The 144179-nt window shown below is 40.4% G+C and overlaps 3 protein-coding genes across 5 annotated transcripts in view; 1 reads left to right on the top strand and 2 right to left on the bottom strand.

Annotated features, from left to right (window-relative positions):
• Nucleotides 1–25639: 25639 nt before the first annotated feature.
• ccdc172 (coiled-coil domain containing 172) lies at nucleotides 25640–36428 on the bottom strand. The gene is made up of 9 exons (XM_010869858.3): nucleotides 36251–36428; nucleotides 33565–33650; nucleotides 31990–32106; nucleotides 31690–31855; nucleotides 28732–28833; nucleotides 28477–28579; nucleotides 26751–26838; nucleotides 26584–26665; nucleotides 25640–25969 (listed from the first exon to the last, which is right to left on the bottom strand). The coding sequence occupies exons 1-8, from the start codon at nucleotides 36327–36329 to the stop codon at nucleotides 26627–26629; spliced, it is 780 nt and encodes a 259-aa protein (XP_010868160.3). The 5' UTR covers nucleotides 36330–36428; the 3' UTR covers nucleotides 25640–25969; nucleotides 26584–26626.
• A 3930-nt stretch (nucleotides 36429–40358) lies between these two features.
• gfra1a (gdnf family receptor alpha 1a) lies at nucleotides 40359–112938 on the top strand. 2 transcript variants are annotated; one of them, XM_010869856.3, is made up of 10 exons: nucleotides 40359–40775; nucleotides 41467–41763; nucleotides 42370–42453; nucleotides 55513–55644; nucleotides 94220–94571; nucleotides 96184–96293; nucleotides 99995–100129; nucleotides 105273–105472; nucleotides 110685–110732; nucleotides 111617–112938. In XM_010869856.3, the coding sequence occupies exons 1-10, from the start codon at nucleotides 40736–40738 to the stop codon at nucleotides 111761–111763; spliced, it is 1545 nt and encodes a 514-aa protein (XP_010868158.1). In that variant the 5' UTR covers nucleotides 40359–40735; the 3' UTR covers nucleotides 111764–112938. The 2 variants fall into 2 exon arrangements, with proteins under 2 accessions (XP_010868158.1, XP_010868159.1); XM_010869857.3 differs by lacking the exon at nucleotides 55513–55644 and having other exon boundaries at nucleotides 40361–40775.
• A 20385-nt stretch (nucleotides 112939–133323) lies between these two features.
• The window catches only part of atrnl1a (attractin-like 1a), a 247344-nt gene continuing 236488 nt past the window's right edge, over nucleotides 133324–144179 (bottom strand). Inside the window, exon 30 of one of the 2 annotated variants that reach the window (XM_010869853.3) lies at nucleotides 133324–136431. In XM_010869853.3, the coding sequence (XP_010868155.1) occupies nucleotides 136307–136431 (125 nt within the window). In that variant the 3' untranslated portion in view covers nucleotides 133324–136306. The remainder of the gene's footprint in view (nucleotides 136432–144179) is intronic. The other variant, XR_004575815.1, reaches the window with a different exon arrangement.

Below are 144179 nucleotides of genomic sequence, written 5' to 3'. Positions count from 1 at the left end.
TCCCTCCCAGCTTCCTGTGGGTGGAGAGCAGCCTTTTTCAGCATGGCTCATGAGGGCTTGATCGATACACACTAATGAAAGCTGTTTTTATGAATGTGTCAGCTGTTTCCCAGGGAGAGCGGGAGGCTTTCATTTGAAGTAATGGCTATTGGCCGACAGATTGATTTATTGGCCAGGTGATTAGTGTTTTGTATCAGCACTATAATACATGGAATGAGACCTGTGACAAGGCAAGGTGTTAAACGACCACCACCTCATCCTCTATTTTTAATGTATGCTCGTCGAAAAGCATTGGAATTCATATATCAAAACCTGTAAAACACTTTCTACCTTCATATAACGCTAAGGGTGGGTTGTTACTGAGGTGTAGGTTAAGAGAGCATAGAGCAAAATAAGGCACTGCACTGCAGTTCTGGTAAAATAAGGGGCAGTTGTACACCCACTGAGCCCCTGACTGGTTGTATTTTTAAGAGAAGCTAGGAGCTATGCCAACCATGCCAGTTCCTGAGGCCCCATTAACATTTATATCTGATCCATGGCCCGGTACCAAGTGTGGTAAGCCTGGCACCAGACATGGACAGTGCGTGGGCACTGGATCAAAGTGTGCGGTGGTTGCAGCTCCAGACCCAGCCTGCTGTGACCACATGTCTGCTCAGTGTCACCTCTCATCAACTGCATGTCCCTGGCCGTTCCCGGCTAATCCAATCAAATGCAAACTGACAGAATCCTTTAGACACAGTGGTCGGCACAGGGGAAGAGATAGCCTGAGCCATAATCTAAACGAGAGGAAACTAATTTAAATCTGGCTTGGCTGCTGCTGTATTGTACCCAGAGGGAACGAAGAGGACATAGGCGTGTGGAGAGTGCTGGTGTTCCAATGAGCATCTCTAAGGAGGTAAGATGCGTTTGACATTCTGCCTATGACCAATTCCATGAAACTGAAAGAAAACCAAAGATATGGCGCATTATGATTATTGGTTGTCCTTGAATTACAGTGGCTTTTTGGTGATGGCATTATGGAAAAAAATAATTCATTTGTTTGGATTTATTAAGATGTAGGTTCATTTTGCATCTTAAATCCACAAATATGGGAGCTTCATGAAGTTAAACACTATGTTTGCATTGGGTGTTACACTTATCAATCTTATAGTTTCTTACGATAATAATAAGAGATTTACATTTTAAAAATAAAATATATATTTATATGTAATTCTAAATAGGAGTTCTTGCACACATCATACACAAACACACTTCAGTCACTTCCACTTGGTATACAGAAGGCATGCGCTCTTCAGCTGCATTACGCAAAAAAACTATAGTGGCACTGTGAAAAGTCCTGCAGTTTGAGTCTCAGTCTGCTCTCCAATAGCCTAGGCGAACAACTTGCATACGCTACAATCGCTTATGGAGATGAATTAGCTAGGCCTAGCATAATGGTTGCCAACTGTAAACAGACCCTAATGCTATGTGTACAATACACAATTTTCAAAATGTTAAAATCAACCAAATTAATCACCCGTCTTACAGTTTTTTGTCTAGCCAATGTAACAAGATTATTCACTTGGCTTGTTGTGAGGATTCTGAACACCACTCACAGCATGTCTTGCGAAAACATTAATGTAATTCATGTCTATCCTTCGTTAGTTGGTTCATTCATTCATATTAGGTGGAGAAAGTTTGGTCACATATTTTCATTTGGTCACATCTTAGAAACCAACTTTTTTAAAATGTATTTTATATTGGGTATTAAATAACAGAAAAGAAATAATTACCACACATGATCACTTTCATTTAATTCACTTTATTCTTGCCAGGAAGTGGAAAACCAGAAATGGTGTTTGGTTTCAGATTGTAATGGAAGATTTTTTTTTAAATTTAATCACTCAACTTAGATGAAATGAAACTAACCAGCAAGCGTCCATACCTGTTACAGAAACATACTCTTTCCCCATTGATTGTTATTGAGCACAGTATTGTCAGATTGTGTAGAAATCCCAATGCTGTTGCTGATGACTGGGATGGATGATGGTTCAGATTTCAGGAACAGGACAACATTTCCTTTGGGAATGATTCCTCAAGGTTCTGTTCACAAACAATTCTTGAATTTATATTTAAAATATTTTAGTTCAACATTGTGATTACTGATGTGCCTCACTGCAGCAACTCCACGGCAGGTGCTGGAGAATTGAAGATCAAAAGATTTTCTTCAATACACATCTCAATACATGAAAAGGTAGCCGTGTCTGACATTCACCGCTCCACCCTATGAGGCACTGGACCAACCAGTGCTGCCCTATGCTGTATCCAGGGAGCTATCGGTATGCTGCGGCCAGGATTCAAACACCTGGCTGCAATAAAACATTTCTTAAATATATCATTTTTAACAATGCTTAGTCATTTTGCCTAATGGTCACAATGAATTCTACAGCAAGATTAATGGCTTTTCTTTAGCTAGATATACCTAGCCTTGCTGACGAGATCTACATATCAAAATGTGCAGGGAGATCTGTGACTCACTGTTAACTCACTGTTCACTCACTCTTAAGTCAGGAGGACTTTGAGTCAGATGTCAACCAGGCTAAGACTTTTCTACAATGTTGGTGCAGAATTGAATGATAATGAAAATTTTGATTGACACAGTATTGTAAAGAATAGCCAAAACATAGGTCACACAACCTGCCTCTTTACAAAGAAACAAATTATACAAGCACCAAAGAGTATGCATTTATTTTGGTTTTATCTAGTGCAGCTGGCTAATGTTAGGGAAATCTTGCTAACTTTTCAAGCCAGTGTGTCCCTCTAACCAGGGGAGAGGGTCTCAAGCCCATCTGTTGTTCATACCAGAGGCATGGCACACTACAGCCGGTCACAGTCACATGCACACACAAAGACAGGAAAAGACAGCCACACATCGCCACAGCTCTATAGGGGCTGCTTTTCACTCTCTCACCTACGTTATAACTAACGCCACCAGTGCTCTGCCTCTGTTTGGTTTATATTTAGATAGAATTATACTGGGCCTGAGAAGGGAAATGAAAAGGCCCACAGTCTCAAAAGGTTGTAGAAGACCATGTGAAATGTACTTTCAGCAAGACCATCGCCATTAGGTAACCAACACTTAAATGTAGTTAACTAAATGAGAAGGCCAGTGACTGATCACTCCTGATGACCTTGTTAATTATGGGATCACAGCTCCTACCAGGTCATTAGAAGGGATCAGTCAATGATTTACACCAAAATGTACTTCTTTAATGAAAGCGAACCCATTGGAGAAATTTCTGCAACAGGATAGGCAACAATGACATTTGCATGTGAAAAGAAGCATATCTGTTGTGCTGTTTCAAAATTCAAAGAAATCTTTACATTTCATTTTCAAATTATTAATCAATAAATAGCTTCATTTCCATATTCAGTTGACCCAAATGGTTGACACACTTAAGTTATTATGTAAACTGAGATCCTACTGAGAAAAAGTTGGTGATTGTATTCCATAAAGTTGTTTTTAATATAAAAGTACAGTGGATATAAAAAGTCTACACACCCCTGTTAAAATGCCAGGTTTGTATGATGTAAAATTGTGAGACAAAGATAAATCATGTCAGAAAATTTTCCACCTTTTATGTGACCCGGAACGTGAACAATTAAATTGAAAAACAAACTGAAATCTTTGAGGGAAAAAAATAAATCAAAACTCACAATAACCTTGTAGCATAAGTGTGCACACCCTTAAACTAATACTTTGTTGAAGCACCTTTTGATTTTATTACAGAACTCAGTCTTTTTGGTTAGGAGTCTATTAGCATGGCACATCTAGACGTGGCACAATTTGCCCACTCTTCGCTGCAAAAGCACTCTGAATCTGTCAGATTGCGAGGACATCTCCTGTGTACAGCCCTCTTCAGATCACCCCACATATGTTCAATTGGATTCAGGTCTGGGCTCTGGCTGGGCCATTCCAAAACTTTAATCTTCTTCTGGTTAAGCCATGCTTTTGTGGATTTGGATGTGTTCTTTGGGTCGTTGTCGTGCTGAAAGGTGAACTTCCTCTTCATCTTAAGCTTTCTAATGGACACCTGAAGATTTTGTGCCATAATTGCCTGGTATTTGGAACTGTTCATAATTCCCTCCATCCTAACTAAGGCCCCTTTTCCAGCTGAAGAAAAACAGCCCCAAAGCATGATGCTGCCACCACCATGCTTCACTGTGGGTATGGTGGTCTTTGGGTGATGTGCAGTGTTGTTTTTGCAGCAAACATACCTTTTGGAATTATGGCCAAAAAATTCAACCTTGGTTTCATCAGACCATAACACATTTTCCCACATGCTTTTGGGGGACTTGATGTTTGTTTTTGCAAACTTCAGCCGGGCTTGGATGTTTTTCTTTGTAAGAAAAGGCTTCTGTCTTTCCACCCTTTCCCATAGCTCATTCATATGAAGAATACGGGAGATTGTTGTCACATGTAGCACACAGCCAGTGCTTGCCAGAAATTCCTTCAGTTCCTTTAATGTTGCTGTAGGCTTCTTGGAAGCCTCCCTGACTAGTTTTCTTCTCATCTTTCCATACATTTTGGAGGGACGTCCAGTTCTTGGTAATGTCTCTGTTGTGCCATATTTTCTCCACTTGATGATGACTGTCTTCACTGATTTCTTTGGGACCCTTCTCCTGACTGATATCTTTCAACAATGAGATCACGCTGATGCTTTGGAAGCTCTCTGCGGACCATGGCTAATCAGAGTCACTTTAAATGATGGCAGGTGTTTAATGAAGTCTATTTAACATGAGTTTGAATGTGATTGGTTAATTCTGAACACAGCCACACCCCCAGTTATAAGAGGGTGTGCACACTTATGCAACTAGGTTATTGTAAGTTTTTCATTTTTCCCCCTCAAAGATTTCAGTTTGTTTTTCAATTGAATTGTTCACATTATGGGTCACATTAAAAGTGGAAAAAGTTTTGACATGATTTATTTTTGTCTCATTCTTTTACATCACAAGAACCAGGCATTTTAACAGGGGTGTGTAGACTTTTTATATCCACTATATGAATAAGTAAGCCCTTACCATTGCAATTTAAGAATGGCCTGTAACCATTATCAATTTAGTCAAGAGATACTAGATACTATACTATAACAGATCTTACACCAAAAGCTTTATCTGCCTGTGTGACAAAGGAGTTGAGAAAGTGCCCAACTGACAAGACTATTATATTAATACAATGCTTCTAACATGATATGAATCTCCTTCGGCAGCATGATATATCTTTTTTTTTCTCCACAGAAAGTGCCACTTTTCACAAGGTTGGTTCATTATAGCTCCTCTCTGACGTTTCTGCTAGGTTTACCACTACCAACCAAGCTGCTAGAGGAAAATGGAACTTGGTTTTTGCTCATCAACTCACTGACGACAATACAACCCATTCTATGCATTTTAGTCTAATGTAGTAACAAAAATATATACATATTATAGTAATACACAGCTGAAAGAATCCATGAATGGGACTGAGTTGAGTAGTAAGAAGCTGTGTGATGGGAAAATATTAGCTTCACCCACATTAGGAAGATGCATTGTACAGGCACTCCTTTTTATGCAGGTACCCACACTGTATACAGAAAAACTATGGGCCTAATTCCTTTAAAGATTTCCTAGCAAAGGGCTATCACATCATGTTAATCTACTGGATCATAATCTACCCCAAAATGCTGTATATAAACAAGATTAACAAAAAACACAAAGGCGAAAAAAGACATTCTCTATCCTAAAACAGCTTGTGTGGTTTTCATTAATTATTGAGTATTATCTAACAGTTGTTTATGCTATTCCACTTGTGAATGCCAATAGTTAAATATGGGAATAAAATGTGCCAGATGACTGAGTGATCTTCAGGGCTTTGAAATGCAGCAGTTATTGCCTCTCTTTGTTCAACCTCAACTGCTGAGCAATGTAATAGCTCAGATAAGATTTAATGAAAGGAGGAAGTGAGAGGGACACTTTCAGTTCCCACTGATTATGCATATTGACTTGCAGAGACAGTGGATGATGGGGGGCACTATTTCATTATTATGAAGTCTAATTACAAGTCGAGACAAGGAGGTATTATGAGGAGCAGTTACGTGAAGAGACAAAAGAAGGAATTGTTGAGAAGCTTCTTAAAAACAAAGAAAATCTACAAAAAATGTAATTTATATAAGTATGGGTTTAAACACCATGGAACATACAATAGGCAACACACTTTTGTAGTCACTGAAGAGTTATGGTCCATGCTCCACACTGAATAAAAAAACAAAGGCAAATAATCAAACAGTAAATTAAATAACTGCACCTCAGATCTCAGACACATTTACTTCACATGTATGTTTTATAATGCCCCTTGTATTTATCTATGTTCCAAGAGGACTGACACTGAGTAACATCACATCCTCAGAGTCCATTTGTAGTGATATGACCACACCACAGAAAAGCTGTAGCTCCCTCTTCTGCTGTAGCATGCTAGCTTAGCCAAGACAATTTGTTTTCTCACTGGCAATGCCTGCTTCCTGATCAGTAGCATATCAACATTCCAACGGTGAAACGACTTACCTCTGAGATTAGGACTTTCCTCCCTCCCCCTCACTTTCACACTCTTACTCCTTCTCCCAACCCATCTATTCTTCCCCGCACTCACACTCCTAGTGAATCAGACATGGCTAGTCAGAATGACTTCACACACTGTCAGGATGTCAGATTCCCTCGTGAATTTAAGAGATTCAATTCCACAGTACAGATTCTGCGAGAGCCTTCCCCATCCTAACTAAAGTTGATATAACTAATGTGATCATCACCCCCAAGCTTTAGCCAGATGTTCCACGGGGGTTCTCTTTAACAAGTGCTACCAACAAGCACACAATACATCACATTCGGTATGAAGAAAGGGTCAACCAGATTAGCCACTGTTGCAGACAAACTACATCTGCCCTGCTTAGACAAAAATGGGCACGTCCTCGTAAAGCTACACTGAAGAAAGCATTACCAGCTGTTGTTCGTCCAATTCGTTTTCTTTTATTCCATTCAGTTTATAATTATTAGTTTAGTTGTAAACCAAGTATTTTTTTATTTGGATCAAGTCAAGTTGCCTGTAAGGTGTAAAGCCTAAATATTTTAGTTTCATTTAATGTAAGTTTTTTTAGGCTGAAACAAAATGGATTTGGTAACAACCAGCAACATTTCCCAGAAAGCTATGCTTGCAAGAGGTTTGCTCTGTTCTCTGTGCACACAATGATTACTTTGTTTTATTTTAAGAAGTCATTAATAATCTTTATTTGTCTAACCTAATCCAACTTTAAGCGGTTGGATTCATTGCACCCATTACAGAGATGCATTACAGAGATGCTTGTTTTAGTTGATGTTGTTTACCTGGTCTTGTCCATTAAGCAATTCCTTGCTCATTCAGTTGTTTCGAATGTGTGTTGTGGGTGATAACATGTTACATTAGTTGGGTACTCAGCTGGACTCCAATTGGTAATATTTAGAACCCTGTTGCCAGCTCTTGCCTTTTGGGCCCCTCTCCAATATCGGTTGGGGGTTTCCCAAGTGGTTTGCCATTTATGCCTAGAACTGGTCCAGTTAGAAACCAACAAGCATGTGCGGTGTGAGTGAACAGTATGTGAACAGTACGAATTACTTTGGCACACACTGTGTTTGAGTGGAACAACGTCTCTGTCAAAAACAAACACATTCAACAGGGATGTCACTCACATATATGTATAAAGGCATGCTGGGATATATGCAAATTAGGTTTTATGGAATCAACTTAACAAATTCAGGTTGAACCAAATTAATTGATTTAAATTGGGTCAACTTGTAAAATATAAGTGTGAATCATTAAGCACCTATTAAGGACCTGTGGGGCTTCCTCAAACGGAAGGTGGAGTAGCGCAAGGTCTCTAACATCCACCAGCTCCGTGATGTCGTCATGGAGGAGTGGAAAAGGACTCCAATGGCAACCTGTGAAGCTCTGGTGAACTCCATGCCCAAAGGGTTAAGGCAGTGCTGGAAAAAGATGGTGGCCACACAAAATATTGACACTTTGGGCCCAATTTGGACATTTTCACTTAGGGGTGTACTCACTTTTGTTGCCAGCGGTTTAGACATTAATGGCTGTGAGTTATTTTGAGGGGACAGCAAATTTACACTGTTATACAAGCTGTACACTCACTACTTTAAATTGTAGCAAAGTGTCATTTCTTCAGTGCTGTCACATGAAAAGATATACTCAAATATTTCCAAAAATATGAGGGGTGTACTCACTTTTGTGAGATACTGTACATTTCAAAGCATGAGCACTTGAGTCTGCGAGACGAGTCAGCCCCCAGTCAGCACTGCTCTGCGCAGCCTGTGTGAACCACGGTTGACTTTGCCTGCCCTGCTAGAGACACCGCAGGCTTTGCAGCTTGAACCACATCTGGTTCTTCATTTTGCAGCACCTTTCATTTTTGTGTCACCATCCAAGACACCGTTGCGTGCAGCCGTGCAACCGCTGCCACGCAGCCTGAGACGCAGCAGGCCCCTCCCATGGAGCCTTTGACTGGTGACACTAAAGGGTGACCAGGGTTGGGAGCCGACTCCTACCGCCATTGTACCAGTTACCTAGTTGAGTCAACGGCTGAAGGGGGTGGAGTTTCTCGTGTGCTCCTGGACAACTTCTGCGGTCCCTGTTCAGAGTTTCATGGTGAAGGCCAGTCTCCTCAGTACCTGGTCCTACAGAGCTTGCCATCCATGGGTCTGCCACGTCCAGTACCCATCCTGCCGTCCAGTACCCGTCCTCCATTTCTTCTCAGTCCAGTCATGGGGTGGCTGGTCACAACACAACCTGCACTAGAGCAGGAGCAGGGATCCTGGCACCAGGTCACCCACATGGCATTGACCCTCCGAGAGTCCAACTGTCAGCTACCATCCGGAGTGGTCACACTAGCAGAAAATGCATCCTCTGACCACCTACATGCTCTACTCCTAAAAGCTGCAAGGCGACTCAGTGTCGACTAGACCACCAGAGACTTCACACTGGGGGTGGGGGGGGGGGGGGGGGCTTGTGAAGAACTCCTCGCTCCTCTAGTCATGTCCTTCGGCTGTGATATCTTGCTGGGCAGAGGGATAGCACGCAGGTTTGTCTATCCTCAGTTTCCAGTTTAGCAACAGAAGTGTTATTTTCTGTATTATTGTAGTTCTGTGTGCATTAACTCCAATGTGAGATTGAAACCATGTTGTGTACACCTCCAAAATATTTCCTTGTCTTGCTTACTTATTCCAGTTAACCTATGCTAAGGCTGCTACTTTGGAGATTCAGCATAGTTCTATTGACATGGACATTCCCAAAGGCCCTAACGATTATCTGTGACAAAAACATGTCATTATTATGTATTATAATGTGATGTTATTATATTTGGATTGAAATTAATAAACATTAATAATAGGGTATATATACACAGCTCAGGAAAAAATTAAGAGACCACTTCTTTCCTTTTCAAAAAAGTGAGGAACTGAAGGGTTAAAATTAAGAGACCACTGCAAATTGGTCTCTTAATTATATATATACAGCTCTGGAAAAAATTAAGTTGCATAATTGAGTTGTATCCACAAACAAACCATACATTCCCATTAACAATGATTTCTTTCTAAAAACAGACAGCTGTAATTTGTTCTGTTGCATTTCATTGAAGCCCCCCAGAGCACGTAATTCAGGCACAGCACACTATTTACATCTGCATCCTTGGGAACTTGGCAATGGATACCAACTACTAGTACAATCAAATTAAAGTTGAGTAGGCATGTTAGATTAATAACATCCACAATGTTGTCAACAAGATATTGGCTATATTTCAAACCACTTTGGAGTTCAAGTTGATACAACTTCCTTGTGTCTTAACTTCTTTTGGTATAACAATAATTGAAGACATGCTGACTGGTCTAAAATGTTGGGAAGTCTCATAGCTCACCTAGAGACTTTTTGAGCATCCTAGATATAACATATAGGTGCAGTGTACACAACGACATGCCTCCATGGAACTGCTGGAACTGATGGTGTTTTTAATTTAAACAGATTGGGGCAGGTGGCATTAACATGTGTTTGATGCCTGGGCATTCTTATCAAACTCGCCGACACTTCTATGCTTTAATTAACAAGAGAAGTGGCAATATGCTGCTGATAAGGCCCCTGTACAAGTTCCATATAAAGCTATGTAGGACTCACTCATATAATCTAGCAGAACTTGAGAGACTTAAAGCCCTTTTTGGATGTGTCCTGAGGCAGTGGCATTTATGGTGGACAGGGTGTAAAAACAACAGGGGACAACATTGACATTTAAAAAGAATAATAAATGCAACTCAGTGATGTGCTTAACGAAGCATCTGGTGAGGTACACTGGTGTTAAAGTGCCAGCAGGTCTTTTCTCTACCATGCTTCTTCATGTTTGATTCAAATCATGTCTGACAAGCAATTCACTGGTCTTTTGCCGCTTTGCACATTTTCTCAGAAAGTAAAATTCTAAACCTCAGCTTTGCCTGCTGGTGTTTTTAGTCATATGCTAATACTGGCTGTATGTGATTCAAAGTGTGGTGCAGAGAGTAAAAATAACCACATTGAAATTATTATTAAGAGAAAGTCAGTGTTGTGAGTTCATTAGTGCAAGGGTTTCAGTTGATTTAACCCACTGATAGATGAGCCGACCTGCAAACCATCAACATCAACAACTAAAAGTGAAGTTTGAGTGTGTTGGGACCTGTGTTGGGACCTGGCCTTGCCCTGACAGTTTCTACTCACAATTCAAAAATAATTCAATAATAACAGGGGTAATGAATGACTTACACATAAGAAATATTAAGAAAAACCACTTGGATACCATGAAACATCTGTTGCAGACAGTTTACAACAGTAGGAACCAGCTAGTTCAAGAAACTGTAACTGGGGATTTTCATGACTACAGAAACCGAGCTCTTCAGCTTCACCTAACCAGAAGAAATGCATTAGTGAGATGTCTCGCTTTGGGGCAACCCTCCAACCCCAGTCACCCACTGTTCTAAAAATTCCCCTGCAGCAAATGGAGGGCAGGCAGACAGTACAGGTCAATCATAAGTAAAAAATACTGCAAACTGAATAGTTTCTCTCCCCATGTTGTGGCCCTCAGGAACTGGCCACACGTCTGACAAAGACTAATAAAACTAAGCTCACCACATCAAGTCACCTCCAAACTGGAAACATAATACCTGCTCTATGTTGTTCTCAAAACGATGCTTATTTCCCTGCATGCTATACTGAAAACGCATTTGTGTACGTCATCTGTAAATCCATGTACTGTATTTAACATATTCACATACTGTACCTTATGGTGTACTCACCACCCATTTTATATAAATGTATGTCAACTTAGTGTAGATTTTGCATTTTGTCCCTGTATGTTGTCTACCACCAGCTCCGCCATTTATATGAGATTAAAGTTGATTTGAAAGTACAATAATGTCCGTGGACGTGACGGTATTTGGGCGAAGCACGGAGTTTCCATAGCCAGACAAAATTAGGATTACCCCGCTGTTAAGGGCTCTGGATTTAATCACCAGTGAAGGAAAGTGAGGATTGCAGCAGACGATGCCCTTAAGGAGCATCCGAAAGATATCCTGCTGAGGCCCATGTTGGGCAGATTGTCAGCTGATACATCTGTTATAGACACCTGGCCAATGCCTCAGCATTGTCTAACAGACCATCAAAACAACAACGGGAAGAGAAAAAGAACACTGTGAGCTCTAGATGCTCCCTCCTCTTTCACAATGTCTCTCCTCTCTTTTTTTTGCTATCCTCACTTCTGACAAACCCTATCCTCTCTGGAATGATCTTTTAATACCCAATCATGTTACTGACCTGTTGCCAATTTACCCAATTAGTTGGTTTTGTCTTTTTAGCATTACACAACCTTTCCAGTTTTGTTGTTGCCTATGTCCCAACTTTTTTGCAACGTGCTACTGTCATCATATTCAAAATGGGCATGTATTCTTCCAAAAACAATGTCTGTTTCAACATTTAATGTTGTCTTTGTACTATTTTCAATTAAACATATGCATGTATTTGCACATCATTGCATTCTGTTTTTATCTGCATTTTATGCAGCGTCCCAACTTTTTGAAACCGGGTTATGAAACTTCCTCACATTAAAGCATAAAGAGCTGATTCAATAATAATGATTGTTTAACAGATTTTTTTTTTCTTTCTTCCCGCCACAAATATTTAGCTTTAATCCCTACCCACCTCTCTGTCTGCTTCTACAAATGCCTGAGTTCATCTCTCTCCCTCTCCCCACTCTGTCTCAGCTCTTTCCCAGACATGTCTTCCCCAGCCTATAGGGCATATTCATATTGAATCAACTCTCCCCTATCCATTAGCAGGCTATGCTAGCGTCGATTATAGTGAGTTATGTAACCAGTGCTGTGCCCCATCCTCTTCTCTCACTCTACTAATGTGCTTACTGCCACTCCTCATCTCATTCGTTCTTTTCCCTCTATCCTTTTTCTTTTCATTCATGTCTCCCTTCCTCTCCACTAGGGATTTATCTCTCCAGTGAGTTCCACTGTGTACATGCATCGCTTGCCCTCTCTGCATATCTGGATGGTAGCACATCAGAGTTAATGTGTCAGTCCATTACTACTTCTATAAGGATCATTACGATTTGTCAGAAATAATGCAGGTCATAAACTCTGTGATTACAAACGTATCTTCAATGCATATTGAGAATCTCGTCATCAATCTATGTCAGCTGGGAACCAGGTCTTTAATGTCTGACAGTGTGGTTCCTCCAAGACCAACATAATCCTCCTCCATTACCTCACAGCAGGTTCACCCACTGATCATTAAAACATATCAGATCCATTTCATCTAATAAATCTGGGTAAGAGGGCCTGTATAATGACTAAAATGCAAATTTAAAATAGGAAAAGGATCTCTTCATTCTGAAGCACGGATATATAAAAAAAACGCTTGTGTCGACATATACAGTTTCCGGAATCTCATAGTTAATTTATGTACAAAAATGTATTATGGGTAAGTAGTCCAGACCATATTTATTTATTGTAGAACGATCATTTTTAATGCAAATGCAGACATAAAACTGAAGTGACACCATTTTAAAATAAAGAAATTTTTAATTTGGACGTGTTGGGTTTTTACTTAAAATAACTGTACCTAAACACAGTAATGGAGCTTCTCATTCTGAAGTAAAATATTAAAAAACAAATGTGTCTTTGAGCAGAAAGATGTGTCTGTTTAACAATGTAGTCACATTGGATCACTCAACCTGCTTCATCTTCTCTCTTAAAGCAGAGTTGCAATCTAATATGGAAGAGACCTTAACAAGATTCTCCATCTCTAGCCCAGCACTTTTATGAGACATTGTGGTTCATTCAAATGGATTCATTTAGAACCGTATAAAGATTGGAATTAAACAGATAACTCACACACCCTTGGATGCAAAACAGAGTTCTGGGGGTATTTACCAGGACTTGTGAAGCCCTAGTTTAAATCTTCAGTTTTTTCATTTATACCACTCAACTCCGCATACACTGTTTAAGCTAGAAAAAACTTTATTTTTTGCTGGAAAAGCAGTGGGCAGGATTGTGACCTATGCTGCATATTCACCAGAGGCAATGATCTAGACTGCTCGAAGACCGTTGGCCACCAAAAAAAAATCAGTAAGTGAGAAAAACTAAATACAACAATAGCAACCTTAAGAGCAATCACAGTAATTCTTACACCAATAACACAATCACAGGAACACAATACCAGCATGAGTAATTAGAGGATAAACAAAAATGATTTAGACTCTGTGTCAGTTTTTATGGGTTTGAGTGCATGAAAGGTTGAATGTGGACTTGCTGTAACATACTGTGGTGGTGTGTGGAACCATTTCTCCCCCCCCTAAAGTCAGCTGTTCCCCATGGCAAATCAGTGTGACATCTTCCAGGTGGTTATCCATGGTTCTCAGGGTGCTTGAGCTAGCAATGTCATTTTTTACTGTGTCTGTCTGACTCTTGACTCGTGAAACCGCATGTGAAAGACATTCATGTATTGGGTGGGATAGACCGCCACATTTTTCAATGAATATAAAGGTCTGTAAAAATATAGTCCCAAAAGTTTCTGTTTACTGTTTAAGCTAACAACTAGGTTACATCTAAAAGGGAAAAAGATGCTGTCTTAGCAGTATTTTTGGATGTGACCTGTGATCACTTGCCTATGGGGGAGGTCTGTGCCAATGAAATACTAGGTCTGCACCAATGACATACATCACATGGCTTTTACAGCACCCTGAGGAAGGCCTGCAAGACACAACACGTCAGTGTGTTTTTAATTCTGCCAGGCCACAATAAGAAGGCATTCTATATTGTTACAAGAGAGAACTGTTCAGCCTCTGTATAGCAGCAACATATGTTTTCAACTATGTTTCATTTATTTGACCAATAATAGATATTTTGAAGGGACCGCAATATATGTTTGTCAATATATGTTTGACTGTCTTCTAAAAAATATTTGACAGTTATGATTTGACAGTTGGAGTTACAATTTCATAAACTCAGTTTTGAGAATAGTCTCTGTAATACACACAAAAAAATTGGGTACAATCCCCACAGGCATATCAATCTATCTAATGGTAAGCTGAATACCACTGTTGTAAGAGGGGCTACATTACAACGAGCTAACATATCAATGTGCAAATAGAAGAGGGCAGAAAAATAAAGGTATTAAAGGTATTAAGTTTACTGTACGTTACAAGTGGGAAAATGTTGTACAAATGCCAGTTCTAAATGGCATTCTAAATGTGCAATCGAGGCAAATTGAAGGAGCAAGGTAGCATGTGCAACCGGGATGCAGAGATAGCAGCAATGAGGTCCCAGTGGTAGACATGTATATGTAACAACTGAAAAATGCGTAAACATTGCATAAACACTGCTTGTGCTCGAGGTCTACGATTGCTGGGAACTGGGCACCAGTGATGTGCTGGGCGGTTTTCACCACCGGTTGCAGGGCCTTCCGGTCAGCTATGGAGCATCCACTACACCACACTGTGGCACAGTTATTTAGAATGCTCTCGATTGTGCAGCGGTAAAAGTTAACAAAGATCTCGGAGGACAGATGGACCTCCTTCAGCCTCCTCAAAAAGTATAGGTGCAGCTGTGCCTTTTTGACCAGGGCTGAGGTGTTGAGGGTCCAGGAGAGGTCTTTGGAGATATGGACACCAAGAAATTTGACGCTGGACATGCTCCACCGCAGTACTATCGATGAGAACTGGGGCGTCAATGCAGCCTTTAGACTTGTAATCCACAATGAGCTCCTTAGTTTTCTTTGTGTTGAGGGCCAGGTTGTTGTCAGCGCACCATGCCGCCAGGCACTTGACCTCCTCCCTGTAGGCTGACTCATCATTGTCACTGATCAGGCCTACCCCTGTGGTGTCGTCTGCGAACTTGACGATGGTGTTGGAACTGGAATAGTATTAGCTCGTCCTGCGTGATTTAGGGTGAGGGGGATACTTGATGGACCAACAAGTTTAAATAGGAAATAGCTCAGGCACTCTGAAAAGTTTGGTAAAAAAATATAGATTTTAAACATTAACTTAAAACATTTACTGCAGATGTCTTCTGGTCATTAATCATTGTATTTAGCACAGTAAAAATCATTCATATGGTTCTCGTAAGTGGACAAGCGGCAGCCTCTAGCCACATTAAAGGACTATAAACAAATCTCCAAAATTAATCTGAAAAGCTGTTTCACTCCCAGAGTAGCACTTACATTCTCATGGCTATTAGCCAATGAGACCCTCTTACTGCACAGATGATAGAAGCCCCAGGGTTATTATGTCAACCAAGAGTACTGAAGTATTATTTGAAAAGGTCTGGTCACAACAGCCTGCCAGTTGGATATAGAGGCTATAGACACTTAGCAATCCGGAAGACCAGGAAACAAAAAGACAACACTTTTGATCCAACACCTGATATAAAGAGACATGCAATGATGTCCTAACCTAGAATTGAAGGCAGACACACAAGCCACGTCATTAAATAACTGCAAGGAGACAATATCAACCATCCTGTCACTGTTAATGATACACACTGTGGAAATTCTTTAAATCAAGTAGTTACATGCAGACAATTCCTGACTTGCAGACAATGGATCTGGGTTCAACGTGAACAGCTATGGAGGAAGACACCTGTCAGTCTGGCATCAATGGGCAGCTGTGCCCGCAAGTGTTCTGGTAACACTGATTCATACTGAATAATAGCAAGCTTTCACTTTGTTTCCTGGAGTATAATAAGTATTTTTTAGCAGCTGCAACCAGGGGACTATAAAGGCTATCAAGAACGTTTTCTTTTATGTATATCATACATATTTGAGAAATTAATGTTTGAGTCCTCTGCTTCGGAATTTGAGTACTTCTACTTTTGCATATAGATTTTTATGAGGTGTTGCCATACTTCTGATTAATTACGTACTGAGTGTTTGCTCAGGCAAAGCAAAAGTCAAGGCTTTTCATTATCAAGTTAATATTTTCCCTGCAGAATCCATTTGCCTTCATTGCATCTATACACCCCACTTGTAACATACATTATACATTATAATTGTAAATTTTTCTCTGACTCTGACACTGCTTTGCCAGGTCTGATAAGGACATTTTTCTGTTGCTACCGTACATGTACACATCTACCTCGGTAACCTAATTGCTGTTATCCCTGCACCTTCTTGCACATTTAGAATAGCCATTTGTACTTGCATTTGCCTTCATTGGACATCTGTACATCCCACTTTTAACATACATTATACATAGTGTTGTACAATTACTTGTACATTTCTGCCCTCTTCTATCTGCACTTCCAGTAAGATGCTGCATTTTGTCATACTGTACTTGTACTGTTCAGTGACAATAACGTTGAATCCAATCTTAGTTGCTACATCAGTATTTTGACGTACCCATTTTTTACCCATTGATTCTTAAAGAAAATTACTTCTAAATGTGTAATAAGCTCAGTTCAACTGCTGTACCCCATTAGCACCAAACATAAGGTTGATTTTCCCCAATGTTTGTAAAACGTATACAAACACACCACAACCTAAAACCATTGTTTTAAAAATATGGTATAATGGGTGACCAATCCTTGTACCCATAATTAGTCTTTGAATTTGACTGTGGTTGCTAATGTCAAGGCACCCAGGCTTTTCCCAAAACAGTTGGGCGTATGTTTAGATATTGCTTCAATGAAAAATGCTATCTTTTATTCTCTGATGAATCTTAATTGGTGGAACCAGAACACATTTCAGATTAGCACAGCTCAGAGTGACTACCCTGCTGGGCCCGAGATGCACAGCCTACTTACAAGTTGACTTTAAAAAGATCTGAGAAAACTGCCCTCAAAAGCATTGTCAATTTCCCCCACGCTTCCTTTCAGACATGTGCATAGAGGCTTTTATTAAAAGGGTAATACATTTTCCAGATATGATAGACATTAGATATTTATGTACTGTATCTTTTCGGGATGAAAAAAAGCACTATGACTTTTGACTGCGTGTAGAAGTAATTCATCTTTAAACAAAATAAAGGAGTGATAAGGAATTTTCATTATTATCAAATAAACTGTTGCTTTGTTAAAACCTTCTCTTGAGGCACTAGTCCAGGCAACACAATTTCCCCAAAGGCGTCAGCTTGAATATCAATCAGGTCAGTCTTAAATGAAATTCATCCATGGGAATCATTTGACAACTGAGCTGCATTTTCTCATACTTTGGTAATTTTATATTATAAAAATTAAGGTATAGATTCCAGGGAAGATATAGTTGGAATTTAAGAAAGGTTTATCAGAAAAAGAAAGACCCTGTTATTCCCAACCATAAATTACGGCAAGCCTAAAATCTAAAGTGTCACAATTAATGTGAATTTCGAACTCAACACCTGAAACAGCTTTTACCTACAATCTGGAATCAAAATCCTCATGTCTAATTTGACAACTAAAAAAGTAGACTTTCCGGCATAGGTTAGCATACCTATTCCTTTTAGATTTTTTTTTAATGAATGGACATTGGTTCTAATAAATTTAGATTAAACATAAGAGACATTTGGAGTTTATTTAGTTGAGTAATGCTTGAGTTTGCTTTTCTAAAGCCTTTCAATCTTGCCAAGTGTTGGACCTATCAGTAAAATAGGTTAGATAGAAAGGCTAAATTAAACTTGATTGCTGAAATGAGTTGTTGGCAGCTATAGCCATAGGTGCATCAGCCCCCCGACAATATTCCAGAAATAACTTGTGCGGCGTGCAGGCAGTACGTTTGTCAGTCAGCACCACACACAATCAACCATTTGTCAGTCAGCACCCCCTGATCTTCTTCCAGCCTGTTCATATTTTTTGCTGTCAGTGTGCCCCATACAAGTACCACAGACAGACCTTTGTATAATGAATAATATTTTGCAAGGGCTTCAAAGGGCTTAAACATCTAAACAGTGCAAATCTAAGGCGGCTTCTCCATGTGTCTTCTATGAGCATAATGCCTCTGTTACAACATTGACTCAATTTTCATTTTCAATAATTCTGCATTGCCTATTCTTGTTGAAGATCAATGGAAAGCTCACATGTTAAAAACCAAAAAATCTAAAAGAAAAGTTGTATTTTGAAAATGTTGCAAAAGCTTAAATAGATTTTCTTCTTAAATAAAACAAAACCCACCTTCTGTTTTAATGAACTCAATTTTGCTTCCAAAACTATTAAATAATGTATGTTTCCCTGATCATCTCCATCCATAATAAATGCCAACCATACTTAATTATTTAGACAGTCTTGCTATTTGATTCAATTGGTACCTTTGGCCACTGTCTAACCCTAACCCACGTGCAAGCAGACACACATCAGCCTTAGATTTTTTTACAGTAACATACTGAGGACCATGCATATTTTGAGTCAAAGCAAGGCAAGATACAAGTATATTATGCAAATAATTCTAATCCACCTACTAGCTGCTTTATACCAATTAACCATTGTAGCATTGCAATAGTTTTAGTGCTGGTATTGAGCAATGTGAAAATGTGAATTGCAAATGCCTCCATTCCGGTAAATATTAAAATGTTCTTCTAACACTGCCTAACATTTACATACCCAAACAATGCACTCCCTCTTGAGGGAAATGTGTTTGCAGGATAACTAACTTGTAATTGAAGCAAAGATTTACTTAGCTTTTTCTTATTGGTAACTAAAGCGCAGCAGTTTAAATGATTACTTTATTGTAAGACAGAAATGGACTCTACAATTATGATTTAAACAATACCTACAAGTGTATCACTTCTGTAAATAACCCTTTTAAAATAACAACTGCAAGTATCAGACATCAAACTGATGTTCAGAATGTTATAAAATGCAGTAACAGTGCCCCCATAAGTTTAGTTTAGGAATTTGCTCAAACATTAAAACTGTGGTTAATGCAATGCTGCTGTAAAGCATAATCCAAAACAAATAATCTGGTCTGTGAGAAATGTATCCAGTATCAACAAAAACAGACAAAATAGCTTACTAGTAGATACAACCTTTTAGAACCATTACAAAATCTTTGAATTCCTGCAAGGTTGCTTTGGTCTGAGCCTTAACAAGACAATTAGCCAGCAGCAACACATTCTGTAACCTCCCCAGTCCAGGCATTCTTTATAGATTAAAAGTTGTTAAAATTCAGGTTGAGGAACGAAACAACATTTGAGAGCATGGCAAAACTACAAAATAAAGAGTTCTACTTGGGAAGCCACCAAGGAGTAGGAACTAAACCTTATCATTACATGTTTCAGCTTACAGTAACAATGTATTCAAACACATTAGGTTCTCATTATTCCATCTGGGGCAGGGACAACGCAGAGACTGTTGTGATACTGAATGTTTTTCTGCTCGTCAAATACTGCAAATCATGTTGGGAACAATAACTGCTGTTGTCTTCAACATTTAGAGTTCAACATGCATCTTCAGGTGTGTATACCTTCAACACCGAATATTGTCTAAAACTGTGAAAGCTGTATAATTAAGGAAATCTGACCATCATCATCTTCACCAATGCTTATAAACTCTTCCAAGTAAATCTAGCTTAAAGGGACACTTCACCTTGGAAGGACCTTGAAACCATGTGGAAACAATATTTCTCCCATCATCAGGTTTTATAAACATCCCTTAATAGACTGACTGGGTACTGGCAGCTAAATAACTAGCTAACATACTGTGCATTACAAAACAAGATTTATTATCATGAACAATACATTTTTGGAAGTGATCTTATTTGGTGATATCGTTTGCTATGAATGTGGGTATGGTCAATATTGTTGTTTCAAAAAATACCTTGAAAAAAATATCTCAGTCTTCTATAGAATATTTTGTGGCATATTCTCTGAATACTTTGTCAGGGGTCTAAATACTTTTGGGGGCATGTTTTAGGTTTTTCTGATTATTATTTGTCATATCTGCCTATTTTATTATATAGGTCCTTGATTTTGCATTCATGAGGAGAAATCTCCATGAGTAGAGCTGTGAGGACAACAGATTCAAATGGACACATTCACAGAAACATTATGAAGCACAGCTTACACAGCTGTGAAATACTGTACTATATCTGCAAATTCTGTTGTAAAGGCTTTGGTCATTTTGAGTTAACAGAAAAAAATAAAATATTGGGCAAAACAAAACTACATTTATTTTCTATGCAACATCCGCAATTCCTATTGCAGGATCTAAAACCACTTACTTTCTCAAGAAAAAGGACTGCCTAACAAATAATAGTGACAATGATCTTGAGAATGCACTAATTCAGCAGTTCATCGATGAGCTGAAGAGTAAAGGCATTGAGGGAAAGCAAGAATATGTCTATTGTATGTGGAAATCCGTAACAGAGATTAGAAGGCAAACCTGATAAGTCATTCAAGTTCCTGACCCAAGGAATGTGCTTGTAATTCATCTTTCTGTGGCATCACTACTCCATTTGGTAACCGCCCCCTTACACTCAACTGGATACTCCAACTTTTACAACCAAGTTCTTCCAGTAGTTTATCAGTTTGTCACAGCCCGTGGAGGAATTGTGGCCCACTCCATGCAGAACCATATTTACTCTGTGATGTTTGTGGATTTTTGAGCAAGAACTGCTTGTTTTAGGCCATGCCACAAAATACCAAGACTTGCTTGTGTATTTTAGGTCATTGTCTTGTTTCAATTTCACAGATAGATGGCTTGAAATTCTCCCGTAGAATTCTCTGATATAAAGAAAAATTAATGGTTCTTTCAGAACTCCTGAGGAGCATTTAGTTGCCTTTTGGTAAACTCGAGAGAGAATTATTGTTCTTAGTGAGCAGTGGTTTCCGCCTTCATACACCACCACAAATCCCATTTCTGCCCAGTTACTTTCTGATGACTGCATCATGATCACTTACAGTACAATAGCTGAGGGTGACAGAAGGCTGCTCTCTGATTTTTTTGTGACTTCCTGGCTGATTCTATGCTGCTCCTTCGAGAGATTTTGGCAGAGGCCACTCATGGCAACCGTCACTACTGTCCCAAATGTTTTCCATTTGGACAATACGCTCTGACTAGAGATTCACATGGGAAAGGAATCCCATGGGTCTTGTGGGTCTCTAAAAATTCTATCAGAAACTGAAGTGAAATGAGAGACTTGGGACAGGACAAGATCAAAAGTTCACAGGAAAGGGCAGTACAGGATAAATTTAAGATTTACAAATAATTGTTTTCACACTATAAACATATTTTAACGGATAATAGTTTGTTAGATGGTGATTTCCCCCTCAAGCAATACCAGCTGTGTATTTTTTTTTATGGGAAAACATGATTGGCACATGGAAATTGCAGATATAGAACAGGGGTTTTCGTTGGTTTACCAGCACTTGGCAGCATTGTAAAAGAATAGAGCAATATACAGTACGATGCAAGTCTTGGGCACCTGAACAAAGTCGAACTAAGGCCATTCATTTGGGTTGTAAGTGTTTTAATAAAATAAATATACACAATAATATACACATTATTATTAGTTTTTTTTTGTTTACAAATAAACACTAGCTATCCAAATAAATTACTTTAGTTTGACTTTTAGGTGCCTAAGACATTTGCGCAGGACTGTTTGTACTCTATATTCTACTTTGCATGTGACCAGTGGACATATTTCCCTATGGTTTAAAGGGGCCTTTTAGATAGATTGGCACATGTAGCTGTCACTGTCTATTCACAATATCATCAAAACGATACTAATCTGAATTCACATTAGAGCATTGGTGTGGCAATATTACGAGATATCTACCATATCAAGTGTGGGTGGAATTAAAATGACAGAACTAAAAGTTCATGAGGAGATCTTACAGCACCACTCAGGTAAGCTTGCTATTATGCCAATCATCTGAATGGAGTTGGAGTGTTGAATACAAAAGTTTTGTATTCTCATTGTCATTTGGCCTTGGTGCAAGCTAGGTTGTGTAATCATCTCTCAGTTTGATGCAGTAGACTCCAGCTGCTAGCTGTATAGCTAAGTAAGCAACAAGATGAACATTTTTGAATCCAGGTTAAAAACACTTCTATTTTCATGCGCCTATGACTGAGCGCTTAAACTTAACTGCAGTGTTTAGTCTTAGCTTCCTTCATTTTTTATCCCATATTTATTATTTTCCTCTTTTCTTATTCTATGTTTTATTGTTATGATGTTGTTTTGATGTTTTCATTTGAGTATTTGTTTTTATGCTATTGTATTTTTTATATATTAATATTTTTGTTTGTTTTCTTTGTTTTTGTTTTGTAAAGCACATTGAATTGCTTCTATGTATGAATTGTGCAATATAAATACACTTGCTTGCTATAGACACTGTACAGTTTTTTCTCCTGCTTTTTTACCTTCTTCAAAGTGGAAAAGTTCCTCTCTGACTCGGATGTCTTCATAGGTGTTGTTATAATTTTCAGCAGAGTGACGGTCTCAGCAAAAGCCTCCTCTAGGTTGTTGGATGGATCTTAACAGAGACAGGGCCGTCTTACCAGTGTGAAGCTCAGTGTGGCGGTACAGAGTGGTCAGCTCAGACTTCAACTTTTCCTAGAGGCCATAGTTTCACCGCACAGTCAAGCTCAGATGTAGGGAATGACAGGACAAATTGTGGGAAGAGCGAGCTGTCAACCAGCTTGGCAGCGATCAGGTGGCCACTTTGTGAAAACCTCTGCTCCACCACAGAGATGACTGTGTCACATGCCTCCTTCATCATGCTTTCCGCATATTATGGACATTCTCCTTGAAACGGGTGAGCGCACTGCTAATCCCAGATAGCAATGAGTCGGCAGACCAGCAGCGGTCCTCCAGAGACAGTAGAAGCGTCAGAATGTCTTAATCGCAAACAAGTTTGCCGGCTCACCGCCAGCGGCAGACGCCTTCCTACCGCCTTTGTTCCGCGGCCTGCGGGCCAACCGCCATTATACCGAAGGCGGACCTTCCGCGGTCCGTCTGAGGCAAACGCTATTTTCGAGCGATCTGCCGCTTGTATGTATATAATATTTATAGCATGCAGTTTATCAAGAATAATGATGCTCCGTTTTTGAAGAGTGTTGTATAAAATATCTACTAATGGCATAAGGAAGAAAAAAAATTCCAGCAGCGGCAGAAAGGCTCGGTCCCGGAGTTTTTTTGACTGGTCGTATGCCTCACTTATGGTGGCCTCATCCCATCCTGGTTGTGTGCGTATGTCCTCCATACACAGGAGCAGCGCAGCAGTTTTCCAAAACCAGAATGTGTCTCTGTGTTGCCTCAGCAAGTGCCGCAACACGTTTTGGAGCGCCAGAGAAAAAGGTTGCAAAAGCAGTTAAATCTGCAAAAAACACCTCAGGATGCTCATCCTTGCTGAACAAAGTTGCTACAAGGTCAGGTTCAGCTGGTGAGCATAGCAGTGAACAAACGGGGCATGTGGGTATGTCTCTTTCATTAGCGTCTGTACCTCTCGGACGTTTCCACTCATTAGAGCAGCACCATCAAAAGTCTGAGTGATCAGCTTTTCTCCCAGCTTCAGTGGTTCCAGCATACCCTTGACGCTATTAGAGAGGCCAAGTCCAGCTTTATCTTTGATTCCACAAACTCCAAAAACCTCTCGGTCACTGTATTGTCAGTCAACATGTATCGCAAAACAACCACCATTTGTGATTTACATGAGGCATCAGTTGTCTCATCTGCCTGTATGGCAACAAATGATGTCTCGTCCACTTGCTTGGCTATCTCCTCCCTGTACACTTCATACATACAGACTAACAGTTCGTTTTGTACAGTGCTAGATGTACCTTTGAAGATGGCCTGAACGTCATTGTGCCTCTGAAATCCCTCACACAAATATTCCAGGATTCAGGGAGCCCACCGACTCGTGCCCCCGCAGTGCAGTTTCACATTTTCCACACAGTCTAATACATGTTATGATCCAACTGAGAATGTACCTGTTTTCCTCCACCTGTTTGTTATGCTGCTCAATGGAGCGCCTGTATGCACTGTCAACTTGGGCAGCGACTTTTACCCTTCCAATTAAGCCCAATTTCACAGCATTGTCAAGATGACTCACGCTGCTCTCATGTTTTGCAATCCTCTCAGAAAGATGTTTCAAATCTTTGTAACCCGTCCTCAACCAAGTACCATCTCCACCAAATAGCAGACATGGAAAACAGAAGAGTGCCTTCTTTTGTATGCTAACCATTAGCCACTTTTTCTTCAAAAACCACTCCACGTTAAACCTGCGGTTACTTTTACCATCAGTTTGAGTGATGACAATATCCTGTGGCTGATCGGCACCAAGTCGCTTTACTTCAAGTTTCTCCTCCAAATGAAGGGTTTCAAACCGGTGCTCGAGTATGAAATCCACTTCATTCATTTTCTCAAATTATCTGGGGTTTGTGAAGCTAACAAGCTAGCTAAGACAATCTACCCTCCTCGCTCTTCTTGCCGACTTATGTTGGCGACAGACAGACCGCCAATCCGGTCTGAAATACGAAGTGACGCTGTAGTGGAGCTACCGGCTGTCAGCCCCACTTGGCATCAAAATCTACATTGATCACACACATTCTAAGCATGCGTATTCATATTTTCACACGTACAATGTACATTGCATTGTGAGAGAGGGGCTAGCCCTACATTCAGGCTTAGCCTATGGCCTACTACTGCGAACTCGAATCAGCAGAACGCAGTCTGAAGCAGCAAGGCAGGGACCAGTGAACATTAAATAAAATCCTAACACAAATGATATGCAATTTAGGAAGATGCTATATTCATAGATAATAAATTATATATACAAATAATTTTGTTGCAGTTCTTCCTGTTGACAAGAGGTGGGGCTGTGCCCCACCTGCCCCTAATGACCAGTCGCCCCTGCTGGTGAGATGTAAACAAGCATTTTCAAATCCCAGGTGACGTGAGCACTACTGAAGCTCCAAACCACTTAGTCAATTGGCCTGATCTGAATTAACCCGACTCAAGATCCAAAGTCAAGGTCAGCTGACCACATATTGCAATAGGATGTAAAATAATTAACAATTTATTCCATAAATCAACCCATTAACAATCAAATCCAGGGACAATATTGAAATTATCTAGATAAATTTAGCACCACAATAATCAGCAATTATACAAATGAATCCCAGTGTAAATACTGCAGTATTATATCAACAAGAGCATCCTGGTCTCGTTGGCCAACATGTAATGTATACAATCGCCTATAGAGGACAGCAAAGAATATAACCAGCAATCTCTAAGTCTATTGTTTTGTTGGTCTTTGTGCAGAGACATTTATTCCCATTTAATGTGGCTATAGCCCAGGATCACAAAAGGATTTTGCATGTGGTGGAATAGTAAGTCCTATTATATTTCCTATAAATTCTAAATGAGAAACCTGACAGCTGAATTCTTCCAAACTGGCTGCATTGAAACTGACCACGGCTTCTCAGCCTGTAAACAGAGAGAAGTAACACTAACTTCCGTTGCATTGAAGTTACACAGAAAGATACATAGTAAATGAACGTATTAAACCATCATCTGAGTCATTAGTATATTTAATGGAAAAACTAAGTCCCGCTGACTTGGATTATTACTGCCATCTACTTCTAACTAATGTGGTTGCTTACTTATTTCTTTCACAGTCAATATAAATATATTTAATTTACATCCTGGCTCTTTCAGATTTACTGTATAAAATGATCCTGCAACCTCCATCACTTCCACTAGAGGTCTGTTTCCAATCATTTCCAGGGGTAAGACAAATACATGGGCTTTGCTCTTGATCTCTTTATCCCACAAATATTCTCTCATCTTAATTCCCACACAATGAATCATCTCCTATTATGTCTTCTAATTACATATTTGGTGGGTAATGTCAATATATTTTATATACTGACAGTAAACCAAAAATAAGCATGTTGACCAGCATTCTGAATCAAAAATTAGCCATTAACTGTGAAGTGCTTTGAATATTTAAATGATAAAAGTAATACACAAAATCATAGATTTACATTTTCTTTCTGGGTTTTTAAGTGTTTGCTGGTATAACCTCTAACATAGCCTACCTCTGAAAACAACCTCTGCCAGCAACAAGTTTAGACACTATTTTCAATTGCTTGTGTACTGGGGACTCTTCTGACGCAGTTTCTGCAATAAAACAAAATCCTGGTACAATAAGAATTACATAGTTATTTTGAAGCTCATCATTTCAGATAGTTAAGACTGACATTACCGATTGCAAGAACAGGATTTCAGCACTGAGGGCTTCTCTCAAGAGCTCCAGCTCTCCTTCTTTGTGCATTTGCAGCTCTTTTTTCAATCTGAGACACATTAAAAGCAGGTCTTTCATTACACACCACAAATCAAGGTTAATGCTCAATTTCAGCCTTTGCCCCTCCCATCTTAAAGTATTAATTTTTTTCCTTTTAGGTGACAAGTTGTGGGTAGTGGGAATTTTTCATGAATATTATTTTTGGGGCAGGGGAAATTATTAAAGTTCTGGGATCACAATAAATTGTTCTAAGGAGTAACAGCACCAATGTCTTGCTGACAGCTGGAACCCTTCCTTGACAGTAAATCAGAGCACCTTGTCAAAGTGCCTCTAGATGATGAATAACAATGGCAAAGTCTAACTAAATTGTATAAAGACTATCACTATTGCAACAGACAGCCAAAATGAAAAATGCATTTCACAATAACTAAGCTAAACACATTGGGTTTTGCATTCTTTAATTCTTTATTAAATGTAGAACCAGTGTTAAAACTACGTGTTGACTGCGCCGGCATATTGGAAAAAGAGATAGTATGGCTGGCATTGTTTTTAAAAGACAGCACACCTTAAGTTGACAAGCATTCAATTTCAAACAATCAATAGGTGAGTAAAAACTCTATACGGCCAACGTTTCAAGAGTGATTAATGAACACACTCAGGGGGAATTATCATAACAGTGAGTGGGCCTCAGCTTCCCCAAAAGCCACATCCTCAGCACATCCTGTAGACTAATCAGGCTGTCAGTAATGAATGAGATTTGTAGAGACAGAAGAACAGAACATGCTTCCCCCACATATGATTTAAGAGCAGGGAAGCAAACACTTCCGCTTTGAGACATTCTGCATCGATCTATTCCTTTTCATTAAGATCTTCACATGTGAATCGGAGGTAGTTACTTTTTGTGAATCGGATTATATGGGCAATTGATCAAAGTCTTAATGAAACGGTTTGGCCTAATGCTTTATTATTTACACATGCTTGTCTGAATGAGTGTGAGAGGCAGGATGGTTGCAGATGGATGCTGCTTCCCAAACAGGACTGTTATCAGGGCCAGACCGGGTGACAATAAATGAGTAACTTTGTGTGACGTACAGAATAACAGCATAGCTAGACTGTCTGTCGGCATTGCTGATATAATCCTGTCTGTAAAACATACGAACAGGTATTCCCAATTGTACATGCTTCATAGCACATTTACGATCTGTGTTCTGACTATATGTACATAAAGCCTTGATTTAGTAGGAAAGGAACACTTTCCACTACACACCACTCTTGTAAATGTAGGGTAAGCAAAACACTGAGGCTCAAAACGAGGGACTGACATCCTTAGTGATTGAGGAGCATATAACATGTATTCCATTTTTCAGCTGGCCAGTTTGGAAGACAAATGATAGTGTGCTTAGTTGCTTACATATACTCTAAAGTAATTACAGTGGATCTCAATTCCAGGCCTTTTCCTCAATTCCAGACCCAAAGCACTGCTCATTTTCATTCTAGCCCTCTAAACAGAGATTGATTTAGACCTAGGAGACTAGGTGAATGCAATTAACTACCAGGTAGAATAGGAAAAAAAGCAGTACTTCACGTTTCAAGTCTCTGAGTTGAGAACCCTTGATATTGATGCAAATACTCTTACCCAGAGGGAGTTCAAACATTTACTTTTTTACTTTTTTTTGTGCAGCATTACCGTAAACATGTACTGTCTGTGAGGTGCTTCTGATTGGCATTCAGACTCTCTGCTCTCAGTGACTCTGTCATTGATTTTGCCTCATTCAGTTTGCTCTCCAGGTCTGAAATGAACAAACATTAACATAAAGATATACCAGTTGTTTTCTCCTAAAGGAGTCAATTGAATTGTTTTTCAGGTCATTTTCTCTGGTGACAGCCTTTAAAAACATTACACTATGATAGATTTGACAAGAGAGCGGGATGTTATCTGTACCTCTCATAATATCTTCCAGTCCTTGTAGCTCCAAATGGAGACTTCTCTTTTCATCTTGCATAGAGTTCACCCAAGTGTTCTCTCGGCCTATGGAGACCATTTCTAAAAACAATACAGTATAAGGACACTGTACATGAAAACAGTACAATGCATTTTTTTTGTCAACAAACAAGCAACATGAGGAAAACAAGGAATATAAAATACCCTACTTTACATTTAGAAATATGGTTACATGCACACAAAACAACCTGAATGCATAAATCCCATAATTATCTTTTTATAAGGCTAACCTAACATATGCTGTTTAAATATTGTGTGTCTGAATAGATGAAATAGATGAAACTGTAAATTGAGTCTAGAATTCATAGGTTATTGTATATGCATGTTAAGTTCCCTGCCCTGCTTAAACAAAGTCAGGAGACCACTTTTAAAGTCTGTGTAAAAGCTAAGAAGATCAGATTTATGAGTGCAGTTACAAGAATGCAAACCCTTAGCACTGTTGTTTGGCTAATGGTGTTTCTTAACACAGGTAGAAAAATGTATGCATAGAATGATGCCAAAAATCATGATATCGTTCTGATAAGTAAGCATAGGCTAATTTGTAGCTAATACCTAGAGGTATTTTAAAACTTTGCTTTAAATTAGTCAAGCAATAAACAGATTTTTAATGAAATATTGTAATAAATCTATATTTAGACTAACAGTGGCATTTGCCTAGAGATATTAGCAATGCATAATCATTGATGCATCTTCAGTTCTCCCTTCCTGCTTACATTTCAAACTGATATTTACATCTCTGTCTATGAAATTGCTGGTAAATGTGCAGTGCACATTTCTTGCAAATTCTATTTTAGATAATTTGCACATATCCACGCCATTGTGCACAAAGCTGCACATAAATGTGAATGTTTATCAAAATTCTAAAGATAAATTCTAAGATTCCATCAGCATTATTAACTCATATTGGGCATAAATTACAAAACTTTGATATGTATCAATAAGGATTAGGTATTAAGTGTACACAACTAATACCAATTGAAATAAAAGTGGGTATACCACATATACTGTGGATGTAGAAAGTCACCACTTCTTTCAAAATATTTACTATTTGTTGCCTTACAGCCTGAACTGAAAACACATGAAATCAGACATTATCCAGCTTTGTTTACACACAATAACCCACAATCTAAAAAACTCTGAATATTTATTAAAATTAAAACAGTAAAATACCCTATTTGAATAAATAAACACCCTCCTTAGAATTCCAACGGCAAACACAGGAACATAATTGTCTTTCCATATTTGATCAATTGTAGTGACTTTGATTAGTTCTGACTATACGCAGTTGGTCACAGAGCCCACTGCTTAGTAGTGCAATTGAAAGCAAATAATCCACTATGGGCGGTAAGGTACTTTTGAAAGATCTCTAAGATAAAGGTGGAAAGGGAAGTCAGGGAATGGATATAAAAAGATTTTAAGGCTTTGCCCATCCCTTGGGGCACAGTTAAGACCGTTATTAAGATGTGGAAGGTGTTGGCACCACCCAGACCTTACACATCAGGCTATCCCTCCAAACTGGATGACTGGGCCAGGAGGGGGCATTTCAGAAAGGCTACCAAGAAGCCATTGGCAACTTCGAAGGAGCTTCAGGCCTTAATGGCAAAGACTGGTCAATCTATCCACAATATCACAAACGCACCAAAATATGGCCTGTATGGGAGAGTAGCATGAAGAGATTTGCCAAAAAGCACACTGTAGATTCTGAGGCCAAGTGGCAAAAGAAGCTGTGATCAATTTGAGATTTTGGCCTGAACACAAAACAATGTCTGGCCAAAACCCAACATGTCTTTCCATCCAAAGAACACTATGCCTACAGTAAAGCATGGCAGTGGAAGAATCCTGTTGTGTGGGTGTTTCTCTTCAGCAGGGACTGGAGCACTTGGATAGGAGGGAAAATTGACGGGACAAAATACAGACTCTTGAGGAAAAAGTTGAAAACGGGAAGATGGTCCACGTTTCAACATGACAATGACCCAAAGCACACCGCCAACGCAACCTTACAGTGGCTGAAGAACAAGAAGGTTGATATCCTTGAGTGGCCTAGTCAGGGCCTTGACCAGGCCAAAATCCCATCAAGAATCTGTGGACTGACATGAAGAGTCAAGTCCATAAGCAGTCACTATGCAATTTGACTGAGCTCGAACAATTCTGCAAGGAAGGACAGGAAAATATTGAACAGTCTAGGTGTTTAGTTAGATATATTTTTAAAGAGACTCTGGCTGTAATTCAAGCAAAAGGTAGTTCCACAAAGTATTAACTCAGGGGGTTGTTCACTTATCCAAATGGGGTATTTTACTGTTTTAATTTCAATTAGTTGTAATTTGTTTTGAATAGTTTTTTCACATTGATATTGTGGGTTACTGTGTAAGAATAAAGCCAGAAGAAGTCAGATTTTATGTGTTGTCATTTCAGACTGTAAAGCAACCAAAGGTGAACTCAATGTATCTGCATACAGACCCCACTACATTACTTATTATGTCACATATATGGATAATCTCACCTGAAATTAATCTATGGGAACTAAAATAGTTTTCCAAAACATCCTATTACACACAACCATGTTAACTTTGGGAATTCTATTTGATTTGTTAGTTCAAACATGAAGACTGCATGTCAACACCTGCTCGCTTTTTCTCCACTCACGCATAAGACACATAAGGTTGTGCTGGGAATGACACATGGGCAGATCAAATAGACTGCTGGAACTAAGATTAAGCTGTGTTCTAATATTTGAAAACATGGTCTGAAACAGTATCTTTTAAAATACTTTCAGTAAGACAGTATGCTGATTAAGAATGGACGAGTGAGGTGTTTACATGATTAATTCCTTACTCAGCCACCTGCCACAGTTTATTGAATTATTAGTGTGCATGAAAACATTATCTGAGGATCCTCTACCTTTGTTCAAAGAGTTAACCTCCTCCTCTAAGTCAAGCATTTCAGATTGAGTTTGGCTCTCAAAAACAGCCTCCCTGTTACTAAAAAGGCTAAAGTGTCTGTTGAAAGTCTTTATTTCTTCCATGAATTTCTCCTGTTCTTCTTTAAATGATTTCCTTTTTTTCTCCTTCAAAAACAAATAGGCACAGCAAAGAAAATACTAATTAGGTTAATGTAGCTTTTATCTATTGAATAACAATGTACTAAATCAGATTTATTTCATGACAGTGTACTTAAATATCCCTGAAAGAAAACACTCACCAAATGTTCCTGGAGATTTTTCTGTTGTCTCAAAAGTTCCCTGGCCTGCTTTTCAATTTGTATGTGACGCTTTTTTATTAGGTCATACTGCAGCTTTGTCTCTGATAGATGCTGAGCCTGGAAGGATACACTTTTATCAGTTCATTACAGCTACTGAGTTTTCTGTTAGCCTATTCCTGTTCCAAGGTTAATACTTGTTTGAACAGCCCAAATCAATCCTGAATCAAGGGAACAGACATAGTATCCCTTCACAGCGAATTTGAGGGGACCATGAATGACAGCGTTAAAGTCACTGCCTTGCAGACCAGGGTTTGAATCTTGTATGTGGATTAGTCTCGGGGTCCCGCAGAGAGTGGTGCTATTGGCAAGCTCTGTCATGGTTTGTGGTTTAGGAAGTGAATTTGTCTGCCTTGGGTTGTTTTGCTTGACTGGTTCATTTTGGCTGCTTGGGCACCCGTGAGTTCAATCAAGGTAAAAGGCTGTAGAGTGCATTTCTTTCCGGTATGGAAAGATACCTGTCTAGACTTCCTGGTTGAGCGGAAAGCTTGATAGGAACAAGACCGGCATTGGATGTTTTTCAGAAGACATATCTCAACATCAATTTTCCCAAGTCCTCGAGGAGTTGCTTCAATTGGATATCACGAAATTGGGGAGAAAAAGCCTGCTTGAAAGTAATTTGTATAGTTACGATACACAGCCTCAATCCGCTGCCTCACAATAGTATTAGGAAACTGGCCATGATAGCAAATATACCATTAAGATCATTAAAAATAACCTGGTCTGCTTCCTATGGAACTCTGTATGAGCTGCTGAGTTAATTATGATTATTGGAGCTCTTGAAAAGCTGCCTCTTGTCTGAAAGCCATGGAATTCAGGACACTTGTGTGCTAAACGTGGTGAAAATGTACAAATGGAATAGAGAGAAAAGAGTGCTTGAAAGTACAATTTCTAGTTGAAGAATAAGGATTATTAGTATGGAACAAAAGCATTTTAGCTGTTTTATAATGATAGTGTGCTACAAAATCTTACCATAATAATGATACAAAAAATGTATATATATTTTGCAGTAGCCTATAATTAGGCTATTATTGCATCTCATCTCAATAAATGACCCTTGTGATTTGACCCCTATAATTGCCCTTCTTGTTATTGTTCTTTTTGACATGTATAGGAAGAGCTTAACAATATTATGAATGGATAATGAATCTCTTCCGCACATAATTCAAGCACGTTAAAAGGTTTTTTACAATAATGCTAATGTAATCCGACGGAAACTAAGAATTGATTTTGTAGCGTTACTTGCAATTGATCCACTCAGTCTCTGATGAAGTCCCTCCACAGGATTAAGGGTTTTAATCATAGAACGAATAACCACTTTAATGTGTATCAATACTGCACTTCATCTGTCAACACACTTTAATTAATGTAGCTAGCAGGCTAGCAATTTGACTGTACAACACTGTATTCGCTGTCCAGTGTCTGTTCCTATCTCTATCATGTTAACAATACGGTCACACCACGCTTTAAGCTTTGCTCTGTCACACACACACACACACACACAGACAACAGATTCACCTTTTCATCAAGTTCATTTGAGACACATTCCGATTTTTCTGTCAATGACTTGATCCTGCCTTGGCATCTGGAAATAGCTACCTTGACTGAACAACATACAACCAGAAAACAGAAAAGTTAACTTCATGACATACACAACAAGACAATCTATGGCCCTTACAATTCTCCAAAACAGTCAAGTAAAAACAAAACGAACAGGCACTATGTTTCACTAGCCTGGCTTAATGTGGCAAGCCTGCATATGGATGCACTTGGTGTAAATCATTTCATTGAACTGGCTTTGCAGTGACCCCAAGAGGCAGTAAATTTGGCTCCCAATAGTTGCAGTGGATATAAAAAGTCTACACACCCCAGTTAAAATGCCAGGTTCTTGTGATGTCAAATAATGAGACAAAGATAAATCATGTCAGAACTTTTTCCACCTTCAATGTGACCTATAAAGTGAACAATTCAATTGAAAAACAAACTGAAATCTTTGAGGAGGAAAAATTAAAAAACAAATATTAACCTGCCCACTCTTCTTTGCAAAAGCGCTTCAGATCAACCCCACAGATGTTCAATTGGATTCAGGTCTGGGCTATGGCTGGGCCATTCCAAAATGTTGATCTTCTTCTGGTGAAGCCATGCTTTTGTGGATTTGGATGTGTGCTTTGGGTCATTGTCATGCTGAAAGGTGAACTTCATCTTCAGCTTTCTAATGGACGCCTGAAGGTTTTGTGCCAAAATTGCCTGGTATTTGAAACTGTTCATAATTCCCTCCACCCTGACTAAGGCCCCGGTTCCAGCTGAAGAAAAACAGCCCCAAAGCATGATGCTGCCACCACCATGTTCCACTGTGGGTATGGTGTTCTATGGGTCAACTGCAGTGTTGTGTTTGTGCCAAACATACCTTTTGGAATTATGGCCAAAAAGTTAAACCTTGGTTTCATCAGACCATAACACATTTCCCACGTGCTTCTGGGGTACTTGATCATTGTTTTTGCAAACTTCAGCCGGGCTTGGATGTTTTTCTTTGTAAGAAAAGGCTTCCATCTTGCCACCCTACCCCTTAGTACATTAATATGAAGAATATGGGAGATTGTTGTCACATGTAGCACACAGCCAGTACTTGCCAGAAATTCCTGCAGTTCCTTTAATGTTCCCGTAGGCCTCTTGGAAGCCTTCCTTGAGGCTCCCAGTTTTCTTCTCGTCTTTTCATCAATTTTGGAGGGACGTCCAGTTCTTGGTAATGTCTCTGTTGTGTCATATGTTCTCCACTTGATGATGACTGTCTTCTCTGTGTTTCATGGTATATCTAATTCTTTGGAAATTATTTTGTACCCTTCTCCTGACTGATATCTTTCAACAATGAGATCCCTCTGATGCTTTAGAGTGTCTGCAGGTCTTTGGGTTTTCCTTTAAATTGGTTCCCAGGTCAGACCTGAACAACCAGGTGGGGGTAGAAATTAACCAATTAGTGAACTCATTAATCAATCAGGTACAAGGTGAGAGCGAAAACCTGCAGACACTCGGCCCTCCGTGGAACCGGTTTGACACCTGTGCTTTAGACGCTCTCTGCGGACCATGGCTTTTGCTCTGAGATGAAACTAAGAAAATGTCAGGAAACTCCTACCAGAACAGCTGAACTTTATTTGTGGTTAATCACAGTCACTTTAAATGATGGCAGGTGTGTAAAGACTTCTATTTAACATGAGTTTGAATGTGATTGGTTAATTCTGTACAGCCCCACATCCCCAGTTATAAGAGGGTGAGCACACTTATGCAATCAGGTTATTGTAAGGTTTTTATTTTTTCCCCTCAAAGATTTCAGTTTGTTTTTCAATTGAATTGTTTACATTATAGGTCACATTAAAAGTAGAAAAAGTTCTGACATGATTTCTCTTTGTCTTATTCTTTTACATCACAAAAACCTGGCATTTTAACCGGGGTGTGTAGACTTTTTATATCCACTGTATTTGATCAAACTGCTTCAAATGTGACCAGGAACCTTGGATAATAAATCAATTATAAAATCACCTTGAAATCCCTGGTCTATCACTATGTAAAATTATAAAATGTACATTTAAATGGGCTATATATTATTTGGCCTAATTAACAGATTGCTTGCTACAAAATGACATTTTAATTCTTCATGTAAAGTTGTTGGAAAAAAAGAAGAAAGTGTGCAAACAGCAATGGGACAGAATGAAACCCATCCTGCTGCAGTACAGTACGTGTACCAGAGGCAGCGGTTTAGACCATCGAACCACCCTTTAATTGTAACAATTTATTGATGATGATAAAATGAACATGTATTGGGGTTGACATCCCTACAAAGACAAATATGTGTTACCTGAAGAACTTGAATAATTGTCTGGTAAAAAATTTAAGTCCACACATTTCCTGTATATTTAAAAGAGGTGGTAATAGATTTTGTTTGATTAGTTCATGGAGAAAATCTTATTCTAATTTAATACAGCATTATCTAAATTAAAATATCCCTCTGTTTTAGGACTCGGATATTTCAAATGTACTGTACTTACCTGGCCACATTAAAACAGTGACAGAATGTTCAAGCTAGCTGAACATTCTTTAGTTTTAAGCTAACTAGCCAGGCAACATCCGGCAACAACACCAAGTTAACGTGTCAAGCAACTACTAGCTACTTGGCTACCTTTAGCGAAGTATTGGCAGTTCTAGTGCTCACCCTCATGCAATTGTTGTGTCTTTTCTGATATTTGCTGTTCGGTTATCAGAATATGTTGAAACAAAGTATCCAGACTCATTCTTTAGCACACAAATTATCGATATAACGGTTTAAACAATATATTATAACAACGTGACCAAGACAGGAGTAAAACATTGACTGCGCGCTATTGAGCGTCCACCCCCGCCGCAAGAAAATACCGTTGCAAAAAAAGCACGCGTGATTCAAGATAGCGCGCAAGCAACAAGTTGTGTTGTTTCAGGCTTTGTTCGTGTCTTATAATTGATCAACCAGACTCAACAACAGATGAATGAGGAACAGGCCATAAAACTCATCTATTTGGCTAACTGGCTATGAATAAATACATACATTATATCTAGGCCTATATCTAAAAAAGAAAATACAGTGGGGAGAACAAGTATTTGATACACTGCCGATTTTGCAGGTTTTCCCACTTACAACGCATGTAGAAGTCTGTAATTTTCATCATAGGTACACTTCAACTGTGAGTGACGAAATCTAAAACAAAAATCCAGAAAATCACATTGTATGATTTTTAAGTAATTCATATGCATTTTATTGCATGACATAAGTATTTGATACATCAGAAAAGAAGAACTTATATTTTTTACAGAAACCTTTGTTTCCTATAGTTCTTGACCAGGTTTGCACACACTGCAGCAGGGATTTTGGCCCACTCCTCCATACAGACCTTCTCCAGATCCTTCAGGTTTCGGGGCTGTCGCTGGGCAATACAGACTTTCAGCTCCCTCCAAACATTTTCTATTGGGTTCAGGTCTGGAGACTGGCTAGGCCACTCCTTAGTTGCCCTGGCTGTGTGTTTCGGGTCGTTGTCATGCTGGAAGACCCAAACACGACCCATCTTCAAATGCTCTTACTGAGGGAAGGAGGTTGTTGGCCAAGATCTCACGATACATGGCCCCATCCATCCTCCCCTCAATACGGTGCAGTCGTCCTGTCCCCTTTGCAGAAAAGCATCCCCAAAGAATGATGTTTCCACCTCCATGCCTCACGGTTGGGATGGTGTTCTTGGGGTTGTACTCATCCTATCTTCTTCCTCCAAACACGGCGAGTGGAGTTTAGATCAAAAAGCTCTATTTTTGTCTCATCAGACCACATGACCTTCTCCCATTCCTCCTCTGGATCATCCAGATGGTCATTGGCAAACTTCAGACTGGCCTGGACATGCGCTGGCTTGAGCAGGGGGACCTTGCGTGTGCTGCAGGATTTTAATCCATAACGGCGTAGTGTGTTACTAATGGTTTTCTTTGAGACTGTGGTCCCAGCTCTCTTCAGGTCATTGACCTGGTCCTGTCGTGTAGTTCTGGGCTGATCCCTCACCTTCCTCATGATCATTGATGCCCCACAAGGTGAGATCTTGCATGGAGCCCCAGACCGAGGGAGATTGACCGTCATCTTGAACTTTTCCCATTTTCTAACAATGGCGCCAACAGTTGTTGCCTTTTCACCAAGCTGCTTGCCTATTGTCCTGTAGCCCATCCCAGCCTTGTGCAGGTCTATAATTTTATCCCTGGTGTCCTTACACGGCTCTCTGGTCTTGGCCATTGTGGAGAGGTTGGAGTCTGTTTGATTGAATGTGTGGACAGGTGTTTATTTGAGTTCAAAGAGGTGCAGTTAATACAGGTAATGAGTTGAGAACAGGAGGGCTTCTTAAAGAAAAACTAACAGGTCTGTGAGAGCCAGAATTCTTACTGGTTGGTAGGTGATCAGATACTTATGCCATGCAATACAATGTAAGTTAATTATTTAAAAATCATACAATGCGATTTTCTGGATTTTTGTTTTAGATTCCGTCTCTCACAAGTGAAGTGTGCTTATGATAAAAATTACAGACCTCTACTTGCTTTGTAAGTAGGAAAACCTGCAAAATCGGCAGTGTATCAAATACTTGTTCTCCCCACTGTAGATCTTCAGAAATATTTTTTTGCCACATCACTGGCAGCCACCGTTGACCGTTGCATAAAGGCAGGCGAACAGGTTCATGATATGAATGGGACTGACATGATCCAAATATCGCTTGCATATAGCCGATAATACTTTGTCACTACTCTCGTAGTTGGTCAGACTACTCCCGAGTATGGATTGTAGCCTACATTCTTTTAAACATGGTGAGAAACCTTTCGCGTTGTAAGCACAGCCAATCAATAACTTTAATTCAGTGCCCTTTGCTCCTTTACGATTTATCAAAGGCTTACTTCCTGCACTGCTAGAAAGAATGGTTTTGAGGTACTGCCATAGAGCACATTAAAGTGTTAACGCCGGCTCGTTCATACGACTATATCATTCTGAAATTCATTTGAAAAATGAACAGTAGCCTAAATATTGATTGAGATGCACCGCTTTTCATTAATCCCAGATTAATGATGCTCACCTTCATGAGATTGCCAATTCAATTTTCCTTTTGAGATTATAGCAAGTGCCATGATGATAGTTTGCTGACGCAGAAAATGAATTAACGCAATCGTTCCCCCTCTTTTAACATGCTTGTAATTGAGTCAAGGTATAGTCAGAAAGCTCGAAGATGATACAGATTTTATTTTATCGGAATAAAGATATAATTAGAAAGGTCCTAAAAAGACAATTAATTTTAATGCATTGACCTTTGTGACTACCCTGTGTGTTTTTGCACATTAGACCACTGCGTTTGCAGAATTTATGCCCAACCCTTTGAATTACCCTATTATGGAAAAGTATATTTAATTAACTTAATAGGTCTAATAAAATGTGTTAACATTACTCGTATATTTTTATAAACCAATGCAATTAAGTTATTTGAATAGCCTTCAAATTAAGTCAGATAGTTCCATAATATATAATCAACAAGTCACGTCTTGGCCCATTGTGGGTTACATTAGTTATGATGAAAATAATGCCTATCGAGCCTTTTTTAAACCAACAGAGGGCGATGTTCACCCATGCTCCCCATTATTTACTCGAAATCAACAGTCGGTTCAATGACTACACTCCGTTCTCCTATTACGGATATATTCTATGCACAGAAGAGAGACACAACAGGAACTTTTACTGACATTGAATTAAACAATAATGAATACTATTATTTAAATAATAACCTGCATATTTAACCTACAATTTGTCCTATATTTACATGCTTTACACATCACTGCCCGGCTGAGCAAATAATTAACCATTTGTGATCACATGGGAATTGAGCACCTGAACCGCAATGCAAATGGTAATAATGATTGGGATATGTTTTATAGGTTGTTACGAGCCTAGGCCTATTTGTAGTAGGCCTAATTTCTACGTATTCCCCTGAGACCAGGTTGGACATCTGATAAAGAAAACACTTGTCAGCTGTTCATGTGACAATTCTAGACAACATGGCATATATATATAGCATACATATCCTACTCTATCTAATGCTGGCGGAATAAGCCTAATCAAAAAGTATTCAATGAGACGTAATTAGGAACAGGAATAGTGGACTACGGAAGAATAACCGCGGGAGTTTGACAGCTCCGTGGACAATAACATATTCCATTGTTTGGGCAGAGAGTCATCTCGACAGTTTATCCTCTATGTAGGTCATCTCTGACACAGGGTTGCCTATACATATTGGCCTCAAATGGGATTTAGGAATTTACCAAACATCCTACAACTCGGGGAAAAAAACACTTGATTTTACCATAACACATACAACCTTTAGGCCTATAGGTTGAAACTATCTTCAACCTGTCACCATAATTCTAGTAACAATTATATTGTCACTTATCGTGGAGCCGAGTCCGATTCAATTAATCAAGATTAAGGCACTAGGCTGTCGATTAAATGTAATTTTGAGTAGGCTATAGAATTTCAAATAAGATAGTGTCATCCTATGTTTTCGGATATAGAAGGCAATATGCGCTTATCAATATTTTTAAGTCAGTAGTCTACGGCGAATGCTTTTATCTGGGCTACATATTGATGATGTGGGCTATGGTAAAACGAAAACTTGTCAAAAAGTTATAAAAAATGTATCTAGTTGTCATCACCGAAATCCGCGGTGAAACGCGGAAGTTCCTTTGCCTTGCAGCTGCTGCATGGTAGTGCACTATTGAGCAGTGGGCTACAGCATCGTCGCGCGCCCAGACGCACGCGGGCATCCTACTAGCTGGAGTTCGGAGAGCACTCGTCCGTTCGTTTGGTCTTCTTGTGATTTCTCATCTTTTCTTTTGTATAGTTTTACCCTGAAAGGAAATTAATCTGAGGTTCATGGTTTCGGTTCTCTTCCGCAAATTTGGAGTACATTTGGGTCGGATCGTTTTACGCATGAAGTCAGCTGGATGTGTACTGTATGTCGGACCTCATGCCCCCGATGTTTTAAATGGATTTTAATACAGTGGAAATACCTTTGGAATAAATTACGATTTGTGTTTTTAAATTAGGTCTATACGTTCTATTAATACATTTTAAACAAGACATCATACGGATTGAAACGCAATGATCTTGGTCACTCTTTATGTCGTTCTGCCTCTTTTAGGTAAGTTTTTACAATGCCAATGGCTTATGACTATTGGGAATAAACACTGAAAAAGCTTAGTTTACTGGCTACATTTGTAAATAGATACTGATTAGCAATTGAAAGGCAGTTGAGAGAAATTAACATAAACACCAGTGATCGCGATGGGACACCTAGGCTGTGCGTGCCATGCAGACTATTGAAGAGTCAAGTAGCCTGCAACCTCATGTAGTGTTATCAATGAGTTTTGATTCAGAAATATAGACAAAACTAATGACATTGGCAATTTGTTATCCGACTCTCATGCATAGCTTATACATTGTTAACCTAGAGTAATTGGCTAACACAGGACTTGCCTACCTACAGTTTTTACGCGTTTTGTAGGCCTATTTATTAACCAAACTTGTACTCGGATGATGTACATAATATTGCACACATTGATATACCGTATACACTGCTTTCATTGCACTGTCAGAACGAGTAGCCTGTGAGTTGTTAGTGTTGTTTTTATCACTTCGTTGCGGGAGTTGGGCAATAAAATACGCTCGGTAAATCGTTAAATTTAATCCTATCTAAACCTGCTTTCACTTGGCTTAATGTCGTAGTATTCTTTGTGACTAAATCCCGTACATGCCTGCAATATATATAACATGAAACGACAGAAACATTATTATTATTAATATTATGATTAGTATGTATTTTTTCCACACAGATGTTTTGTATGCCCAGGAGAATGCCCTTTCTGGTCCAAACCGGCTTGACTGTGTCAAGGCGAGTGATCAGTGTATGAAGGAGCAGGGATGCAGCACCAAGTATCGGACAATGAGACAGTGCGTTGCTGGGGGGAAGGAGAGAAACTTTAGCATGGTGGCCGGACGGGAGGACGAATGTCGGAGTGTCATGGACGCACTCAAGCAGAGTCCTCTGTACAACTGCAGGTGTAAAAGGGGTATGAAGAAAGAGAAGAACTGTCTTCGCATCTATTGGGGAATCTACCAGACTTTGCAGGGTATGCACTTTGCTATCATTACATTTGGCTTCAACAAAGAAAGCACACAGTAATTGTCAAAACTCGATGGTTAAGGAAATAAACCAGACCAGCTGCAAGTAGCCTAATGTTTTTACGGACCTTGTAAACTCCTGAAGCAATGAAGTTTCTAAGAAAAAACAAATAAATAGATGTATCAGCTTCTATTCCAGAAGTAACTGGGTAATGTCTTTAAAACACATTGGAAGGAATGGTGTAAAGCTTTTTGGCACCAATCTTCTTGAGATGACACACTAAAATGATTGGCTACTGCTTCATTGGCTATGGGGTGGGGTTCTTAGTTGCAACTGACCAAAATGCATAATACAACTGACCAATATACCTAATCAATTAGTTTAACGAGTATAGTTGAGGCATCATGAACATTGACTGACCCAGATACCCATCTGTACATGTGAAGATATGAGAAGCAAGGGTACAATATAATTATTTTCAAATGTGTATGCTCTGTAAATGTAATCCTAGCTGTTTGGTCGGTCAGGTTGTCTGTGTACATTTTCATGCTAATTTAGACTGCATGAGTGGGCCTATGTTCAAACTTATGTTGGATTTTAACATTCTTTTCAGGAAACGATTTCTTGGAGGACTCTCCTTATGAGACCATGAATAGCCGGCTGTCTGACATATTCCGACTAGCCCCCATTATTTCAGGTAAGGACATGGATTTTTTCTAAAAGAGATTACGATGGTGCATTGCAAAGTTCATGGATGGAAAATTGGCCTCTTTGTGAAAGTAAACTCATGAAATTCTGGCTGTGCATGTTCTTAGTACAATTGTCTTTCTAATTTTTTTACAGCCCTCACACTTTTCCTCTTTTGCCCAATGAAATGCATGCACATTGTAAGTGAACTTGCATGGGGAGCTATAGTTCTGAGTGTTTCCTGAGAGCTCAACTCAGTGTGGTGGTGTGGAGTTATAAAAATGGGGCCAAAAATCAGGTCGGAGCCTAGTTTATTGGTCTGTGTTAAGATCGTACATAGTTGTCAACAACTTGATCTGAAATATCATGGTCGTATCAAATTGATCATAAATGCAGGATTGGGGAATCTCAGAATCCCACTGCAAGCATTAGTAGAGTTTATGAGCCACCTCTAGATGGCAATCTTTTCCCTTATTCTTGATTGTGTGCTGAATCCATGGGTGGTGTTGTGGGACACTAGCGGCCTTTCTGACTTTGCATTTGTCTCTGTTGTGGGAAGCTCCTCCTGTGTACATTGAAGTGTTGCAGAGATTGAGCTTTATTTAGATTTCCATTGGGATGGTGTATATGAGGGGGAATTTAAGTCAAATTAAAAATGTTCTACTGTCCTAGACTGTAACACTAAGTAAAAGTATTGATCACACCTGTAAAAGGAATTATATGTTATTATATCATTTGTTGACATTCTTTTTCCTGAGATATATTAGGCGTACATTTCTCAGTGAAAGTAAAGTCAATGGGTATTATTTATTGTATGTAGTGATAAACTTTCCAACAACCAATAAGAATAGAGATCAAATGTGTGTAGAAAGTCACCACCCCGTTTTGAAATTGTCAATGTTTTGTTGCCTTACAGACTGAAATGAAAACACATAAAATCAGACTATTTCCGGTTTTATTTGCAATCATTAACACACAATATCCAAGTGAAAAAAGTCGAAAAAACTCTGAAAATGAATTAAAATTAAAACAATAAAATACTGTATACTGGATAAATGAACACCCCCTTAGAATTAAAATTGCAAACCTGTTGAGGTATAACATTCCACATCACAAATCAAGCTGTGATGTGGAATCAAGCTAACTGGCTTCCATTTGTGATCAACTGTAGTGAGTTTGATTAGTTCAGAATAAAAGCAGTTGTTCATAGAGGACTCCACTGCTTAGTATCGCAATTCAAAGCAAAGAATCCACTATGGATGGAAAGGTACTTTCAAAATATCGAAGAGAGAAAGTTGTGGAAAGCACAAGTCAAGGGATGGATATAAAAAGGCCTTGGAGCACAGTTAAGACCATTATTAAGAAGTGGAAGGTGTATGGCACCACCCAGACTTTACACAGATCAGGCCTGAACAGAGATGCTACCAAGAAGCTAATTGGAACTCTGAATGAGCTTCACTCCTCAAAATAGGCAACATCATGTCTCATTTGAGCTTTTTCCAAAAAGCTCATTGTATGTTCCAAGGCCAAGTGGTCAAAGGTGCTGTTGTCAGATGACACCCAAATACAAAAACCCAATACATCTTTCCACCCAAAGAACACTATGCAAAGATGAACACACAGTAAAGCTATGCCTACCTTAAAGCATGGCAGTGGAAGAATCCTGTTTTGTGGGTGTTTCTCTTCAGCAGGGACTGGAGCACTTGTCAGGATTGGAGGGAAAATTGACAGGACAAAATACAGACAGATTCTTGAGGAAAATGTTGAAAATGGGAAGTTGGTCCACGTTTCAACATGACAATGACCCAAATCACATCAACAAAGCAACTATACAGTGGCTGAAGAACAAGAAGTAATCGGGTCCGAGTCAGAGCCCCAACTTATATCCCATCAAGAATCTGTGGAGTGACTTGAAGGGTCCAGTCCATAAGTTGTCAACATGCAATTCTGCAAGGATGAACTGGCCAATATTTAACAGTCTAGGTGTGCAGAGATGTATTCAAAGACACAAGCAAAAGTTGATTCCACCAAGTATTAACCCAGGAAGGTGTTCACTTATCCAAAAAGGGAATTTTACTGATTTAATACATTTTTTGAGTTTCTTTTTAAATTTCCACTTGGATATTGTGGGTTGCTGTGTGTAAATAAAGCTTGTAAAAGTCAGATGTTTTGTGTTTTCATTTCAAGCTGTAAAATTTTGAAAGGAGGTGGTGACTTTATATACCTACTGTACATAAACGAAGTTGAAGAAGCTTAACAAAACAAAGAGAGACAAAAACAATGTTTCCTGAACAATAGCACCCATTTCAGAAAAGGTGAATGGACAGAATGAGCCATTATGGTTTTTAGATTGCAGCCAAACATCAAAGTTAAATGTGTATCGTAAAAGCATAGCTAGTTCAGATCAAGAAATTTAACAGCCCAAGAAATGTTTTGCTCAGAGCTACCCAAACGGAGAGATTTATTGGGAAAGCATTCGGCGTCTGAAGGTGCACCTTATTCCCCTTTGAAAATCTCTCGATGGTGATTGAGGGTTGCACATTTCTCACAGATCATCCGTCCTTTCTCATCATAGGCGATGTAGGGGCAAGGCAGGGTGAGAGGGAGACAATATGGGTGAAAAGGGTAACGGGACAAGTTCCTACTCCCAGTCAGCCCTATTACATGTCTGTCTCAGTCAGGCTGAGAGGCCAGCTTACAGATTCATAGTGGGGAACAAAGGGGAGGGACGGTGAGATGTAACTCATATGTAAGTGGCTCCTGTTTAGGACCCGAGCCTCATAATCTCCAGTGACACTCTGGGCATTCTCCTCTGCACTGTCCTGATTATAGTGAGGTTTATTCTGGATCACACACCCAGGCCCCAGACTCCTCATTCCCACCGCCAGTCTGGGAACTGTAGGTCTGGAAAAATAACAGGAAAGTATATATGGTACACAGCTGCCATAAAGCATTAAAGCACACAGGCTCGCCTTTATTAAGTAACATGAGAATAAAAAATAGAATAGCCTTAGAACTGAGGATCAAATGTGTGAACAGGACATAGAGAGCCCCAAGCTTGATTGCATGAACACACACACGCACGCACACACACACATACACACACGTGTTTGAGCATAACACAGACATGCATACTGACACACACACACACAAACACATACTTCCAGTTCTTAGATAATGTAATGATTTTTTTGTACGGGCAAATACCATGGTTTAGCCTTTTGTTGAGTTAGGTTGAGTCACATATAGAACATATCTGTCAGTGTGTCGTTTCCGTGGTGTGCAAGGAAGGGAGTCAACCGCAGGGAAGTAGGTAGAAATGTCTTTCTTATTCAAAGTAAATGCACGTACCAAAGGAAAAGCGTACAAGCGCAAAATGAAACGTTGCAACAGCGCACTCTTTACAACACCAAACATAGAACAATGCCTCACAAAGACGCCCAGGAACACAGGAACTAATATAGGTTACCTAACGAGGGAATGGACACCAGGTGTGTGCAATAACAAGACATGACAGTGCCGTGTGAGGAGGAGCGGCGTGACTAGAAGGCCAGCGACGACGCACGCCGAACACCACGCCAGGGGGAGAGAGCGTGCGTCTCCCTCACGAGTCCTCGATACACTATCATCTAATTTTGATTTGATTTGCCATTTTGATAACATTGAGTTCAATACATACTTTAAAAATATCTTGAAACACAAATTGATTATATCTGCAGATCACTAATTGGGTCTTATTATGCAACACTCATTTATTTCACCTGTGACCACAACATAGGATTTGGAACTCAGTTATGTTCTTCCACTTTTAATACAAGCTGTTGTGTTGCCAATGCAGCTTGTTTCTATCCCCTCCAGTTCCTTGCAGCATTCCTAAGGTCCTCTCGGTGAAAATGACCTGTATTGAAGTGTGTTTCCACGTGATTAACTGGCTCATTGAATGCTTCTGATCTTCCACTATCTGCAGAGATCATTGCTTCTTATTAGTAAGAAGTGCCATGCTGTTGTCTGTGTGACAGGCAAGCCTGCTTGGTTTGGAGTGGTTCCTGGGTCAACCGATGTGTCTTTCTGTAAATGCCATGTGTTTGGAGGTAAATGGTTTGCTCACTCCAACCGGTGGAATGTAGGCCTGGGTGCATTTCAGTTACATTCAAAGTTAATCCCAGTGCACCTGTTGGGGGATGATGTGCCAGGTCCTAGGTTTCATTTCTTACATTATTTTGCATGTGTGTACTATATGTATGAGTGAGGAAGTGATGGGGGAAAAGAGAAAGATCATTTCTGCCCCCAAGTTTGCCATCTTGGTATTTACTGATCCATAGACAAGGCAGTGAGAACAAATTTCTCCTCGATTCAAGTGGACCTACATTACTCTCAGACCATTAGACCCAGCCCAAGAGGCAGGCAGTGGAATAAATGGATGAATATATGGCACAGTTTCATATTACTGTATTCTGGAGCACTCACTGGTCTGGAGTCTCTCATGCTGACCAACATGAATACTTGTTTATTGAATGTTGACTTCTCAAAGTGTAAACCAAAAAGATCTGTTGACCTGCTGTGGTTTTAAACTGGCAAAACTGATGAAAGTTATGAAATGAAATGCCGCATAGATATTGCTGCATTTGTTGTTTGCACAGCATAGATAAAGCCCCTTTAAGAGTCAGCTAATTTAAAAACTTTTGGCCATAGTTTATTATTTACTGTTCAGTGTGACAGTGATGAAAATGAAACTGAGGGAACAATGTATTATTGAGTTTTATTGTGCTGCAGGGACTAAAATTGCTTGAATGATTGGGTAGGGGTGTTTAGTATTTAAATGGATCCCCATTAGTCCCAACTAAGACAACGGATGCCAGTCCTTGGATCCAAACTGAAATTGAAACCTGATAGAACACAATACTTGATAATACACTCTAATAATACATAAATACAATGATAATATAGTCTTGTCTATATGTCTCAGTTTCTGTCATGCTGCTAGGGGCTGTCTTATTTGCCCTACATGTGAAAAAGTTAAGAAAATAAAGAAAGTCCATGTAGTACCACAGTGAACAATAATTCTATATTACGCCATCATTATACAAAACATATACAGTAGATGACCTTTTTCCAAGAACTCATTTATGTGGGTTGAGCTGTTGACAGATCATGATTACTGATAAGTTAAATACAATTTCACCCCAGTAGAATTTATTTCCCTCCTTGGCATTTGAAGAGATTTTCATTTAAGGGAGGCTGTATTTTGGATAAAATCTGAATCTATCATTGGCCTTACCATTACATTTATTTGGTTAGTTACATTTCCCAGAATGTTTTTTTTTTTTTACAACTCATTGGAAACTCATTGTAAACAGAACAAATGTTGTTCACTGCACAGATACAATATTCCGTCTCATTCTGTTGGACTGGAGCTAATGCTGAGCTCCCTCTCTGATGTCCCGGACCTTGAGCGGTGTACTGTATGTGTGAAAACATTTGTAGTTCCAACCCTGCAGGCCGACCACACTGTATATTAAATCCCCATGCTGACAGAATGCTGAGAGCCTGTCAACGCAGCTCACTGCAGTTGGAATGCCACTCTCATAATGAAGTTAGACTGACTGCTCAGGTTCTTGTACGACGAGAGGTTGGAGAGGAATGGAGAGAAAACAGTGTACATGATGCTGGTAAAGAGTCAGGTGGCTGCATTTTATAGTTTTTTTGGTCTAAGTTCCAACCCTAATTCCACCAACCAATCTAAAGCCCTTTTAAAATGTTTTGTGTTGGTGTTTGCCATGTTGAACTTCCAGTGACCAGTATGAGGGAGTGTGAGAGCAATAACACCAAATTTAACACACCTGCTCCCCATTCACACCTGAGACCTTGTAACACTAATGAGTCACATGACACCAGGGAGGGAAAATGGCTAATTGGGCCCACATTTTCACTTAGAGGTGTACTCACTTTTGTTGCAAGCAGTTTAAACATTAATGGCTGTGAGTTGAGTTATTTTGAGGGGACAGCAAATTCACACTGTTATACACGCTGTACACTCACTACTTTACATTGTAGCAAAGTGTAATTTCTTGTAGCAAAGTGTAAGTGCTGTCACATGAAAATATATAATCAAATATTTACAAAAATGTGAGGGGTGTACTCACTTCTGTGAGATACCGTGTATCTACTTACCAGTCTGTGAGTAAAGGCATAGCATTTTAGTAGTCAAAGCACGGATCTCATCGAGGTGGATTGCAAATCCCTGTCAGGCTCAAGGGCTTTCCTCAACTCTTTTTGTATAGCCTCAGGGAAGAGGGACAGGAGTTTGGCTAAAGCACTGTCTGAATCCCCAGTCTCACAGTCAATTATTATAACATAACAGGTCTAGCCATTGCAGCTTTTTTGAATTTGGCAGGATTAAGAAATTAAAGGCCTTAATTTAAATAAGACGGTTTTGAATGCAAAGAATAGCCCAGGTTATTAAAAAAAACACACATATTGTAAAATGTTATGAGGCTACTGTATCTTACAAGGCTAGATTAACTATAAAGAAAGCTGTACACAATGAAGATGTAGCTTAAGCTACTCATAGTGATGCATACTTCTCACTAAAATATACTTTTCCAAGATTAAATACTTTAAAAAACAGTGCTGCTGTTTGGTCATGCGATTGCATTTTTAAGTTTGCAAAAGACAAACTGAGAGCCTCTACCAACCGTAGATATTTTATCCCCAGATGATAGTCCCCATTCAGGTCAGGACTAGCAGCCATTTATGATGAAACCATTCGTTTAAAAGTGAAGGTGGCAAACAATATTTTATCTGACGCTCTTTTTTAATCAGGACGTGCCTTTTTTATGATGATACATGCATCCTGGATTTCATCCATCTTTTAAGACGTCAATGATAAATGGACAGGTGATCTACCAACCATTCATATCAGAGAGGTAATTATTTATTCATAGCCTATGATGATTTTACATTATTCATCTAATGGCCCTATATTTAAAGAAATGGTGATTGCAAAAAAGTGAGAACAATCTATGAATGTATTCAAACAGTGCGTAAGATTAACCTTCCCTGTTAACCGTCTGCAATAACGTATTTGCTGTCTCCCACAGACATGTTTATGTAAAATATCTGCTTAATTCCCACCGCAGCTGTTTAATAGGTGTATAATTAAGTCAAGAACCACTTACCCACAGAAATGAACTATCAACCAATAGGTTTGGGTATGTTCATAATTGGCTCCAAAATATACAGTAGATATAAAAAGTCTACACACCCCTGTTAAAATGCCAGGTTTTTGTGATGTAAAAGAATGAGACAAAGATAAATCATGTGTGCTATAATAAAGCTGTCATCAGTTGTTGTTTGTTCGTGGGTCTTTCTGACTTACGTTTTGTCTTCAGCAAGTGAAATACATGCTAGATCGGGTTGAGATCAGGTGATTGACTCGGCCATTACAGAATATTCAATTTCTTCTTCTTGCCTTAAAAAACTCCTAGGTTTTGAGTCATTGTTCATCTGTAAAGTAAAGTGCCGTCCAATCAACTTCGCTGAATTCGGCTGTGTCTGAGCAGACAATATGTCCCTACACACTTCAGAATTAATTCGTCTGCTTCTGTCTTCTGTCACATCATCAATATACCCTAGTGACCCAGTGCCATTGATGTGGTATGCTTTGGATCATTCCAAGCTTGGCTGTTCCAATCCTTCTCCATACCTTTTTCTCATTGTTCTGGTACAGGTTGATCTTAGTTTCCTCTGTTCAAAGAATTCCGTTCCAGAACTGGGATGGCTTTTTTAGATGTTTTTTGGCCAAGTCTAATCTGCCCTTTCAATTCTTGAGGCTTATGAATGGTTTGCACCTTGTGATGCAGCACAGTTTTACAGGATTTCGTGACATCTACACAAATTCCGTATAAGACATTTGTGACATGCACACTTTCTTTCATGTGTAGGACACGATTTTCTTCCTATGGCGAACCTCATACCATAGGCAACCATTTTTCGTGTAGAGACACAACTTTTCTGCAGGAGTCAGAGCGAAATAATTATTTGTTAGTTAATTCTTCTATTACTTCACACGTAGACCATCGTTACACTGCCTGAACTGTATTCCCATCCCTTCCCAGATCAAATGTGTTCCAGATAAATATCTAGCAGTATTTATTCAAACTGGCTACAGTAAATGCATGATCAATAAACCAATGTATTGTATTAAATGCGTTATAAATACATTTGTGTAATACACACGACAAACTGAAGCTGTTGCTTAAAGAAATCATTAAGAAAATTGTGTCCTGTACTCGAAAAAAAAGCCTTTTAAGTGTGCATGTTACGGTTTTCTAATACGGAATTCGTGTAGATGTCACAAAATCCTGTGATACTCTGGTGCGTGTTGAACCCTCTGTATTTGCTCTTGTGAAGTCTTCTCTTTATGATAGACTTGGATTTATGATAGACACTCCATCTCCCGGAGGTAAGGCAGGATATTGTGAAGTTTTTTTTCTTTACCATGTAAAGGATCTTACGATCATCCACCACTGTTGTCTTCCATGGATGTCCAGGACTTTTTGTGTTGCAGAGCTCACCAGTGCGTGCTTGCTTTCTCAGAATGTACCATACTGTTGATTTGTCCACTCTATTGTTCCTGCTATCTCTCTGATGGATATTATTTTTTTGCAGCCGAAGGATGGCCTGTTTCACTTGCATTGAGAGCTCCTTTGACCTCATGTGGTGGGTTCACAGCCATAGCTTCCAAACATGAATGCCACACCTGGAATCAACTCCAGACCTTTTACCTGCTTAATTGATTAAGAAATAATGAAGGAACAGCCCACAACTGTCCGTGAAACAGCTTTTGAGTGAATTGTCCAATTACTTTTGGTCCCTTGAAAAAGAGGGGGCTACATATTAAAGAGCTGTAATTCCTAAACCATTCCTCCAATTTGAATGTGAAAACCCTCAACCTAAAGCTGGCAGACTGCACTTTAAGTCCATGTTCATTTCTTAACTATAACCTGAATATATTTTGGTAAACAGCAAAATAACAAAGCTTGTGCCAGTGTAAAATTATTTGTATGTTTGCAGGGTCCTTGTCCTCATGGGAATATATGTGGAATTGTAGGAAATTTGCTTTAAAATGACAGACATTTCTGTCATTTTCTTAGAGAAATGGGTAGGATTTCAAGAAATTGTCTTAAACATTATCAAGATCAAGGAAGGGGCCTCTGAAATTCTGTATTGTGACCAGCTGACATTGCCTATGGCCACTCCCTTTTCCACGCCCCGGACTGCACTCACCATTTAATACGTCTTTGTACCCTTTGGATACAGAACAAACCCTTAGTTTGTTACATTGGGCAAGAGAAATTATGTGATACACTTATCCAACTGCTGCTGAAGATACTTAGACTAGAGTTACGCAAATACATCTGTGTCAGACGGGTGGAAGGAGGAAAGCAGCTAATCTTTGGCACTGAAGACAAATAATGGATTTATTTCATTTTAAGAGAATAATTGATCCAAATATATGCCTATTTTGTCAACCATGATAAAATGACTATGAGAAATGCATAGGTTATCCTAAAACATGCAATAGTAATAAGTTTTACGGACAATGCATATATCTTATATATATTTAACCTTCCTGCTAATGTAGGGCCTAGACCTGTTAGGCTATAATAACGGACCACTAGATTTCTGTCTGAAACAGGTCTTTACCCAAAGCTCAGCACCATACTTTAGGGTATCATACTTTAACAAATCGCACAACGCAGTAGTAGGAAGTACAGTGACGCGGGGAAGCCTAACCCTGCTTCACGAAATGGGTGCATTGGCCTGTATTTACAAGATAAAACGCTGATTAGCTTACTTCATTGGTGTATAGCACCATGCCTGTATGCACAGATTTGTTAGTCCACCTTTTGTTTTTCGATATATTGGCCGATGGCCAGTAGACCCTTGAAAGTTGTTGACATAAGCAAGGAAGTAAGGACAGCATTGTTGCAAATTTGAAGGGCACCATTACAGGGACTGATGCAGGCAACTCCATTAGAATGATAGTCTATAGGAATGCATTGCGTGGGTGTGAGTGTGTGTGTGTGTGTGGGTGGATTTGTTTGTGCAGTGATGCCTGTTAGTCTATACATACAGTGGATATTAAGTCTACACACCCCTGTTAAAATGCCAGGTTTTTGTGATGTAAAATAATGAGACAACGATTAATCATGTCAGAACTTTATCCACTTTTAATGTGCATCTGCAAAAAAGCTTGCTAATCTCCCCCAATGAAGTGATATAACTGATTTGAACCACATATTTACTTAAAGGAGTGGATCAAAAAAATTTACAAATTAAACGATTTCCCTGCTGCAAAGTTACATTCACTCATCATCAGCACAGACCATTTCTTTGATGTTGGGGCTTTTAGAGAAGCTGAAATAATTTTTGTGTGTTTTGATTAGTTTAATCTCTCAACAGAGGTGATCAAGTTGTTAGAGACCCTAACCCAATAATGATTCCTTTGAATTAATTAATTAATCATAATTGCTATTGAGCAGTTTTTTCTGATGTGAGGGAGAAACGTCTATGTAAAAGTTAATCTAAGCAAAAGCTAGTTTAATGAGATATGCCATGAAGGAAAAGCTTTCAAAAAATTCAGAACAAATTATGAAAAAAAGTATGATAAGATAAAGAAACAGAAAATATAACAGGATTTTCAGCTGGTTCGCTAAGATATGCCATACATAATATATTTGTGTAAACAAGAAAAAAATTAAATAAACGAGAGTTATGTAGAGTAGACAAATGTCATGTAGATACATTTTGTTATGAGCACAAAACAATAATTATATTTAAATGGCAAGTTAAATCTCAATTTCCAGTTTGGTTGTTTGTGTGATTATATGGCGAACACAGGCCAAGCTCAGGCTTTTGAAGGCTGGATATAGCACTGCTCTTTTCTACGGACTTTGGCCTCAGCCTCGTCATTGAGCCCTAATTGAGATAGGAGTTCTATATTAACATTCCCTTGCTACCTCTTTCCTACTAAACACATGTTATTTGTTCAGCTAAAGACTTCCAAATCCTCCTAGAGGGTGTGCTGTCGTAGGGAGATGTCTCATCTGAAAGCTAATCAATAGCCAACCATGTTTAAAGAGAAACTCGAGGCTGTGTGTACAAGAAACTATTGATTTGTCTTTTTGACCGAGCTCGTCGGTTGCACTGGATCAAAAGATAATCCCTCAATTTCGGAAGCTCAAGTATACGGTTCTACATGCACAGTCTGGGGGATGTAGAGAATCTCCATGTAGTTGTTTAGACTCCTCCATTCCTGTTGGCCATCTCAAACGATGTTTGTAAGATTAGACCCCGGTGGAGGTTTTCATGTTTTTTTATATGTACTCTAAATAACACAGCACCACCTAGCTTCGTGGATATTTGTTTTCTGTTGGTCTAGCCTTCGTCTGAACTTCCATAGCTGTCCACCCATATAGGATTTAGCTACAGGTTGGAAGGGGCTTTAGCTGTTTAATGCACACATCGTTCCAGACATTACTCTCACAGCTGCAGTCTAATGGCAGAATTATGCCAACAGCCGCATTGGGTTGCAGCCTCATCCCTGCCGCTAGCTCAACGCAGCCAAACAATCATTTCGTTAAAGGTGACCAGAATGGAGTCCTCCTGAGAGGGTTCTGATTGGATATAAAGTGGGCGAGTGATTCATCATAGTTAATCAACGCTCCTGACAGCTTGAATCAGCAGGGGCGCCACATGTGCCAGCAACCTCTAATGCTTTTCTACCCAGATGCATGGACATTTTTACAATTACCCATACAGCAAACTGCCGTTTCGGTTGGACTTATGTCTTGAGTAACAGTGTTAGATTAAATTGTCGCAGACTTCATACAACATACTTTTTAAGTTTAACTATTTTGCAGAATCGGGTTTGTATGATGTTGGTTGGGATTCAGTAGATGATAATGCAAAAGCATGCTGTGTACTGTAGGATAATTTCCTTCACTGGCCTATGAGTGACCAATGTCAGATATCAGACTCAGGAATGTTAGCCCTGAAAGTAGGTAGGATCCATAGCACTCAAATCAAGTGAGAATATATACTTTGATGTTGATCTGTTTTAATGTCTGCTGCAGTTTTGTTTTCCTACTGAAAAGGGAGGTAGTGGTTTGTATCTTTAACTGTTTTAATCATGCCTGGGAATGTTAGTAGTGCTCTACACAAGGTTGCTTTGGAGTTCCTGAGGGTCTCCTGCTACGTCATTTGCTTCCAGTTGGCCTGGATTATCTATCCCCAACCTTTTGGTTATTTTATTTTCCAACAACTTGTCAGATTTAGTCAGAGCCACATCAGTCAGGACATAAGTGAGAGTATTAACAGTGGGTTTTGTTGTACGAGTTTAAAATATAGATAAAAATGAAACACTGTTACATTGATGTCTAGTTGCTATAGCTGCAACTCACACCTCGCATGTAAAATAATTAGTAGGCCAGGACCAACTTGATCTTTTGTAGTATTAGTAGTATGTTTTTACATCTGTTTTTGTGAATGCCATATACTTGGCCACTAAAAGCTGAATTGCAGGACACAGCGTATACAAACAAAGAGATCTCAATGTGGTTAAAAAGTAAGACAAAGACAACTGCAGGAGCTGAGCAACCCGATCAGGTTGACTGGGGGCTGGTGCCTCAAGCAGGACATCTTGCCATCCCTGTCTCCTCCGTGCTTTTTCACTGAGTTTGTTGTGTTTAGTGCTGCCAACCTAACCAGGATGTGTCTGTCGTCCACTAGCCGTCTCTAAGAACTATACTCCCTCAGAAACATTCTGTCTGTTGCAAGACCTCCCTTCTTTCTTCTTTTTACAATGCCAAACCTTCTACTAACAAATCTCAGCAAGCTGTATTCGTCTCTACCGTCCTTCCTTTTGCCCAACCACTGACACTCCTGGCCTGTACCCTGTGCCCTTTGACCTTCCCTTGATCCCTTTGAGTGTGGCCTGTTCTCTGGTCCAGTGCACCGTGAGCTCTATTCACTTGTGGTCCTGAATGAAGCGCGTCTCTTACAGAGGAAAGGGTGAGCAGCGACCCCTGGAGCGGCCCCAGCACCATGCCCACAGGGAGGGGTCCCCAGGGCAGGGGCCGAGCAGTGGAGGACCCGGGTAGAAACAGGAGAGCTCATCCCAATTGGGCAATTCTTGGTAATTCATTTTAAGACCTACAGTAAAATGGGTGGGAGAGAGAATGTGTGTGTGTGCGTGTGTGTGTGTGGTTGTGTGTGTGTTTGTGTGCGTGTGTGTGTGTGTGTGTGTGTGTGTGTGTGTGTGTGAAAAAGCGAGAAGGAGAAAGCCTTTTGAAATATGGGTGGATGAAGTTAAGCAGGTTGGTCAGTATTTGATTCAAATCAGTTTTATATTGCATGTTATGTTGTGATATTGCATTGCTTGGACTTGTTTGTAGTCGATTTGTAGACTGCCATGTGATCAAATTTAAATTATTCTATCCTATCATAATAGTTTTTGTAACAAAATCAATGACTACAATAACAAGTTACAGTATGCAGAGTGTGGTCAATGTCACTCAGCACTGATTAAATGAACAGTTTTCCGGGTGGTGGGTGTAACAGGGTTGTAGCGTCCTTGGAAAATATTTTTAGATCACAGAATACAGATGCATTCTGTACTGAAGCCCTGGGGAGCAGAGAGAGGGGGTAGGGAGAAGGCATTACTTCTATCAGACATTTTACATATACCTATAGTATTAAAGAGATTACACATGCATACATTTGATGTTGTCCTCTTAGTGGCTAGGATTAGGAAGGCATTAAATACACAGGGAGTTTTACTTTATTCCCCTTGAATGGCAATCAGCGTTAACACTACACCACTGGATGAAGCTACACTGAAGAGCCAAAACATTATGACCACAAACAGGTGAAGTGAACAAAGTTGATCATCCACTAACAAGGGCACATCTCAAGGTCGGGGTAGATTAGATGGTGAGCGAACAATCCATTCTTGTAGTCAATGAGTTGGATGCAGGAGAAATTGGCAGGAGTGAAGACCTGAGCGACTTCGACAAGTGCCAAATTGTTTTGACCAATTGATCACTATGACAACTGGGTCAGAGCATCTCTAAAATGGCAAGGCTTGTGGGATGCTCCCGGGTCAGCAGTGGTGGGTACCTACCGACAGTGGTCTGGGGAGGGACAAACTACAAACCGGTAACAGGGTGTTAGGGCGCCCGAGGCTCATCAATGTCTAGTCCAAAACCGACAAAAGGTCTACCGTGGCCACGCAATCACAGAACGGGTTAATGATGGTTATGAGAGGAATGTGTTATAACACACAGTACATTGCACCCTGCTGCTAATGAAGCCACGTAGCTGCAGACTGGTCAGAGTGCCCATGAAGACCCCTGTCCACCATTGACAGTGCCTACAATGGGCACACAAGCGTCACCTACCTAAACACTGTTGCAGCCCAGGTGCACCCCTCCCTGGCAGTGGTATTCCCTGATGGCAGTGGTCTCTTTCAGCCGCATAATGCCCCCAGCTACAGTACACTACACACAATGTTGGGGAATGGTTTGAGAACCACGATGAAGAGATTCAGTTGTTGCCCTGGCCTCCAAATTCCCCAGATCTCAGTCCGATTGAGCATCTGCGGGATGTGAATAGACTAACAAATCCAATCCACGGCGGCTCCACCTCGCAACTTACAGGACTTGAAGGATCTGCTGCTAAAGTCTTGGTGCCAGATACCACAGGACACCTTCAGGGGTCTCATAGAGTCCACGCCGCGGTGGGTCACCGCTGTTTTGGCGGCACGCGGAGGACCATCAGCATATTAGGCAGGTGGTCATAGTGTTTTGGCTCATCTGTGTATGTGAATACAAGGACCTATGCATGTGCGTGTGCAGACACTCATACATACCCACACACGCTCTCAGTTTTGTGCTTGCTCCCACTGTTGCTGAAGGGGGATCACATCAGTGCAGCTGAGAGACTGAATCAGGCTGAGTGTTCAGGGTGACCTGGGGGTCAAAACTCCCATTCACTCACTGTTTGAGGAGGCAAAAAGCTAGTTCATCCTCACGCTGAGCCATTGGAACACATACAGTTTACAAACAATCAGGAATGCAAACCTGCAACGAATGGATCCTATGCTTACTTACAAATGCATGACGGCGTCCCTGTTGGGGGAGCGGCATTGTGAGTTACTATGCATTCCTGCTCTGTAGTTTCACTTCCGTACAAACCTAAATCTCAAACTAAACACCTTATTCAGTGTAACACAGTGTAATGTTGTGTTGCATTGTGACCCTCCTACTTACTCTGAATGAATAATTAATTAACCTCAGCAAGCTATATAATTAACCACATTCGTGAGAGCCAGCAATATAGAGTATTGTTTTCCCTAATGCCTCTCCAGTGAAAACAGTTAGTTTCCCAGCGGTGTTTGCTGTGTTATTCCGTAGGATTTAGGGAGGGAATAAATAAGTGATGTTCCTACTGACTTAATGGAATTAAGAACACATGTCACAGATTATTAGAAACACATGTCACACTAGTTAAATGGAATCAGAGCCAGGGGTAATACAGAGAGGGATTATGATAGTCTAATAAACTATGGAAGGGGCACTAAGTGTGCTACAACCATGATTTAGTTTTGATAGGACTTGGATTCAGCAGGGAGTGTGTGAGGTTCTTTCCATGTCTCTGTGGTGTTGTCTGAATCCCTTTGCCAAGTGTGTGGAAGCCAGGACCCTCAGGGGGACATGTTCAGATTAATTAAAACTCAAATCCCCATCATATTGTTTGTCATTGTGGAAGTTAATATGAATGAGGTTTTGGGCTTTCATAAATATATTTTTTTCTTTGATATTAATCACATTAATATCACAGATTAATTATTTTAGGTACTTAGTCATTTTAAACCGAAGCTGTCTTGCTCAACAAAGTGAATGGAGAAATGGTATACTTTGGAAATATTATACATTTCACATTAAGTAATTCAGTGGACATTCTCATCCATAATTATGTGCATACATTTTCAAACGTTTTTTTAACTCGTCCCCTTTAGGTATCAAACCCACAACCCTGGCATTGTAAGTTCCATGCCCTTACCAATTAATCTCCACTGAATAGATGATAAATCAAAGTTATAATATAAGTTCATTCTGATCATCTTTCAAAAATACCTGGAAAATCAGAATAGAAGTTCTTTGAACTTTTTTTCTAAATATAATTCCATGTGTTTTATACTATTGTCATGTGCCATTATGACATGTTTTCTTGTGGAGAATATCATGTAGAACAATTTACAGATTTATTGGCTTTTTTTGACAATTCTTAGCAAATAATTTGCTTAGAAAATACTCTCACAGAGATTCCAGAATGAGTGTAAATATAGTTACAGTAATTGATGGTGTTATTTTTGTACTTTTGGGAGTTTGCATATTGTAGTTTTTCAGGGAAATGAAATTCACCTTATTAGCATAAAATAAAGCCAGAGTCCTAGCTCCGGAGAGAAACTTAGGTTCTATGTGAATATTCCAAGTAGTGCATACCAGTAGGTTTGTTACCGTTAGGCTTTCCGCTCCACTTTCCACTCTTTCATGTACTGTTTATCTCATTCCTGGCTATTTGCAATTGGTACTTAAAGACAGGATGAAAGAGCTAAACAGGTCACTGAGCCTTCCAAAAAAGCCTGCAGGACTTGGTGCCAGAAAACCAACCACGCATACATGATTTCTGCCTCCCAACAGGTGACAGAAAAAAACACTGGAAAAAAGGCCACTCCAGTTTACCTTGAAAAAGTATTATGAATTAGAGCAATGCGATCATACAGGCGGGCATGGCGGGCAGTCTCCAGGGGATTTGGGAGTGAAGTTGTGTTTTAGTCTATGGTGGTTTTTCACCTACAGTAACTTTTGAAAGGACATGGTAAGTTTTGAGCGAAAGAAAGCAGTTTTTGCCTGAGAACAAGTTTACTTCCAGCATCTACGATCATAACATCGACATTACTGACTCCTATTAATTTGATCATTAAACACCTATGTCTCCAGTTCTCTGTAGGCTCAAATGTGACAGGGGTGAGGCTACCAACAGGAAGTGGTTCTGTATGCAGACTGTGTTTTCAGGCTATTTGTAAAGTTCAAAGTAAAGTTTAAATCTTCGTCTGGCGGGGTTGTGGCTCACCAGGCCTTCACAGCTTGCACTTCATACATTATTCACATGCTCTGATTCACCCAGTTACAGGGAGGAAGTGAGGAAGAGAATAAGGGACATATTGTGTGTGCATGTGCATCGGTTTGTGTGTGCGCTTGTGTGCAGTATGAGGCTTTGGCCTTGTCCCAGACATCCTGGAAGAGTAACTGTTTGAGGCTCAGGTTGAGAATGCTGCCTTATTACTGAGCTGTGGACTGCCCCAGATGGTCCTGCTTATGTGTCTGTGGAGTTCTTCAATTGCAATGATGGATTTCATAATTCAACCAAACATGATATACAGTATAGTAATATAAAACATTTTGGTTGTGTGTATATATATATATATATATATACACAAACAACATTTTTGTTGGTTGTGCACGTAAACAATTGAAGCATGAGGCTAAATGAGGCTAACTGCTATTTCAGCACACCATCTTTCCCATCTATTCTCGATCCAGTACAGAAGTAAAAAATGCTCCCTCCACCCCCACAATACTCTTGGAAATACATGAAAAAAAACTATACACAAGATTTCAGCATGAGAACAAAATAAATTCAATAAATCTCATCAAAAGTAACATTGATGGTGACATGCGCGCACACACACACACACACACACACACACACACACACACGCACACGCACACACACCAATACACTACCAACCCTGGCCGTCTAGCTCTGTGCTACCGGGCCTTTCTGCTGACTGAGTGATGGGCAAAGCATTTCCCACAAATGGCTCCCAGTGGGCAGTGATTGCGGCGGGGTTGGTGCGTTGGCTTTTAGCAGCCGCCTCGACGGCTGCAGTTTGGCAAGGCACCACGGTGATGTTTGTGTTGCTCAGATATATTAGCTTTCAAGCACCTCATGACAGAGTAACCTGTTTAGAAGGCAGTGAATGAGAATGCAGAAGTGACTGTCTGCCTAAGTGCACGTTTGTTATTCATTTTTACAGTGCTGGGGAGGGACACATTTTAAAGCATCCTGTATAACAGGGAAATTCAGGCTTGGAAAAGTGGAGTGAGATTTGCTCTGGTGCTTTGGGAAATTTGTGAGGGCTACATTCTTAACTTTTAGATTTACATGCAAAAGGACTGGCACTAGGTCTTAACCGGGGAAGTCAAGTTTGAAATGTACTGGAAGTAAATGCGCTTAGGACTTGGGTGAACCAGTGTTGTTAGAAGTGGAAAAATATTTCAGCAATATTGTCTCACTCAATTTTGAGATTGATCGTCTTTTTATCTAGAATTCATTTACAGCAAATGCATATTGAGATTCATTAATTTATTCAAATATCCGGATTTCTAAGAATATCCATAATTTTATGCAGTGACCCAAATAGTTTTTATCTGAAATGGTCTCCTTATGAATATATGAATTTCATGTAGCGTTGGGAGTTACAGTCACTGCCAGTCATGATATGCAGGATCAAGACCAGTGGGAGTCCAACTGCTCAAGCTGTTTTCCACCGACTTGATCTCTCAGTCACAAATTAAGCTCTGTGTCTCCACAATCCACACCTCCAGTACTTGTTATTTGAGAAGAGACGGATATTTTGACACCAGCTGAAACAAACTAAACCAGGCTACTTTGTACACATCCAACCTACGACACAATAAAGGAAATCCGGTAACATGATATTAGGACTTCATTTCTATAAGTATAAATGGGGTTATCTTATTTAGAGGCCTTTGCCTTTTCTATGCTGCATCTCTGTCAAGCACAACTTAAGTAATAAATCGCTCAAAAGCCACATTTGATTTAGCAGTTTGCCCTGTGACCAATTCAGTTGGCTACACAAACGGTCCAGTACCATCTCATATGACAGTGCTTAGGGGTACATAGGTTTGTTAAGTTAATTGAAGAAGCTGGTGTGAAGAACAACAGCCGGGTCTGTTGTGTAAATGTGTCATCGGAATGGGGGAGAGACATGGCGACTGGTTGGGTTTCACTGGAGGGAAATCAAAGCATGCACCTGTTCCTGTCCTCAGGTCTCAGGCCCTGTCTACACTTGTCACCTACTCGCTATGTCTCATTTCAGAATATAAAGATCACATTGAAAAGAGAGGTTTAGTAGCATTGTGGTTTAATTAGGTTCAGAAGGTGTATAGGAAAACTTGGTGAGTGGATTTCTCAGTCTGGAAACAACTGGGCTACTGAAAATGCATACAGTGCATCCTGTAAGATGCACCTTGTAAAGCTGAAGGAAATATGTTGATAGAATGTGAGGACATTTTTGCTGGTCTCTTAAATTTTTTCCAGCTAGCTAATATTTAATATACTATGCTCTCCAGAATTATTGGCACCTGAGGAAAAGGCTGCGAGAAAAATGTAACTGTTTATTACCTTGATCTCCAAAAAGTTGAAATCTAACAGGTTAATCTAATAATACAAATTCAACTGAGTGAAAATGTTTTTTTTCTTTTGCAAATTGAGTGAAAATAAATTATTATCAGGAATGCTACAATTATTGGCAAACCTACAAAATCTTATGAACAAGTCAATTTGATGTGTACTCTGATTAAGATTGTCTTTTTTAAAGTCTGTCACACTGGCCCTATGCACTGTGAGAAAGATGGTGGCAGAAAAATGTCCAATGAACACTATTGTAGAATTGCAAATGTTGGTTACATGTAGAGGTCAACATGTCTCCAAAACTACTATTAAACAGCACTTCCTTGCCAACTAATTTAGCAGTGTTGCCAGAGGAAAGCCTGTGCTGTCTCCAAAACACAAATGTAAGTGCCTGAAGTTTAATTAATTAATTAACATAATTGGAACTTTCATTGGAACCAGGTTCTATGGTCGGATCAGACTAAAATTGAGTTTTTAGACAACAATTTTGTGCGGTTTACGTTCTAGGCGGTTTAGGTGTAAAAAGAGCCATGGTCATGCAGAAAATAATTGATATCCACTGTGAAGTATGTTGGTGGATCTGTGATGTTGTGGGTGGTGGATCTGTGATGTTGTTGTTTTACTTCCAAAAGCTATGGGAACTCTTCTTGAATACATGGAAGCATGGACTCCATCATGTATCAGAGGATTTTAGGACAAAACCTGTCTGCCTCTGCCAGGAGGATACAATTGGGTTGTCGTTGGATCTTTCAGGAGGACAACTATCCTAAGCATACCTCCAAGTGCAAACAAACATGGTTCACTGACCATAGGATCAGGCATTATCTATGGCCATCACCTTCCCCTGATGTAAATCCCATTGAACACCTGTGGGTTGAGCTGACGAGAAGAATCCACATACAAGAACCAAGGACTCTGAAAGATCTGGAGAGTTTGTGTACGTATTATCTTGGCAAAGGGAGGGTGAAAGGCCAGATCTCAGTACTAGCAAAATACTATGGGGTGATTTGAAGCAGGTCTTACATGCAAGAAAGCCCTCAAACCTGACACAGTTGAAGTAATACTTTAAAGAAAAGTTGTCAGATATTGCCTCAGTCGATGTCAGAGACGGATTGATAGTTACAAAAAATAAGGGAAAACGTGACATGTGGAAAATGGATACAACCAAACCGGTTAGACCTGTGGATGCATGATGGAATTCCTTGATCAGAGGTGTGGACTCAATTTATGATCAGAATACAAAAACTGCAATTATTGTCAAGTGTAGACAAAGCCTCAGACTATCCTACCGCTTAAGATTGCTCCGTTGTTCGAGGATTTAAGAAAGCATCTGGCAGTATTTTAACCTCATCCACATTCACGCACGCACACACACACACACACGCACACCAATGAGACTGCTTCAATTTACCTTTTCAAATCGACCAGTGTTAATACCTTGTGTACTGGAGGGAGAGATGTGGCATAGAGGACTATAGGTATACACCTTAAACTCTAGACATTCTCTACTTGTATGTGCACACACATATAACACTTTAGGACTACTCCACCAGTTTAGCACCTGACAAGTGTACTTTGTTCGACAACATATATACAGTACTACTTAGACAGTACAGTGAGGCCAACGTCTGTTTTCTAAGACAGTGGAGAGAAACAATATGCCCTCTTTAAATACAGCATGGCAAGAGTGATGAAGGAGGCAAGCCACTGTGAACAGCCCTTAGATGTCTGCACTTGCGTTTCACTACAGCAAGCAGCAAACAATCAAACAAAGCTTGGGATCGAAGCACAGCAGCGCTAGCCTGGCGGAACTGACAGACTGAGTACATAATCCTCCAGTAGCACAGTGTAGAGCGGGTGCAGCGCGGCACCCAGCCAGGAAGGCAGCCGACAGGTCGACAGGCATCACGCTGCTGCAGACGCCAAATGAAGGGAGTAAATGCATAGGTACTCCGCTTGCTCTAGAGAGCCTTCTCTTCATAATGACCGTTCAGATTGTTCCTGAGGAGAAATCATCAAAAGGTTTAATTATATTTTGGTGCTAAAATAGGTTGATATTAGATGCAGGAAATTACAATGCAGGTTATGTATGTTAAATGATTATTTGTACTATTTATATATTTATTAGTTATGTAAAGTGATGTGTTAAGCAGTGAATCAGTGGGAGTTGTTGCATTGGTAATTGCTTACAATTTGTCCATTGAAAGCAACTGGCTTTTAACATGTTCTAAAGCTACTGCATTAATAGAGTTTGCTGATTCTGTTTAGACTGACAATGTATCTAATTAGCACAGACTATGATTTGTAACTGATAATTTCATCATTGTTGAAGAATGAATACAATTATTTGATTGAGTGTTATCAGTGGACATTTTGGAACTAAAACATAGGCTCCACGGATGAGGATCTCTTTCAGTTTCAGTTTCAGCCTGTCAGTCAGAATGGTTACAGATTTAACTTACTATAGACATTATGAGAAACACTAATGGCAGACTCACATTGGAGTTTTTGATACGTCTCTATCCAGTACTGTTCTATTATAGAAATAAAATACATTTCAAAGTAGTTGGGATAAATTAAAAAAATGCTACTTCAATTTGAGGGCAGAAAAACATGCACATCTGGAAAATGATCATGCCTACTTGCTACTGCAATGCAGCAATTTTTTCTGTTTAATTAGCATTCCATTTGCATGTATGAGGTTGAATGAAGTGGTGAAGTGTCCAACCTCTGGGCGAAATGCCTTTAGCGTGCCTTCCTATAGCAGGACAGCAACATCAACAGATGATTCAGGTATTCCAAGTCTCAGTACTCTTTCCTACCCCTCGTATAAGGGCAAACAATGTTACCTTTAACGGGGCCTTATATAAGATGTTTACTGTAATACTTGCATGAAAGCAGACACAAATAATAAGTAGACATCTTTATTACAAATATTGTGTTAAACGTTGAATTCTGTATTCTGCACAGTGCCCCTTTAAACACGTTAATACGTTAAATTTGTTTAAATAACTTTTTGTCATAATTTCGGTGGTCAGATAAAATGTGTAAATGTATAAACAATCCTAACCAATAGGGTACTTTACATACTTTTTCATACCTCAACCAAGTTGACAAATGTCATTTTGACCCACATTGAAAATATAAAGGAAATGTTGGCCGAGATAATTGGTAACGGGATGTAAAAATGAAGGTTAGGTGTGTGGACTGTACAGAATGACGTTGAACATACATGTAGCATATTTGTTGTTAGCTGCATCATTGTGAGTAGGAATCCTGTTTGCAGATGAACCCACGGGTTCCCCAGAAGGGCTGTGCAACTGGCCATCACTGTCTGGGTTTGGGGGGACTAGTAATTGAATGTGGTTGCCTTGCCTCATCGTCCTCTATCAACTCGCAATTGGTGGCGGCTGAAGTTCCTGTGAGCTCACTTGAGGTAGGATGGAGAGTGCTTTGCTTCCATCTGAGAGGATTCTGGTCCACACGTACTGGTTAAGGAACCAGAATGGCCCTGGATGTGCTTCAGAACACAGAGGTCTTGACATTGACTGCAAGGAAACAGGGCCTTAGTCAGGAATTGAATATTATGCAGTTGGGGATAAAAGAAAGAAGAAAAAAACCTTGAATAATTAGATTTTTTTTTTTTATAACAGTGAAGAAGCGACTCCGGGATGTTGGCCTGTTATAAAGAATAAGCTATATCTCAGACTGGCCAATAATAAGAAAAGATTAAGATTGGCAAAAGAACACAGACACTGACCGGACAGAGGAAGAACTCTGCTTAGAAGGCCAGCATCCCGGAGTCACCTCTTCACTGTTGATGTTGAAACTGGTGTCAACTGGCATCTTCATTACTATTTAATGAAGCTGCCAGATGAGGACCTGTGAGGCATCTGCTTCTCAAACTAGACACCAATGTATTTGTCCTCTTGCTCAGTGGTGCACCAGGGCCTCCCACTCCTCTTTCTTTCCTGGTTAGAGCCAGTTTGTGCTATTCTGTGAAGGGAGTATTATGAGATCTTCAGTTTCTTGGCAATTTCTCGCATAGAATAGTCTTCATTTTTCTGAACTAGAATAGACTGACGAATTTCAGAAGGAAGTTCTTAGTTTCAGCCCATTTTGAGTCTGTAATCAAACCCACAAACGCTGACACTGAAGATACTGAACTAGTCTAAGGCCATTTTTATAGCTTTTTTAATCAGCACAACAGTTTTCAGCATTGCTAGCATAATCGCAAAAGGGTTTTCTAATGATCAATTAGACTTTTAAAATGATAAACTTGAATTAGCAAACACAACGTGCCTTTGGAACACAGGAGTGATGGTTTCTGATAATGGACCTCTGTAGGCCTATGTAGATACTCCATAACAAATCTGCCGTTTCCTGCTATAACAATCATTTATTGAATTAACAGTGTCTACAATGTGTTTCTGATCAATTTGATGTTATTTTAATGGACCAAAAGATTCTAAGTGAGTCTTTTGAACGGTAGTGTATATGGTTGTTGTGACACCCTTTTTGAGTTTCTGTGTTTGTGGGGAGAGGGGAGGGGGGAGTGCATTATTGCCGCTTGTTGATTAGAACAATATTCACAATTCCCCACATGCGAAAATGTTCCCTTAAGATACCTCATCCATTTCATCAAGATATATCACATCAGTGGTAGGATGCCTGTAGCAGCACCCAACTAGTATATGTGTAGAATATGGTAAATATTCCTGTACCCACAGAGCCTTTTTTCATTTGGAATCAGGGACATCACCAGAACTGGGCTTTTAGTACTCAAGCCAAGAATGATTTAGAGCAGCCTTTCTCCAACAATTTTCTACTAGATACTGGCAAATTATAGGCTTCTTCCTTTGGGGACTGCTTGCGTAAGATTAAATGTATTATTGTTTCTACTTCTACTTTCCTAACAGCAACAACAACAACAATAACACTTGTTTCAACATAGCCAAAACATCGTCCGTGAAACAAATTTATTTATCAGACCTAAACATATAAAAGTAAGTAAACCCACTTGAAGGGTTTAGGTCTGTGGTTTGTAGCCTTAGGGAAAAAAGAAAACAGCCACAGAATGCTAGAGGTGTTGTAGAATATATTGACATTAATTATATAATGATTCCTGTCTGTACAGAAATAAATACAAATATGAAATAAATGAAAGTATAGTAGCATACTTTAACTGTAGCAGATCAGTTGCTCCTTTTAAAAAAAAAATTTGGAATTGTGTCACATTTTATTTAATTATAATAAAATAATTGTATTAATGATTTTATTTTATTGATCGAATATGCCAATAAGGTAGCCTGGGTCAGAGTAGCTTGTAATTTTAGTGTTTTCTGTGATAAGCATGTATAAAAAATTATAATGTATGCAGTCATGTAAAATGTTCAGTGGAAATTGTGGAAATCCTTGAAATTATTCTCTCTTTTTCTCAAACACCCAAAAATTAGGATATGCGTTCAATAATATATTAAAATGCTGTTTCTCACTCTGTGTTACTGATCCAGGGTCAATGAGTTAAAGGTTTATTTCTGTCACTGCAAGATTTTGGGAGAACAACACTGTTGTAGTACTCTAGATATATTAGTTTCTTCTCTTTTGATCTTTACAGAGTAGTGGTATCAGCAAGCTTTCTTTTGTGTTTCACCTTTTCTGAGAAGCCTTCATTGATGAGGAAATTAGTGAAACGTGAGGCATGTCAACATGTCATCTTTGTGTAACTGAGCAGTTTAAGCTCAATGGACCTTGGCCACCCATCAGGCATAGAATCGTCTGTTCCTGAGCTCTCTCTCCATATCAATGACTTAAGGTTCCAGTTTAAAGTGGTCTGCTAGTAGTTTCTTTGTCTTGTGCTCTGTCATGCCAGGTTTCAGATTTAACATAATCAATTTCATCTTTGTAAATGTTATGTCTTGATTGATTCTCCAGGCTTATCTCATTTAGAAGAGAGTTTGTCTAGATTCATTACTTGCGAAATCATCAGGCATCTGTTTGAGTAATGAAAGGTCGCGTACCTTAGCTCTATATTCAATTGTGTATATTCCACGCTGTGTTTAAAGTACATTTCCATCTTCATTTCATATAAAGCTTTGTCATGTATTTTAGGGATGAGTACCCAAAATAATTATAATTGCATGATCACTAGTTGTTACTTCTCAAAAAACAAAAATCATATGTGAACCAACTCGGTTCTCAATTACTGGGTAAAAGTGCCAGATTTGTTTGTGGAAGTGCTCTCTCGCTCTGTGTTTGCCTTTATTTATTTGTGCAATGCTATTCAATAACACATGGCAATGTTTTCAGGCAGATAATTGTCTCTACCTGAAAACACTGCAGTGAATTATCCTACTGCTTTGCACTCAGCATTTTTTTATGTGCTAGAATTTGAGCAATAAATTAGTTGAAACCACCATTCCAAGTGTATATTGTGATATTTATTGATATTGAATGATATGAGAAAGAACCTTGCGATTTTTTTTATCATATCGCCCAGCCTTAACTCAACATGCAAGCACATACCTTTTACAGGCATGTGTTCATATCTGTTGATCTTCTTCTTAATTGTCCACACATAGGGATATTTGTCTAGTAAACCTGTAAAGTTGTTGAACTGATGGGCGCAATTGGACAGGCAAAACCAATGACTCCATAATTTTTTTTTGTGCTGGTAAATATAGTACTTTCAGAAAGTATTCAGACCCCCTCCCTTTCTCTGCATTTTGTTTTGTGATTAACTTAGTTTATAATTGATTATTTTTATGAAAAAAAATTATAATTGTATCTCAGACTGCTTGCTTGCGTCAAAGAATGTCTGGGTTGCCAAAGCACTCAAGTAGAATCTGGTTCTACTCGAGACGCTTGACACACTGCAAGTCCCACTTGCATTGGTTGCATTGTACCCCACATTGTACCCCACATTGTACCCCACATTGTACCCCACGAGGATCACGAAATGATAAGCAAGGGAGGATTATCTACAGATATTTACAAAACCCTTTTTTTTCTTTCTTTTCATCTGTGGATTAATCCTTGAAGGGGAGGAACGCATGATTTAGTTAGACTCCGAGTCAACAATCTACAAAAATCCAGTAAAAAAGAAGTATGCATATCAGGTAAAACAAAATGCAGCAAACTCAAAATGTGCTAGTGCTAATAATAGAAAGTAATCTCAATGTCTGTAAATGTATCATGTTTCGATCAGTCCTTAAATTTCTATCGTTGATTAACATTTGATTAAGCTATTTGATCTGAATTGCATCATCGTGCCTGGTTGGAAAGACAATATTTATTTGCGCTCAATGGTGTGTGCAGATGCATGCATGCGACCGGTCTATTCTGCATGTTAGGCCTGAATTGCAAGAGCTACATCTGGGTAAAACAAGGTATATCACATCACCTGGTTTTTTACATCCCTATAGTGAAGTATGGTAGTGTGAGCATCATGGGAGGATTGATGGATGGATGAAAGGAGCAAAATACCGTCCTTGAAGAAAACCTGATCCAGAGCTATCAGGACCTCTTGACTGGGTCAAATATTAATCTTTCAATTTCACAAAACCCAGAACATACTGCCAAGACAATGCTTGATTTGCTTGCACAAGTCTGTGATTGACCTTAAGTTGTCTAGCCAATCCCTGGACAAACCCGATTGAATATCTGTGGGGAGACCAGAACAACACAGTTCATAAAGTCATACATTTTCTTTTTATGTCTAAAATGTAATACTTATATTTTAAGATGGCTGAAATAAATCTCATAAAGACATTGGAAGAAACTGTGCAAGTTGAAGACAGAAAATGCAATGGAAGACCCAAAATGCTGTCTACCTCTGATGAACAGTATTTAAAGGTCACCCGCTTTAGGGACAATGGAAATCCAGTAAAGCCATCTGATCGAGTCATCTGATCGAAATACTTGTCTTACAAGAAATGGCCTTGTAGGATGTATTACAGCTAAGAAACTACAAGCAATGCTTGCAGAAAGGCAAAAAGCATAAAATATTGCAGCACACAAAATACCATGAAGTATGGAGAGACTACCATTGGCAGAAAATCTTACTGATTGATGAGTTCAAATTAGAAAGTGGTTTGCAAAGACACAAGTTAGTCAGAGTAATTGTTGGCAAGAAATGTGTTTCTGTCTTTCTGCTGTCTTCTGTAAACAGAGTGGCTGCTCTGTCACGGTCTGGATCCCATTTCAGCCAAAGGGAATCTGGTCAAAATTGCTGGAATTATGAATGCTTAGATAATAAACAGATTTTGATGAATCGTTGTGTACCATACCCAAAACGACTATTTGGCAAAAACTGTATCTCTTATTTGGAACACTGACTGTATTAGATTGGCCATCTCAGAGCCTCGACCTCAAGTAGAACATAATGTAGAAACATAAAGCAGTAAAATGTAAAATTCAAAATAATTGAAAATTATCCAACAGTCTACCAAAATAAATTGCTTCAGTTTGCCATCAGGCGTTGACAGCAGCTATTAAGGAAGGACTTTTTTGAAAAAAATTTAATGGCAACTGCTATACAATTTGTGTTGTGTCACGTCCAATGCCAGTGTCTAATCTCCACCAATCACCAAGGTTAAATTTGTAATGTCAGATGCATATGTTGATTCTGTCTTATGAATTCAAATAAGAAGGAAAAAATATGATTTAAGTGGGTTTCTAATGTAGCAGGTAGAAAGTCACATCGACATTGCTGATGGCAATGTAACAAAAAACGTGTCTGTGTATCTGTGCCTTAACAGAAGCCACACAAAATACTGACTACATTTATTTTTATAGAATTTGAATGTTTCTTTGTCAATTGTATATAGAATTTTTCAGGACACATAAACATTGGCTTCTCAAATGATTGGCTTATATTGGAACTTTTGCCCAGTACTGTATATGTTTAGGATGTGCCAACATGGCTTTTGGACATCGCAAGACTTATGGTATAGGTCATCTGAGTTTTCAGAACTAAAGGAGTTCAGGTAATGGGGAGTTTGTTTTGTGTGGGTTTCAGTTGCATACACTATATATGCCAGGAAGAGCAGTTGGATTTGGTTAATGGGATTGCAAGAGACTCTCATATTTGTCTGAGGGGGACTTTGTCATATGTTCTTACATCACTGTACATCTCTGATTCATGCTAACAGCAAGAATATAAATTGGCATGCCACGTACGTATTCTGAGGAATGTACACATAAAACAATCTCTCACTATCTCTCCCACCCTTCGCTTTCACTGTCTCTTTCCCTCCCTCCCCCCACCTTCTTTCTTCACTTCTTGTTCCCTCAGACACACACGCAAACACATTTCTCCTTCTCCTCCACTGCCTTACACATCGGGCCAAATACCCACATTGATTTTTCAGAGTGCTATCTAAGTTGTCAAGGCCATAGAGAAGTGTTTTTGTCAGTGAGAAGTTATGTATGTTATTAAGAAAATGCCCTGGAAAGGATGGTTCTGAGAATAGGAGGAGGATAATACTTTTTTTTATAGCAGCAGAACCTGATGGATTTAATATCACGCCTTGTAGAGATCAGCCCACTGGCAATAAGAACGTCTATGCATTTATGAGAGCTGGCTGATAATAATTGCACATTGTCTCTCTGAAGACGGAGGGCTTTTGCTCCTAGTGCTGGCATGTCTGTAGCAGGAAGATGAAGGCGCCTAAGCCCTGGAAGCATTCATCCCTGTTCCTCTAAGCCCCAGCATTCATCCACCAGTGTTTACACCACAGCAGGTCAAGCATTCACTATTCACTGTCGGTGCTTAGCCCAGGCTCACCCGTCCACCTAGCACTGGGATGAGTTGCTTTGGCCCACCAATGACAAAGTAATACAGCCACAGGCGCTAGCATGAACATGACTGTGGATGTGGACGTTTGATACATACCGAGGGAAGACATGATGCGTTAAAACACACATGCACCGCAATGGATGGAGAGAATCTGTGCAATCTGTGGAATGTAAATACTGTCAGAGTGCCTGTGAAGTAGTGCATTATTTCTCCAACATGCTTTCATCACTTTTACTTTATGCATCCTGTGGCCGCAACCTAATAGATGATTCAGTCCCACTAATCATGCCTGTTTGTATTAGTTTCGATTTTTACTGCTAAGGCAGAGGAATGGAAATCCTTGCCACTATAATGTACGGCAGAGGGTTGGGAATGGCAAGAACGTGTTCATTTTCATAGGTTACTAGGCATTGACTTCTCATGGATTAAGATGCCTCGTAACAGTATGGAATGCATTTAAAATGTGTCCTTATTTGCTGTTATCAGCTAAGTAGAGAGGCCTAATGCCAGCGTTGTTTATGTGGACACACAGAGTTAACTCTGTTACACAGTCACTCGAATGTGTCCTTGTGTTGTGACACCCTACATCTCCACCTAAATAGAATCACTAATACACTTTTCACGGTTTTTGTAGTGTACTATGGATCGTTCTCCCTCAGTAAGTACATTTGCTCAGAAACATCATTAATGAAACTGTGCGAATGATGTGTCATGTTATATAGAGCATTAACAAAAGCACAATGATTGGCCCAATGTTGGAGCTGTGCTAATAACCCAAATTCATTAGTTCGTATTTCATATTAATATCTCAATTGGCCCAAGTGCATTATTCGTAGGGGACAACATGTTTACTGTTGCCTTGTTGTCACACATACTGTACACACACACACACACACGTACATACAAACATATGCAAATCTAAATATTCTCTCACACAAATACATTTTCTCCTACTTAAACTTGCATACATACACAAATAACCAGTGCATGAGCAGCTTCCCCAGTTAGCGACCCTTATTTTTCCAGGCAGATGACACAGCACAGTGAAATCAAATATCCTTAGGGCCAACCTATTTAACATATCCACTCAGGAAGGCAGAGGGAAGAGTGGGAAATTAAACAGGAACATTTCCATTAGGACAACACGGTATCCACCTGGAGCAATCGTCACGGTACTCTAGCAGAGTGAGCTGGTCTCTCAAGGCCGAGGCCAAGCCATGGCAGGGTCCCGGCAGGGCACAGTCACCTCCCAGTTAAATACAAATATGAAATGCCGGTATGTGTTGGCACAGCACTGACAAGAGCATCGGTGATATCCAGGGTGAGCGCCGGCGTAGTCACTGTCTTTGTCATGGTGTGAGTCAGTACCACTGGAAAGTTGAGTTCCCTCCTTTAATCTAGATGGATGCAATATTAGCTGTACAATGTGTCTCCGTTTTTCCAAGGCCAATTTTAGTTAAATGCATTCTAGACAAATTCGTTTTTATCATCAGCGTCTGCAGAGTTGGCATTCTCTATCAACACTCAGATAATGTCTCCAGACATGTAATGTAGTCAAATTGCTTGATACGTGTTCATAAATTAACTATTTTGCAGATCATCCTAAAATGTTCCTTTCGCTGAGCTGCTTTCCCAAACAAGGAACTCATATGCACCAGGTCGCCTCTCATGTTGAGTATTTCATTGTTTGCTGCCTAACTTGTTTTGTCATCAGTGTTGCAAGCTATAGTGGGCCTACTTGTTTAGTAAACAAAAGGTCTCAGACAGTATTACATGTGATTGATTGCTGTGTTCTGGTTTTCTCAGAGATTTCTCAGGCTTTGGGGAATTGAAAGTTCATCGCCAGTTTATTGTTGAACACTATCATATTACACACTGATGAAATGGTTGGAAAGAGTCTGTCATAGTTTAGGCTACCTGCAAACAATCATAAACAAAACATGGGGATTGTGAACTGTTACCCTTAGCTTTTAGTTATTTGTCAAACAATACATAAACCAAGTTCATCTGTAAATACAGTACAGTCATTTTTTTCTCACAAACACACACCTCATTCCAGATGAAGTCACTTAGGTCAGGTACATTTGACAAATTATTTAAGTAACTGAATGAAACCAATATAATGCTCTCCAGGTGTATTGCTTTTTCCTTCCTTCCCAAAATAGTAGTTTAATTTTCTAGTTCCAACCAAAAACTAAAAACATATTATCCAAAGATAAAACAGAAATATGCCTGAACAATTGTCAGAGCGTTTTTGCTGTTTTTTTTGCTGGGACATTTTGGACCTGTCACTAATCTTCAGGGCCAGCCAACAGGCAATTTCTGCCAACGCTCCTGTCTCAAGGTCAGAACATGCCTAACACGTTAGTCATCCAATGGCATGTGAAATGCCCCAGTCACTTTGACCCGGGGACAAACCCAGCCATGGTAAACACATCCAACTGCATGTGAGCGACGCTACGCAAAAGCAACGTAACGTTTGCAAACACAACGGGTAGATCAATGTGAAATTAACATTATCTTTCTGACAGGACATACACTAGTTCAAAGTGATGACTACCACTTGCCCCAGGTCTGTCCCGTTAAAGCTCTCAACTGTTGCAGATTACAAAGAAGTAATAGGATTGGTACAGCCCTGACACTATCCGTGCCATTCATTTCTAGGATTTCGAGGGGACAAAGCGGTTCATACACAGGTTGTTCAAAATCAGTTGTTGGCATACGCTATAGCCCAGACAGCGCATCATGTGTGTGTGCGTGTATGTGTATGTGTGTGTTTGTGTGTGTGTGTGTATGTGTGTGTGCCACGGCTGCCAGACGAACCCACCTGGTGGACGTGCTAAACAGTGATGATGCAACGACGATGCAACGTCCAGGGACAAAACGCCCCCCTGGCCACAGACACCGAGGACAACGTGTTGGTCTTCAGGAGGAGCACAAATGGAAATGCGACAGACTTTGTAGTCAGACTATTCGTGCAACTGGACTGGAGTGAAGCTCAAATGGACACAGGCTGACAAGCAGCTGGCTTCTGATGCAGCTGTAGCAGAACCATGTGTGGAGGCTTCTGTCGCCCGTGATTAAACACCTCATCCAACATAGGGGATGTAACTCGATTTGCTACAGACATGTTAATACTGGCTTCATGAGAATTACCCAACAGCACACAATTACAAACATTCGGTTGTAAAAGGAGCCTGTTTTAACGCTGATGATAGTTTGACATCTGTGGTGACTCCAGGCCGAAGCAAGATGCTGCTTAAGCAATGCCAACAAACAGTATGGCACCCCACTAGCATCCCCGAGAAAGGAATGTATCATGTTCTACATTTTAAATATATATTATGATTTGAGTTAACATACGTCTCACTTTAAAAATCCTGTTCTCATCAACAAGCTCCAGCTTCTCGACGTGCCAGCTCAGCCTCTGTAGCACGGTTAAATACCAGGGTTATGGGTTTGATTCCCACGATGTACCCAGATAATAAAGTATGACAATGTATGCCATCACTTCTGTAAGTCGCTCTGGGTCGATCTGCAAAATGACTTACATGGAAAATGGAAATAACACCAGTGTCTTTTCAGTGGAGATTTGATTATTCTAGCCTCGGAACCCAGGTAGCCAGTTTTGTACCAGGTGAAAGTTGATTGCAATCACTTTGGAACAGGGGTGCTTCCTGGAGCGTGTGTTTACAGAATATTTAAACTAATGGAGAAAACTGAAAGTAAAAAGTCAAGCACAAGTCTCAATGGTGCTGGTGATGAGAGATTTCTTCTGAACAGATATTTTTTTTACCCACGTACACATACATATATACATATATATATATACATAAATCTAAATAGAGCCATACATTGGGGATACATGCTATGTTTAGCACCTTTAGCAGTTTTATTGCTTGTTATTTTCCCTAAATACTGACATATTCTGTTTTTCTCTCTCATTTTGTGCCAGTAACCGCATGTGCGTGACCTTGTTGCTTGTGCACAGAGGCTAGGGGAAGGTGGACATATTTAAAGTGGGCTGCACATTTGTCCACTAAAAATTACCTTTGCTGACAAGGTCCTAAAATATCAGAAAATGTCATAACTGAACAACCTTGGGTGTCACTGCAGTCTTGCCTTCCTGGTATTTGGTCTGGACCATGCTTACAGGTTGACATTGTTTGGCCTTTGCAGGCCTGTATAAAACCAGAAACTAGCATGGTTCTGCTGTGTACCAGCTGTCATGGGAAACCTGGCTGTATTGGAGAAAGAGGTTCTCCTTGTTCCCGTAGGTTTTGAAATAGTAATAACCTTTAAATTGTTTGAAGATTTTCATTTGTATTGTGATTTGTGGATATAAAGTATTTATAATGTGTGTGCATGTGTGTGAAGACAAACATGCGTAGCCTCGGAAACACTGCAAACCGAGGTACAGACAAACACACCCATTCATGTTCATCACAGCTTTCTGCCGGTGAGAGACCAATTCATACCGGTTCTTTTATTTTTCCTTAGTAAATGGAGTATGTTCCCTGAGCCGACACTATAGTATCAACATCAGTGAATAATAATGTCGTTCACATAGGAATGCCCCAGGTTAATAGACAGCAGATTAATAAATAAAAGGAGATTGTACAACAAGTTTGGGAGGGGATTTAGCTGTTTCATATTTTTGAGGCCAATGAATGAATTCTACTCTGTGCTCGAATTGCGGATGATTGTGGTAGCTTTGAATTTAATGAATGCACAAGGGGTTTTAATATTTATGCCTATGGAGCAATAATATGTTGGCAATACTTTAAAGTGAATTTATTCACTCAGTCTTCATTGTCTTTTTCACTTGAATAAATAGAACAGTGCCTGCTCAAGTCAAGTAAAATTCTCCTTATGAACAAACTAAAAGATCAGTCAAATTCAATGAATCAGATGTAATTTGCAAAGATATTTTTTACATCAGCAGTTGTCACAAAGTGCTAATACATATATCCAAGCTCAAATCCTAATGAGACAGCAATGCAGACGTTGAAGCACAGTATCTGGGAAAAAACCTTCTGACGGCAGGCTCCGAGGCGAGGACAGTCCTCTTCTGTCTCTGCGGTGCAGATTACAAGAAGACAGTAATGCCTCATCTTTCTTCTAGATGGTCAAAATTATCAGCGAAGAAATATTTACTTTTCATAAGTCAGTTAGCTTTTCCTAGACAAGTATTAAATGCTATCATAGACACTGGTGAATGTGTTTTCGCTTCTCTCCTGTGTGTCTTCAGTCTGTCCTCTACTCACTCATGCCCACCTGCCAGTGAAGATGAATAGCCTGGTCATGTCAGTCAATTTGCCCTGGAGCTCATCTGTAAAACAAGGATCCATTTTTCCCCACACAGAAACTCCACCCAGATGCTCACACTGCATCAGTAGCCCAGCAGGCACTTGCCTAGCAAGGGAACCCTGCAGAGCTGAACATCCACTCACAATCAATTCAGCAGAGAAATACAAGAACTGAAACTAACAGGTTAAATTCAAGGAGCCCCTGGATCTATGGTTCAAATGAGAGCGAGGGAGGACTGAAGCCCACGGCACCTTTGGTTATGCAAATTCCGCTTACAACCATATCTGATGAAAACTGAATATAGTTGCATCAAAAGATAACATGAAGCATTCTAAAAAAAATCATCACCTTATCTCACTACCATAGTATAGAGAAATACAGTATCTGTAGATTGGCTAAATCCCAAGCGCAAATACCACTAGAAATGTATTCCTAACTATATTGGACAACACTATTATTATTTTTCATAAGAAATAAGGCTTTTGGCAGAGACCATGCATGACCTTTTTAATATATTAATCGATGTAACTTGGAAGTTTATTTAGACTTGCCTATTTCTTCTTAGTTGACCTAGGGCCTATGGTATTTGTTGTTTTTAAGACCAGTCTTTTTTCAAGACAACCTCATTCTCATCCACTAATATGTTTATTGTTGACTATTTTGTAAACAATTTAAGCTGAATGTGTGGACAGATTCGTCTCATGTAATCAAATGCCTCATGTAACGATGCAGCATTTTATGAAATGCATCTATACATTTTTTTCCCCTGTACTCTACATTTCTATATGTGAAATTCCGGCAAAAAAAGGGGGTATTCACAGCGTAAGGTTTACTGTGTGAAGTAGACAGCATCTGGAAAACATGGAAAAGGACAATTTCATAGATAACCACAGGCAGATTTTTCTCCTTATTATAATGTTGCAGGCTTCTAAATTGGTTTACAACAGCAGCAGTATAATATAGTTCTGGACTGTTTTCCTTGACCAACGTGAGATGACCAGTAAAACCCCTGGGCCTTACTGTGGAATGTTGCTGTATAGTTCCCATGTGTCTCCATGCGTGGATCTCTCCTCCTTCATGTTTACAGCAGCAGGTTGGGTGCAGGACACTTCCACTCGGGGGAGTGGGAATGTGGAACTTCTGGACAGTGTCTCAGTGACAGTCCCCACCGGTCCGCTCTCACCTCTCACTGGGGTCAGAGGGGTCATGGCAGGGTCATACGCTGGGGTTATTTCCCGAGCTGCTTCATCTTAGCCAGATCCCCAGGTTTGGCCTGGAGACGGGACAGTGTTATCTAAATAGCACGTCAGGGCTGCAGCTCTGTAATAGGGTGTGATGGATGGACCTGGGCCTTTTACTGACGGAGACGTTCTGTGTGTACATTCACATTTCAAACAGATACGGATCTATAGTATAAAACAATCCTGGTGTACCTCCACACTGAAGTCTGTGTAACATCAGTCATTAGGACTTCAGTGTTCATAACGATATTTCTGCTAATGCAGACATATCTCATCCACCCCCCCACCCCCTCGCTCCAACCTGCTGGGAACCAGCTCACCTGACGGTCCCAGCATGCACACTGCAGGGTCAAGGCTCAGAACAACCTCTCCCTCACCATACATCGAAAGTCAGTGTGGACGCTGTCCTGTAGCTTAATGAGTCACAGTCTGTCTGAAAGCATTGAAGAGAGGTTTATGGTGTGTACTACAGGGTTATGTTGAGTGTTTGGCCTTAAAGTTGGCTGCTTAGAGAGCTTACATAGAAGTCGGCTTAGGTTTTATAATGTGCTTTTTAATCCCATCCTTTCAAATCCTGTTTGCTGTTGTCATGTAATTTTGCTTTCCTCTGCCTTGCTGTTGTTTGTTGCAGATAGTCTATGACCATTCCTCTGTCAGAATGATCTCAAACTAGAGCAAGAAAAGAGACACATTTTGACCAAATGTCCTTATGGTGGGAATGTCATACAGAAAATATATTAGGTACAAAACCACCAAGGCATATTGGTAGAGCTCTTTATTAGTTAGCGTCATTTCCTGTGAGCCAGATATGAGGCTCTTTATCAAATTGCCTGTAGAAAAACACTGACCAACATTCAATCTAGACACATAAGGAAGACTAATGCTTTCATGTTACTTTTAGTGTTGAAGAAGCCTGCAGAAGTGTGCACACACAGGAACACACACACACACACACCAGCGTTTACGGCCACTCGATCTCACACCTGGTTCAGCAGACATGGGAAGTGTGCAAACCCACAGCAGCGTTTACGGCCACTCTATCTCTCACCTGGCTCAGTGACAGCTCATTTCAAATCAATAATGTGAGACAGAGCCGGGATGAAGCATGCTTTTCCGCACAATCAATCCAAGAGGAGTGAGTGAATCAATTATGAATTGTTCTTAAAATGGGACTATAGCCCCCCCCCCCCCCCCCCCCCCCCCCCCCCCCCGCCCTGGAAAACACATTGACATCCCCAGATATCACAGTTAGTCACTTTAGGAACAGAGAGTTAGAGAGTGTGACCCTGATATTGTGCTGGTCGTTTCAACTAATGACTTAGAAAAGGGAGTAACAAATCATGTTTAATAATCTGTGAGGTATATAATCTTAGAAGGTAGTGTCGGAATGAACTTTAAAATGTGTTCATGAATACAAATGTTCAATGTGGCCTCCGTTGTAGTTGCTTGAGAGTGAACATATTGACCAGGTAATAGGATTGTCGCTTTGTTGCGTTCACATCCTGCATGATAACACTCCCTGGGCCACTCAATTATTCCTCCCCACTCTATTATAGAACACCTACTGTCGACAAAGCCAAATAGAATGGACACACATGCAACGACACACACACAAACACAGATTAATGTGTTGCAATTAGGGCTGTCAAATTATTAAAGTAATGAATTGTGATTAATTACATGATTCACTGTATTTATGCAATTTATTAGCAATTATTAAATGTTGCCCTAAATAAATATTTCCATCTAGAGAGCAGTGCTTTGATTTATGGTTCTTTGTAAAGGTAGAAACACAAAATAATCTTTCATTTTCTGAAAACAACGCAAGTGTCCCAGTGCTATCAGTGTTTGAGTAGCACTGCTCCCTCTTATGAATGTTCTTAACATCGAAACACAGTCACCCTCAAGTATCATTAATGCTACAGGTATTCAACGTAAGTCGTCTCCCTCAGCCTTGTCAAAGCTCTTCTCTGTTATGGTGCCTAAATGGCGGAGGCCCTGCCCATTTTTGGAAAACAGCTGCAACGCTACTCTGTTGTGTGCGAGTTTAATAGAGATGCATTCATCCATTGCATTGTAGCCAGCTTGCTAACGTTAATGCAAGAAGCATGTGTTTGGATGAACTTTCTGTATGTTTGCTTCAAAATTGTTGCTCATTGCTGCTGTTGTGTGCGGTTTGAAAGGGTTTGCAGAAACATGTATGCTGAATTACAGAGGGGTCATGCCGTCAAGCAACTGAGATGTGATTAATCCAGACATTGATATTACAATAACATAATGAGTTACCACATTAACTTTGACTAGTTTCAATATAACTAGTTTCAATATATGTCACTAGGCTTGCCACTTAGCTCTAAGTACTCTACAAAGCCACTCAGTTCTGATGCTCTGTGGACCTCTTTAGACCTCACTCTGCTCCCATAAAACCCAGCACTGCATCGATGAACACTATAAAGATACCAATTTCTTGCCTTTAATCTTCTCTTGCCTCACTTGTTCCCTTCTCTTTTGAACAAGCATGGCTAAGATGAGCTGTCAATGGTGACATGCAGTCAGGGTAGGCAGGATAACCAGTCAGTGTGGGCAGGATAACCAGTCAGTGTGGGCAGGATAACCAGTCAGTGTGGGCAGGATAACCAGTCAGTGTGGGCAGGATAACCAGTCAGGGTCAGCAGGATAAAAAGTCAGGGTAGGCAGGATAAACAGTCAGGGTAGGCTGGATAAACAGTCTGGGAAGGCAGGCTAACCAGTCAGTGTAGGCAGGCTAACCAGTCTAGGTAGGCAGGCTAACCAGTCTAGGTAGGCAGGATAAATAGTCATGGTAGGCAGAATAAACAGTCAGTGTAGGTAGGATGAACAGTCACGGTAGGCAGTATAAACAGTCAGAGTAGGCAGAATAAACAGTCAGAGTAGGCAGAATAAACAGTCAGGGTAGGCGGAATAAACAGTCAGGGTAAGCAGGATGAACAGTCAGAGTAGGCAGAATAAACAGTCAGAGTAGGCAGAATAAACAGTCAGAGTAGGCAGAATAAACAGTCAGGGTAGGCAGAATAAACAGTCAGGGTAAGCAGGATGAACAGTCAGAGTAGGCAGAATAAACAGTTAGAGTAGGCAGAATAAACAGTCAGGGTAGGCAGTATAAACAGTCAGGGTAGGCAGAATAAACATAGACACAAACATTCTTTCACAAATGCCAGGTAAATGTTCTCATATTAACAATATATAATGTAGTTTCTAGATAGGCTAGAAAAAGTTAATCCTGTTCCTGGTGAAACAACTGACCAGGTGTGGTGAATTTGAATATTTATCACACCTAGTTGTGTTAGCAGCACTTTGGCTAGTGTAGAGATGGTTTCTGTTGTCAGTTGACAGTACTGATGGCACAGGAATCACATGCATCTCCTAGGGATCTAGTTGTTTGATGCCATTAGCCCTCTGTTGGGATAATCAGACTTTCATTTGGGCACTATGCCACCACAGATGGGAAGCACAAAAGAATGTGTACATTGAAATCCATGCTTGCATTTCATTTGGAGGGGTTGACAGTGGTCAGCAAAGTAAACTATCCCTGTGCCATCAGAACCACCTACCTATGTCCAAATCAACTTATTGTAAATGCAGCTACACTAACGTCTTAATAGCATAATTACCTCGGTGGTAAAATGCTGTACAATTGCTGTTCAATTCTGGGTCTAGAATCTGGGCTAAGCTGAAAAGCTGATGAAAGACATGGTTTGAATTCTGCATGCCGGGTGGCAAGTGCCAGTGTAGAATGCATTAGATATAAAGGGTTTGTCTGTTATCTGGTATAACGCGTAGCTTGCTAGCTAGTAATTTTAAATTTTTAAGAAGATAAAATATTTATTAGCTTGTTTGCAGTGTGTGAGTGTGAATAATAATATAATTTAAAGGTGCACTGTGTAGAATCCTCCCTCGAAAAAAATCCATGACTCGTTTCCTCGTCATCTTCCTTTACCAAATGAGACATTTATAGTATTAGCAAGTATAAGGAGATTACAAGTCAATGCAAACTGAAAGATGGACCTGCGAGAAAGTTTAAATGGGCAATATCTCAGTAACACTAATTCATTTTATAGAAAATTTGTATTTGAAATATCTTTATTTCTCTCTCTCCTAAAAATATTAACTGCTGATATCAGCTGGAAATGTTTGCTTGTTTGTATACTAATAGTACAGTACAAATCTTACATATTGCCCCTTTAAAACAAAATCATATTCATTTTTCAACAACAAAATACTAATGGTTTAACTTAGGAAGAGTTCAGAAATCAATATTTGGTGGAATAACCCAGAATTTTTATCACAGCTTTCATGCGTCTTGGCATGCTCTCCACTAGTCTGTTACATTGCTGTTGGGTGACTTTATGCCACACCTGGCACAAAACTTCAAGTAGCTTGGCTTTGTTTGATGGCTTGTGACCATCCATTTTCCCCTTGATCAAATTCCAGAGGTTTTCAATGGGGCTCAGGTCTGGAGATTGGGCTGGCCATGACAGGGTCTTGATCTGGTGGTCCTCCATCCACACTTTGAGTGACCTGGCTGTGTGGCATAGGGCATTGTCCTGCTGGAAGAAACAATTCTCAGAGTAGGGGAACATTGTCAGAGCAGAATGAAGCAGATGTTCTTCTAGGATAACCTTGTGCTTGGCTTGATTCATGCGTCCTTCACAAAGACAGATCTTTCAGATTCCAGCCTTGCTGAAGCATCCCGAGATCATCACCGATCCTCCACCAGATCTCACAGTGGGTGCGAGACACTGTGGCTTGTAGGCCTCTCCAGGTCTCCGTCTAACCATTACACGACCAGGTGTTGGGCAAAGCTGAAAATTTGACTCATCAGAGAAAATCTAATGGTCCAATCCTTATAGTCTTTTGCAAACTTCAGCCTGGCTCTTCTTTACTTCTCATTGATGAAGGGCTTTTTTCAGCCCTGCCCGTAGGAGCCTGTTTCGAACCGTCCTCACTGTGCACTTCAACCCAGCTGCTGTTTTTTGTAGGTCACTTGATGTCATCCTAAGGTTGTTGAATGACATTCGAATGAGTTGATGGTCATCTCGGTCAGTGGGCAGTCCTTTTCGCCCTCTGCCAGTTTGTTGTCCCCAATGCCTGTGGCTTGACCCTGTTCTTATGAACCGACGTCTTTGAAATTTTCAGGATGGAAGTAACCTGACGCTCACTGTATCCCTCTTTCTAGTAAAGCCAGAATTGAACCCATCTTTTTCTCACTCAAAGCTTTTCTTTTCAACTCTTTTATCTTTGAGGTAGTACTTGCACTGTTTTTGCCATCCAGCTTGTCCTATTGCAAGAGGATAGTGATGACCACAGCCGTGGTTTTCATACTTTTCCTCTGTAAATTAGAATTGTTTCAGGTAATCACCTAATCAGTACCTCATTAAGTAAAATGAGGTGTTCCTGTGTTGGAATTTAACAGACACTGGAATGGAATGGAATGTAGAGATGCTGATTTAATAAAAATTAGGAGTGGTCTCTTAATTCTTTCCCGAGCTGTATGTCACTGTGTTAATTGAAGCCAGGTCCCTCTAATTTAGTGTTATGTTTCAGTTTTTTTTATATATTATCCTTGCCTATATAATCCTACTGGTCAAATCAGGGACAAAACACCTGCATTTCTTTGCCGTAGTGAGCTCAACTCCTGTAGACTCAGGCTTTTATTATGTATCGCTATTTACTGTTCCCTCTTCTCCCTAACATAACATCTCCCTCCCTTGTTTCCTCCCTTTCCTTCTTTCTGTCCTCACATTACACTTTCCCATGGAGGATAGCAGGCTATTTATCTCTACTGAGCCCTAGTAGTTCACCCCTCCTCTCTACCCCAGTCCCTTCCTTCCCCACTCCTCCTCTGAAGGATAGCGTCCTTGGAGAGCTCCAGTCATGATTAGGTGGCTACTGCTGCAGTTAGCCTATATCATGGTAACTTACATTATTGCGCTGCGGCACAGCTTGTCCCGAAGGCCCACACAGCTAGAGGCCAAAGTTCCACACTCCACGTAAACTCTGATGTACAGACACATTTCACAGTCCAAATTGACTCTGAATATGAGAGAGATGATTCTTTCGCTGGACACTTTGGTTGTACTCATTATAGAAGTCGTGCTATGTAGTGTAATGGATGTTTCAATCATTTACACATCTTAGGGAGACCAAAGAGGTAGGCTTGTGTCAATAGTGGTTGTTATTGACTGCATTCTAAACAGGTAGTGCTATGTAACCATAATGTAGCGTTGCTCAATGTTATTGATTCACTCGAAGTTGATCACTGGCCTCCATCAACGTGATGGGATTACGTACTAGCCTGGCTCTTTGTGATTTGATGCCTCAAAATGACCATACCTTATGTGTCAATCATTTCCTGGAAATATACTCAGTTATCAGTGCAATATTAGTTGACAGAATTACTACCAAGCATTGCTTCGTAATCATTTTGCCCACCACTGAAATTGTCTTTGTGATTGAAATCTCTTGAGACAATCAGGTATGATTTGTATCATATCACAGCGACCTCCTGAGTATTAGACCTGGTGTGCACACTGTAGTGGGATGTCTGTTCATTATGTGTTTGCAGATAAAATATGTTCTGTAATGGCTGTAATGGCCTGTATGAAATATGAATCCCTGTTAATCACCACTCACATAAAAATGTACTTGTGGTTTTTTGACAAATAAGGTAACACACAAAGAAATTGGTTTCCAGATGTGTTAAGGTTCACATGGACATGAACTCATGTTCATTTATACATGACTCGGACACATTTACATTCTTAGCATTTCAAATATGATTTATTCTAAGTGTTGTATGTTTGCTTTTGAAATCAGTGGAAATAAAACCTGGATATCTCAATATCCTGAGCTTCTGAGAGAATTTGATGATGAACTATGTTGGTAGAGAAACCCAACAAAATATGTGAATTTTACCCTAACCAGTCAGAATCAACACTTTAGAATCAACATGATGGTAGGTTGATTGTGTTTGTTCATTTATCATTCAATTGTTATTTTGAGATACTATATACCGTTTTAGTATCCTGGTAAAAGGTGTTAGTGCTCTCACAATTTTATGGTGAATATTACTTTGAAAATAGTGTCATCCAGGAACAATCAGTAGTTAACAACAACATTTCTTTTCTCTGTGGTCCTTCAGACCTGTTTTATCTTTCCCTCTTTGCCTTCCCTAATGGATAGAAAGAAACACACGTCCGGAATTACTCTAAACACAACCTTGTTAAAGGATGTTCCATAGCTGGTCCAGCATCTCTTCTCTAGTGCATTTTTAATGGAAGCACAAGGACAACAAATATTCCTGAGAGTTGGCTTTGTGTGTCATCACCATGGCCTTGGTAGATGTCAATTTTTTAAACCCCTTTTTCATTGTTTCCAATTTGTACTTACAGCCTTGTCCTCACAAGCCTGGCTTGTGAGAGGACGAGATTCGGATAAGGGTCCTATGACACATGAGCGCTTGCGGCTTAACCAGGAAGTCATTCGAATCATGTCGGGGGAAAAGCTGTTAGTCGACCTTGGCCAGCTTGCAGGCACCCACCCCGCCACTAGATGCCAATAGTGAGCGATGAGCCATGGAATACCCCCCCAACCCGATGCCAGTCTCACTGACCACCGCGCATTGGAAACCCCAGTCACGGATGACCGTGATACAGCTGAAATAGACCCAGGTTGTTGTTGAACTCATCTGCACTTCAGTGAAGTGTCTTGCGCACAGTTCTGCACTGAATTTATAATGATTTCAACTGAACAGAAATAACACCAGACCGGCATACCTGTGCATACTCTTCGCTGCATGGGATAAAGGCGTACTTGCGTGTACTTCACCCATATCGGAGTAAAAAAAATATAATAATAAAGCAGTTTTGGAACTAAGGTTTAACCGGGCGTGCCACTTTTGAGGCTCATGTCTGGATTTTTTAACCCTGTTTCTAAAGCAGTCATATAATTATAAGACAACTTATCTGGGGTTTCTAAATGATGGCAGGGGAAGTAACTGTCTCTAAATGGCCCTGAACCAGGCTTGTTGCCTGTGAAGTCATTAGGTAATCTAATTTTATAATGACCATTCACAGAGAGGAGTATTCTTGGGACAACAGGATGTGTCCATGACTCCCTGCTTCATTTCCTCATTCTGTTTCTTTGTTTTGTGCCAAGAGATGGATTTCAAAAGTCTGCGCTGTGAAATGAAATAGCATTGAAGCTTCAGTGGAATTGCTGTGTGAGAGAAAATGTGGAAATATTGTGCCTCCGGATTTTGATCTGATCCGTGCTTTGAGACCGTGTCGTTGCTGAGAATACCGCGGCACAGATTCACAGGGGATCACAAATCTACTGCAATTAGCTCTCCTATCCACAATATCTGCTATGTCTGGGGGAGCCACTCTCTCAGTAGCCTTACATTGGAAAAGTCCCAAACAGCATCATTCTGATGCCCTGAACTGCAATCTAGTCTGCTCAGCTTCCTCCTCTGATGCACTCTCCCTTTATTTCTCCCCCTCCTTTTCTCTCTCCTCTCGCAGTCTCTCCCCTTCACTTTGTTCTTCCTCACCTCTCTCTCTTATCCTACTTTGTCAGCAGTATTGATGGAGTCACTGTAGCACTCAGTCCTTTTTATATGTGTACCTCTTTTCACTTTCTATCTCCTCTCTTCATATCCCTGCCAATCCTAACATTTTTTTTTCCTCACACGCATTTTTCAACTGCACCTGCCTGGAATTGGAGAGTAGGGACTATCCATCTTAAGGGTAGACTTTGGCACGCTAGATGTTAAATTAAAAACGTATCGCCAAAGAACTGGGTCAACATAGTGTTGAAGACATAGCTTAGAAAATGAACATCATCAATCACAGGCTCCAGTCCGCAATGCTTTGTGAATACAGCTCCAGCCTGATGCTGCATCACCATAGCCAATTACAGTGGGTGACAGTTAGGAAAGTTTGTTTGTTTTGCAGCTAAAAGTCTCAGAATGTCACTACTTTTAGGATACTATCCCAGAGGAGAACATTTTAGGCTGTCTCTCATCTGGTCAATGGAAACTATCAAACGAATGTGATGGATGTCCTCATTACAAAACACCAAGAGAATGCACAGTGTGAGAGCTGTGCTATTGACTGTTCTGCTGTGAACTGTTACTGTATACCAGTAAAACAACGCAATAATGTAAATATATAACCTCAGCCAAAGACAATAAGCTATGTATAAAAATTCACAGGTTATGCATAACATTTCCTGATGAATCTTGCTTCCACGTAGGCCCAGTTTAACCCCTGGAGGTCAGGGAATATCATGTTTCTTGGCTCTTGCAACTCCTTGTGGGTATCCATCTCATTACAAACACTAGACCTTATGGGACTGGAGCAGTTCAGGATACAGAATTTGAAATAATGTGACAGGTGTGTGGGCTGGATCTGATATGGCTGTCACAGGTCTTGGGTATGGGTAATTTTCATGGACTCTCTTGATGGATCTGCGCTGTTCCAAATGTGACTGCTGCTATTGCTTCTCGTAAGAATGGCTCATGTTGGTTGTTGGCAAATCACAAGTCATCAAAGAAGCTCTACATTCATAGAGCCTCTGTGTTGCAAGCAAGTCAGGAAAAATCAAATCAGGTTATGCCATCTACATGTTAATCATTTAGCAGATTCTCTTATCCAAAAACTATAAATCATACGATGGGTGGGACACTCACACAGACCATTCTCTGCTACGAGAAAGGAAAAAGCAAACTCACCAATGGAAGCTGGAATTAAAATGACTGAAGTAAAAGTTAAATGAGAAGGACAGGCTTCAAAGATCATGAGCCAACAACTGTTAGGCTGCTATATCAAGACAGGTACAGCATAGTCATATTGGCTAATAAATAACCTTGCCAAGGTAGATAGAAGACTTGTATACCAGTGTAAGTTTGTTTGCCTGGCTGCTATCTTTCAGACTCTCCTTCGGTTGTTACTTGCTCAGTATTACTGGACCAGGGCTCACCACCTGCTAGAGCTTCCTCTCTCCCCTCGTGCTTGATCAGCTCAGGTTAACAAAGTAGTTAAAAGGTTTTTTTCTGTTCCTGATCATTTTAGACCTGAGGAGACCTGCAAGCTAAGATTGACCTTCCAACTGGTGTTCTGTCCGTCAAAATTGGTTAGGCTGACCTCCTTGGTGGAGCAGGCGGTGTGTCAAGGCAAATGTGATTTGGCAGAGCATGTTTCAGAGGACGCGTGTTCCAACGTTTCCCTCCCCTTTCACTGCGACCAAGAGGTAAACCAGGTGGACACCACAAATTAGGGGAAAACTGGATAAACAACTAGCGATATAGATTGTGAGTAATCTATAAGGTACGCTATCTTACCTTAGTGCATGGTCAGAATGGTTATAGCTGTACTAATAGCCAGAGGAAATTCGTGTCAGATTTAGACAGATGGAAGTATTGATTATATATAGGTTTTGCCCACAGACTACCACCCACTAGTCCTGATCTGAAACGGCACCGGTTGGACTAATTATCCTCGAATAATAACTTTCCCCGGTGATGTGGCGGTGTAACATTCATGGGCACTTTGGTAACACTACTCTAAATCATAATGACAGGCCTGAAGGTGTGTTGTTCAGGACGGTACATTCACAGCATACATTATGTGCTTGTGTAGTGGCTTGTGTAGGCCGAGAAATAAGCACTCTGTAAGAGATATCCTCCTTCTCATTTGCTGGTGGTTTGGCGTACGGAGTGGGCTGGAGGGCTGTTGGTCTGGGCTGTCGGGGGAGAGGGAAGGGGTGGTATTTGGAGACATTATTAAAGGAAGGCCCCTCCACCATGCCGTTTCCTCCCAGAGGGCTCCTCCTTACCGCCTGATCTCCACACCGCCTGATTGGTAATGAAACAAGCAATGGTAGAAATTCATCACTATGTAATGCAATATCGGAGAGGAACGGAGGCTGTCCTCACAGCGGAGACCCCCCGCTCCCACAAAGGGGGGCTGGGAAGGACAGAGGGTGTGGGGGAGGGAAAGGGTCCAGCATGAAATAAATAGTAGAGGGGTAGAGCAGGCGAGAGGGGAAAGATGTTGGGGAGAGAAAATGTGGGGAAAGTGGGGAGAAGGGCTATAGAGAGTGAGTGTTCGAGAGATGGAGGAGAGAGACTGCAGGGATCAATTACAGGGGTTGTGAGTTATCATATTTGCTGCCCTGCCATGTGGGTTTATTGCACTGGGACACAGTCAGGAGAAACAGGGAGCTTATTAAGCGCTGGAGAAGAAGGAAAAAAGATATGAGTAAACCTGGGGGCTTCTTTTCCTCTGTCCCACTCCTCACATTCATTTCTGCTTGTCAGGCCCTTTAAGTTGGAGACCATTAAAGTGGTGAGTAACTCAGAGCAATGATAATCAAGATGAGAGACTGAGTAGACACGTTATAAATACTGCTATTGAGAGATTGGATACCGCATTGTATGCTCTGCCACGAACTGCAAATCATCATGTCTGGCTTCTTATACCCATTTAGAAGTCATCGCGTAGTGTATCTTCACGCTGATTTTACTGTCTACCAGTATGCACATGAAGATTGTAGACTCATTGCAAACTATCTCTGCAGTGTGGAACCTATTTCATTCCATCACTGCGATGCCACAGACATCACCCTGCACCTGAGTAAGGTGACACACCTAAAATAATCATCAGACATCCAGGAAACTGCATTGGTGAATGACCCCCCCCCCCCCCAAGGTCATTCACCAAGGCAGGTGCAAGTTCATCAGTTCACATTCCGTGTCCCATCCACGCTCCATGCACACTTTCCTCACCCACGTTGTTGTGACTGAGGCCCAGAAGTGTTGATATGTGTGGAAACAAGAGTCAGATCTCAATGACAAATTAATAAATCATGTTGCCAGTCTCAGTTGACTACTTGCTTTGGACAATCAACACGTACCATCTTATGCTTCACTAGTTCATCAACCTTAACCACGAACTTCGCCTTCATTAGCCAATAAGAACGTTGTGAGAAATTCCCGCCACGATCTGCATTGTTTTAATTGGCTTGCTTTACCGACCCAATCGTCTACCACAACACCTTCCCCCATGTGTCTCGTGCATCCATGCACCAGTTGCTGCATTGTAATGCTAATATTAGACAGTTAAGCATTGGGCGCAGCTGTGCTGTCTCGGTAGATGCTGAACTGACTCTGGGAATAACAAGGCAGTTCTTCTGCTTCATTAAAACTTGTTCATTGTGATAAAAAAAAGTGTGGTAGGGTATTAGTGATTAGCTTTTCTATTGTGTTACGAAGTGGCTGGCTTAGGCTAGGCTGGACATAATCAAAGTGTTTGGTTACATTATCAAATGGAAAAAAAAGACTCATTTTGGAGGCACACCTCACAGAATGACAAATACTTTAGCAATGTCCCTTTACATCATAGAATGATATGATCACTCTTTCAAGGACAACTTCCAAAAAGGTTGATGTTTCACACTAATGTGTGCTGTGCTCAATAGCCTGTGGAGGATGTTATGCTGTATTGAAAACAAATGTCCCCCTTTGCCTCTCCAAAACATAGTGAAGGCTAGTGCTTCATTTAAAAAAGAAATGATTCATCAGTTTAAAAACAATGTTTTTTTTCCTATTGAAAATATACTGTATTTCACAGCAATTGAGTCACATTATTCCACAAATAATTTATTTTATTTTGTTTCACATAAACAACATTTCAGTGAGTTTGAGTAGATTTTTTCACAACTATTCCTGAAGATACATTCTGCACATATTTCCTAGATTACAATGCAAAGAAATCCATGTCTAGCATCTTTAGTTGATACTTGATCCAGCATGAAACATGCAGCATCTCATAGCTGATGGCTTTCTGCATGCCCTCTATACTCGGGTGATTCAGCCCCCCCCCCATGTGATATTAATTCACCTTGAGCCCCTGTGTCTGTACAGCAAACTACTCCCCAAAGCTAGCAGATGGGGCAGCATACAGGATTTGTGTGGGAATGTGTTTTTTTAATGACTCCCTTCTGTTCAGTTTTATCATTATCTATCGATCGGTTGATCATTTACCCTCTGGTTATGTTTGCAGTCCCCCGTGTCAGGGCTGAAACGCCCACTGACGTGCAGATTGTAGATAGAGGTCAAAGCTGTACAGGTGAACAGGTATATCAAAGGTGTAATTACAGCATGTGTAAATTAAAGCCTTTCCTTAATCAAGTCCCTCCCTGACCCTCAGCTAATTCCAAATGGCCCAGCCAGGATAGATACAGGTGTGGAATAAACTAGACCAGTGCCCCATAACACCTGCATCATGTAACTTGCAGTTTACCTCACATTGATCAGTGAGACAGACTACATCACAAGTTAAAGTGACATTTCCACTAATTGAAGCTCACATAAGGCATCATAGTTTTAGTTTTCTAGTCTAAAGGTAGTGCGAGGAATTAAATTCATTCAGCATGCCTTGGCAGGTTTGGAATCACGTTATGCTTTGTTTAAACTAGAAAACACTTACGTTGACACAATTGTTGATAAACTCTAGGCCTAACCTATTAAGGATCTATATATTAATCAAAACCCAGCCCTTTGTCGTCATCAACAGCAATGGCACATGAAATGATTGCAGTGAAATTATAAAAGAATACACAACCTTGTCATACCACCAGCCCTAAGGTCAACCATTACTAAGTATTTCCCAAATATTCCAAATTCATTTTTTGCCCCATGAATCAGAGGAGAGAGAAGAGGTCATTACTCGACCTAGAGTCCTCTGGTAATTTCAGTTTGGTTGGGGGTTGGAGGAAACAGGCAACATGATAATCAATTTGAGGCTGTATCGGAAACACGAGCTGCTGTGGGGCTCCAGCTCCCTCCGAAGAGACCAGATGGCCCCAGCCGAGTGTGGGCCTGTTGAGGGGGGAAGGGGAGGCGACAGACAGTGGTTGGCTGGTGAGGGGAGAAGAGCATGTGTAATCAAGGCTGCGTGGGGCACACTTTTAGCTGGATAGAGGATTTTCGGGAGTGCATGTTGAGTGTGCACGTGCGTGTATCTTCTTGAGAGACAGTTCCATCTGCCTTCAGCACACCCAGGGTTCAGCAGATGTATGACACAGAGGGGGCCGCAGGAAAGGATGTGAAGAGACTCACCGCAATCTACCTCAGTGGGAGAGAGGAGTCAGACGGCTGGATGACTGGACAGCTGCATGGCACATGACACCCAAACACACACACACACACACACGCACACACTGATGCAGACAAACATAGTTGACACAGATACAGTCCCAGAGCTCGGTGTTCTGCCATTGGACCCTGAGGGTAAAGGCCCTTTTGGGGACACAGAGTGGGGGTGGAGGTCCTGGTCAGAGCCGGCCTATTATTGGTTTTGGCTGCTGGCCTATTATTGGTGTCTGGCTTACTGGCTGGCGTGAGCTGTGCTGACCACTGAAAGACAGTCAGTCAAACAGTCAAACTGACAGACTGAATGATAGGCCAGCAGATGACAGGAGTGACCGCAACTACCGGAGCACCTACTCTCCTGACAAGGTTCATGTGTATGGTCACTGAGCAGAGTAGAGTTGAGCAGCATGGACAGACAGAGTAAAGGAGAACAACCAGAACTCAGTGAAAGGTCACACTGAACCCGGCTGGCAAGACTGGCATGGCCAGTCATCTGGGATTGGCCTCAGGGACCAGTGGGTTCCCTGAATGCACATATATACGACCTTTCCAGGACACACTTCCTGTCCACGGCACCAGAAGCAGTGCTAGTGTCTTTACGAAGGAGGAAGTTTGTGGCAGGGAAAGTGTACTCTAGTCTCCACAGGATTTAATGCCTACTGCTTTTTGTTGTTTCCTGGGGGAAAGGTTGTCAATGGAAATCAAAATTTCATAGAGTGTAATTCCCTTTGGTTATGGGTGGTTGTGCTGGTGGCGAACACATTCAAGCCTGATCATTCTTGCAGATGTTTTGTTCCTCAAGGACACAAGTGTGACACCCCAGTAGAGCAGTGTCATAAAACTTTGAAGGTGACAATTGCAACGCCCCATCTCTGAATGTACTATGATGCCACTTCTATTGAAAATTACAGGTCCATCCACTGACCTAAGAGAAGAGCACCAATCTTATTACGGCTGTTTTCTGGACCCAAGAGACTCAACACTTGTCCCCAGTCGGCTTCCGCCAACCGACCGCTCCCATTTTTAATTGGTGCTCATTAAAGAAAAATGCTGTTGTTGCTCCATTTCCTAAAAAAGTATCTCCATGTTAATTAATGGGGGATCTGTAAGAAAGTTGGCAATTAGCGAGACCTGAAAGATGAGCAGGCCGAATGCTTTGATGACTGTGACGTTCCTGAGAGCTGGATATTTGTTTTGCCTGCAGGCTGATAAGAGCAGGACTTCACTATTTGATTGAGGGCAAGAAAGGGGGTTAGCAGTAAATGGTCTCCTTGCTATTAATAAGCAATTGCCAAAAGAAAATATATTTACCTTTATCTTAACAGATCAAATCAACTGATACCAAGGTCATACCACAATAAAACATACAAAATGGAAATATTAAAATACACACATTAAAAAAAAAAACTATCACAACTAACAATGAAAAGTTTGTTATCAGCCAAGAAGAAATCATTATGCAGGCAATTTTCAAGGTTCCTAAAGTATTTACATATTTATTTTGTAATCCTCTAAAAAGAGCTCATCTCTTTAAAGCACTCCGTACAATTTCATTTTGGTTTAATTCTGTTAATATTGTAGACAGTGTTTTCAGAAGAGATTGTCAGTCCGGAAATGATAAAACAATTCTAATGAACTGACCCTGTTGTCCTTCCTGTGACAGGAGAGCCTGCGGTGACGAGGGAGAACAACTGTCTGAACGCGGCCAAGGCCTGCAACCTGAACGACACGTGTAAGAAGTATCGGTCAGCCTACATCAGCCCTTGCACCAGTCGTGTCTCCACGGCAGAGGTGTGCAACAAGCGCAAGTGCCACAAAGCCCTGCGGCAGTTCTTTGACAAGGTGCCGCCAAAGCACAGCTACGGCATGCTGTTCTGTTCCTGTCCCGCCGAGGATCAGTCGGCCTGCTCCGAGCGCCGGCGCCAAACTATCGTGCCGGTCTGCTCTTATGAGGACAAGGAGAAGCCAAATTGTCTCGCCCTGCAGGCCTCTTGCAAGACCAACTACATCTGCAGGTACATCAGGATAAACACTCGTCCTGGTACACACTGTAGCACACAGGCCTCTTGAAAGAACAAAAACATTTAACATATCAACCAAGCATCACTCAAGACCCCACTGTTTAACAAACCCCTTTCTGTGTTTGCGTACTTGGCAGTAAGTGTAGTTTAGTATCAGACCACCCTCAGTATCTTTTAGACCACCCTCAGAAAAGGTGTTTACATTTACTGGATCATAATTAGACCTCTTATGAATGATCTGCTTAAAATATGTTGTTTTGTTGTCATTGTCACAAATCAACAGCCAATCAACTTAAACCGTTCAGAGGGCTCTTTGGCTAACTCTTGTCATTAAGCACTAGCATTCTAGCTTACCGTTCCTGCAATCAAAATACGTATTTTGGCATATGTATAAAAAAACCATCACATTCTTTTGTTGTTGAGTGGGCCACAAAATTCAGAATGAATTTCTTGTTGTATTTTTTAAATATGTTTTGGTATGGTAGAAATATTGACACAGAATGATTTAGCAATTTGACAAATTTTGCCAAGAAATAGCAGTTTGAATTTTATGCATATGAAAGGCTAAGATCTTAGGAAAATTCAGATGTTACAACTAACTCACTATTTGTCTTTTGTCTTTCGACTTGCCCATCACTGATGTACATTTTTTCAGTGTGTTGACTACTGAAAAGAGTTCTATAATGATAATTCTACTGAAAAAACAACATTCTAGTCAGCACTGTATACATCCCCATACCCTCTTCCAGATATTATGCCCTACAGAGTTTGAGACATATTACAGAGTAAAAATGTTTCACCAGTACCCATGTGAATAGGTGTCTAACATAACAGTCCCTGATTAGAGCTGTGGTAAACAAACCTTTAGATAACTGGAGACAACTGTATGTTAGGAGAATTCATTCTATTGCATCAGAGATATGCCATCACCATTCCCTAATTTGTATTTTTATTAGTGAACACTAAAGTAAGCACATTTCTTTCTGAATGGTTGTTTTTTTCTGTGTTGAGTATTTCATTTAGCTGTCATTTAGCAGTATTCAGGCTACAAATACTGGGTGGTGGAGTGTTTGGGTTAAGTGGCCTGTGTGTCATTGGTAGTAATAGAGGCTGTATTGAAATGCAGTTATACAGCTGGACTCAAGGAGTGACAACATCCATGCCTAGAGCTACAACACTCTGGGATTTAATTGAGGCCTTGGTGCAAATACATTGTGTCATTTTGGATTATTGCCTCAGGGCTTCTCTCATGCCTTCCCTCTGTCTGTTTCTCTTCTGTTTACCTCTGTTTTCTCCTGTTTTCCTCATCTCTCAAAACATTTTTAACACTAGGTGATACATAGGCATCCCAACTGTGTCTTGACAATGGTTTCCAGAGCTTCAGCCTGCTGGAAACGACTGTAAAACCAGGCATACCCTCCCCTGTCCTTAGCCCAGGCACAGACTGATTAGATTACACAGGCCCACATGCTATGTGTGTATGTGTGTGTGTGTGTGTGTATGCATTTGCAAGCTTGAAACATTCAGTTTTGTCTTTTTTTATCAGTGATGGTAAGTCTTACAGAAGAGATTGTCAAGGTTACACACAACACCCACTGTCTTTCAGATCCCGCCTGGCTGATTTCTTTGCCAACTGCCAGTCTGAGCCGCGTTCCCTCTCCGGTTGTCTGAAGGACAACTACGCCGACTGCCTGCTTTCCTACTCAGGCCTCATTGGTGAGTCTTTCCTCACACACATCCATGGCTCTTACTTTGGTCTTTGCGTTTCTCACCGAGTTGTCTCATTGGCCCTGGAATTGCTCTCCTTCCTGTTGTTTTGGTCAGATTCTGTTAAAGGGAGTACCGTTCATTCCATTCCAATCTTATTTTTAGCACAGCACAACCCAAAGTCACAACACTTCATCCAGCCCCTGTAAATTTCATAAAATGACCTGGTTGCTCCAGAAACCTAGGAAACTAACGCTCCTAGTTGTACAAACCACTGTATATACAGAGAAAATGAGCGTGAAAGAGATGAATAGAGAGGAGAAAAGTGTGCAGAGAAGATTTGTCTCCTCAATCTTCCGCCTGTTCTCTGCTTCTGTGTGCTGAGGGACCCATCTTAGCTCAATCCATCACATTTACCCCACTTGCGCAGCTGTAGCAGATAGTCCACACAGCAACCAGCCGAACGTCAATTCATTTTGCTGCAAAACAAAAAGGTCTCGATTGGATGAATGCCAGAGGAGGAACAATGCATTGAGGGACCAAGAAATCACTGACTGCAGCTATTTACTTTACTACAAAGAGAGAAACCTAATTCTTCATGCTGCTTTTGGAAATACTCCACATTCTCACTTTGAAATACTCTATGATGTTTTCAGTGTAACATGTTGATGAGAGAATTGGATGATCTAGAAAAACATCTTTGTTAACAATTGCATTATGAAAGGAACTAATTATGGGGCTAGCAAAGCTTTTGTAGTCATCTTTAATCTTTGTATACTTATTATTTTATTTGTATTATTCTTTTGTACACTACTCTTAAACTGTTGAATCAAAAAATGTGGTTCAGTGTGTAGACAACTCTTTCTAAAGGATTATTATAGCCCAATAATGATGGCATCTTTCTAAAGGATTATTATAGCCAAATAAATGTTGATATTGTTGCATCAGGCAAGAGTGCCCCTTAACAATAAGCAGGCTAGTCTAAATATAACAAGCCCATATCAGAGCTTATGTTCTTAAATTACTACTTTGGTGAAATCACAAAAAAAGAAATACCATCGGATACTAATCATAATGGATAAATAAGAGACTTGGCTACAGAAGAGCCATATCTTATAAAGCTATTACATCCATAAAAACAAAACTGCCTGTATAATGTATACAAATACTGGAGGAGTGAGTGAAGTCAACTGGATACCCTACCCTGGATACAACAGATATATCTGGCAAGTTGGAGGAACATATCAAACTTATCATCATCGATGAACCACCAAATGTACATGTCATGTCTGTTCTCAAATTAAGAAAGACAGTTTTTCATGCCCCATTATTTGCCAGATAGGTATTTATGTCAGGTCCTGACTGGGGGCCTCTAGGCATCTCTATGTGCCTGGAGGCCACAGTCAGGGCCTGACGACAGAGGTGCCTCTAGGCATCTCTGTGCTGTAGTTTTGGTTGTCCCCATTTAGAGGCAGCTGCCCTGTGTTGCCTCTAATTGGGGACCCTATTTAAGTTGCATTTGTTTTGTGTTCAGTTGTGCGTGTGTCATGTCCTGCCTACCTACGACCGTGACAGAATGAGCCACCACATAAGGACCATGCAGAACTGGACCCTGGTTCTGGGTCTCAGTCAGGATCCAGAGTGGTGGCAATGCTGGCGACCCCCAGAAGACCCCCCACCCATATGTTTTTTTGGGGGGCTATGGGGGTCATTGGAGGGTCGGGATGAAGAGCCCCTGCCGCAACACTTGCAGGGGCTTGTTGAAAAGCCCCTACAGCTCCGGGGCAGTAGATGGTGAAGGTGGTTATGTTAAGGCCTCAAAGTTCCTGTGTTCTGAGTCCGGAACCTCCACCTGTCTCTGCGCCCGGTCCTGTCCCGGAGCTGCAGTCTGGTGCCATCTGAGCTGCCGTTTTTTATTTTAAACTTTATAACATAAAGCATTCACATAATTATCCAGGCTTAAAAATGAAAACAATTTCAAAAGAAATTTGATTAAAATTCTGTCTGACATCTAAAGTGTATTTCCTTCCGTCCAAAATCAGCCAAATAATTGTTTGGTCCATTTTATCAGGATTTATCAGGCATGTGTACTATGTAACATTTAAAGTGTTGTCACTTGTAGCTTCAAAGCAGCATAAGTGTTTTAAAATGAATAGAAACAGATGGGATTGGGAACAGTTCTTGGTTTACTGTGGTTTAAATGTGGTATAATTGAAAGAAATGTATTACCTCTGTCTACAAATGTAGATATTGACTTCACCACTTGGTTTTATGGCAAGGCTAATGGCCACTCGAGGGCTTCAGGCCAGATGATTGAGGCTGCTGACCACCACGGACGAGCTCACTCTTCTGCCTGTCTCATTACCCTTCAATCAGAGCCGGCTGCTGACAGTGGTCAGTTAGGGGAAGATGTCATTTTGTAAATGTTTATGCTACAGTATATTCATAATTCTGTGAAATATATGATTATTAAGGCCCTGCTCCATCACACAATTTCCCAACAAACTCGGGACAGTTGATGTCTAGATATCTTATCAAGCTCATCTGACAGGGTTCTGGATCTTTTAATGCTGCTTCCATAACAATAAAGTCTGGATTGGAAGTGAGTGGCAGAAGGAACACACACCGTGGCCTTCTACCTTAATTGAGCTCACAAGTGACCAAGCCACCACAAGGAGTCACTACAGCAGCATTAAGCGAAATATCCACATTCCAAAATCAGCCATCTGAACCTGAAAGGTCCTGGCCAATTATACCACACGTACAAATCTGTTTGCTATACGGCCAAAGTAAAACACAAAACTGCATACCAATGAAGGACATTTTAACATCACAGTATATGTTTTGAGCACCACAAACAAATGGATACAAGTCAGTCTTGAAAAAGAGAAAATGTATACAGCGCCTACATCCTAGACTAATCTCAGACAGATTGCAATAAGGTGACCAATTTAATAAACTAACAAAATTATAATCCTATGAGAATGTCTGATTTTGCTGTTGATTATTAATCATGTTCTTTGGTCAGGAAAATGGGTAAACATTTTTAATTAGATAATACAAAATGTGCATACCCAAACATGCTCGGTCTCAGATGAGCCATGCTCTCAATTAGATCATAGGTGCTTGTTCTTGGACCCAGTGGGACCTAGCCCAATTTAACTGCTGCCCACTGATTTTCTCCAGTTTTGTGATATCCAAATTGTGATTAAGCCCTCGCTTCATTGTCGCAGCGACCAGTGTACTGTACATGAGACAGTCAATGTGGAGATACATGTCCCCCTGAATCATATCCAACAACGTTCTGGCTATTATCATGTAGCTTGCCCAACCAGGAAGTCCAGACTGCCATCCAGACTTTTCTTCCTAACCTTTTCAAAATATTGCTGAAGTACAGCCAGAATAGGACTCATTAGTTATCTCCCCGAGGACCATCCTTTTCAAGTTAATTTCTTTCTAGGGAGTTTTAGGCTTGGTTCCTACTTTCTAACCGATGTGATTCTGCATCTGCATTGCTTGCTCTTTGTGTGTTTAGGCTGGACATCTGGTTTAGCTTTGTTAATTGAATTAAATTTGATTGATTGACCTTGTTGCTAGCTGCCAGCAGGCCGTGGCTACGGTACACAGGTTAATGTGTATACGGCACTACAAAATGATAGTGAAACTCTGTCTCTTTAAGTAATCTTTTGTATTTCTTCCCCTCCCAATAGGCACTGTGATGACACCCAACTACCTGCGCTTCCCTAAGATCAGTGTTGTTCCCTACTGTGACTGCAGCGGCAGTGGTAACAACAAGGAGGAGTGTGACAAGTTCACCGAGTTCTTCACAGACAACACCTGTCTCCGTGAGTGGCCGGCTGCGCTCCTCCTGTCCTGTCCTCGCCTGTCATCTTCATTATCATACCATTTCCCGTCTCCTCCGCTTTTTCATTGCGGCAATTCCACTGCGGCAATTCGTCCTTCTCTCATCACGCCAAGTGATGCTCCATCTTCCCGGTGAGCTCTTTGCCGATTGAGCGGAGAGGCAAACGGGGAGTGGAAGGTAACAGTGATAACGCTGTGTGTGCAGACTGGCACTTGTGAATAGATGTATGTGACGGAGTGAGTGAGTGGTTCCATATTCTGTAGATCCCCCTGATCAGTGGTGGCCGGGGGATTGTCTACTACTGTAACTCTGCGCCCTTCCTTTCACGTATCAGGCAGCTTTAATTAAACAGCCCCTCGTCCCGCCCTCTCTTCGTCCTCTCCCTAATACATGCGTCTGCTTCACTATCACATGGTGTCAGGCTGCAGGAGATAACAGATCCGTGACTGCGGTGCCTGTCGTTGCAATCCCACCCAAACTTCCTTGACGAATGGCATTTTCTCACCGCACTTTTCTTTCGTCAAAGCCAATAGGATTAAAAGTAGACACTGACCTTATGGGAGAGATTGTTTTCAGTGTATATTAGAGATAGATATAGTAAATAAAAACTGGGTGACGATGAATGCAACACAATACCGCAATAACTTAATTGGAATTTCAGTTCAAATATGTCAATTTCAGTTAAAAAATATCATACTTGCAGTCAAAAAAACAAGTAGCCTACACACCCTTTTATTTAATTTCTTTTACATATTTGGACACAAATTCTGTTAAAAGCATTAATAAAGGTAATCCAATTTAACAAACAAAAATGTAATTTCCTTATGCAGAAATAGTTAGTACACCGCTACATTTAGTACACACCTGCCAAATGCAATTCATCAGGTTTTGAACTCAAATCCCCACCAAATGAAGCCCAAGACCTGACCGAAGGGTGGGAACAGACCACTGATGTTTGCCTGACAAACACCTGGGTAAACACCAAAACTACTGGAAGATTTGCTCCGGACAGATGAGTGAAGGGTAGAGTTGTTTGGCAACAATGTTTGGCGAAAACAAAACACTGCCTTTGAACAAAATAACCTCATACCAACCTTAAAGCACAAAGGCGGTGGCATTATATTTTGGGTTTGCTTTGCCCCAGTACATCATTGAGTGTGTTATCATGAATTCCATATTGTACCAAGGAACCCATATGTCAAAAAGCTGAAGCTGAACCGAGCATGGATCTTGCAACAGGTCAATGACCCAAAACACACAAGAAAAGCTACAGCAGAATTGCTCAAAAATAGGAAATGGAGGGTTATGGAATGGCCGGGTCAAAGACCAGATCTCAGTCCTCTTAAAATGCTGTGGGGGGGACTTGAAGCTGGCTCTGCACACAAAAAAGCCCTAAAAGATTTACATTTGAAGCAGACCCCTATAAAGAAGAGTGATCAAAAATGTATTACAGTCGATTTAAAGGAGTGGTAGACAGGTACATGAAGTTAAAAAGTGACAAGTGGTCAATAAGATAACTTTATTCAGTGCAGAATTCATACCTTAAGATCCTAATAGCTGGTTCTGAAGTGTTTTTGGTGTTAAATACATTAAATACATTCACCCCAGAGGATAATTTGATTCATATTGTCCTTGAAGAAAATCACAAAAAAAACAAAGAGTACAAAAATGGGGGAAAAGATTTCTGCAAACCTCAGGATCAATGCAAATATCAATTCAATCCAAGCTTTTGCACTGTATATGCCCCTATCATTAGAATGGCGTTAGAGGAAAATGTATGACATACACAAGACAATAACCAAACCCCTGTCAAAGAATAACCAACCTGTGAGCAACAGGGCATCTCTAAAGCCGGCAGATAAAGAACTTCAACAAAGCTTTCTTCCCTTGCGTGCAGCATGTCTTTGAAGACTGCCAACAGTACTGCTCTGTCAGACATCTCAACCCTGTTGTCTTTGTTTCACAACCATCTCCAAACTGCTCGGAGCAGATGGGAGGAGAAGTGTTGACAGGGGTGAGGCTTTATTGAGCTTCCCTTGCCTAGCCTATTCTTGAAAAGGACTCACGGGTCAACCAACTCTTCTGCAGTTCAAGGCCCACAAAAATCACCTCCTCTTTCACAGAGTGATGATGATGCCAGTAGGGAGGCCCATTGCGTTGCTATATGTCAGCACAAGGAATACATGGCGTTGATTAGTGTTGCATGGTGTATAAACTTAAGTAAATTTTTAATACTAAAATACCCCAAATGATTAAAAAAATATAGATAATATTATATAGCTAGCAAGTAGTGATTCATTCATTCTAGAAACAATATCTAGCTAGATGGTTAACCATCAGAAAGTACACATTATATCTTTGTTGTATCTGAGTTTTTCAACTGCTGATTGGCAAGATGATCCCAACACAATATGAGAATGAGATATGGGCAACTTCACAGTCACAGAATGATGCTGAATATCCAATTACAGAATGTAAACCTATGACTGTACCAGAATGACTTTATCGGAAACAATGCAGAAATGACTAACTTATGATTATTGTAATTTTCATGGTGACGGTATCCTAAATAGATACAGTAAAATGTAAAAAAAATTATATATGACCTCATGTCCGGGAATTGTTGAAACAAAAGCCAGTGTGTAGAATAATGCATGCTTTAATGCAATACTAACAAGTAACTTTTCAAAATGCCATAGTCATAGTAGTTGGTGGTCAACTTGTCGTCAGCAGTGTCCTTATGAGAAAGAACATCCCCACAGGGAGGTCACACTGAGTAACCCACAGCAGTGTCATCAATCCATAAGTTGCCAGGGGCATCTACCCTCTCTGCCTCTAAGAATCACTTAGGAGATCAGTAATGGCCCGATATTTCTGGCCAATAGCCTAAGTGGACCTCCACCGGGCACATTGGCAAGGTTCCTTTATGCCACCTCTAAGCAGTCACTCCTAATTCAAAAGACCAGAGATTAGCTGGGGTTCCTTTTCCTTTAAAAACCCTCCTGTCAGTAGAGGCACATAACCTTTCTTAATATGAGGAGTAACACAATGTTCACTTTGAGGGAACATTTATGTAAGAGTTCCATATAAATTATAATAAACCATATTTAATGACGGAATAACAACTGGGGGTAATCAAGATTGTAATAGTAATTGAAGAAATAGTAGTGATAGTCTACCTAAAATAGTGTAATGTCATTGGTGTTGTTAAGCTACGTAGGATTGCAGGAATGTCCCTAAAATCCAAAATAATTATGCTTGTTGTGGATTAAATATAGGCTTTGTTCAACATACCCATACTAAGAAACCCAGAAATGTGGACTATTATAAGCTATGTTATTTGTTATCTACTTGAATGTGATGCTACCTAATCAAAGCCTATTTATTTAGCTCAACAGAGGGCCACTGTGCTGTAATGCCTGTCAGTGTTTTAGCTGATTTAAATGTCACAGTTATATCATGTTCACCCGTGTGCTATTTGCACTTGTTGAAGGTCGCGTAAATGACATTTTCCTGTCAAGGAAACGATTTAGTAACAGATTTCCGCAAATTCTGTGCTATTCGCAAAGAGTGTGAAATTCCCAGTTGTTAACTCTCTTTTATATTCGTAAAACAAACACTGCATTCCTTTGCAGTTGGAAAAGTCTGAAAGGAAGGGAGCACTGCTGCAACTTTGCTTTCCCCCAAAAATGCATCCATCAAGGAGAAAACTGAAGTTGGGAAGACTCTTCAGCAACTCTTGGGTGTTGGTATTACATAAAACATTTTATTGACAATAAGAATAAAAACAATACGTTTCAGCCCTTTGCCTGGGTCATGGTTTGAACAGCCTCCCTGGTATACCTGCGAATCCCATCTGGATTCTAACATTGCTCAGACACTGTGTTTGCTGAGTTATGGTCAATATTCAACTCCTCATCTGTTGGCAAGAACAGGACACAGATATTGTGTGTCCAGGTTGTAGTGAGTGCATATAGGAATACAGCTCCGGAAAAAATGAAGAGACCACTGCACCTTTTTCTTTCCTTTCCAAAAAAGTTGAAAAGGAAAGTTTTGAGTGAGGAACAGAAGGGTTAAATTTGCAGTGGTCTCTTTATTTTAACCTTTCTTTTCCTCACTCAAAACTTTCCTTTTCAACTTTTTTGGAAAGGAAAGAAAAAGTTGCAGTGGTCTTTTCATTTTTTCCAGAGCTGTATATTTACTCTATTAATGGTAAGTTCAATATGTAGTCTTGGGCGCTTTAATGGGAGGTTATACAAGTCACTAGTTCACCAGTACTTCTAATTGCTTCAGTAAGGTTCCTAAACTTCCTCAATCCCCCTGACATTGACAACACACTCTTGGTGCCAACATATGCGCCCAAATCAAAGAAGCACGTCATCAGATGTGACAGACAACACATTCCAAAACTGTGTCTCTAATTAGTCTTTTTGGAGAACAAAGCTTTGTATCAACACATTCAATACACTCATCAAGCCACTGCTGTGCAAGCAAAGCACTAAAGCACTATGGATAGTCTCAGTGGCACACAAGCTTTCTTCACAGCAAGATAATGAAATGAGCTCACAGCCAGCTTTTGAGAGACCTTTATAGCCATGAAAGAATTCTGCATAAATGAGCTGACAAGTACAAAAGTCAAATAACATATTTATGGAAAGTTTGTATTCAATGACCTCGAGAAAAAAAAATGACGTCGTTCTCAGATGTGTAACTCTGGTCCATGTATCTTTAGATTTCCCTGTCAGCAGGGGTGTAGACCAGGGGCATTGTGTGTACATTAATGGATTGGGTAAATAGCCACATCATCACTTTAATTCATCACTTAAATATTTTATTAATGTTTTTATTATTGTTATTGTTATAATGGACTTAGATAACATCTTCATATCCCACAGCCTAGCTCAAGCCCACTGGAGTTGTCACTCAGAAATGCCACTTCTCTCTCACACATACAAACAGCACAATGAAACACCAATTCGGCATATCTGCACTAGCAATCTTGTTTCTTCTCTCTCCGCCCTTCGCCTCTATTCTTATCTTTCTCTCAATCTCTGACTGGACCTTTCCTTCTTCCAATGCAACACTGATGTCAGTGTCTAACCCAGTGCATGATCCCTCTGCAGGCAATGCTATACAGGCATTTGGGAACGGGACAGACGTGGGAGTGTGGCAGCCCATGCCTCCGGTGCAGACCACCACCTCCACCACCACTCCTTCCCAGAAGGCTAAAGACCGCTCCTCCAACTCCCTGGATGCCGCCACAAACACCAACCAACTGAACACTGGGGAGGAGTCCCTCTATCACTTCTGTGGAAGCTTGCAGGTGAGGGCTCCAGTCGCTATGAGAGTGAGAAGGGATTTGAAACCTAATGGATGTCCTTCCTGGGAAATAATGGGCAAGCGTCTTTTGTACACATGGTATTATAAGAATGTGCCGGCTTTATTCGAACGTTATTGATTCATTGAGGTAAAACAAATCTGTAAAGTGGCCTTTTTTAAACCTGATAATACCCTTTGTTTCGGCACAGACTGGATGAACTGTGAAGGACGAGCTGTATCTGCACAATACTGTGGTTGTCGGAGAGACGTAGATCAAATTGTTTGTCAGGCCTAGTATTAGTATTGTAGCTAGCCGCTGAGTGGAATCTGCCCTTCTATATATATGAATAGATCAATGTCCTCCAGTGAGTCAGTCCTTTCATCTTGCTACACACTGCGGTTGTAGCGTTTTCCCAAACAGCAGGAACGTTAGACACATCATACACACAGTCTGGCGGTGCTGAGAATCAGGCATCGACAGTGCACACGCTTCCCCCACTTTGTTAATAAAGAAGCAGTGGTGTCACCGAGTGACGGGATGATACGTGGTCACCCGCACTGATTTGAATGTCACCCGCTGCCATCCAGCTCCCATTAACACAGATGACCGCCAGCCTGACCGCCCGCCAGCTGACACCTCGCCTGATGAGGTCCTGTGTACCGTGCTGCTCCTGGGCTGCTGCCTCCAGCGCCATTTCAAAGGGCATTCATATGCTAATAGGACAGATTAGGATAGATTACCCAGATTGATCTGGACATGGGATAAAGAGTGTGTGGGCCCAGGGGTGGAGTGGGAGTCATCTCTGTGATGATGTCAGGGTAACTCCTGGCTCGGACGACCTGCCGGAGATGGATCTGTCGGTGTTACATTTACATCAGGAAACAGTGACAGGCGTTGTATCAGAGCTCACTGCGAGGATGCTGCTTTGATGATTTGATGATTTGCGTAATGTAAACGAAGATAACAATGGCATTGTTATTTGAGAATGTGTGTTCATTATATCTTGATTGATAGAGGAAAGTTATTAAGATTAACATCTATGATTAGAAAACATTGAGAATTGTTGTCCTTCTCTTTGGGAATCCAGTTGTCTTCAACAAAGCAAACCCAGTCGTATATGAGGGATTCACATAGTCAAAATGACCCATGCAGTGAATAATAGACATTATAAGATAACTTTTCAATTGCTCACCTTAATGTGGACTATGAGTATTACTCTGATGGGTCAGTGGCCTGGGGGAGAAGGTGCTTACTCCGCACCAGGCCCTAATCCCCAAAACTCAAAAGAGAGGCGGTACAAGAAAGGCAAATGAGCCAGAATTTTAATGAGATTATGACGGCCCAATCAATCACAAAAGATTAGATAAGTTACACTCGAGACTAGTCTATCAAATGGACCTGAAGAACTGCAATAACAAGATGAACATAAAAAACATACATCTTGCAGTTTTTTTCCCCTGCACTGCAATGAGAGGACAGCAGATTTAAGAAAGACGAAGGGCGGAAGGCTATTATTCCTTTTAATAACTGCTGGGTGCCTTCTAATGTTAAGGAAGTCTTGACTTTTTGCTCACAAGTTAGGGTATCTTATAGTAAGCTGCAGGTAATGTTACCAAGAGACTCACATGGGCTCCCGGGTGGCACAGTACTCTAAGCAGCTTTTTCTTGGTTCCAAGCGGTCCGTCTCAATGTAGGTTTGAGCCTTGACTGTGCTACTGGCTGACGTGTGTTACTGGCAGGGATCTATAGTGACTCCCCCAGGCAGGGTCAGGCACCTGCAAATGCTAACAGAAGCAGTCATTTTAATAAGTGGGTCCTCACACTTGCTGATCTGACTGTTTTTGTGGTTTGATGCTTGGCTTCATCAGACCGGATAAACTTGTTTCTTGTGATCTGAGAGTCCATTTGGCAAACTCCAAGCGGGCTATCATGTGCCTTTTATTGAGGAGCGGATTCTGTCTGCACTCTATCATAAAAGCCAGATTGGTGGAGTGCTGCAGAGATGTTTGTCCTTTTGGAAGTTTCTCCCCTCTCTACACAGGAACTCTGGGGCCCTGTTAGAACAGCCATTTGGTTCTTGGTCACCTCCCTGACCAAGTAAAATTCTCTCCCAGTTGCTCAGTTTGTCCAGGCAGCCAGCTCAAGGAAGAGTGTTGGTGGTTCCAAACTTCTACTATTTAAAATATATGGAAACCATTATGTTCTTGGGGACCTTCATGCAAAAATGTGGGACCCTTCCACAGATTTCTGTTTCAACAGACAATTCGAAGTGATGGCTTGGTTTCTGCCCTGAAATGCACTCTCAACAGTGGGACCTTACATAGACAGATGAATGCTTTAAAATCACAAGTGGACATGAATCGATTTGTAGGAACAACTCAAGGATGATCAATAGAAACAAGTTGCCCCTGAGCTCAATTTCAACAGTCATACTAAAGGGTCTGAATACTTGTGTAAATGACTTAGTGTGAGGCAATAATGTAACAAAATGGTACTTGTGAATACAGAAGCTTGTGTTATTGTACATTAGATCAGCAAGCATTCTCGTGTTCAAGAGACTACTGAGTGTAATTACTGAAGTTGGTATATATTGGACCTAGTTACAGAAAATGTAACTGAAATAGTTGAGGTAATACTGATGTTATCGGGACTTTTTTTCTGATCAAACGCTGTATTCCAGTGCTATAAAATGAAATACATGAACACGATATACTGCCAGAAGAGTCCGACTGAAAACTCTCTACTACAAACACGCAAGGAGATATTATTAACAGAAGGTGATGACATCATGCTGTCTCGCAGGCAAGATAACCATCCTTTACAGGTAGACAGATAGACGATTATCAAATCTGCATAGCGGATAAACATCAATTATGCCGTACCCACACACGTCAACCCACTACTGATACTTGTGGAAATAGCCATTTCATCGTTATTCCTACTATTTATATTTGCATTGATTCCTAGTTATACAATATTATTATCATAAAATGTCTGATGTTCATGTGTTTCACCTTAAATCGATGTATGTTCTTCAATCCGCATTTTTGGAACTGGGCCCGTATGTAAGCATTTTGCTGTTAGTCCACACCTGAAGTTAACCAAGTGTGGAAAATCTAAATGGTATTGGATGCAATTGGTATGGGAATCTCCAAATATTATGCTCCTGTCATGGAGGCACACACAGCTTTAATCAGTGGAAAGCTCTCAGTTTACAAGGACTTCCAGATACACGCGCAACACCCGGGTGTTGATGCAAACAGAGGGGTCAAAGGACGATCACGCCTCCTACGCAACACATGCATGTTTACTACTGCATGATTTCACCATGTGTGTATTTGTCTCAGATCACTTCACAGGTTGTACACACGCGTACACACACAGTCCTACACACTAAGCTGATAATGAGGCTGGTGTATGGGCGAGACAGCGCTGTTGGCACTCTGCGCGTGGCGTGTCAAGCTGAAGTTAATGAGAGTGTGTGTTCCTGTATTAGCCCTGTTTGCTCTGGAGCGTGTGTTGAGCAGGGACGGCTGTCGGAGGCAGACAAGCGCTTTCTAATCACACACTCAGGGGACGGGCCTGTCAGAACACTCTCTCCTTCTCTCCTCATCGATTAAAAACCCTCTATACTGGCACTGGCAGACAGCTGTAGCACTGACAAAATCAGTGACTCAGGAACCTGCTATGACTTAGAGCCAAAAGACAAATTTGAAACTCCTGTGTAAGGAGATCTTTTTTACGTGAGCAGCAATGTTCTTTTTTTCTATTTTCTTTTGTTAATTATTCTGAAATCAAATTCAGCACCGCTGTGTATTCCCCAAACTGCCAGTAAATGTTTGTTTTTTATTGTTTATGACTGTACGCTTCAGTCTGAATTTGGAGACAAACTCTCTTTGTCTCGTATTCCGATGAGAGAGTTTTGCTTCTCTTTGTGTGGATTGAAAGTGGCACAAATTTATTTTGTCCGGCGTTGAAGATTAAATAGAGTCAGGTGTCTGTCTGTGTATCTCGGTACCAGAACCATAGCCAGGAGAGTCTGCTGTGCTGCTGGTTATGCCAGTGGGGTCTGTGGTGCTCCTTAGCCTGGACCTGAGAGTTAAGAGAAGCAAAACCATTCACATGGGACCCCAGAGGTGATTCAGTTTTACTTATGAATAGTTCCCTCAAAGGAGAATGGCAAATTGCACAGCCTCTCTAAGACAAGTCGGTATATCAAACAAATTCAAATGGTGTTTCTACATCATCTCCAGTGGGGAAATTTGTTGCATTGACATGTACCCGTAAAGGATGCTGGTCTGGTTTTACTCTTTCCCATGAAGTCCCGTAGATGATGCATGGCAGTGTATAAAATAATAACCTCATGCCCAGTCAAGCTGATTGATGGGTTTAGGCCAGCCGCAGACAAATGAATTGTGGGATAGCTCTAGATTCCATTCAGTGGGCAATGACAAATACCTCTCATTTCCCTCTGCTGTGTCCCCTCCTACTACTACTATAGCCACATCTACATGTCCAAGTCACAATGTCTTCTACACTTCGAAATCACAATGTCTTCTACATTCCCAAATGCCTTGGAAACTCCCAAAACACTGTAATCTCCACACCCCATGCATACACATAACCATGCTCCTGCTTACGCGTGCTTACGAGCACACACACAAACACACACACACACCGAGAGCTTTATCTAACTCCCACTAAAAGGAAAGTAAAAGGTATATGCTCACAGAGCACTGAGCCCAGACCTCTCATCTGAATCCTCACTTCTCTTTTGCTGTTGACAACAGCAGTTTCTCTTGAAGGTCTTTGACCACTTAAGGCACAGGTATAAACCTGTGTCTCAGCATTCAACAATACTTAGAGCAGCCCAAGGCACCAAGCAGTAGTTCAACTTGGAGAGTTAACTCAGGACATCAGATGTTTCCTCATATCATCTGGTCTGTTCTTCATATCATGCAGTCTTTTCCATCACTCTCGTAATAGTAATATGTAACAAGAAAATCAAAATACTGTAAGCGGATCTACAGCGACATGTAATTCTGCCGAAAGCAATACATTCAGGATTTTGAGCTTTACCCAAGGTCTATCATCACACCCTCATAGACTAGTGAACAAATGTATAGTAACTGCATACACTCAGCACACATGAAAACACATGCGGTTTGACAGTATGATAGCGCTGACCATCTTTCCCGTCTCTCTTGGTTTTCAGGCTCAGAAACTAAAGTCCAATGTCTCAGTCGATGGAGTGCTTTGCGTGGTAAGTGGAAAGCGTATGTTATGTACAGAATTGAATTATCCTGATTAGCGCCATGACAATCAGCTAACAATTGGTTTTGACTATGGTTGGTGTTTTCCCTGACCAAATAACCTAACTAGAAACATGAGTGGGCCCTAGCTAATCACTCTTGATCCATATAAAACTACATGTATGAACATCAATACAGATCGAAATCATAACAAGAAGTCCAAGATATATAAGAATTTCTTCTCGGACCTGACCTGATGCCATAAGTCCCAGACCAACCGACGCAAGTCAAGATGACCCCTCCTGCACACGTTCTTATGGTCATTCTAGTCCTCTGGGCCAAAATGGGAGCATTGCTTATCCGGTTTCTTTTAAAGTTCAGTAAATGTCATTGTACATAATAAAGCAGCATTATTCCATGGAGTGACATTTAAGGAGGCAGCGGCAGGTCCAAACAGCCTGAGAAAAGATGACCCCTTTTCTGCTCAGCGTTTCATTAGTGCGTCAAAGAGCTTTTCATCTCATCTCAAAAGCAACACATGGATATGATAGTGCCACCCTGGCATTTTAGCTCATAAAACAACCTTTTTGGTTTTCCTTTCCTGTCTAATAGGCCCAATTAAATCACACGCGTTTGTGATGTTATTAAGGCATCCTTATTTCATTTGGATTATACCACCTTTCTGTAATTGTGTATTTGCAAGTGTAGCCCCGAGACAGCATAAATGTGGGCAATTTAAATGTCGTTTTTTGAGGCAGTTAAGAAAAATAAGAGAATTATGTAATTTGCTTGTGACCAAAGGATGGCACCAATGTGCTCAAGAAAAAGCATTTGATCACGCCTAAGCGAGTTTCCTCCATCACACTACTGACATTCTGTATTCCTTCTTCCACAGGACCCACAGATTGATGATCCTGGTACTTCCAACTCCATCTCCAGAAATTCAGCCGGGCTACTGTCCTCTCAGACACACCTCTGCTCACTTCTAATCCTGTTGATTGTGCTGCTAAACTGCACCCTGGCGGCACATGCAGTCTTGTAGCCATGCTACCTTTCAAAACCGTGGAAAGACTCAATTTGTATAAAGAAGAAATTCTATTCTCTGTTCCCAGTATACCTTGTTGTATTTTTATTTCACTTCTCTCCGATTCCTTTTTTTAATTCTAGTTTGAAGAGGCTTACGTTGAAGCTGTGTGCTAAAGTGATCTCAGTGTAACTCAGTTTCGCTGTTTGCTCTCGTTTCTGTTTTCTAAAGGGACATTCTTCTGTGCCGGTCACTGGGCGATCATGAAAATGCATTGCGACATTCCAGTACAGAATGACTGCCTGGTGGCTTTTCAGTCATTCACATGGGATATAATGTATTAATATTGGTAATATCATTAAGAGGGCGCTTTTATCCAAGTGGCTGTGTGTTGAGGCTGAGGTCTTTAAAGCAAAAAGTACCCAAAACTTTGATAGTAGTGGTTTAAATGAGGTAGGCAGCTTTTTAAGTGTCAATATATCTCATCTGTGGCGTGCATGTGTTTTGATATGGTGTCTGCCATCCTTTGACATTTGAGAAGCATTAGGAGATGGGGATGTGTAGATGGCTAGACCACAATGGAGTCTTGGCATTAGAACTTTGCTGTAAAATGGTTATGAAACTCCTTATTCGGTTGGGACTGCTTTTTGTTACCAACTCAGCCTTCTGCAGCAAAACACACATATTAAGAGCTTACTTTGACATTGTAGCTCGGGATCATATGCGCATGCAAAAAGCACACATGCAAAGACCAGCACACAGATACAGTACACACTCAAATCCACATGTCAAGACTGGTTTATCGCTAACATGTGATATGCTATTTGAGTGGACCGTTGGGTTATATGGCAATTGTACATTATAGAATTGAACATTATTTTGGTTTATCAAAGTAGTTGACATATTTTCTGTATAAAGGATGAAAGGAGGGAATGGGTCTAGGGTTTCAGCTAGACACATTCTTACCTGAATTTGGTTATGGGTGCTATACTCTGTTCTGTAAGCATCGTAAAGAGCTGTGGAGCTGCTGGCATCAGCCATACATGATGACACTGAGTTTCTCATAATCAACGCTTTATTGTGTACACTGTAATAACACACAATCATTCAACAAACTAGCATTCATCTGCTCAATGTATTGTTATATTGCCTACACAATAAAACAATCAATCTTATTGAAGTGAAGACTTATACATAACATATGATTGGCATCTGAGTCCAGCTGACACAGAACATGTGACTTGTATGTAAATTGTTGCATTTTGTATGTCTATCCTGAGAATTGCTGAGACAGTATCAACCTTGTATGATAACCATATGTAACTCTCAGATGTAATGTGCAAGTTGCAAATCTCAATCAGTTTTGAGATTCGTTTGAAGTAACAATTTTCCAATGTGGACTACCCAACCCACGTAGCATGTGCTTCATATTTCGTTAGCCATTGGACATTTGAAAGCATTTATGACATGCTGCTTTGGTTTGTGTGGCTTTTCAAAACATAATGCATATAACATGTTATTTACTGATCATTAAAATGATATGTATGTACTTGATTCAAACCAAAATTGGACTAACACCGTCTGATGATACCTTCTGTTCAGGAGCATTTTGAGCAATGTTAGATATCTAATTCCCCATTCATACAATTAAACAAAAACATTATGTTTTGTTACTTTTCAATGTTTGACAATTTGGAGTTTTTTTTTTTATTAAACATCCCGCACAAGTAAGGAACATACACAGAGGAGGTTAAAGTTCAGATTTTCCAGAAGGGTGATGACAACTGCAATAAAGGATTTAGACTATCATTTGATCTATGGGGCCAGAAGCAGCAGGGTAGTTAGATGCATTGGTGTTCACATTGGGATTGTGGACATTTCATAGACAGTCGATGAATGTGTTGGAATTTATGGGTAAGCGAGGATAACGAGCCCGCTAAGAGGAAGAAAAATATGAGATGACATAAAATACCCCAAGAGTATTTGTATTAATATACATGACATTGGTTGTTTAACTAGAAGAAACGAACTGCAATGTTAACCCTGACGGAAAATGAAAATCCCTCAGCTATCCACATTACCTCTTAGCTTGTGAAAATGTACAATCCATTGTATAAATTCTAATTAAAATGTTGACTCATCACAGAAGTGAGGTTGTCTTTTGATTCCTTTTAGGGGTTGTTTTGTGGCCTGTTATAACCCAGTTTGGTTGACGGTATTAGAGAGAGTCCTGGGTCAAGTCAGGTAAAGCTGTCAGTATAATTAGACATGTTGTCAGTGTCTGATACCAGTGCTGAAAAGGTTGACCATGTTGACACACAACAGTTTTTCTATGACATTCTGAGATGAGGAGCAGAGTCGGGTGAGGACTTTGGTGTTTGGCTTCACCAGATATTAATCACCTAAGGGGAAACACTATTTTCTGTCACGATTTAAACACAATTAAGTTCTGCATATGAGTGTCTGTTCTCTTGGCTTATATGTATTTACAGACATAAAGTTCACATTTATTTTTATTTCAATCAAATATATTTTATAAAACCCTTTTTACATCAGCAGTTGTTACAAAGGGATTTTATCTGAAAGCCCAAAGATCAAGCAACAAGCAAATTGACGAACAGTGGCTCGGAAAATACATTCTCTGATCAATTCTGTCCAAATGCAAGGCGATTCCACCTGAAAGAACAAAACATAAAAACAGACAGACATTGAATCTTTGAAAATGGGACAATCCTGAGAAGGGAGGGTAAATGTCACTCATGTACTTTCCAAAGGGGAGCACAAAATAGTAACCAATGCCTCCAGTTATGGCCTTTTCTCACACGCCACCATATTAGGTGGCTGTTTAGTTGAACTGGTTAGAATGACTGCCAATGGGTGACCTTTCCAATCCATCAGATTAGACAAAGCCTCACTATTACACATGTCTGCAGTTACATCGTTCTCTGAAATCAACTGAAAATCTCCCAGGTATGGCTGGATACCAGACGGTAGTACTTCATACAAGTCTGTCCTGTGTATTTTCTCTATTTCAAGTTGGGCAGATCAAATGATTCCAAGCCATTGTTACAAAATGTCACACAGACAATAACAGAACGCAACAGCAGCAAATGTGACAAATGGTATTGGCCTTGCTGTTGAAAATAACACTGAAGATGAGGCTTGGGTAGCAAGAATCAGCCCTTACAATTACGTTTATGTGGGACTTCATAAGTGGCTTTATATTAATCTTATTCTCTTACAGTATGTTTCCCTTTATTTAATTGACATATTTGTCTGATGAATGTAGGGCCCAATCCCATTGTTCCCCCTAAACCCATAGCACTGAACCCTCACAGACTTAACTGACGTCACCTGGTAAGTGAGTGCAAGAGGCTGCAAGGGCTCAAAATGCCAGAAATAGTAATGGGACAGCACTCTGGAAATAATCACGTTACCTTGACGACGCAGAAACATATTGCACACAATTGTGGGTATGGGACTTTTTATTTGACGTTTTTTTACTTTCTTTGAGGCCAAGGCACTTAAGGGACCGACTGCCTGACTTATACATCTTGTAGGCTCTTGCCCTTCAGAGTGGACGAGAGGTAATTTTAAATAATGATCTATATTTGTCAATAATCAATGTACTATTTTTGGTCAAAACAGCTTCAGTTCTGGCTATAAGAACCATTAGTGAGCTTTGTGTATATACTTACATGTAAACTTTTTTTCTTACCATGTTAACATCAGGGTTGGTTGCTCCTTCCATGCTTGTTTGTTTACCATTCTTTTCCCTTCTCATATCCACCTTATTCCTAGCTCCTATGATACCATGCGTGAATTATGGGCAATTATGTTACACCTCAAATGGGACAATGTGATTATACCTCTGCCTTCTGCTATTGAGGGATGGGAGGACGACCTGAAAAAGTAGCCTCAGATAACGTACACTAGCATATTTAGCTACTTTATCAACTCTGTTATGGACGGTGAAGCGATGAATAACCTGAAAAGCTCGGAGACTTATCAGTAACTCCACAGCAATAAAGTTGGTCGCATTTTAATATAGGAGGTGGGACACAACCTTGTCTACCTTAAAGCAGACATAGAGCTTAGTCAGAGCCTTAAAGTCCCACATCACCGGTCCTGGGTTTTAGTTTCATCGTCAGGTGAAATACAAACAGCTGGGTGCTCATGTGTTGCTGGACCAGGGCGATCTTGCAGCCTTGCAGGTGCAATACTTTGGAAGTTTAATTTTTTTCAATGTATTCTGTAATATTAGTTTGCAACTAACAACTATTTTATAATGGACAATTTTCTAATATAGGTTGAGAATGCAGTCAGACAGGGAAAGACAGGGATATCATGCACTGATGTGCAGAGGAAGTGGAATGCAGGCACAAGGAAGAATGTAGAGCAGAAAGGTATTTTTTTTAACTAGCAGAAAAGTATTTTTTTTAACTAATGTTAGGCTACTATCTGGATTTTTTTCAACACACAGATAATCATAAACTATTTTTAGTTTAAGGCTGCCCTGCACTTACCATGAACTAACTGAATTAACTGGTTGTCATTAACGTTACCAAACAAACATCTCTACACCTCCAATCATAGCCTACCTGATGTTCTCCTGGCACTGCTGTCAATCCTTTTGAGGACCTGACGTCTCTTCTGTTGAGGTCTTTCGTAGCCCAACCACAAAGTAGGATGCGGGTTTTCCTCCGTCTGCTTTTTGTCCACAAAATTAGCTCACATACAGGGTTTTGGGTGGTCTCTTCAAGGCTAGGTTTTTCAGCCACATTCTTTTGTATTCCTCATCTGTTGGCAGGCGATGGAAACTGTACCGTTTGTCACAAGAACAATCCCTTTTAGTTGCGGGTGTGTGGTCAACACACTGTTGTTGAAACCACAGAATTAGCTTAGTCTGGTTGTTAGTACAGCTGCGAACAGGTACCAGAGCTCCGCAATGACATTTTATAACAATAATAATAACAACATATGTTAAAACACAAACCAGTGTTAGTTAAATTATACATTAAATTACTTTAGAAAGAAAAACTGTTGACGGCTGGCTAGGGCCAAACCATGTCTTTCTCTATCACTCTGGCTGGGGTTAACGTTACTAAGAAACGGCTCATTCCGCTATCTCACCGGAAGTTGCACCCATAATAATTTCTGCAGTAACCCCCCAGAGAATAAGATGGTGGGTTTGCCCCATAGACTGTATATAAAATGGACGACGCCCTTTCGCTCTTTTCCATTGGTGAAAAATGAAGCCACCAGTGTCCTGATACGGCGCTGACATCTTGGACTTGCGCAGATAGCGATCTTGGGACCAGTTCTGCGCAGTAGTTATGCGCAGTAGCGAGAAGGAAGTAAAGCCGTAAAGCCGCGAAATCAACGGCCCCACCCCTGTGCCCCGCCCTCACTCTCCCTCGCAGAATGCGCATACCGTAATCAATCGCAAGTCCAAGTACAGTACAACCTTTGCTTGTTAAACCTAGACGATATGTTATAGCCTAACTTACATCATGTTTAACCTTAATTTAGAATAGGCCTAATACAAAAATAATTGGTAACTTCTAGCTAACGATCACCTGCTAGCTATTAACATGGCTATTAACGAGGCTTGTTGTCTTTTAGCTAACGTTAGCTAGCCCATTACATTTATTTACTAATTAAATAGCATATAAATTTAACTTACCGAAAAAAATTCAAAGATCGATTGGAAATGCCAGATCGGTTAGCACAATGTACTGCAGAACAACCCATTATGTCCGTGTAAAATTATATCAATTATAGAAATTTAGAGATTAAATGTAAAGTTCCAATCTCCTCAGTCCTCCGAAGATTCAGTGGCTCCTCGGCTCAGATAGCTGTCAATCACAGCTGTGAATCAAGACGTCACACCACCGTTTTTAGAGCATTAAATAACTAACTAAAAACAAACTTATTTTAAAAACAAACTCTTGAATTTACATTAGCGTGATACAAACTACAGTAAATGACAGAAACCAGCTTCGGAAAAAATATATTTGAAGGGTAATTTAATTGTTTAGTTGGTCTCGCGTCCCATTGAATAACATGGGGAGGGCGGGGTTTATGACCTATACTGGGACCACTCACCAGGGGGCGATCGAGACGTTTTGCCTTCACTTTTCAGGGCTTGTGCGGCACGCTTGGTTTGCCCATAGACATCATGGGTTTGCCGGGATTTTTCTCTCGCTTCCGGGCTTCCCCTGGTAACCCCCATGTTTCACGTCACAACGCTATGAACTGTGGGCAATTCCCTAAAGCTAGGTCTGCAGAAATGCGGTCTTACGAAAGAGGTGCATAAAGGGGCACTTGACGATTTGACAGTAAGACAGCCATAAGCCCTCACAGACTTAGTGAGAACGCGCTTCAAAATCGGAGTTCTTGGGTGTGGATATCGAGATTGGGCCTAGCATTACATGAATAATACATCATAGCGGCACATCATGGAACTTCGGCCCGCAACACGTTCCCGAACCGTTTTGGGGGACAACAATTAACGACAGCCATGGACTTTCATGTACATAGCAGTACAAAATAACACTAATTGAGAAACACCAGATTTTTTTTATTTTTTATAAATGACCCAAAATATATTTATCAAGTCAATATGTCAACGCGCAAGATATATAAGATTAATTTGGTCCATCTCATGTCCATTCAGTCTCCCAGCATCAAACTGGTGCAATAACCCCACTCGATGGCCAGAGGTGTCCTACACAGACATCTATTTCCAACTTTCTAACTAAATTACCAGTGAAATTGTTTACTGTTCATTCCTGCTCTAAATATTATGCACTGCTAGCAATAGCACCGTACGTGCTCTGACAACTTTGCCCGGCCGGTGTTAAACACCAGTCAGTCTAAAGCTAATCTTGAGTAGGTAACACTCACAGCAGTAACACTCACAAAAAAAGTAGTAGGTGCAAAACGGAATGGCAAGAGGGAATCAACAATAACAACGTTGTAACATATACCTTTGTGAAATTACTGATTTGATACAGTGCTTCTCGTTTTAACTGTAAGCATATAGGAATTCAAAGCAGAAGCATTTGGCTCACAAACGGGATCTTCTGACAAAGCAGGTGGAAACCTGGTCTTTGACTCACAAACGGAGGTTTCTCCATCATTATTGGGTTTCTTGCTGTGGTTCGTATTGTAGTTGGCACTAAACTTTCTGGCACTCGGAAAACGTCTAACATTTCTTGAAACCGAAAGGACCTGTCTTCGGTGGGCGAGGATGGAGGGTAAGTAATCCGGATAAAGTTTGTCATAGATGGAATCCTGAAATCACGATAAGTTTAGTCTAAGTTTAGTATTTACATGTTAGCCTTACGTAGCGATGGCCTTTAAGTAACCTAAACGCAGGGATAGTATTTATGGATAAAACCCATCAGGATATTTTAAATGGCATGGCAGTAGAACAGGTTTTAGATCAGGGTTTTTTGTTTTATTGTTGATGCAACCAACTTACACAGCAACTCTTTGGCATTACAAGCGTTATTAATTTAAGCCGGCGGGTTTGTCTTGTTTACAGGTGCTGGTCATAAAATTTGAATATCATCAAAAAGTTGATTTATTTCAGTAATTCCATTCAAAAAGTGAAACTTGAATAATTTATACATTCATTCCATACAGACTGATATACTTCAAGTGTTTATTTCTTTTAATATTGATGATTATAACTGACAACTAATGAAAAACCCAAATTCAGAATCTCAGAAAATTTGAATATTGTGAAAAGGTTCAATATTGAAGACACCTTGTGCCACACTCTAATCAGCTAATTAACCCAAAACACCTGCAAAGGCTTTTATATGGTCTTTCAGTCTAGTTCTGTAGGCAATACAATCATGGGGAAGACTGCTGACTTGGCAGCTGTCCAAAAGACGACCATTGACACCTTGCACAAGGAGGGCAGGACACAAAAGGTCCTAGCTAAAGAGGCTGGCTGTTCACAGAGCTCTGTGTCCAAGCACATTAATAGAGAGGCAAAGGGAAGGGAAAGATCTGGTAGAAAAAAGTGTACAAGCAATAGGGATAACCGCACCCTGGAGAGGATTGTGAAACAAAACCCATTCAAAAGTGTGGGGGAGATTCACAAAGAGTGGACTGCAGCTGGAGTCAGTGCTTCAAGAACCACCACGCACAGACGTATGCAAGACAGGGGTTTCAGCTGTCGCACTCCTTGTGTCAAGCCACTCTTGAACAAGACACAGCGTCAGAAGCGTCTCGCCTGGGCTAAAGACAAAAAGGACTGGACTGCTAACATTGCAACGACAAAATGGCAGCAGCAGCATTGCATTTTCAAGTGAGAAAATACATTGATGATTCGGGGCCAACAGAAGCAAACATACCTTGTAACTGTAGGTATTAATTATTTGTCTATATCTTATACGTGTGAAATAAGTTGGTTGTCTTCTCATAGAGAATACAGGTGTACAAGCATTCTCTAAGATGATGTTGCAAATCTTTGTTACCCATTCAACTTAGCAAGCATATTCAAATGTGTGAACATGTTCAAAAGCTCCTTATTGGTGCCATTTCTCAGAAAGTAGAGAATTTACATAGATATATTTATTTACATTCAACTTCTTGCAGCTCTGTCACAGAATTTTTTTTTTGTATAAGTAAAATTGTTCTTTGAACTAGCGTTCTGTCAAAGGCAGGAAGACAATCCTGGTATATTCACCAATTGTGCACAATGGAATGGACAATGACAACAAGGTATGGACAGTGACAGCATCAAAAGGAGAAAGCAGAGGTGGATAGTAATCTACAGTGATCAATCATGGCAGATTAGATTTTTGAGTTGGCAGGTTAAGCATTCCATTATTTGAAAGGGCTAGAGGACAAAGGCTATTGAAATGAGAGAACCACTCATCAAAGGCTTAATCAATCCTGCATTGCAATACATCTACATTACCTCCTTTCACAATAGTCAGATTTACTTTCAGACTTTTCTTGAATACTACACTGTTATGATTTCAAATTTTAGATATAGAATGTATATGTTAAATGTAGACAATGTGAACATTGTCATAGTGGGTTTGAATGAATCCCAGCCCAAGTTTCCCCCCGATGAACTTTGTGCAATTGTAACATGAATGCCCCCTCTCATGTATTTGCTTTGGGAAAACACCAACCACAGCTGCAAAATGGGGCCTTTGAACACAATTCAATTGCCACCCCCTGACAAGACCTGCCTCCAAGTAAGCCTTGTCAGGGGAAGGTTAAAATAGTAATGTCGTAGAGTGACATTTTAGTTGGATTTCTGTTGTTGAAATGCAATTTCTGCTCTTAGTCTGCTGATTTATGAAATATAATGTTTTGTGTTTAAATGACCCAAATCTCAAGAACTACACAAGAGCATTTGATATTAATATCACCTTTCCAAAGTCTGCTAAATATTGAGATAACGGAAAATAATAACATGAGTGGCATGCCTGGATGTTTGTGCATCCATTTAATATCAGTACATCCAGGGGTATTCAACTCATAACCTATGAGGTCTGGAGCCAGCTGGTTTTCTGCTCTACCTGATCTTTAATTGCACCCAACTTGTGTCTCAGGTCTAAAGCCCTGAAAAGTGGAACTGGCTTTGAGCTGAGTTTGAGGGCCATAGAACTTCTTAAACACATTTGATGTTGATAAACTGAACCCAGAATTTTATTGTCCTGTGTTGATGATGGCTTCTTTACAACTGAGAGTCGTTTCAATTGGTGTGGTTGTCTGTTGCGATAGCCCTTCCATGACAAGTAGGCTATTTGTAGTTCCGAGATGCTGTTCTGTTCTAGTTTCCTGTGTGGCCTGTCTGTAAAACGTGCGTGATTATTTTCCTTCTCCTTCAATCTGTTTAATCAAAAACCTTTTGGCTTACAGCACAGGAGGCTTTTATTTTGTCACACCATTCTGTGTAAACCCTTGACATTGGACAAATAAATACTAACACAGAATGTGGGCTATTTCTAAGATATGAGAACCTGTAACAAACGATCGTATCACACTCAAAGTTGCTTAGATAATTCTTTGGGACCCACCACCATTTGGGAACCAGCCACGGCCACCTGACTCTGTAGGAATGATCTATTAGAGTGAACAGGATGGGTTACAAATTGATGTTTTAGTTGAACACAGTTGAAGTTGTTTCCATGCATTTTTTGCCACCTTTGTTTGGTAACATAAGACATACAGTACATGTATTGGAATATTGGTGCAGACTATTCCATTAATCACAACTAAAAAATGTTTGTATATATGGCAACAGAAACAGAGGTCAGATTAAGTATTTGGCCATCCACAAAAGAGACATTTGGTTTCAGCATGAGACCATATGTTGTGGATGTATGCTGTAACAGTAATCAAGCATCTGATGCATTGAGTGAGCATGTATATCCGACTTTCGAAAACCAGTGTATCAACTGAGGGTAACTGAAATGTGTTCCACAGGCTAACACCAATGTTATGCAACATGGGCTCCTATCACCTACCACCCACTATTTCTATCTAATAAAAGACTGAAAGCCAATGGAAATAGAATGGGCTAAAGGCAGATAATGTATTTTCAGGCAAACAGACAAAAGGTATTAAAATCAAACAAATGCAAGACAAAACCTTGAAATTAAATCCCAGCGGCTAAATGGGTAACAGTGAAAGAAAGATATTTTGCATTAGTTACCGTAAATGTGAGGAATGGGGTTTTTAATAGAGAGTTAAACAACATTTCACATTGCAGAATCCAGTGTTTTTACCCAGACCTTAAAGAAGAAGGTCCCATTCTTACTGTGCTTGTTTTGGATCCCCCAAACCTCCTTTAGACATTTTGGTTTGTTGAAGAGAAGAGCAGGTTGAAAGTATAGTAAAAGGTTATATATAATATTGTAGGATAAACAAAAAAAGTGTGTATTCAATTTTGTACCACTGTTTATGTTGAATTTTCAAGTGAGCAAGGGTTCAGTACAGCTGCTTGAGTTCAGTCTTTGTACAGTACCAGCATTGTTTTATGGGGTGATATAGATAACTAAAACATTAGGTCCTCTTTAGAGGTAGATAACATAGCTTAAAATGCATTTCGTCACACAACAGACAATTTTTTTTAATGCATTGTAGTCAGTGGAAAGATTCTAAACAAATTAGAAAACAGCTTTATTACAATAAAGAAACAAAATATAAACAAATGTTTTAGGGGATAAGCACAGAAGTGCAACAAATCTATGGTAATAAACAGCCTGGGACATGTAGCTATGTGTCAGAAGGCAGAAAAGGTATCGAAACAATAACTGATGATACATCATCAGAAGTGGATCAGGCATAACCAATCCCGTAGCATCACATCCAGTGGTATAATACTATTTAATGACCACCCAATTCATACCACTACAACTGTATTCAGAGATTTATGTCTATTCTTGTTTATATGACCATTTAAATTTCTGCACTATACAAATTATAAAGACTGTGTTAAGTAGAGCCCATAATCATAATACAGTGGATGTAAAAAGTCTACACACCCCTGTGAAAATGCCAGGTCTTTGTGATGTAAAAGAATGTGACAAAGAGAAATCATGTCAGAACTTTTTCCTCCTTTAATGTGACCTATAATGTGAACAATTCAATTGAAAAACAAACTGAAATCTTTGAGGGGGAAAAAATTTTAAACTCACAATTACCTGGTTGCATAAGTGTGCACACCCTCTTATAACTGGGAATGTGGCTGTGTTCAGAATTAACCAATCACAATCAAACTCATGTTAAATAGAAGTCATTACACACCTGCCATCATTTAAAGTGACTGTGATTAATCACAAATCAAGTTCAGCTGTTCAAGTAGGATTTTCATGAAATTTTCTTAGTCCCATCTCAGAGCAAAAGCCATGGTCTGCAAAAGCATCAGAGGGATCTCATTGTTGAAAGGAGAAGGGTACAAAATAATTTCCAAAGCATTAGACATACCAAGACAGTCATCATCAAGTAGAGAAAATATAGCATCACATGAACCTGGCATTTTAACAGGGGTGTGTATACTTTTTATATCCACTCTATATCCGCAGATAGATTTGGGAACAACTTAAAGTTGCAGTTCACGGTTATGGCCACTGGTTGTTAAATTGGCACTGTCAAGCCAAAAAGCATCCCTGAAAACGTGCTATGTCATGTACAGTATATGCCGAGTTATGCTTAGTCATCAATACTACTCACTTTAAACTTGTAATTTCTTGATTGAGTTGTGATAGTGATAGTCGAAATATCAACAACATATTGCACATACAGCCCAATAGGGCAGGCAAAAAAAAAATTTGAATTCAAAATTTCCTGACTACAACTTTAATATAGGTTGTAAACCCAGAACATAAGTAAGAGAAACACATTTAGTCACTTTTAGATAGGAATTTATTCACAATTTATAAAACTGTCTTATGGAAGTTGGTGGGGCTCATTGAAAGCCCCATTGGAAATCTGTCACAAAAGGACAAATGGTTCATGAATACTAATAAATGTTTGTGTTTTGATTATTACACTGTTTTATAATCATAATGACAAGGCTTTGTCCTTCTCCCACACCAGCCAGAAACCCTGTGTGATGCCAACACTCTTACCATATTTAATATTTTACATCTCTTCAGATTACTTTTGTCACTACAGTTTATTCTTTATTTTAATTCCTTTGTTCTTGGTCCGATGTGAGCGGAAGGCCCCATTTGGATGTGGTAAAGAGCAATAGTGACAGTGGTCAGGGTCATTTGGGATAGAACACAGACCCATTATCCCCAGATAGTGGAGCTGTGGGTGTGTGGGTTCAGGGGACAGCCATTTGCTTTGTAACACTGCTGGTCCCGCTGAGTCATTAACTATTAGAAGTGGAAATTACCCACCAATCCCAGAACATAATGGCATAAAGACTGATGTCTGTGTGTGGCATGAATCATGTGAATTTAGATTGGTTGTGTCTTCACAATGAGGTGTGAGTGGCAGGCAAGTCAGCGTCTCTTTAGAAAGAATGTGATTGTGTTACGTTCCCAGAAGACAAACTCCAATGTCTCTCGCAGAAAATGGAACTAACAAAGAACCTATTTAGAACATATCAATTGTCGTGAACACCATTTAATTTAAATAACATTAACATAAAATGTAAATAAAATGTTTAAAATATTAGCAGCAATTTACTCTTGCTGTGCCGTAAGGCAATACACACGGTTGCTGTGCTTTGGCCAGACAATTGACCTGGAAGGTGTATGAACTCATAGACAATGTTGTTCACCTGGTCTCCATGGAACTGGTGATTATAGAATTGCTTTGGTGCCAAAACTGAAAGGTCTGCCACACCACCCTCCAGAGAATAATCATTTCACCCTTACCTGTACAACCCATGTGGAATTCATGGTCTCTGGTAGCATTTCATAATGTCCAATTGCAGTTAACAAGGCCATCTTGGCCTATAATGCCCTTCAGGCTCTTGATGTTTTGACCTTGAAAGAGCCATGGTTAAGCCAAAAAACGTACTGCTACTTCAGCTGCTCTCCTTTTATCAGATTCTTTTCTCAGTTTGGGGGTTTCTGGTTGTGATGGGGGTAGTGGCATATGTCTTCAAATATCACCTGTCCGTTCAAGCTTAACATTGATGTCATCTATTGTCTACCCATGGAGACTTTTTACTTCATGCTATTCTTTCTAAGCTAATTTCCACACAAACCTCACCACAAAAGATGATATCCAGTGCATTTCCTGCCTCGTGAACCTAGAAAGTCCACTTCAAAACAGGAAAAGAGTAGAAAGAAATAGGTGGAAAAAAATGAATCAAAGGCAGACTTCGGGAGGATGAAGTAGCCCAATTACTGTAACTGGGCGACTTCTTCCTTCTTTGATTTTTGGCCCCTCCCACGGCTGGCAATGCAATTAGTCTCATCTTTACTAGCTTTAATTATTTTATTTAATGTTTATTTTACCAGGAAAGTCAATTAATAACATTGTTATTTACAGTAAAGGCTGGTAAGGAAAGGAGGAAAAAAAAGCCTCCTGTAGGGAAATGGTATTGGGATTAAATAAGAGACAGACAACACACATGGCAACAGCACAGTGCTAACAAAGAGACATTAAAATCACATAGGGACAGACCACAAAATCAGGACAAAACCGCAGAACTACAGTGTCCTCCACCCTTGGGTAAGTATGAGCAAAGAAGGCTGTGAAAAAGGTGTCTTTATTGTTTACCCTCTTGATCTTTCCTTGCAATATTAACAAAAATCTAACCTTTTAATTCAAATTTAAAAACTTTGAAAGAAAAACATTTGTTAATAAAATTACTTTCTCAAATGTGTGTCACAATTATTAGCACCCCTTCATTTAATACTTTGTGCAGCCTTCCTTTGCCAAGATAACAGCTCTGACTCTTCTCCTATAATGTGTAATCAGGTTGGAAAACACATGGGCAGGGATCTGAGACCATTCCTCCTTACAGAATCTCTCCAGATACTTCAGAAACATGCTTGTTTACGCTTGTTTGGGGTTTAGGTCTGTGGAATGGAATGGCCATGGTAAAACCTTGATCCTGTGTTCAGAGATTCTGTGTTGCTTTTGAGGTGTGCTTTGGATCATTGTCCTGCTGGAAGATCCAAACGCTTGATTGCCGAGGCATTCAGGTTTTGATATAATATCTGCTGGTACTTGGAGTACCATGTATCATAGGTTGTCCAGGGCCTATGGAAAAGAAAAAACAGCCCAACAACATAAAAAATCCACCACCATACCTCACATCAAAAACTTGACTTTTCTGCATTGCTATATGGTCTCTACACCAAACCCACATATATTGTTTGTTTTTAAAAAGTTCTTTTTAGGTCTCATCTGACCCTGGTTCCATTGAAAGTTCTAGTAACGTCTGGCACACTGTAGGTGGTTGAGTTTGTTTGATGACAGCAAAGGCGTTTTTATGGCAACCCTCCAAAACTACTTGTGGTTATGTAGGTGGCATCGGTTTGTAGTTTTGGAGATTTTCTTACCCCAAGACCCTACTAATGTCTGCAATTCTCCAGCTGTTATCCTTGTAGATGCTTTGGCCACTTGAACAATCTTTCTCATTGTGTGTGGGGTCAATATAGACACACATCCTCTTCCAGGTCTATTGTTAACATCTCCAGTGACTTTAAACTTTTTAATTATTACCCTGATAGTGGACATTTAGTGGGCATTTTCAAACAATTATCTATTTTCTTATGGCTGTTTTATGATTTGTGCTGCTCTTTTCCATAGTGATGGTTGACTATGGAAATTTAGCATATGTGTCACCTTCTATGTTTACCCCAATGAAACAGGAAGTAATGGCTTACCACTTAAGTGATCCTAATCACTCATGTGAACTTAAAAAAAAGCTAAATATAAGTGGGAATATACAGTAGTTCAGAGAGATTTTATTGAAATATTTTTTAAAGGTTCCAATAATTGTGGCACACATTTTGGAGAAAATATTAAACTTTTTCCCCCCAAATCATATTACTTCAGTTTAAACTTTTTGTCCTGACTGACTACTTTTGTCTCCACTCTTGTCTCTTCCAAACCAACCCTCTTAGCTAATACCCAGGCAATCGTCTGCGTCTCTCTCGTTCCATCAAGTCATGTCTCCCATCTCCCTTTCTGTCCTGATTCCACTTCCTTAAAGCCTACTTTATTTTCCTCTCCACATCCTTTGACTCTAACTTTGCCCTTACCTCCTGGCCAGCTTGGTCTTCCCCTCCTGCTACGTGTGTTGACTGTAATTCATTTTGAAAGGAAGGTTGATGATGATATTTGCACCTTTTGAATCCACTGGTCTCTCAAACGCTGAACACGTGATTGCATGAATCACTTTCCCACTCTCTCCCAGTGGCGGATACAGAACGTCATTAATAAGTGGGCCTAGGAATGTCTGGATGGGCCTCGGTTTTTAAGGTTACATATATGCAGTGGACTCAGGACACAACACAAAAATACCACGTCACCCACAGCTTCTTTTGGATCCTTTTCTTTACTGAGTCTGTAATAACACGTGACAGGGACTGCATCAGTTCACACCCTCTTCTCAAACTACTGTCTCTTTCAGATCCAAATACTGACTAATGCATATAACAGGAAATAACAATGAAAAGGTCTAAATAACATCTATTAGTTGAAAGAAAGAAATCTTCTGTAATATACAATACGTGACAGGGATTGCATCCCCTCTTCTCAGACTATTGTGAGGGATACGCAAAATGAAACAACCATGCTCTGACTCACATGTCTAATCCATTACAGTTAACCAAGGTGACTATATATATGCACATACACAACAGTATTAAAACATCTTCCACATTTTATACAAATCCCACAGTAAAACTACATTTCCCATAATGTAGCAGTGCACAAAGGGCCTCCGAGATAGAGGCAGCGCTTCAAAAAAACAGTTGACAACAGTACGATGCTAAACCTCACAAAAGCATTTAAACACCTAATGGTACAGACTCCGACTTTACACATTACAACTGTCTTACATCGATCTTTCACAACATACTGTAGTCATGCTATGTGCATTAAACATTAGAACTATGTTTAGAAGAGGAACACTTCGTCAAATACTTATCTCTCTCAGATCGAAATGACTGAGAGACACCTGTCAGATGAGTAATTCCACACATAAAATAAGAAATAGGCAAATAACATCTAACACTGCATAACTCGTTATAAGAGTAGAGCTAGACTCAAACTGAACATTATAATAAAAATAAATGTATTCATATTCAGAGCAACATTTCAGAAAAAGTAATCCTAACAGGCCAGCATTAAAAACACCTCTTCTTACCGGAGCTGCTACACAAGGCGGAGTCTCCTGGGCTTTGAGTTGAACACATTGATAATGTCATCATAAGTCGAACTGTCAATAAGTCCTCTTTCATAAGACAAAAGTGTCAAATTGTTCAGGCGTCCAGTCAGCATGGATGATCTCAAAACGTTTCCAGTTCCTGTAGCCATCTCTCACAAATGTAAATTCTGTGTGCATCTCCGGAAAATGTCTACAATCCTTGCAAAACACTGCATCCCGTTCTTTACTGTGTTCAATCCATTTTAATTTCTCATACCAGTTTCTGTTGAATGAGCGGGATTTTCCACTTATGAAGGTAGTAGCTGGAAATTTTTCTAGCTTTGGTTGAGTGGCGGGTTCCTCCATGGCCGATAGATCCAAAGGCGTCCCTGTGTCTCTTTGGATACCGATGGCGGTCTGTGGCGGTGGAGTGCAGCCTGCATGCTAACGTTAGCGAGAATGGATGAAGATGCGGCCGCTTCACCCGCATTCCCAGAGCCACCAAACGTCTCACAACCATCCTGCTGCTGCGAACACTCCGGAATTTCCCTAGGCACGGCCTGGTCCAAAAGTTGTTCATTGTCTAGACGTGTTTTTTTTTTTTAAGTGAGTCAAAGACAACTGTTTTGCCATAGCTAGTTCAGTTGGGCTGCTAGCTAATGGTGCAGCTAGCTAATGGTGCAAAAAAACGCCACTTTGATGGCGCCAACGTGATGCTTTTTAGTAGAACCTGTATATATTTTAAATTCTAAATGTTCTCAAGGATAGACAATTGGACACTAAAAATAAATTATTTTTGGATTCCTTTGTATTATTATTTTCATGAATCTGATTGGGAGGGCCACCTGTCAATCTGGATGGGCCTGTGCCCATCCAGGCCCATCCATAAATCCGCGCCTGCTCTCTCCACACATATCCTGCAACTAATGATTTCTGTCCTACAACATGCCCCCTCCAAACCTTCTCTTTACCCTCCTCCAGGTCATTATCTAATTTTTCACCACCCTCATTACTCTTTGTTGACCACTGGCAGGGTACCCTCTGACTCCTAGATGGCCACAGTTGCTCCGCAAACTTTAGAGTTTTGGGATTTCTCTTGTTGTGACTGCTGAGACTTAAGAATACATTGGCAAACAGGCTTAGTTTAAATCTAGCTGTAGGTCATCAGTAAACATTTTAAACAGTAGAGACCCAACCTGACAACCTTGATGAATACCACACTGGAAATGTTTTTCACATTAGCAAAAGCATCCCATAACATATCTGTTAGTTAGCCCTTGAATGCACAACATGGCAGAGGATGTGGGTAATCTAAATGCAGGGTCATGAATACCTTTTTCAGCACAGCAATAGAGTATAAGCATTCATGTTGAGAATTGCGTTTACCCGCCACTTGTCTGTGAATCTTGCCTAACCCTGTGTTCAGATTACATACAAAGATCTGGATAGCCACACTCGAATCGCCTAGATTTGCTCATTTGTAAGGGTGCCAGGAGGATTTTGCAGCATTTCCTGAATGCTTGTATAAAGAAAGCACCAGTTATTAAAAGGAACATTGTTGCTATTAAAATTGGTTCATCCAATCTATGCAATGCATTTAGACTCGTAAAGAAAACTACATATTTTATTTTACTATTTTGTTTTTTAATTTACATCAGAAATGTAATCTTATTGTTTTTTCATATGATAATTGATTCCTAATGTCAATGAAATTTGATTTAGAAAATAGGACCATCATTGAAATGATCACTGAAATGGACTGAATTGTCATAGCATTCATATCTTATTCTTTAAGGGAAATAGCAACATCTGGTGAATAGTAGGCCCAAGTCAGTTTATCTTCTTAACCCCATAATGAATTTAAAAATGAGGAAACACTTTTGTTGCAGATATTTTGTCATGTAAAGCTCAGGGAAATCCATCACAGCTATTATCAGAACAAGAAAAGAAACTACTGATGGAACCTACATTTATTGATTTGACAACGTGGAGTTTTGGGCGGGACGTTGTAAAAACATGATTGGTCAGCGCCTAGCAAACTTTGCAGGGATTTTGCATGGCTTCTAAAAGCCAGATTACATGAGCAGAAGAGATGGAAATACTTGGTGAGTAAATATAGGTCCGTAATAGCCCCCCCCCCACCAGCAGACGGCTGACAGCACTGCAACCTGAATCCTGTTCAGGTTGCAGTGCTGCGTCACATGGTTGCTAAATGTGTCTCTTCAAACAACGCTGACAGTGTGTGAGGAAAGACTTCCGTTGTGGTTTCCCATCTTTCAACAGTATCTGACCAATTTGTCCGTGGTGCCAAAAAAAGAAAATACTGCATTCTTGACAGCTCCATGTCAAGCACAGATTATGGGCGGTTATGGGGCTTAATACAAATGCATTAATACAAATGCATTAACGGTCACTTTACTTTTATTGGGTTTCAAGAATATGGAATCTTACTTTTTTTGTTGGCATGTCATGCCTGTCAATCCACTATCAGTTAAAATAATTGGCTACATCACGAGGTTTTGTGATGAATGAGCAATCTGCATTAATGAAAGATTGAGCTGAATTGGTCTTTCTGCCCATTATTTCATTTAATGTACTCTGAACCTTTTTTCCATCATGCTTCAAATTATGTATCTTACCTTACATTATCCATTTTCTTCTTTTTCTTAAATTTGGTGACATAGTTTCTCAATCAGAAGTTAGCCAATCAGATTTGCCGCTAGAATTATTAACCAGTCCCTTTCTCATTACTTCCACACATTTTATTCAGTCCTTCATCAATTTATGGCACTTTAATGGTTTCAACAGAAGTTCAAGTGGATTTTACATTTGTGTGCCTTTAGTTGTATTTGCAACCGTATCTCTCAGGAAATACTTTCAATATGAAGATAAATTGTTGCGATTACGTTCGCTATCAACATATCCCCAGTGCTATTGGTTCTTAATGACTTGAGATAACGTTGATTCCTAGCGTAATCAATTGAAAATAAAAACCTCTCGTTACGGATAACATTTACGGTTAATGGTTAAGGAGGTTAGGTTAGTCAACACGGTACTGCAGAAAACCGGTTGCAGAAACACCTGCCCCCCAATCCTTGACCACTGACCACACCGCCCTAGCAAACATCCACTCTATTTGACTATGAATACGTTCATAACTGCCCCTTGGCAGCCGGTTTAAGATGGTCGGTAAACAGCACTTTTCATATATTGACACTGAACGTAATTGCGAGTCATTAAGCACCAATGGCACTGGGATATGTTGATATTGAATGTAATGGCACTGCTGATATGTTCATACTAAACATAATTGCGGTTTTCCAAATAGTCAACATATTTACGTAATACCTGCGATGCTGGGTTGACATTGAGAATTAATTAAATACTAAAAGGGACCATTTCTAAATTTAGTATGAAGGAACATCAACATTTCATAGAAACATTACATAATATGCACATGCAATATGCAAATAGAGCAAAAATAATGAGATGAGCTGCTCTCCATTTGTAAAGATTGCACTAACATGGATTTTGCTAACCTAAGCATGGACAAATACTGTGCCATCTTAAGATTGGTTGAAGGTGAGCCAATTGCTGAAACGTTAGTTTTGAAGAAGGCCTGTGATTACATATGTAGGATCAAATTGTTTAAACGAGGAGGAATGGCATACTTATTCATGAAGTTAAATATAATGGTGCACACTGAGCATGTTGGCTCCAAATTATATGGCAAGGTCTCTGCTACTAGCAATCATAACGTGTCTCTGTTATATTACTGAAAGAGTGGGACAGGGTGTCTTCCTTAGGCTTCTACTGATCATGTTGTTACTATTTTTCTTACTGCAATACAGTCTTGTTTTGAGACAACCAGTTGTGGAAAATAGCAGGAAAGTCTGCACCTGCTGCTATGCTTCCTGTTTTCATTTGACTATTTTGTAGACAAAGCTTCCTAATTTGTGAATAATGAAAATATGGAAAATGTTGCTTCTTTTTAAGTAGGTCATTTGAGTTTTGGGAAGGGAAATGTCTGAAATCATGTCAGTGACTGTAATGATCTTTGGTGAGACCATTTATTAGATGGGAGAAAAGTGTCATGCATTTCATGCATTTTAGGCAATGTGTGGCCTTATGGTGATTTATCTAGCATTTCACTACTATACCCAATAAAATAATTTTGGGGCATTAAGGGCTATCACCAAAGAAAGGTACAATGGGTACTCTTCTATTGTAGAAGGGAGGGAAAAAAAGCTCCAGTGATGTCTACTGCATTTTGTGGTTGAGCAGGGACTCTACATCAGTAATAGCCTGTTTTATAGTATGAACTTTTTACTCATACAAACAAATGTGTTAACATACTAGACTTTCAGTATTAGAGTATTCTGAAACTTGAATGTGACAACCACAACAGAGGACACTTCACAAATGTTTTCATCAGAGTGATCAAACAAAGACATCCTTGAAGTGAATTTATCAAGGTGTCTGATGTCAGTTTCTTTTTTTTCAATTACTTTTCTCTTCCTAGCCTAGCTGTATTGTATTTGCTGTATTGTTATTTTACATTTGAAAAAGTTGTTCAGTTATTTGTCATGTCTACATGTTAATCAATGTAAATTGTATGAAATTGCTTTTTGTCAGAACCACTAATTAAACAAAACAAAAATGTCTGCTTGTTTATCAATCATATTGACACCAGTGCACCAGATAAATAATGACTGCGACTTATGAAGCAACACAATGCAATGGAGTCTTATCTAAATCACAGTATAAAGCATCATTTTTTATTGTAACTTCACCTTATATGCCCATAAGAACAAAATAATGAGATGAGCTGCTCTTCATTGATACAAATTTCAACATTACACGGAGAGTCCACGTGAAAATTTCTCAAATGTATACATTACATATGTACATATAAGTGTGACCATATATTAGGTTATGTTTACAATGATTTACGAGACAAAACAAAATGCAACACAGGACATTTTATGCTTTGGATAAAAGTGTAAACATGATTAATACAATTAACTTCTGAAACCATAGAAAGAACTGTTAATATAATTGGATATTGCACTGAAATTCTTCAGTGATACGGTAGCTAAATATTTTAACAATGGGCTTAATGACTCCAAAAGAATCGTTTTAGTAATAATGTGAGAAAATAATATTTCACTATCTGGAATGACAAACCAGATAAGGTACAATTTATTTATTGAACTAATTCATCTGGAGGGTTAAAACTCTAACATTGTGAAGCTTTGAACCTCTTGCTTAAAGCTAAAGATAACGCTCTGGAAATATTTAAATCCATACTGATGTCCCAGCAGGCTACTAAGACAGGCATATGTAATGTTCAAAAACAATGTGATTAACACTCCCTGTTATGTGGACTACACACGTCTCCTTTTTGGGGGCCAGGACAAATACTACAAGAAATAATGTGGATAAAACTATAAATGTATTCATAGAAGATTAGTCTTTTTGGAAAACACGTATAACAAAGATATCATTCTCATGAATGACATTCTACAGTGCAGTAAAATAATGTCACACTTAACACTTGTATGAGCAGATGTATGGACTGTACAAAAGTGTACAGTAAACTCATTGCAGCTCTACCAAAACACTGGTAGGCAAATTCAATTAGTCTGTCTTACCCATATTGAAAACCAGGCATGGTGCAAAATTTGTAATATAAATCATCAAATGTATCCTTTTAATCTAGGGTCAAAGGTTTGATTGATGTGCCATATAAAATTCTAGTAAGTTGGGGACAGATTTTTGATGTACTCATACAATGGCATCAAGACATTGATCATCTTAGTTTAACATTATATGGAATACTTTCTGCAAAAAGAATACTCAGCATATAGGGAATTTAACATTGAGGACTGTACAGATTCTGCAGCCGGGGAACAGAATGATTGGATCATTTATTCTGATTCTGTTCATCAGTGGCTGCTTTCTGGTGTCATGTCCAGGAATGGTTGTGATGTTCTTCTATCAGGTTGTGATTGGACCTGCCAACTGTATGTTTAGGGACCGGAAATCTAGTCAGTCAATAGGGCATATAATCGTGCACTTTGGTAAAGTTATCATTTGGGCTCGGTTTTTTCAGTTATTATACATGTGGGAGGTTCAAGACCCTAGTAAGACATCACTGTAGAATGGAGGGACGTATTGCAAAATGAAACAATAAAATGATGAAATACTGAGAAAGATTTGACTGATCTGTGAATATCGGAGGCTGGAGTTGAGATTGGGTTGACTGATGGGTGGCTTTGGATAGTGGCGAAGATGATATGATCCTTTAGGTTTTCCCCAGTTCGAGGAGATTGGCATAGGGATGTGTGATATTTTTTAATTTTAATTTTAATTAGTAAATTAATTTAATGACATTTCGGTGGTAAGAATTTAATTATTAACTTACAAATAAATTAAAAAGAGGATTAGAAATGAGGCATGAAATGTTATCTAATACTATTTACACTGTCAGGTCTGATCTATCCATAACAACTGTACTAAAAACACATACGGAGAAAACAGGCTGCCCAACTGCCCAAATGCCAAAACCAAGTACAAAGGAAAAAAATGGAAACTAATAATTTCTTCATATGATACTGGAGTACGAAGGAACCAAAGGATCCAAAACCAGACAGAAAAGTTTTATATACTTAGAAAATACATGCTTCATTCCTCCCTTCCTTGAAGACATTCCAGATAAAGAGGAGTAAAAGAAACTGATAAGTACCGTTTGTTAGTAGTTGCCTTTATGACTATATGCCCTTGTCATTCTCTTGGAAAAACTGTCATACACAACTGCAATAAAATATAGCAAACTAAAACTGTATGAGTAATAATGAAAATATTTGTATTCTAAAGCTATATTCAATACACCAAGGAGTGTTGATGTATAAAGGATATGTGTTGATGGATAAAGAGAAATATTTTAACATCACAGATATGACAAATGGAAAGGACATGCATTTGAATGCCAGAATAATCATCATCATGCCATGGCTCTTAGACAATGACCTTAAACATAAAATAGTGGCAAGATTAAATACCGATACACCAGATTTCAGTCCTTTTTTGCTGGTCTTTGCATCCGACTTCTTAGTTGGCCCATGACATACAAGTACTGCATGTCAACTGTCACGGCTCTTAGTGCAGACTGTGAGGAAATCAGTGCAGAACCCTCTTTACAGGATACATTATGTCAGAGCGAAGCAATATTTTAAACCCCTAGACAGCTCCTCCCATGTTATCCCAGTTTGGACAGACCATACATTAAAAGAAAACACTTGAGGGAGCTTTTTTCTTCTTTGTCTTTGTATCAAAATGAGCACACATCTCACCAGCAATAGGCATTGTTCTTTCAGACTTCACAGTCAAATCTTTAGTGGCGACCTGCTGCTCCTATCCACAGGGAGGAAATGCAGACTACCGACTTCCTGGCTGCGGGCCAATGGGATGTCCAGAACCCTCCTGGCTGGGCAGAGATCCAACCAGAGAGCAGACAAGTCATTCTGGATACACTGTATTACAAGGAGTAGAAGTGAGGAGGCACACATTGCTGACACTCAAAGTGTCAACGGAGGACTTCCGTTGTTATCAGGTTCACTTCAGCACGCTGTGTTGTTGAGGAACAGATAGAAAAAGATACAGAAAACGCATTAGAAAACCAAGTGTTTTGCAGTCCTTTCAGGTTCACTCATGCCTCCTTTTTGTCAGGCGATTCAAACACAGGTCCCCTGATGTGTTAGTGCGTGCGGTTTTCGGTTCTTCAGGCCATAGTACTTGTCTTTGAAGTCTCCAGGTTTCTGTTGTGAGGTGTCGATCAGAGCACTGGCGATGGCAATGCCTACAGGGAAAATCACATGGGGGAGGGAACAAAAGGGAGGAGGAGGTAGAGAGACAGAAAAGGTGAGCTTCATATAAGACCGCAGCAGTGTGGGAGGTATACGCAGTTGTCCAAAAATTAGCTTGCTTCCACCCGCTAGCATAAAACCCAATCCCTGCTCCCTAGCAACTCCCTCCCAACTCCCTCCCAACTCTAGCCCTCACATATCAGAGTTCAGCATGAGTCAACGAGGGGCTAAAGATCACTGATGTGTAGCTCCATGCTGCTCTGGTCTGCTGAATGTTATTTTTCTCAAAACAACAATCTGAGCTGTTTTCTCCACGATGCAGTATATAAAAAAAAAAAAAACATTAACACCAGATGCTAATGTTCCTGGGTTCCGTTGGCACACTGAAGTTAATATGGATTTTCAGCATGGCTTACCGTCTGTACAGGGTAGGCTAGGCCAGTATACTCATTATGACAGGGAAAAAAATCTGGTTGTATGCAGCCAATTATAAACAGAAACATTACAACTGCAAGCAGGGTTTCAGCATTCAAATATAAAATGGTCTTATTGTTGAATCATTTTGCACTGAGAGACACATATGTCCATAGATGCAACAAATGCAACATGGCAGGTTTTTCCTGTGCAATGTAGACAAAGCAAATATATCATCATCATCATCATTTTCTTCCGCTTATCCGGGGCCGGGTCGCAGGGGCAGCAGTCTAAGCAGAGATGCCCAGACTTCCCTCTCCCTAGACACTTCCTCCAGCTCTTCCGGGAGGACACAGAGGTGTTCCCAGGCCAGCCGGGAGACATAGTCCCTCCAGCGTGTCCTAGGTCTTCCCCGGGGTCTCCTCCCGGTGGGACGGGACCGGAACACCTTCACAGGAAGGCGTTCCGGAGGCATCCGAAACAGATGCCCAAGCCACCTCAGCTGACCCCTCTCGATGTGGCGGAGCAGCGGCTCTACTCTGAGCTCCTCCCGGGTGACCGAGCTTCTCACCCTATCTCTAAGGGATCGCCCAGCCACCCTGCGGAGAAAGCTCATTTCGGCCGCCTGTATCCGAGATCTTGTCCTTTGACCCAAAGCTCATGACCATAGGTGAGAGTAGGAACGTAGATTGACCGATAAATCGAGAGCTTCGCCTTGCGGCTCAGCTCTTTCTTCACCACGACAGGCCGATATATCGACCGCATTACTGCAGAAGCTGCACCGATCCGTCTGTCAATCTCCCGTTCCATCCTTCCCTCACTCGTGAACAAGACCCCTAGATACTTAAACTCCTCCACTTGAGGCAGGCACTCTCCACCAACCTGAAGTGGGCAAGCCACTTTTTTCCGACTGAGGACCATGGCCTCGGATTTGGAGGTACTGATTCTCATCCCCACTGCTTCACACTCGGCTGCAAACCGTCCCAGTGCATGCTGAAGGTCCTGGTTTGAAGGGGCCAACACGACAACATCATCCGCAAAGAGCAGAGATGAAATCGTGTGGTTCCCAAACCTGACACCCTCCGGCCCCTGGCTGCGCCTAGAAATTGTGTCCATAAAAATTTCAAACAGAACCGGCGACAAAGGGCAGCCCTGCCGGAGTCCAACATGCACTGGGAACAAGTCTGACTTACTGCCGGCAATGCGGTCCAAGCTCCTGCTTTGGTCGTACAGGGACCTGACAGCCCTTAGCAAAGGACCCAGGACCCCATATTCCCGAAGCACTCTCCACAGGATGCCACGAGGGACACAGTCGAATGCCTTCTCCAAATCCACAAAACACATGTGGATTGGTTGGGCAAACTCCCACAAACCCTCCAGCACCCTGTAGAGGGTATAGAGCTGGTCCAGTGTTCCACGGCCCGGACGAAAACCACACTGTTCCTCCTGAATCCGAGGTTCTACTATCGGCTGTATTCTCCTCTCCAGTACCCTGGCATAGACTTTCAATATAGTCAAATATATATATTAAATTCATGAAGCTGAGCATATGCGCTAAAAGTATAGATTGCACTCAAATTAATTAGATCCATATAAGATTTTGGAACAACTGACTTCACTTGCAGGATTTTATTTATGTCAGGGTACACAGGTACAGAAATGGATCAAATCACAATTGCCAATTCCAATAGCCAGTATACATACACCACAATCTGCCAATGTTGGTACCAATGTTTTGATCCATTTCTATACCTGTGCACCCTGACATGAATAAAATCCTGCAAGTGAAGATGTGTAGATGTCAGTTGTACCAAAGTCTTGTTTTTTAATATAAATCCTGTTTTTTTATATAAATATGTATCATCACAATCAATCAATTATCTGCATTCATTATTCCAACCTGCACCCATTCATCAGTTATAAACGTGTATTTATAATTCTTCCTGGCTTGATTTAATTTCCTCTGCAAACATTAACAGCCAATGTTTTATCATTAAACGTTTACAGCCATTGAACAATACAGCAGCTGGTTCTTCTCATTTTTCACAATTCATTCATTCCATAAGGAATTTTAGAATTGCTTCAAATAAGGCCTGTGTTTTGGCTAGGCGTTTTGAGTACTGTATTTGCTTCAATTAGTGCTTCCAAAAATATTGTTGCTTAAGCCAATATCGATAGAAGTCAACTTATCCTATAGATATTTACACAATTATGAAAATGGCGAGGTGGTGTAAGACTCGCACAGAGCTTATTTGAAGTGGACCTAACAATTCCCCTATGGAAGAAATTAAAGACACTTTCCAGTTGTGCCTCAAGGTTTTATGGAGATTATTCTTTAAGTCCATGACGTTTGATATATCCGCCGCAAACCGTTCAATTGAATGATGCAGTTGAACGAGGCAGTAAGTTGTTCAAAAAGAATGAATCGTTTGCAAACTACAAATCACTAGCAGAGATGCCGAGATTTCTGGCTGCAGCACCAGGAACCTTTCTAGGATCTTCAGCACACTGTCCCACCAGGTCACCGGCACACTGTTCCACCGGTCACCGGCAAACTGTCCTACCGGGTCACCGGCACACTGTCCCACTGGGTCACCAGCACACTGTCCCACTGGGTCACCAGCACACAGTCCCACTGGGTCACCAGCACACAGTCCCACTGGGTCACCAGCACACTGTCCCACTGGGTCACCGGCAAACTGTCCCACTGGGTCACCAGTATACTGTCCCACTGGGTCACCAGCACACTGTCCCACTGGGTCACCGGCACACAGTCCCACTGGGTCACCGGCAAACTGTCCCACTGGGTCACCAGTATACTGTCCCACTGTGTCACCGGCACACTGTCCCACTGGGTCACCGGCACACTGTCCCACTGGGTCACCGGCACACTGTCCCACTGGGTCACCAGTATACTGTCCCACTGGGTCACCAGCAAACTGTCCCACTGGGTCACCAGTATACTGTCCCACTGGGTCACCAGCACACTGTCCCACTGGGTCACCGGCACACTGTCCCACTGGGTCACCAGTATACTGTCCCACTGGGTCACCAGTATACTGTCCCACTGGGTCACCAGCACACTGTCCCACTAGGTCACCAGCACACTGTCCCACTGGGTCACCACGTCAATCAGCTGCTTGCCTTGTGCAACGACTGCTTCAGGTCCTGGCTGTGGTGCCTCTTGGTACCTCTACGTGCATTGCCGTTTAATCACCCTCAATCAGAGGCAGCTATTGCCTCTGATTGGGGATCCTATTTAAGTTGCCCTGTGTATCCCTTAGTTGTCTGTCATTGTTTGGAGTTAGCTTTTTGTGTGCTGCGCTTCAGTTCGCGGTTGTTCTCTCCTTTTCTTGTTTTTCTGTTCAGTTACTTGGAGGATTACAATTAAAAGGATGTTCCCTAACTCTGCGCCTTGTGTCCTGCCTCATCAGAACCGCAACAGCGGCTGGTTGTAGTGCTACGGTGAAAAAAGGTTGCGGTACGCCTCACCTGACCAAGCAAGCCTGCGATCACTGGAAGTTTGAGAGAAACCTGCCAGTTTAGTACATGTGCAAAACAACCAAGGTGAAGCAGCTCCATCAATGCCACAACACGTATCATATTAGCAGTATTGTCTGTCACGATGGCTGGTTTTTCTCTTTTACCTCAGACTCATTTAACAATTCCAAAGAGAAAATGAATGGATATATAAAATCGATTTTGGAATTTTGAGAATCGATTTCAGATCTTCCAAGCAAGAATGCCAATTATCTTTTTTACCCAGCCGTAATAGCCGATGCTAACAATTACAATAAGCTTTCACTTGTGGTCTGATGAAACCCTAACAAGGGAAGTCTCTCTAATTCGGACAAAGAAATGTTGGATGTTTGCAGAAGGAAAGCCGGTTAGGAGTGTGCATGTTGGGGTGCATGTATGTGAATGGTAAATCCAGTGTTCACTGTATAGGCAGGCAAAGCAACAATCACCTCAGCGCTCTTTACCAGCACCCTTTGCTGCCAGGGACAGGGGGCCACCCCTCAGCACTGATTACAGAACAAGATGTCTGAGTTATAGAGGGATACAGACAGGGATGAAGAAGTGGGTGAAGGACAGAAAAAAGCCTGGGTTGACACACTTTAGTCTGCATGCTGATCCAGTTGGTGTCCAGTTGGTGCAACCAAACCAGACCAGATTACCTGTCAGCAGCTTCCCTCCAAATTACAACTACGCTGAACAAAATTATAAACGCAACACGCAATACTTTCAATAATCATGCTGTCAAATCAGCATCTTGATATGCCACACCTGTGAGGTGGATGGATTATCTCGGCAAAGGAGAAGTGCTCACTAAAACAGATTTAGACAGATTTGTGAACAATATTTGAGGGAAATAGGCCATTTGTGTACATAGAGAAAGTCTTAGATCTTTGAGTTCAGCTCATGATAAATGGGGGCAAAAACAAGTGTTGCGTTTATAATTTTATTCAGTGTAGATCCTATCAACACTTTTACCTTCCACTTCTTGTATAGCAATGACTACATGTAACACTGCCGCTAATAAGTCTGACTTTGAAAACAACCAGGTGGAAAGCCGGCACTAATCCTGGATAGAAACCATCGCCACGGCTCACCCTCAAAGGATACATTCTCCACCCTTGACAAATTATCATTAAATGTTTTTTTAGAATTTTGAATTGAACCTTTTCATATAAAACTGTTTCAAGAAAAAGGTTCAAAATAACTCAAGTGTAGCGGCCAATGAACCATAATTAGAGGAGTCTCCAAAACTGCTTAAATCTCCAGTTTGGGAACATTTTGACTTCCCAGTAGATTACAACAGCATAGATGTTAATAGTATGTCGCTACGCTCAGCTGCTTATGCAATTGCCAACACCACAGTGTCTACCCTCTGCATGCAAGTAGCCCCCCCTCCCACATATCACAGCAACTCCCTGGAAGGTACAAGAGAGTCAAAGATCGAGACATATCCTCTGAAGGAAATCTCGCTGAGCCAGTCTGCTTCTTAACACACTGCTCGCTCCACCACGTACTCCACATGAGGGAACCACACATCCTTGGTTTCCCGAGCCCTCAGCACTAGTGAGCTGTCTGTGCCTTTATAGGAGCAGGAGCACAGGTGATTAATGCCTTCAGGTGCACTTAATTGGCTCTGATTCCCTGTAGTCACATGCCGGGCAGGTCTGGGGGCTGCACAGTAAACTCAACTCAGTGTTTTCGCCACAAGGACTGCCACCCACTGGATTCTGTTGCTTCCCAAAATTCTCTTTAAACCCTGGATCCTGAAGTGGGAAAATACCAGGAAGGCCAAACGTTTAGACACTAACTGGCGAGTTTGTCTCCAACAATGCTCAAATATGCTTAGGCCTCTCCTTTTGCCTGTTTACATGTTAAATTGAAAAGTAACCAAAAGCCTCAATGTATATCCTTCTGCTTTATATAGAAAGCTAGGGCCAAGTGACTGCAAGGGAGGTACATTTTCGTACATAATAATCTGGCAATTGAGTGTATAATGGAATTAGCATCATCTCTTTGACAATACAAGAGTAGAGTTACTTTCCCATAATGACTACAACAGCTGCTTGACCTTCAGGATTAGGTTTCAGTACTTCTGCTGATCATCCACAATGTATCCATGAGCTATCTTTGGGCGTCCATTATTTACATAGCATAATTAAGAGTTAGAATGTGTAAGAGTAATGTTAAAGGTAAATAAAATCATAGAAAAGCGATAATCTGTGAAATCCTTGTCCACAGTAGATACAGACTGGAGACAAATTAAAGTAAAACCAACATAAAGTGTCTCAGTAAGGTGTTGGGCCACCTGACAAGCCATCAGAACAGCATGAATGTGCCTTGGTGTAGATTCTCTTGAACTCCACTGGAAGGATGGAACACCATTCTTATTCCCTCATTTGGTGTTTTGATGATGATGATTGTGGTGGAGAACAATGTTTAACACATCGCTCCAAAATCTCCCATAGGTGTTTAATCGGTTTGAGATTTGGTGATTGCAAAGGCCGTAGCATGTCAGTCCGTCCCCATTGGATGAGGGCATAGTCATATTGGAAGACACTGATAATGAAAAATCAAAGTCACTTTGATTTTTTACTCTAGCCATCTTGATCCAAAACAAAATTCAATTTGGCCTGTGCAGTGTTTCTATACATGACACAGAGCATGATAGGATGTTAATTGCGCCATGCAGTACACCTTTATGGAAGCATTTGTTGTGTTCCTCCACTCATTTATTCAGGTTTTTCCTTTAATTTGTCACCTGTCTGTATCTTCACCTGACAATGTGAACACTGTGGTACCTACATAGCAGTTCCTTTAAATCCCTGAAAACTCGTACTCCCTAACTAGTACAGATATCTGACAATGAATGAATGAATGGAAGAGTGAATAAAGGATCAACTCAGGGTCAACAAGCTCTAGATCTCATTTGGTTCTACAATCAGTGTCAATCGGCTGTCCACACACCAACTTGGGAAACAGTAGGAGAAAGATTATCTGTGATCACTTCAGGACAACACTTTAGTCCAGTCGAGCCTGCACTGCAGGTCACAGAGTAGCCATGGTCTGGATGTCCAAACACACTATGCCTGGAAAGAGAACAACCAACTAGCATTAAGGTGTTAAGAGAAAAAAAAAAACACTCATATTTGTTCAGTGGGCTTAAATCTTTCCTGAAAGAATTCATCGGCACACGTTAGTTTAATGGGCTTAGGAATAGCCCAGGCCATCAGACCACAAGGCTATGATGGAGAGTGGAGTGTCATGGTGGCAGCATGGCGAGGAGAGGAATAGAAATAGAGAGATGGAGCAGAACGAGAGAGATAACTGGGAACCTGATTGTTTTTTCTCCCTCTACTTCCACTGCTGGCTCAGGAAATTCCAAGGGATTTATCAACCAACAGGTTACCTGGGGCTGAGAGACTTATCTCCACACACCACGGCTGAATGCAAATCACAGGTCGTTGGGTGATAAGGGCACAAGAAGGGACTTTTACCAGTGACTGAACTGGTTCAGATCTCTGTCACACATGCTCTTTTGCACATCAACATCTGCCTCTGTATCCATCACTTTCTTTTTTTTCTGTCTCTCCTTCTCATGGGTGGTACACCTCTCCTTCTGAATAGGCAGATTATTGCTGATTAGAATGAGATTGCTGTGCTTGTATTGAGACTATTAAAACTCCTGAGAACCCACTGTTATCTGGCAGGCAGACGGTTTCTTCCCCATCCTGACCTACTTCTCAACCAGTAAGGGAATCACAACAATGAGGGAGGAGATGGTGAAGACACATTATGAAAAGAAAAGCAG

The sequence above is a fragment of the Esox lucius genome, chromosome 6 (assembly GCF_011004845.1).
Source record: "Esox lucius isolate fEsoLuc1 chromosome 6, fEsoLuc1.pri, whole genome shotgun sequence".
Classification (NCBI taxonomy): Eukaryota; Metazoa; Chordata; class Actinopteri; order Esociformes; family Esocidae; genus Esox; species Esox lucius.
The sequence above is the reverse complement of the archived record's forward strand: the minus strand, read 5'-3'. Positions and strand labels throughout refer to the sequence as shown.

Coding starts and splice junctions, on each gene's coding strand:
- ccdc172 (XM_010869858.3), bottom strand. CDS start 36,329: ATGAGTCTGGATACTTTGTTTCAACATATTCTGATAACCGAACAGCAA. Junction 33,651..36,250: donor GACACAACAATTGCATGAGG/GTGAGCACTAGA, acceptor TATGTTGTTCAG/TCAAGGTAGCTATTTCCAGA. Junction 26,666..26,750: donor AAATCCTGTTCTTGCAATCG/GTAATGTCAGTC, acceptor GTTTTATTGCAG/AAACTGCGTCAGAAGAGTCC.
- gfra1a (XM_010869856.3), top strand. CDS start 40,736: ATGATCTTGGTCACTCTTTATGTCGTTCTGCCTCTTTTAG. Junction 41,764..42,369: donor AATCTACCAGACTTTGCAGG/GTATGCACTTTG, acceptor CATTCTTTTCAG/GAAACGATTTCTTGGAGGAC. Junction 94,572..96,183: donor AAGACCAACTACATCTGCAG/GTACATCAGGAT, acceptor ACTGTCTTTCAG/ATCCCGCCTGGCTGATTTCT.